General features: G+C 43.2%; 1 protein-coding gene across 5 annotated transcripts; it reads right to left on the minus strand.

Annotated features, from left to right (window-relative positions):
* Positions 1-1,837: 1,837 nt before the first annotated feature.
* On the minus strand, positions 1,838-80,972 carry ACSL6 (acyl-CoA synthetase long chain family member 6). Of its 5 annotated transcripts, none has more exons than XM_039485769.1 (22): positions 80,941-80,972; positions 51,989-52,031; positions 51,653-51,873; positions 43,336-43,450; positions 40,096-40,160; positions 39,213-39,314; positions 38,977-39,076; positions 37,148-37,326; positions 36,730-36,762; positions 31,811-31,862; positions 25,081-25,154; positions 20,828-20,905; positions 17,339-17,473; positions 15,960-16,094; positions 13,784-13,879; positions 12,603-12,675; positions 10,970-11,058; positions 9,181-9,297; positions 7,529-7,672; positions 6,323-6,424; positions 5,252-5,323; positions 1,838-2,042 (listed from the first exon to the last, which is right to left on the minus strand). In XM_039485769.1, exons 2-22 carry the CDS (start codon positions 51,999-52,001, stop codon positions 1,902-1,904), a joined length of 2,136 nt encoding a protein of 711 aa, XP_039341703.1. In that variant the 5' UTR covers positions 52,002-52,031; positions 80,941-80,972; the 3' UTR covers positions 1,838-1,901. The 5 variants fall into 5 exon arrangements, with proteins under 5 accessions (XP_039341703.1, XP_039341700.1, XP_039341699.1 ...); XM_039485766.1 differs by lacking the exons at positions 20,828-20,905; positions 80,941-80,972 and adding exons at positions 20,963-21,040; positions 80,497-80,652; XM_039485765.1 differs by lacking the exon at positions 80,941-80,972 and adding an exon at positions 80,497-80,516.
* Between the last annotated feature and the right edge of the window lie 62,736 nt (positions 80,973-143,708).

The following is a 143,708-nucleotide window of genomic DNA, read 5'->3' on the forward strand; positions in this document are numbered from 1 at the left end:
ACCTCCCACAGAAAGCTGATCCTTATGAATAGATCAGTCTGCCACAGAGCCACCAATCCTTCCACAGCCTTCCCAGCTTGTGCATGTATGAACCCACGGGCATATTGTGCTGAATCAGCATCTCAAGGAAGCTCTACCGTATTTTCCGGCGTATAAGACAACTTTTTAAACTAAAAAACAACCCCCAAAAATCGGGGGTCGTCTTATACGCCGGGTATAAACAGGCTTCGGCTGAGCCAATCCTGGGAGGGGTCTCTCTGGTGTATGCCATTAATGCATACAAAGCCTGCTCGGATTGGCAAAGGTTGTAATAGCCTGCCTCTCTGACTCAGCCAATCCGAGCAGGCTTAATAGATGACACCGCTCCCGTGAACGCTCCGCCCTCCTTCTCCTCCCCTTCCCCGGCTTCCCGTGAATCAAATGTTCGCGGGAAGCCTGAAAAAAGGAGTGGGCAGGTAAGCCGGGCGTGTGGGGGAGGGGGAGGGGGCGGGGCGGCTTACCTGCGGCGCCGGTCCCGGTGTCGGCCTGGGGAGCCGGGCCCCGCAGCTACGGCGCCGGCTCCGGGGAGTCAGGCCCCGCGGCTGCGGCGCCGGTCCCGGTGTCGGTTCGGGGAGCCGGTCCCGTGTCGCCCGGGAGCCGGTCCCGCGGCTGCGGCGCCAGCTCTGGTGTCGGCCGGGCCCGGGAGCCGGGCCTGCGGCTGCGGCTCCGACCCTGGCCCCCGGCAGGGGTAAGAGGCCAGGGCTGGGACTGGGGCGGGGGAGGAGGGGTTGGATCGGGCAGAGGTTCTGGGGGGGCAGACAGGGGATGGGGAAGGGGGGGTTGGGTAGGCGCCGCGTGGGAATTCTTGGGGTCTGTTGGGATGGTGGTGGATGGAGTCGGGGAAGTCAGGGGACAGAGAGAGGGGCAATTTTGGCAGGGGGTGGGGTCCTGGGGGGGGAGTTAGGGTTGGGGGTCTTGGGAAGGAGTGGTCAGGGGACAAGGAGCAGGGCAGGGGGGGTTATGGGTTGTGGTTTCTGAGGGGGGGCAGGACGTGGGTGGGGGGTGTACTCACTGGACGGTTCCCTACCGGGTCTTCGGTGGTGGGCCCTTCAGCCTCGGAAGGGGGGGTAGTCTTATACGGTGAGTATAGGCCAAAACCTATGTTTTAAGTGGAAAATTAGGGGGTTGTCTTATACGCCCAGTCGTCTTATACGCCGGAAAATACGGTATCTGCCATTCTATAAACTGAGTTCAGATGCACTGAAAAAAGAAATACAGGGAATTCTATAACTTCCTAAAATATTTTTGCAATTACAAAGTGGTATTAATCTGGGTTTTTCCATTAGGCCTAATATGCTGATGGGTATATTACATACAAATGAAATCAGGAGATTTATTTCCTCGTTCTCTGTTAGTCAGATCATTGATGATTAGATAAAGTCAATGGAATTTGTCTTAGTTGTGATTTTAATTATCAGTCTTTGAATGTTTGAGGTAGACCACATTATTGAATTATCCAGGATTTCAGTCACTAATCTATAATGTTATATACAATCATATCAACAGATATATCACATACCTTTTTCCTGATGTGTAATCAATAGTATTTGGGGTCATTAATAATAACGTAACCTTCCATGATATACTTTAAGATGTGCTGGAATTTATGTATCTTCCTATGGATATGTAGTGTAGTTTTCAGTAGTCTCCTACAGCGTACATACTGTAAAAAGATAAGGTACTACAGCTGATGAAAAAGGAAAATTACTGCTATATCAGTGGTGAGGTCTTGGAACAACAAAAGGTTCAGACACAAGGTCAGGTGCTTATTCATTTCAACTGTGTCATTCTGGCTCTGTACTTTTGAGTATGTACTTTAATATTGCTACAAAGTCCATTATTCGGAAGAATTTCCTGCCGCTTCATACGGAGACACTTGAATAAAGCTCTTCTATTTGTTTTTTGAAGTAATCTCTTAGCTCTCGTCTCCTAGCCTTTAGTGTTGGTGTCAGCAAACCATTTTGTATTGAGAACATATCAGAGTGGATGTAAATGGCTTTGACCTGAAATAGAAAATGAATATATTTATGGCAAAACTAAACTAACATCATCCACTATTAATTAGTACTAATAAAATCTCCTGAAATCGTAACTATCCTGCTTAGGTTATCAGCAAAAATGACTTTGCTGGGTCCATCTTCATTCCTACTGGTTGTCTGTCCATATCACAAAGCATCCACACACTCTTCTTGTTTAACGGAACTCTCAGGACTGATACAATATTTGTGTTTCAGGTTGGAATTAAGAATCACTAACAGAGTGAAGTGGTGAAGTATGAACACCACCTGTCTATACTATGGCTGTATCTCACCACTTCTCAATCAGTCCCTCATATTTTTATTAGCATCAGCTTCTTCCTGCACCATAAACCTTTGTCCACATGATCCCCTCAAAATATTACCACGTCCCTAAAAGAAATACGCATCCAGTCTGCTGTGCTCTTGTTCCACTGTGTGGTCTGCAACGGAGCATCTGCCCAAAAAACTCAAGAGTGGCTCAAGCAGAGGGGAAATGTAGCTATGCATGATGTTGCCCCATCCACAAAATTTCCACATAGCTGAAGGGTCACAGAGTCAGAAGAAAGAGAAATCATACTAAGGGCATAAAAGTCTTCTGATCCAAAGTTAACATGATGATGATCATGGAAAAAAAGAATGATGTTTTAGTGACCAGTTACAGTGATAAAAACCACTCAGCCAAGGCAAATAGAATTTTACAATTTTACCACATGGTTCAGACAGGACTCCTTAGCCATCTTCTGCTTTTTTTGGCTGGCACCAACCCACTTCACATTTTGATGGACTAGGAGTTGTAGGAAATGTGGTTTAAGAGTGACCTTTTTATTCCCTGAAATCCTGTGGCTCTCTTTTCCCTGTGTGCGTTTTATTCCAGGGGCAAAATGTAGGGACCACAAATAATTTCTTTATATACTGTGGCCAAGTGACTTTTAAAAGGGACTAGTGATTTTGAGTGCTGTAATTTTTGGGTGCTTAATTTAAGACGCACTAAGGGGACATGACTTTGGAACACCCATCCTCTAAATTGTCTCTGAGTTGAGCACTCAAAAACTGTGGCACCTTTTGAAAGTCTTGAATTATATGTAATTATATACAAAATGTTTACATAAAAGAACAACATAGAGGTACAGCAATTATTTTTAAAGTTATTAAAATGGTAAACTTTGTGCATTAATGTTATAGCTAGTTAAAAGATTATGAAAGAGTCTGATTAAAATTACAAGACCCCTCAAATTAACAGTGTCCTGTCTGGATCCAAGAAAAGAGTTAGAAGAAAATTAGACTGGGTGGCAAAGGGTTCTGCAGTACAGCATAATATATAGTCCCAAACCAAAAGGAAGAGTTTCTGGTAAATTCACATCTACTTGTGATTGTCTTCTTAAAAAAAAACCAACCCTATGACAAACATCCAGAATATATTGGCCTGGATCCACTACAGATTTTTATATATCAGAAATTCAGGTCTTTTCAGAAGTGCTTTGGGGTTACTGGAGAACTAGTGAAATGGTGACATCACAAGAATCAAGGTAGTGAAAGTGGAGCAATTGTGAGGAGAAAGGATTTTTAATTGGACTTGTTTAAAAACTCTTGGGTTTGCTTGTTTTAGTTAATGCCTATTTAAATAGTCATTAGACCAGAGACAGAGTGTGAGAATGACTCTATAGTTTAGGGCACTCACCTGGAGGTGACCGAAGGTCATGTCTAATTATTTATACTTAGTGGAACAGCTTAAATAGGAGAGAATGAGAAAGATCTGCCCAGGAACATCCCATTGCTCAATGACTGGAGCAATCTCCAAATTTAAATGCCTTCTCCACATCAGGTAGAGGGGTCAAATAGTGAATAGTTTTGGGTTGACTGAAACTACATTTTTTTGCAAATAAACTTATTAGTCTGAAAAAATTCACTCAACTCTATCTATGGGGAAGATGGACCCATGCAAAGGGACATCTCTGTATGGTCCATACTGATCAGATAATCTGGCCCAATGTTAGGTCATAACAATCACATACTGCTTTACACACAAGGCTTTACAAAACAGGTCCTTGTTTTCGAACTGCAATACATTCAGGTATTTCCATTTAATATTGTTTCTCCCTAGATTTTTAGCATTGCAGCAGAGTTCTCCTCATAACCTCACAGTTTATTTAATACATGTCAGTAGAACTGGTGAGATAAAGGTATTCATATTGTGAAGATTAGGCAGGAACAACCCAGGGTAATTACTAGACAGCCAATTTCATGTATTATGATCCACGCTCCATGTGGAATTTCTTTTATCAATTATGGAACTGTCAGAAAAATGGAGACAAGGAGATTTAAAGTTTCTGGAGCTTCTGCAAACTCTTTAACACATTGGATTTTCATTGGACTTCTGAAGCAAAAAAAATAAATAAATGAAGACTATTAGTGATGTTTAAATAATGTCTTAGATATTCACTTTTATATTACTATTTTAAATAACAGATATGCAATAAAACATTAACTTTTAAAGAAACATTTGATGTCAGCCTTTTTATGTGTTTTGATCTATATTATTGCTACCATGAAATACTGCATCAGTTTCAGAATTTTCCTGCTTGAATGTTTGTAATTCTGTTGCAGAAAATATTTAGGCAAGCGTCAGAAAAGGATTAGTGCATGCACTGAAAATAAACAGAGCAGCTGTATTTTCTAGGTCAGTTACATGAATGGTACTGTAATTACAGACCTGATCCTACTTTGCAACATTGCTTTCAATGGGAGTAGGATCAGGCTCCTAAAAATACTGTTCTTGACCTCTGGTGATTATATCAAGGATTATATAGGGCCTGCTCTTGTATTCCCTATGCACCCATAACTCCCACTGAATCTGCTCTGACTCCTGCTGTGTGCAGAAAATGGGATCAGGGACTGTAGTCCTTATTTAATCAAAAACGATAAAAATAATTTGTCAATGGTATAGTGGTGCTTTCACAAAATTCCTGCATGGAACCATCAAAATAGTAATGAGGCTTTTATTGCTGTAGACTTTTGTGGCAATATTCATGCATTCTTAAGGGGCCAAAGAGTTTAAGACAGACACAAATGCAAGCTATAATTACTTTCAGAAACAACATAATCAGACATGTAGGCTTTATATGATGCATACTAACAACTGCCTCTTCATCGTAAAGGGGCGAGTTATCTGGCCATAAGGAATAATGTTATCATACCTGCTCAAAAGAATGAAGTCCACCTTCCTTCCCTAGCCGCACCATATCTTCCATTATTGCTTGTGTCAGTTCCTGGGTTAGAACACATAATTTTCCGTTACCCTTCAAGAGACATCTTTACATCCAGTGATATTATTCAGCAGGGAATAAAGTTTACTGATCAAAGCACAAATACAGTGTTGATTCTGGCAGTTCATACATCAGTTAGCAACTGTTGCTTTAAAATTCCTTTATAAATAGAAAATTAATGAATGCTTTATAAATGAGTAATGTAATATTTTTATACAGCAGAAAATGTAAGGCTAACATTTTCAAACTTTGGTGGTGAAGGATAGACATTTAAAGCCTTAATCCTTCAAACTCTTAGACAAACTCTTAAGTGCCCGAATAGTCCCATTGACTTCAGTGGTATTCATGTGCTTTTAAAGTTAAGTGTGGGTGTAAATGGATTGTGGCTTAAATCATCTATGTTTCATGACAGTAGTAGGTGCTCAGTACTTCTTAAAAACCACTCTGCTTATTAAGGTGCCTAAATATTAATATAAGTGCCACACTTTAGTCACCAAGGTAGAATATTCTCACTTAAACTTTGCATCTTGCCATTATTTATAACAACTACTATTAATTTTTTAGCTGAATTAAACATTAATTGGAGAGAAAAAGTGTTACCTTCCATACGAGTCTAAAAAGAGATTGCATAGGTTTAATTATAGAAAAAGAACTGTATGATATATATTCACAGAAACATTCAGAAGAGTGATCATAATGACAGACAAATGATTCATCTAGTTCGGTATTCTGTCTATGACAGCAGGCGATGCTCAATGCTTGGGGGAAAAAAGGTGGAATATGCAGGTGTAAGATTACTGAAGACCTTGTCTTCTTACATATTTGGAAAGTACCATTAGTAGTGCTACTAAATAAGAACGATGTTAAGGAGCTTAAGGGCTTGGTTTGCCTATTCTCTTTTATGTGAGCATACCTTTATTTCAGTGCTATCATTTCCTAGTGCTGCATATTACAGATCACTGTTAATTAAACGCACACACATATGTATTTTTAAGGACACACCGTATTTTTACAGAGCTCTGCATATGTTCCCTCAAACCCTCTTTTTCTTGCCCAGCCTGGCATGACTTCAGAATCAGGTACAACAATTCCCACCAAGAAGGCCTGTATCAGAAAAAAAAATGTATCAGCCAAGGAAAGAACCATATTTAAAATATAATATTCCAGTACATAAATAATCTCTCTTAGTTTGCCAGGTTTAATCATTTCAATACAACACTGTATTTGGCTAACATTTCATGATGAAGTATTTGTGATAACTTTTATCTGAGGAGAAGAAATGTTCAATATATTTGCCAGAAAAATATAATACATTAGCCCAGATTCTGCAATTTGAATTCTACTTTGCACTAAAGCTAACAAAGTTACTTTGCTTTTACGCTGGTAGAAACGAGAGCAGAACTTGGTCCATTTTGTTTATCACTATTCCATTCATGGATCTCTGACCATCCAGGGAAATCATATTGATGTCAAAGAGAAATATGTGTTTGGCTCCAGGGCACAATTAGTGGGTAAGAGTTAGTTGTTATGGTGTCTGAAATTGTACCTGTTGCTATGTAAAACACCAACCATTGCATATGTAAACTGGATGCTTACATATGCAGCTATCTCCACTGTGTGCGCAAAAGCAGATTTTTCACACACAAAACTTTAATGAGCAGAATTTTGTGGGCAGAATTTCAGAAGCCACTTTTGAAAACATGTCCCTAATTATTCTGTTTTAATACAGAGACTAGTTCTGCCCACCTGCGTAAGCACTTGGCAGGCAGACCTCTGACATGCAGGTCCTATGCAGGACATAAGTGATGAAGGGTCCTGCACTTGTCCTTCACTTGTAAATTAAAGTGCAGCTCTAGCATCTGCTCTGCTGTTCTCTATTTCTAAAAGTTGATGCCAATAGTCTCAGCGCCCCAGCAGCCTAACCTTTGTCGAGTTTTTTTGTAGGCATCATGACACAGGAGAGTTTTAAGGAGGGATCTGAAGGAGGATAATGAGGTAGCTTCAAAGGCTAGATTGTCACCCATTCCCCAAGATGTAAATAGTCGCTCGAGTGGTTGGGGGCCTAACTAGCTATGAGCCAATTCCAGAATTGAGGAGGAGGATGGTGAGGGGTAGAAAGGTCACCTTTACTGACCCCTTGGTGCCAGGCACAGAACCTGTCAAGCAGAGGGTCTGGCTCTAAAATTATTTTGAAGCGTTACATTTTACCTGTAAGCTGTCTCCATGCACATATATCTGGGCAATAGGCTCACTGCGGATGTAGATATTCTCAATCTTTTCAGGCGCAATATATTCTCCCTGAGCAAGTTTAAATATATGCTTTTTCCGATCAATAATTTTAAGTGTCCCAGCCTGTTGGGAAAGAGAGATGATGGTTACCAAAACTGTTATTTGAATATACAGGCCCAATAAACAATGTATTTTTTGCACTTGACTCTACATTTCATTAAAGAGCTAACAGTAAAACTGGGAGGAGGTGCACAATCCCCTAGCTACCAGCAAGAGTGGACCATCCAGGCACAGCAAAGATCAGAGCATGAGTGTCTGAACCCAGGAAACTGGCTCTACCCAGGGTTTATTGGTGGTGAACTGCCCAGGAGAAAAGGTTGAATTTAATCAGTCTTGCAGCCCTCACTTGGAAAAGAGATTTTTCAGGATCAGGAGCACATTTTTGATAAATATAGTCTCTTAAACACAGGTTGTATTTTCAGCCCATCAGCCATGATAGAGTCTCTTTAAGGGCCTGTCCAAACTTCCATTATAATAAACACAACCATCATCATGCAGGGAAGGAAAGTGCTATTCTGGTAGTCAGAAGAACTGTTTAAAAATACCAAAAAATACTTCATGACCATATTTGTCGTTTTGTCCCAGGCCATCATGCTGCCCAGAAATTTTGCTTTTTGTGACATTTCTGCCAAATGCCTATTTATACATCGAAACCAACAAGTTTTTGATAGACATTGTCTTTCTTCTGAAAGACAGATTAAAATAAGAAATTTCATTAAAAACAAACAACAACAAAAAAAGGTCTTTTCTCCCCACTTTTCAGTCTGAAAAAGTGCTCTGTGCACCTGCATTTGTATGTGTAAAACAGGGTCCAGAATAATGGTGTTTAAAAAACTCAAAAAATAATGGAAATGCTTTGGTATTCGGAGGTTTCCCAGTTCTGTTTTGAGTTTGTCCTCCCACCTCTTGTTCCAGGTAGGATATTTTTTTCACCTGATAATTTTTAAAAAGTATTTTTTAATGTAGATGTTGCTGTTTAGACAAATTCTTTATCAAATACTATTAGAGTTTAAATATGAAAAAAAATTGCAGAAAGTAGTAACTTTATTTTCAAAAGTGCTGAGAACCTGCAGTTCTCATGGACTTGAATGTTATTTGAGAGCATTCAGTACTTCTAAAAACAAAAATCAAGGTGTTTGATCTTTAAACAAGTGAGCTGATTTCAGCATGCCACTGTGGAGGTGGCTCGATTTCAGAAGCAGTTGAACTGATTTCTGTCTCCCCAGTGTCGTCTCTTCCAAAGATTAATTAAAGTTTGAGTGATTGGCTTTGGATATTAAAATAGCCTCTGGGGAGAGGCAAATCTGCTTGATACATTACATGAACTAATGAGATATCAAAGAAACTTTTCTTTATGCTTTGCTTAAAACTTGGGATGCTGAGGCATGAAGCTGACCCATAACTGGGACCCAGGTGCATGGACATGACTCTGAGGACGCACAAACTTCTGGTGGTTGACATAGGGTTATTCCACAAAAAATAGATTTGCTTGAAAATACAAGTGTACTACCTTAGAATTGACATAGGAATATACAATTTACACAAGAACTGAGAATCTGATCAGTACATACAGGTAACCATTTCCCAATGTCTCCAGTATGAAGCCATCCTTCTTTATCCAGAGCTTCAGCTGTCTTCTCGCCATCTTTTAGATAACCTTTAAAAACATTGGGTCCTTTCACACATATCTGCAAAAGAGTCATGGTTTCTGACAAAGTCTCGAGCTTCTGTTATGGAATCATACCAAAATGTTAATGGGTGGATTCTTTCCCATACGAGTGCTCCAATAAAATAAAATATTTCAAACTATGATACCACCAGCCATATATTTTTTTAAACTAATGTAGGTGTAAAGTAGGAAAACAAGACTGTGCAAAACTTCGGTCAATTTGTGTGTGAAATTTTCTGGACTTTTCTTGTTTGTTTTTCTCAGCCCTAAAATGTCTTTTGACAATATTTCATGAGAACAGAAAAACTGACTGCTAATGCATGTGATATCACAGCCTTCCACATAGTTTTCATAAAGACAACAATTTTGCTGAAAAATGTAATCATTTTCACTAAAAATGAACTAGCTTTAGTGCAGATATTTTGCACTGAAAATTGGGTCATATTTTTCATTTACAGTGAAAATAGGAAAACACTTAGATTTTGAACATTTTGAATTTTGTTGTGAACATTTCACTCACCTCTAGTTTAAAACCTAAATGCACTAGCAAGAATAAAGTGTCAAAGCTTTCAGGGTAAGCTGTGAACATAATTAGGGAGTATAGAGTACACTGTGGTGAATCATATCACTGCATGCTGTACATCCAGATGCTGGATGAAAACTTGGCTCCACTGAAGTCAATGGGAGTGTTACCATTGACTTCAGTGGGGATGGGATTTCACCCACCAGGTTCGTGAGCTAAACTGTACATATGGGGCATTGGGGACAGAACTCAGGACTTGTCCTAAAATATGAACCCTTTACCTCTGGAGCCTAAGGAGTCCTCATTAGCTAAAGAGTCCTCATGAGCATTAAAAGTATTAGCAGGTATATCCTTTGAGAGACTCCAGCTGCTAATTTAGGCCTCAGTCCTCCACTGTGATCCACTAGCACAACTATGTGTGCCTGCAAAGAGTCCTGCTAAAAATCAGTGGGACTCTGCAAGGATCCATGCTACCAGATCCCTATGTAGGCTCAGAGCCATAGACACAAACACGTGAGCATGGTGACATTCTATGGTATTAAGCACTCGCCAGTAAATTACAGTGTGCTGGGATTTTGTTGCTGAAGGAAAACTGGAAATGCAGAACTCTGGGATAATACAAAATTACACTTTATTTCTCTTTAATGTAGCATGCGTAGATCCAAGTCTTACAATCCTAGTGCTGTTCTTACTCAGAGGAAAGTCCTATTGAGTTCATTGTTTATTTCAATAAGAGTTTTCACTGTACTAGAGATGCATGAGAACTGGATGAGTTGATCCTTATAACCCTAGGCCCTAATCTTGTGAAGGGGTCCGCTTAGGTGAACCCTTATGCCTCTATGGGATCCCATTGGAGTCAATGGGATTCTCTGTGAGTGTAAGGGTCTGCCTGTGTGGAACCCTCAGCCCCTTCAAAAGTAATTAGCTGTAGCACTTGCTGGAGGTTCTGTAATACTCTATATTTGTAATTAACATTATGATGCTCTATTGCTGCCTGACGTGTTCCTCCATTCTGCTTTTTTCCTTTCATTTCTCAATCTATGACAAGGGTCACTTAAAAAGGATTCTCAGATACAAGCAGTAACAAATGGCTCACAGAGTTTTATAATGACAGCCTGCCTTAAAGGGTTAACTACCGAGGTGCTGTATATAATGTTTAAGATGATACCTCTCCTTCTCCTTTCGAAGCAAAATAATTCATCTCTTCCACATCCATCAGTTTGATTAAATTGCAGGGCAGAGGGGCTCCTACGTGACCTGCAAATTAAAGTCATTTGTCATTTCTTTCTATAAATGGTGCTCATTAAATTATTATTAGCACATCACTCATTTCTAGCTGAACTTCTTGAAGTTCAGTGTTCTTGAAGCATATGTGTGTCTGTGTGCAGAATCCTTTAACCTGTCTGGATAGGATTCCTATTTTTAAGTGTAACAATACAGGACCCTTTTGCCTTACCATCTTCCTCTGACCAACAGGAAATTAAATCAACCCCTCTTTTAAAGACCAAACTCAGAGTAACTTGTTAATAACAGAGCCCAAAGTTCTGTTTTGTGTATCATCTAGAAAAGTCAAAGGCTTTGAGTTACAATGGCTTTAAATTCAACCTTTTTCCAATTTCTCCAAAGTAAACTATAACTGCTTAAACGACTCTGAATTATGTTAACTGTCAGTGACCCAAATGGAATGTTCTGGTAGACAGAGATCACAGGCGCACAAAGGTGTTCAGGAATGGCCACTCTGCAAGGCAAGGTACCCTGGTTCTCTGCCACCCAGGGTTTTATCCACACTAGGGGAATCCTTCACAGATCTGCCCAGGTTTATGTCTGCTTAGGGCCAGCAGATTTAACAAAGTGAGGATCCAGTCCTTAATATATATTTGTGAATGTGTGTTCAGTAATTATGTGCTGGGTAGGGCACCAAAATGAAGACAGTGTGAGACAATCATAGTGAAAGTTTAACTGGAAAAATGTATTATGGCAGTACATCTGGTAGTAGGTAATTGGCCTTTTCTGCTGTGCAGAAAAACAAGCTGATATACAGCAATCTGTACTGGAAATCACATTCTGTGCTCTACTCCAATCACAGAAAATTAGTGTTGAAAAGGGAGGTTTGTAGATAATTAATGGGACTAATAAATTATGTCCAATTTTTGTACAGGTATTCATTTGAATGAATTTGATCATACCTGTTCCAAAGCTATTCTATAAATATTAATAATTAATACTGCATGACTCCTCTTATTTATTATTTGCTGAGCACTGATAACATGCTGGATGCTGATTGAAAATTTCATCTGATTATATTAACCATCATAAGGTCCGAAAGGTTTGAAAGTGTAATAGTCTAGAATCCTTAAACCAGACTAACCTTAAACCTCTAAGCATTCCCCCACCCCATTATCTGGCATTGGATCTGTGCTCAAAGCCTGATTTTGGTCACAAGTGAATATGAATTTGTTAGCCTAATCTTTGTTCCAGTGTTACATCTGACAAACACAATTCAATAGCACTAGTAATCTCTGCCCAAGGCAGGCCAGAAGTGGAAAGGACAGGAGATTTTTGCAGATCAGGACCTAGGCATGGTTCTAGATCTCTCATGGGAAACTTGCATAGCATCTGATCAAATTCTACCTTTCTTTGGCTAGTGCCATTAATACCTCACTTTCATAAATACTGAATTCACCAAAATTATTCAGCACAATGATGAAGTGTTGCATAGTATCCTGTAGCTATTACAGCCCAAAAAAGTATTCCAAATACACTAAGAGTTCTGTCCTTTTTGGAGAGACTATCATATTTACCTGAAGTCCAGTCACCCGGAGTGGTAAAGGTACATCCTGCTGTGCACTCTGTTTGACCGTAACCTTCATAAACCTGACAAAGAGATATATAGCTTTGAACCTGATGATAGATTAAACACTTACATATGATTTGAACATTGTTCAGTTTCCTTCTTGTTGCACAATGCTGTGAATTTAAACCATAATGCAGTACACTGATTAGAGAGACAAGCTGGGTGAAGTAATATTTAGATATGACCTCCTCACCCACCTTGTCGCTCTAATATCCTGGGACCGACATGGCTACAATTACACTATTTATAGTGTACAGATTCACAGGGAAAGTTACTCTGGTCTTCATTGTATGGGAAACATGGTTATATATTATTCTGAATGAACATCACTGTAAGGATCTGAAAATAGTGGGAAGAGAGGACAGTTGTACCGATCGCAGTTGGTTGAATAAAGTCCTTCTGTGAGAGAAACCAGATTCTTTGCACTAATATGAAATACATTTTTGAAAGGGTCTTTTTGGAAACTTTTTGCTGGCAAGCTTCAGGCATCTGAGAAGGGTGAGGCTTGTTTGCCACTTACTTCTAGAGGCCACTAGCTTTGCCAACCACCTGGGCAGAATTCTAGGAGCATGCAAGCTATGTGTCCTCAGCCTCCCTGGATTCTACAGTGAGTGGTTTGGCCCACACCTTCTTCCCAGGGCACTAGGCAGGTCCCTTCACTATGTGTCTGGTCTTCAATGACCTAGGAAATAGGCATCTCCAAAGTCCCTCTCTATGCCTGAGTATTATGCTAGTTCTTAATCAATGTGACTTTTGAAAATTGACAAGTTGCACCATTTCATTGCTGCTGATCTTTTCCCCCCTCTAGATGTGGGTGCAAACCCTAGATCCAAATATTCCTGAACTTGCATCCAGATCTGAACTTTGTCATTGGCTGCCTCTCTCTATAAAGCACTGAAAGTCCTGGATCCAAACTCCTCTCAACTTTGGGAGAGTTTGGAGCCATGTCTGACCTATGTGGTTTGAGCCCACTCTTACTATTTATATCTTTGACCGTCAGAAAAAAACAATTTCTATTGTGATTTATGTTGGTAAATGTTATTTTAAATATAGGGTTCCCTAGATTTCCTAACAACTCGAATACCTAGTACAACAATGCATCTGAATAACTGTGTAGGTGAAGTGTACCTGACATCCAAGTGCTGCCCGAAGGAACCCCAGAACAGTTGGAGAAGCGGGGGCAGCTCCCGTTACAATCATCCTAACACACCCACCAAGGCTTGCCTGTTAGATAATAAGAGAAAATAAAACTCTTAGCCTCCTATATGAGCATACACATTCAGTCAAATCTTGAAAGAAAAAGCACTAACTGCATATAACTGAAGTAGCCCAAGAGAAACAGCCCTTCTTCCATTAGAAAATTATAATAATCACCATAGTGCCTATAATCAGCACCACAGGAGCCACATCATGGACCAGGAACCCATTGTACTAGGCATTGTACAAACAGAACAAAAAGTCCATGTGCTTTGGCTAGTCCCTGTTCATATAAATTCCATAGTTTTCCTTAAGATTATTACACTGTCTTGGATTCCAGTCCTGCAACTGACTCTGCATGGGCAGACCTTTCTGCCCAAATAGAGCCCCTTTGAAGTCAGCACTGCCTGGCACAGATGCATGGGTGTGCCTGCATAGAATCACAGAAATGTAGGGCTGGAAGGGACCCCAAGAAGTCATCTAGTCCATTTTTCCATGCTGAGGCAGGCATGAATCCATCTGGCTCTATTGGACTTCATGGTTAGGACAAAAAAAAAATCACCACCCTAATGTCCTGCCTCCATTCTTTTCTTGCTCATTTTCATCCCATTGCTTTGGTAATTTCTCCCTGAACAACCTCAAACAATTCTGCCTCCTTTTTAAGGTTGATGTCCTTCAAGTATCTGTAGATGATATCACATCAACCCCTTTGTCACCTTTCAGCTATGCTGTAAGTCAAAAAAAGGAAGACAAAGAATTTCTTGTAAGTTTTACGCTTTGAGGTTAGAAGGTCATGGTCACAGATCCTGAATCAATGCAGAGCCAGATCTGCCTTACATCTGTGAAGGACACATGCCTAGTCTGCATCATTTGAACTCAGATCTTTGCAGACTGAGGATAAGCAGTTCACAAGTGAAAGGAGCGATCAGTTTCGCTGGCTAAACATAAAGTGAGGTGACTGGATAAGTCATCCAGTTAAGAAAAGTAATTAACCAGACCTTGCTGGAGTGATACAGCATATCAGTGATTTAGTTGACCTAGGAATGGTTTACTGCGGGACCCTGTGGCACATAGCAGGACCATTCAGATTGCACCCAAGAGGCCCTCAGATATTCTGTTTTCCTTTCCCTCTTGTTCAATAGCATGTTAAATGCACAGGCTTTCCTTTATGGCCTTGTATGCTTTTTCCTAGGGATATGTACTGACTAAGGCCCTAATCCAAAAGCTACTGAAATCAATGGGAACATTTCAGTGGACTTTGGAACAGGCCTAAATGTCTTCAGCAAAAATACTTCTCCCCCCTTCTCTTTCTATCTTCCCCTCCACCTTCTTTTATTTCAGCATGGCTGGTGGGGAGCCAGAGGAGTATTGCCACAAATACATATAGTACTTGCTGCTGGGGTTCAGTGGAAAAACCACAATTCTATCTGATTAACAGACCAAATTCACAGGAGCAAGACCCTGTAAACCTGAGAGAGGCTGGATGATTAAGGAGGCAGAAAGCCCCAAAGAAAATAAGTGTGTTAAACCCATTTGTGTGTGAGTTTAGCTACTATTTTTGTGCCATTCCTTCTTTCATGCCCAGTATTTTATTCATTGTTCTATAGTGGCCCACCTAGGACATTTAGATATATGAAGTATGTATTGAATTTCAATACAACTAAACTTCTGGGTGAAATTCTCTGCTGGCTTAACTCCTGTGGAGCAGAGAGTTTGGCCCTTATGCCTGATACCTAATAATACATAGAAATTTGCTCAGATTCCTGAGATTTTACATGAAACAGCAAAGTGTTCTGCTGCCTCTTCACCATCTTGGATTTCATGTTATGCACCCCTTAAGTCCATAAAACAGTGCTTAAGCAATACTTGAGTGATGCCTATACCTTGTGCTGACCCTCAGCACAGGGACGGATTGCACCCAGATACCCAAAGTGAATAGCAAAAATAAGCAGATTGAACAAATGCCTCTGTTAAAAGAGAAATAAAAATGGTGCTCTCTCCTCCCTAGGTTCCTTTTTTCAGTTCCACTGTTTCTAAATCAGCCAAGCTGACTTCACTGATTATTTCTCGAGCAACAGCTATACAGTCACTTTCCCCAAGTTCTTACCTGGATTTTATTAAAAAATAATTTATCCCACAAACTGTCATTTCTAATGATTCCACTTTGAACTTCAGCCTTTTTACGCTTTGCAGCAAATTCCAGAAGCCAACGTTTCAATGGAGTATCTGCTTGGCTAAAGATCTAAGAGAATGCAGATGGCATGAAAGATTACACAGCTAAGAAAGAAAACAGAGTGTATTACTATCCTTATGATAACAGTCACAGGATCAAATTTACCACTGGGCAAAGCAGAAACCAATCTACTGAGGTCAATGAAGTTACTGTTATGTCAGCAGTATAATTAAGACTACTACCCTACAGTTGTAGGTGTGCAAATTATGTTTTGTTGCAATCTGTTCTGAAATATACTTACTTTTCCCTTAGACAAAAGAGGGGAGGAGTCAAGAGAATAGAGGCATTGACTACATTTATATGATCAGCGTTTCTGTCTGATTTCTATTATATGCACCATTAGGTGAAACTATGATAAAGTTCTAGGGTTGAGCAACTTGAATGAGAGTATTTGGCAGCTAGCACAAATATTGCTATTTGTTGAGGTGATGATGGCCATCTTTATCTATGTTTTATCAGAGAGCAACCCTACCCGGCTCTCCGTATCAGTACCCCCTAGTATCTGTCTCTATAATGAGGAACCAGATCCAAACAGACCTGAACTTGCAGAAAGTTTACATCAGTAGTTTGTGCCTTTAGATCCATCTCTTACTTTTAGGATAAATAGTCTACACATACTGAACATGGCTACTAAATATGCTATACTCTTAAATATCTTCCATGGAGTTCTCACATGACCTTCTCTTAGTATGAAGGATCTTTAACCACTAAGTCAGCCTTGAGCTTTCAATATTTAAACCCTTTTAAGACTGCTCATCATATCTCTCCTGTCACTGCCAGCAGTGAGTAAAGACCAAGCTCCAGCACTGGCTCAAAGGCAGAGAAAGCATTAGCACATCCAAGTTTGATTCATGCTTCTCTTGGGTTCAGATCCTGGACTAGTGAAATAACTGGGAATGTCACCACTGACTGTAGTGAGAGCAGGAACAGGACCTACACACACAGAAATTCACTTTAAGGTTTTAGGTATCAAGTGAGTGACCAGTTTTATTTATCTCTGAAATTGCTGAATTTTACATACATTTAACATACAACGGGCCAGGTCCTCAACTGGTATAAGCTGATATAACTCCATTGACTTCAGAAAGGCTACTCAGATTTACACTAGCCAAGGATCTGATCTAATGTATTTGCAGTAAGGAAAAAGGTGTACGAGAGAGTTAGTGAAAAAGGCCAAACCTACGGGAAGTCTCTAAGTTAACTTCTAGACAATTATTGACTTTATTACTACAAACAGAATAAATGAAACATACCTTATCATACATTCTATTTAATAATCGTGGTACAACAGGGAAAATGGTTGGACGCAGTGCTTTCATATCATCCGATAAGAGACGGATATCTCCTTGAAAGAATCCAATTCGCCCACCATGGCAATATACGACAGACTGTGATGGGTGGGAGAGGGGGAAGGAGAAACAGAATACTTATTTCCTTGCATTTAATCACTGTGGCAAAGCACCCCCATCCCTGTTTTAAAGACACATTCCTGAAATTTTATTTACCATTGTGGCTAATGGGTTTTTTAAAAAACAACTAAACCACATAGTAAATTGGGTAGAAACACACTGATTTTGTATGGACCTTGATCATAGATCCTTTACTTGGCATTCATGTTTAGAAAACAAAATTTAGTACAATTTGTGGGAGACAAAGGAATCAAAGCTGAAAGGTGCAATTTTCAAAAGCACTTGAGTAACCTAGGAACACAAAGTCCCACTGAACTCCATGGAGCTTGTGCTCTTAAGCCACCTTTGAAATTCCCACCCTAAATTCCTAATTTCTACTTTATTTTTACCATATGACTCCTCATGCAACTTTTCTGACTTCACAATTAAATCTTTTTCGTAGGTTGTTGTGTAATCAGATCACACAGTTCTCTTACATGGTCACTGCAGGACTACTGTATCAGACTGGGGGCAAACTGTCTTGCAGTGGAGCATACTTCAGAGAGAGCTCTTTGCATGGCTGTGGGATTACACTGGATTCTGGAAAGACTAAGGTGAATGGTAGGTTGACCAGCCTGTGATTCCATGTTCTGTTGGACACCATTTTCTTTAGACTCACCTTTGATTCTGGGGACTAGGAAAACATTTAGTCTTTCATGTATAATTCCTCATGAAATCTCTATGCTAGCCCTTTTGTGGTTAACAGAGTTTTCTTCATGTCTTTTTATGTCTTCTGAGACAAGGGGTGAAAGTAACTTGAAGGACTTACAGGTACACCAGAGTCCTGAGCAGGGGGCGGGGCCTCAACCGGAAGAAGTGTGGTCTCACCCGGAAGAGGCGAGGCTTTTAAATCCCTGGGCCCTTTAAATCACTGACGGAGCCCCAGGGGCTCCTGGCTGCTGTTGCTACCCCAGGCTCGGGGCTCTGGTGGAGATTTAAAGGGCTGGAGCCCCACTGCCACTACTCCCAATGCTCCGGCAGCGGGGTTTGGGCAGCGATTTAAAGGGCCTGGGGCTCCCCGCAGCAGCCGGAGTCCCGGGCCCTTTAAATCACTGCAGGAGCTCCCGGGGTAGCGGCAGCAGCCAGGGGCTCTGGCCGTGATTTAAAGAGCCCTTTAAATCACCGCCTGAGCCACCTCTGCCACCCATGGGCTCTGGTAGCGGAGCTCTGGTGGCAATTTAAAGGGCCCAGGGCTTCAGCCACTGCTGGGAGCCCCAGGCCCTTTAAATAGCCAGCCTGGGGAAGCCAGTCCGGCACACCGTACCATACCGGTTTACTTTCACCTCTTCATGCAGCTGTTAGAACATCCTATAACCCAATATGCATTTCCTTTGAGGAGAGGATGTACCTGTTCTTAACCCAATGACAAATGGGAGATCCAAGTGTGATTCCCAGCACATGGACATGCATTCCACTGTTGCTGAGGCTGGGAGCACTGTGAAGGTATCTACTCTGCCCTGGGATGCAAGCATTAAGCCATTTTTGAGCCTTCTGGCCTACAAAAGATTCCTTGTCTGGGTGCAATTTGGAGCCATGAGGGCCTCAGGAGGGAAAAGGGGAGTTTCAGGTAGTGAGCAAAGAGGGAAAAATAATCTGAGCTCCCAGTCTGTCACATACCATATACACAGTTATTTGCATACTCTTGTTTTGGTGAAAAGAAGCATTCCTTTGTGAAAAACCTTAGAGCATGTTTAAAATGAAATTATTGGCTAGCAATAAAGGCTGTTCTGAGTCAAGTGTGGAGAGTTCATTCTTAACTCCCCCGGTACATTTTAGGCATTGCAAAAAATTCAATATCTAATATCAGAGCCCTGCCGTATTTAGGTATCAGTGAGTGACCAGTTTTATTTATCTCTGAAATTGCTGAATTTTTGTTGGCATGGAGGGGAAATTTTCAGGACACAAAGGACAGTAAGGAATAGGCACTCAACTCCCATTGGAAGTCATGGGGAGTTGACCACCTAACTCTCTTATGTACTTGTGAAAAATCTTCCCCCATCTTAAATCTTACATTTCCAAAGCCTTGAGGGAGTAGCCATATAACTCCTACTGAGTTAATGGGATTTATGCAGCTATACCACATTTAAGAGCTCTGCGTAAGCTTGTCTCTCATCAGCATTTGTTGGTTCAATCAAAGATGTTACCTCACCCACCTTGTCTCTCTAATATCCTGAGATGAGCATGGCTACAACAACATGGCTAATACTTACTCTCCAGGAACTGACTATAAAACCACAGGAATTTAATCAATAGACACTTGTGAATTTAAGAAATATCACCCTATCAAATTCACATACTGTACTTCACATATGTAGCAGGTTCCTGGCTAAATAATTAAAGATCCATATGGAAAAAAATAGTCACTGTATATGCACAGAGAGCATTTAAAAAAATTAAGTAGTCAAGATACTGAGGTTTAAAGAGTAAACCCAGGAGCCTGCAGGTTTCTTAACATGGTGAAAAGTAATTTAAGCCTGGTATAACTGTTACTAGAGTTAGGCCCAAAGCAGAACTCCAAATCTAAAATCCCACCCAAAAAAAAATAAAAAAAGGAAAGCTTGGGGTCAGATTCTGATTAAAAAAAAAACCATGGCATCAGCCCAAATCTGACCACAGAATCTGAGCCCCCACTACATTTTGGGAAATCTGAGTCAGAACTGAATCCAGATCCAAACTTCACAGTTCTGGCCAATCTCTAGTTCATGGATTTTCAGACAGGCAGCTATCATCTGCCTTGTTTGGAAAGAAAGTGAAGTCACTTATATGGGCTGGCATGAGTCAGTACTTCTACTTGTCATTATTTCCAAGAGACGATGGCTTCCACTTATTGTGCATTATACACTGATCTTCCAGGAAGACTGCATGTGTCACCACTGTGGGGGTTTTTCCTGCTTTTCAGTTTTTGCAAATCTGATTTATTTACACCATAAAAAGTGTGGAGTTGATAAAGAATACGTGCAATGTTATTTTAACCACCATGATTGCTGGTCCTATAATACTTTGAAAAGCTGCCCCCCAAAATAATAGATATATTTTGCCCCCAAAAGATAATTATTTCTGTACATGTGCCATTTTCTGATCTCAGTTACACTCCAGAGACTCTGTTAGAGTTGCGCCAGATTTACCTGTGCAAATGAGATCAGAATCTGCACCCTGGAGCTGCACCCATGACACTTTTGGAGTACAATCTGTTTTAGCTCCACCGTATATTGTGCAGTATTTTGCCATGTTTACCATTTTACTTAGTTATTTTTTAGTGCAGAAACAGGACTTCCACTGACACCATGACCTTACCTGTACCATTCTCTCAAACATGTGTGCTAAAGGCAAATAGGAAATGTGTACATCCTCACAAGTAGGAGCCCACTGACTCTGGAAGAAAACACAAGGAGCCCGACAAGGCCTAGTCAGTTCAAACAGGTTTCTTACCTGTATAACTCTTTCAAACATGTGAGCCAGAGGCAGGAAGGAGATGAGCACATCGTCCTGTCTCGGAAAGATCACTTTCTGCAGGTGAAGGGCATGGGAGACAGAAAGGAAAGAAACACTGACAGGAAGACAACAAGAGAGTCATAAAACAATAAAAAGAAAAATGGCACCAGAGGAGCAAAAGGGTAAAGATTATCAAGAAAGAGCGAGAGAGAGCGAGCGAGCAGCATACGAAGCGAAGCGTTAGGCCACAACATCAATGAAACTAAGTTAGCAGGAGTAGTAAAGAGCGCAAGGATGTACATAGAGAGCAATGGAGAACTCTCCCCACTGCAAGAGTATATTTTTCAAGAAACTCTGCCGTTCATATGGCAAACAGGTGCTGACACCGAGGAACCAAATTTTCCTACATAGGCTTTGGGGACCAAATAAAGATTTGCACACTCAAATTGGCATTTGCCTCAAAATGGGTGTCTGGGCATTTCGAGCGCCGAGATTCAGGATTTGACTATTACGGCACGGTGTTCAGCTGCACTGAGTACACACACACTTCCACTCAGCCTCAGTGCAGCTGAGGTAGGGAGGAGCTCTGTCAATATTGGGACTGGCCAGGGGCTAAAATGGCCCCCAACGTTTGAATGGTGCCCCAGGGCTGCTCTGCTGGCTGGGGATTGGTGGAATACATTCTGTTCTGTCTTCAACTTTCTTTTGCTCCTGGAATACCTCCTTCTTCATCCAACCGACCCCGACATGCCCCTGAACCAAGGGTTAGCTTTACACTAGCCCAGCAGTCCTCCATCTTGGTGGGATCTTCAAGATGTCCCATTAGGGCAGCTTTAAAGTTGCTTTTTGCTACTCCGCCAGTGTGGAGTGAGTTTAACACAGCTGACAGTCTGGCTCCTAGCCATGAAGTCCAGGTTTGAAGATTTGGGCTTATTAAGCAGAAAATTTGTATCAAAAGTTTAATCCTGCACAGAGATGGGTTCTTTCCTCCTAATTATAACTCTGATCCTGCAATTGGATTCGAACAGATGGCCCCTTCAGCCCACGTGCATCCCCACTGAAGTCAGTGGAGCTCTGCAGAGGCACAAGGGTCCCCTATGCAGATCCAAGCGCAGATTCAGACCATTAGATTGAAAGATGCAGGATTTTTTTGCGGAGGTTAATTATTGATTTTAATTAGAATAATGTGTTAGATTATCGAGCTGCAAAATATTAATTCTTTTTGGTTAGTGTTTCTTCCATTTTTAAGCAACTACATTATTGGTGCCCCAGAGACAGATGTGGGGGAAGAAAGAGGCTAAATAAATTATAAAAAGAAAAAAACCTGTTTGGTTTGCTAAGATTTCTTATTTTATCTTATTGGGCTGGAATTTAACAAAGGCCCCTGGCCTCACATATTCCATACATCAGAAGGAAAGCTAGCAAAAAAGTAACTTCTCTACATAAAACAGTTTCCCGAGGTATAGAGATAGCCATATTATAGTGATTACAGAAACTGATGGCTTGATTATATCCATTACGCTGCACCTTGTACACCAGTGCAAAACCCTGCTCAATCAGAATGGTATCATTTCACATCCACTTTGCACTCCCATTACTCTGCTGTATCTGTCAACATAATGGAGTGTAATAGAAGCCCTTGAGTTGCTTTCCCATGGAAAGGAATATTGAGATTGACTCTCTTTGGGGGATGTTTTCCTGTCATCTCCTGAGGTCAGCTGTGATCAGAATTTAGTGTTTTCAGTGTCTTGTTTTATCTGGCAGTCTGAATATTCTTGTTTACAGGAGACTTAAGATACTGAGATCCGCCAGTCTACCTGCAAGTGTCTCTTCAAACTGGTCTTATCCATAGGTACAGCTGCGAAAAACCAGTCTCACCACTGGAGAAAAAAGTAATATTTTTCCAGTTTTGATAAAAAGAAAATATTTTGTGCCTTTGATGCAATATTTTTCTATTTTTTCCAAAAAATGAAAAATCTTTGTTTTTTCTCCCCCAAACCAGCAATTGGACAAATACTTTTTAGGAAAAAAAATTCAGTTCATTTTTAATTTGCAGCCAATGGGAGCTGCGGGGGGGCGGTGCCTGCACGCGAAGGCAGAGCCTAACCCTAGGAGCTGAGGAACATGTCGCCACTTCCATGGAGCCCCCCAAACTAAACGCTGCCTGGAGCCCGCACCCCCTTCTGCATTCCAACCCCCTGCTCCAGCCTGGAGCTCCCTCCCAGAGCTCACACTCCACATCCCCTCCCACACCTCTGCCTCAGCTTGAGCCCCTCCCGGTACCCAAACTCCCTCCTGGAGCCCACACCCCTTCCCACATCCCTGCCCCAACCCTGACCCCCGCTCCCACACCCAAACTCCCTCCTGGAGCCCACACCCCTTCCCACATCCCTGCCCCAGCCCTGACCCCCGCTCCCACACCCAAACTCCCTCCCGGAGGCCACTCCCTCTGCTGCAACTTGAACTCCTTGTTTCTGACCCCAACTCAGAACCCGCACCCCCAGCCCAGGGCCCGCACCCCCTGCTTCAGCCCTGAGCCCCTTCCCACACTCCGAACCCCTCGGCTCCACCCCTCAGCCCAGAGCCCCCTCCTGCATCCCAAACCCCTCATCCCCAGCCCCACCCCAGATCCAGCACCCCAACCCCCTGCCCCAGCCTGGATCCCCCTCCCACACCCTGAACCCATTTCTAGCCTCTCCCCAGAGTCTGCACCCCCAGCCGGAGCCCTTGCCCCCTCCTGCACCCCAACCCCCTACCCCAGCCTGGTAAAAATGAGCAAGAGAGTGAGGGTGGGGGAGAGCAAGCGACAGAGGGAGGGGGGATGGAGTGAGTAGGGGTGGGGCCTCAGAGATGGAGCAAGGCGGGTCGGGGCAACGGTGTTTGGTTTTGTGCGATTAGAAAGTTGGCAACTGTATTAATGGCAGTCTTAGGTCTTGAGCCAATACTCTTTGAAATCAATGGAAAAAATCCTATTTCCTGCAATGGACATTGGATCAGGCTTTTGGGGCTTGACACTGCAAATTCAAACTCCCTTGAAGCTGAGGGTGCTAAGCATCTTGCAGGGTCAAGCTCTTAGTGTTTACTACTGTGAACTGTCCCATTGACACTTTATGGTGATCATTAATGAGGCCCCAATCCTGCAGACACTTAACCAAGTTCAGTGGGATTACTCTCATCACATGCATGAGTATTTGCAGGATTGGGACCTACACCAGGGAACCTTTACAGATTCAAGCCCGAAAACAGGAATATTTACAGCATTGGCCAGGAATAGATATCAGATTTATTTTGATAAGGTGGGTGTTTTATCAGTACATTGTTTCTGTAACTGTAATGGTTCAGCCAAAGGTCCTTTCACTGTGTATCAGTTGATTCTTTCCACCACTTAAGTATTAGCAGTCTATTAACATGATTAATTTCTGCGTCAGCAATGCTGTTTCCCAGACAGGAAGTATGGTCTCCAAATGCATGTTTATACATTCTTTTAAATGCACTGCGCATATAAAAACTGGCCAGTTTTCTTTTATGTCACAGTATCACATATATCATAGTCAAAATACAGGATGTAACAAGGTGTGTTTTAATATGAATACAATGATTTTTGTAGTACTTTAAATATGTTGCGTAGGTTGTCATACACTTTATATACATTGTGTGCAGAATGATGGCTATCAAACAAATAATGGACAGGTCGGAAATGAATTTTCTCTAGGGGATTGGTTTATTGTATGGGCATCACTGGGAAGCTTCTGGTCATTTTTTTAAGTTCTAAGCACCAGTCACAATTTTACTGGGTTCTTTGGCCTTCACCTGGGACCCAGGATTGCAAGATCAACTCACTGATTTAATGAGTTTTGAGGGTGCTCCCCAAAAGGACTCGGCATCTTGCAGGAGCAGGACCCAAATGCATGTGCTGTAGTTGAGGGGGAAATCTATTGTCATTCACCACTAAGGGCTTAACCTTGCTCCCATTTCAATGACTTGCGCCCCAAGAGTGAGATTTCACTTATCTCCTTGAGCATATTTCCACATCTTGGATAGATTTGAAATAACCCACAGATTCAAACTGAAAAAGTCACAGTATGCGGTAACACTCTCTAGGTAGGGGTATTCACCTCTGTCACCTTCAGAAAGCCCGAAAAATCAGCAACCACGTTCCTGTGAGTCAGCATAGCACCTTTGGGGTTCCCTGAAAAGAAAGAAAAAAGAAACAGCACAGCGTTAATAAAAGACCCTGTAGTAAATTTTCAAAGGCTTGTAAGAACTGGAGATGTTAAAATTCTTTTCAATGTCCCTTCCTGAATTCTAAAATAGCAATTTTCACAAATGAGTTGTTTCTATGCAATAAAATATACGAAGACGTTTGAACTGTTTCAATATAAACACACGGAAGACCAATAGCATGATTTTATTGCCCATTCTCTGGGCCAAATACTGTGAATCAGCGGATTTAAGAATGATGTGCAACTTTTTACGAAGTATTACTGTAAAATGAGCATAGCGTGTTTTAACTGAAGGTTTTCTTCTCTGTTTGCAGCTACTCAAGATACCATTTGACATAGAGACCAGTCACCTAGATTTTGGCTAAGAATGAGCTCTAGAACTATTGTACTTAACTTGAAGGTTTCTTTGCCAGATCACTGATATTACCATCACTGTCTTTTTATTCTGAGTTTTGGCTTCTTCATGGCCACTTGAATAATGTTTTTGATGTTCACACCTCTCAATACACCGAAGTGTGGAGATTACTGGGTGACACACATGGCCACAGGGCTATTGATAAAACTGCAGCTGGGCAAACAGAACACAGTCAGCACAGCACATTAAATACTTCTGAGCATGTAAATAATAGAAAACACCTAGCATCAATCCATTCTCAGGACCATGGTCAGTGCTAGTAACTAGGACTTGACATATCTTCCTTTGCCTCAGCACCAGCCGTCTTCATCACTCTTAAAAGGGACTAGCCACAAAGTTGCTACTCAGTGTGAGTACAATTGGCAGAAGTGGGCCCTATTCTCCCCAGCCCCCATAAATGGCAAGTAGATTAGTTTTAAAATCAGACTGAGCCACTGTACTGTAGTTCCTGGGACTAGCTGGGTGGACCTGGCTCTCAAAGAAGGCTTCCTTCTTTAATGTAAAGTAGATGGAGCTGTTTGTCATACCACAGGTGCATAATGAATCAAACGATGCCCTGTGGAATCCCACCGAAGTAAATGGGCCTGCCCAAACTGTACATCCAGGCAGAATTTGCCCCCTGGATAGTCATGCCCCTGGACTTTGGAAGGGGTCACAGTCACTTGTGGGGTTAATGTATAACGCTAACTTTTAGGGACTGCGGTTCAATTCCACTTCAGTTCACAAACTTTGCAGGTACCATGCCAGTCCCTCTGTGAATACTGCTTCAGATCACAAAGACCCTGCGCAGGTCAGCACTATCAGCAGTTACTGCCCAGGAACAGGATGGGTGTTGAGCTCAGTTCGCAGAGCCACATGGGCAAGACTGCGTGTTTTCTTAGTTCTCCATTCATTGCATGAACACCAAATTCATCCAACCATTCAGACTAATTAAGTGAACCCTGAACACAAACATTTGCCACTGCACATATTTATTGGAATGAACGGGATATTTATAATATATAGAGTATTTTAGAACATGTCTTTAGAACATAAGAATGGCTACTCTGAGTCAGACCAAAGGTCCATCCATCCCAGTATCCTGTCTACCGAAAGTGGCCAATGCCAGGTGCCCCAGAGGGAGTGAACCTAACAGGTAACGATCAAATGATCTCTCTCCTGCCATCCATCTCCACCCTCTGACAAACAGAGACTAGGGACACTATTCCTTACCCATCCTGGCTAGTAGCCATTAATGAACTTAACCTCCATGAATTTATTTAGTTCTCTTTTAAATCCTGTTATAGTCCTAGCCTTCACAACCGCCTCAGGCAAGGAGTTCCACAGGTTGACTGTGTCCTGTGTGAAGAACTTCCTTTTATTTGCTTTAAACCTGCTGCCTATTAATTTCATTTGATGGCCCCTAATTCTTATATTATAGGAACAAGTAAATAACTTTTCCTTATTCACTTTTACCACACCACTCATGATTTTAAATACCTCTATCACAGTGGTTCCCAAACTTGTTCCGTCACTTGTGCAGGGAAAGCCACTGGCTGGCTGGGCTGGTTTGTTTACCTGCCGTGTCCGCAGGTTCAGCTGATCGCAGCTCCCAGTGGCCAAGGTTTGCTGCTTGGGAACCACTGCTCTATCATATCCCCCCTTAGTCTCCTCTTTTCCAAGCTGAAAAGTCCTAGCCTCTTTAATCTCTCCTCATATGGGACCCGTTCCAAACCCCTAATCATTTTAGTTGCCCTTCTCGGAACCTTTTCTAACGCCAGTACAGTACAGACCCATTTACGCGCGAATCCGCTTAACGCGCGGTAGCACCATGCCTCTCAGTGCTACCTATTTAACACGCGAAACTTGTTAACATGCGGTACAGTAACTTGCTATGTAGTGCTACAGATTTGCTCATTAACTCACTGACATAGAAATCGACAGGCAGTGTGGAGCAGAAACGCAAAGCGCCGTTAACAGATAGGCCTGCAGTATTTGGGACGCTGTGAATACTTATGTAATCCTAGATAATTATACGTGTATATATAGATATCTTAAGATATTTCAGCATGGCCCTCTTAACCCACGGTCTGTTAACACGCGGTCGTGACAGCTGGACATCCATGCGTAAACGGGTCTGTACTGTATATCTTTTTTGAGATGAGGAGACCACATCTGTACGCAGTATTCAAGATGTGGATGTACCATGGATTTATATAAGGGCAATAAGATATTCTCCGTCTTATTCTCTATCCCTTTTTTAATGATTTCTAACATCCTGTTTGCTTTTTTGACTGCCACTGCACACTAGATAGACGTCTTCAGAGAACTATCCACGATGACCCCAATGTCTCTTTCCTGATTAGCTGTAGCTAAATTAGCCCCTCTCATATTGTATGTACAGTTGGGGTTATTTTTTCAAAGGTGCATTACTTTACATTTATCCACATTAAATTTCATTTGCCATTTTGTTGCCCAATCACTTAGTTTTGTGAGATCTTTTTGAAGGTCTTCACAGTCTGCTTTGGTCTTAACTATCTTGAACAGTTTAGTGTCATCTGCAAACTTTGCCACCTTACTGTTTACCCCTTTCTCCAGATCATTTATGAATAAGTTGAATAGGATTGGACTTGGACTGACCCTTGGGGAACACCACTAGTTACCCCTCTCCAGTCTGAAAATTTCCAATTTATTCCTACCTTTTGTTCCCTATCTTTTAACCAGTTCTCAATCCATGAAAGGATCTTCCCCTTATCCCAGGACAACTTAATTTATGTAAGAGCCTTTGGTGAGGGACCTTGTCAAAGGCTCTCTGGAAATCTAAGTACACTATGTCCACTGGATCCCCCTGCTCCACATGTTTGTTGACCCCTTCAAAGAAGTCTAATAGATTAGTAAGACATGATTTCCCTTTACAGAAACCATGTTGACTTTTGCCCAACAATTTATATTCTTCTAGGTGTCTGACAATTTTATTCTTTACTATTGTTTCAACTAATTTGCCCGGTACTGACGTTAGACTTACCGGTCTGTAATTGCCAGGATCACCTCTAGAGCACTTTTTAAATATTGGCGTTACATTAGCTATCTTCCAGTCATTGGGTACAGAAGCTGTTTTAAAGGACAGGTTACAGTTAATAATTCCACATTTTCATATCTGAGTTCTTTCAGAACTCTTGGGTGAATGCCATCTGGATGGTGACTTGTTACTGTTAAGTTTATCAATTAATTCCAAAACCTCCTCTAGTGGCACTTCAATCTGTGACAATTCCTCAGATTTGTCACCTACAAAGGATGGCTCAGGTTTGGGAATCTCCCTAACATCCTTAGTTGTGAAGACTGAAGCAAAGAATTCATTTAGTTTCTCTGCAATGACTTTATCGTCTTTAAGTGCTCCTTTTGTATCATCCAGGGGCCCCACTGGTTGTTTATCAGGCTTCCTGCTTCTGATGTACTTAAAAAACATATTGTTATTACCTTTTGAGTTTTTTGGCTAGGTGTTCCTCAAACTCCTTTTTGGCTTTTCTTATCACATTTTTACACTTAATTTGGCAGTGTTTATGCTCCTTTCTGTTTACCTCACTAGGATTTGACTTCCACTTTTTAAAAGATGCTTTTTTATCTCTCACTGCTTCTTTTACATGGATGTTAAGCCACGGTGGCTCTTTTTTAGTTCACTTACTGTGTTTTTTAATTTGGGTATACATTTAAGCTGGGCCTCTACTATGGTGTCTTTTAAAAGTGTCCATGCAGCTTGCAGGGATTTTCACTTTAAACAGTGTTCCAAGCACTTTAATCCCATCTTTAAAACCTTGGCAAAATCATTATATTACACAGAAAGAGTTCTAAAATGTTGCACTATTGTGGTGTAACGTACATGCATGCCATTCTGTTTCATAACCCTTAGTCAGGGAGAGAGCAACTGTTCTGCCACCGGCAACAGTTTCAGTGCTACATGTGGTACAGGCCGACTGTCAGATGGTTGCTTGCTAAGGCAGGTTTTCTTATAAAGTACAAATGTATTCTTAGGTGAGGGAAAAAACAGCCTCACAGGCATGGGAATCCAGACAAAAAGAGAATTCTGTGAGCCAAGCTAAAAAGTAGATGTGCATAGGAGACCAAGAAATTTCTTATCTTTTATTGTGTGTCTTGCCAAAAAAAATTCTCAAATCAGCCTATACAATTCAGAGGGTAGCTGTACTTCTACAGAGTTGACTTCAGGAGAAACTTATGAATGCACCATTCACTTCATCAGATGCATAGAATGGAACATATAGTAAGAATATACATACACACACATACACGGAACATGAAAAGGTGGAAGTTGCCATACCAACTCTAAGAGGCTAATTAATTAAGAGGAGCTATTATCAGCAGCTCATCTTTATTATTATTAGGCTCATCTTAATTAATTAGCCTCTTAGAGTTGGTATGGCAACTTCCACCTTTTCATGTTCTGTGTGTGTGTGTGTGTGTGTGTGTGTGTGTGTGTGTGTATATTCTTACTATATATATATATATATATATATACACATATACATACACACACACACATCTTACTATATGTTCCATTCTATGCATCTGATGAAGTGGGCTATAGCCCACGAAATCTTATGCTCAAATAAATTTGTTAGTCTCTAAGGTGCCACAAGTACTCCTGTTCTTTTTGCGGATACAGACTAACACGGCTGCTACTCTGAAACCTGGTGAATTCTGCTGAACCATGGAAAGCTTTCATCAACATCCAATTGTCTCTGCTGGAGATTAATCTTCCAAGGAAACCTGTCACTGGTCTGTACTTGAAAAACTGAAGGGTGTTTTTTCAGAGCAATCAGTACACAGATGCATAACAATGTTTCATGTACATTTCCACTCTTAGCAACCACCATTGCCTCATGCTCATTTAGGAGTTGTGTTGACAATCAGTTAAAAAAAAATGAAGGTGAGTCCAAACATCTCAGAGTCAACCTCTCTCTTCCCTCTGTGTAGGCATTTTGTATGTCTGATCCTATGAATCACATACAAAAATTAAAATCCATTCCTGAGTTTACTAATAAACAGCCAAAAATAGATATAAATTTGCAAGTTATTAACCCAAATTTTCATTATAGAATTCAAGTCATAATAGATACTTTCAAAGCTTTAACCTACTGACATTGGCTCCATTTCAAAATAATTCTAAATCTGGTAATTCAAAATAAATGAATATGGGGCCCAATCCAGGCCAGGCACTTTCCACCCCATTGGGTGGTGCACCTTAAAGCTGCAAAAGCCCAGGAGTGTCATGACAACATCCACAAAAGCCCTCATGCAGATTAACCAGGCAAAGAAACCAGACTTATTCCAGCAGAGGAGGATACATAGGTGATAAGATGGTAGGTATTAAAACACAAGGACCATGCCCCTGGAAGAGCTCTGACTGTTGATGACCTGCAGAGTTTGAAATCTTAGGTTTCGGGGGAACCAGAAGGTGGGCCGTGAACTTCACCTCCTAGCTGTGGTTTTTCAGGCATAGTCCCAAGCATAGCCCAACGCCTGACTCTAGGCCAAGCGCTATGTGAGTTTTCCACAAGTTTTCTTTTCCTTATCTGTCCTGAATAAAGAGCTATTTAGAAAAACAGAACACGCTGAAAGTAGTAAAGAAGAACAAAACTTTAAAGGAAACACTGTCCCTAGATTTTCTATACATTTTAAAATCTCAAACAAACCAAAAGTGCAGCCAATTTTTGGACTAATTCTTCCCCATAAGAGACCTTTGAGAACCTCTCTGAGCATGGAGAGGCCACTTTTAGGTCTGTGATTGAGTGACCAGGGAGATTAACAGACCTAAAAGTGGCAATTCTTCAACAAAAAAACCTTCAAAAACAGACTCCAGCGTGAAAACATATACACAGAAGAATGAGGAAAAGAGATACACACAGAACATTTTCATACACTTGCAAAATCATATTGCCAAAATATATTATTTAAAGAGTTGCAGAAAAAGTATTATTTGTATTTTTATACCAGTGTAATCTAAGTTTTTAATTCGATTATAACTTTATATATGTGTGTATGTATCTCTCTCTCACACACACACACACACACGTGTATTTAATAGACATAAAACAAACATAATTGTTCTATATATGCCAGTGCTAGATTGTGTATAAACACAGTGAGCCGTTATTCAGAGTGATTTTGGTAGTCTAATGTAATGCATTAAGTTTAAAATGCCTGTTCTGTTACCTGTAGTGCCACTAGTAAAACAGACAATCGACAGATCTTCTGGTTGAGGAGGCTAGAAATACACAAAGAAAACAGGAAAGTTAGAGTCACAGGTTAGCATCATTAGCCTTTGTGCTCACTTCTTTATTGAACCAATCATGTCTCAACTCTGTCATTTCAATTTTTTCCTGGAGCATCATGTAATTCTTCCTCTAGTATGTTTGTCCATTTGGTCTAGTTTCCTTCTTTCCCCTTAGGTTTAGGTGCATTAAAGGAGTGTGCTTTAGAGTGACTGGTCCATCACTCAAGATCCTTGCCTATTTATAATATACTATATTCCCTAATGAAAGAAAACCTCAGCCTCAAGCTTCTGCATGACAGGCTGTTTGAACTACTTGTTAAAAATAATACTTAAGCATTTGGCCCCTTTGGGAGTTAGGAAATAATTTGCTAACAGATCCTGATTTTCTTCATCTGTATTTGTTATTCATGAGTGTCTCACATTTGGGATTAATAATAGATAGATGATGAGTTGTTTGAAAACAGCTATTTTCTATTTGTTATTCATGTCGTGTTGGGTCCCCTAAATCACATGGCATTTTTTCCTGGTCCCTAACTGGATGATAAACTTTTTATTAAGAAGAACAAATATTGTTCTAATTTCTGGCTGAATGCTCATTCATTCTAAAAATTAGGGACATTTTTGGAATGCACAGGCATTTTCACGAATACTCACAAGCACCAAATAGATGCAAGTAACAAATAATAAGACTGTGGGAAATGAAACTCAGCATTTTTACTTGTAAAATATTTGGAAGTCAGGTTTCTGTCTACTATGCATCCAGCCTTAATCTGACAATGTAGGTAATATGTTTAAATGTTTGAGTGCCTTAGTTTTTGGAAGCCCAATTTGAGACATCTTGGGCCTACCTTTCACTGCTGAGTGCTGCTATCTGCAACTGAAGTCAGTAAGATCCGTGAGTGCTCAGCAGTTATGAATATCAAGCCCTGTGTATGTCAAGTTGGGCCACCAAAAAGTAACACCCCCAGAATTACAAGCCTCTTTTGAATAATTGGCAGTGAGTGCACCCAGCAGTACCACAGTCATTCTTAGTAAAACCATACCTAATTCAACAGCTTTCAAAAGGCTCCCAACTGGTGCTGCTGTGGTGCATTTTTTCAGTTACAGAAATCCCAACAAGTCTCCAAAGGTGGCGGTAGTAGAGGAATCCACTCATATGCATTGGGTAAGCTTTGCTAATTACCATTTAAATAAATTTGACTTAATGTTAGAATTGAATCAGGCTACACACAGCTGGCTCTGCAGGGATGAAGCACGTCATCTTCCACTTGATCAGAAGATAACTCATGACTGTGCCGTGGCCACCCATTGTGATTTATCTTTTCTGGTTATTGTTTTGTTTCCTAAGGAACATTTACTGTGAGTTGACGTGCTATGGAGTTTAAAATTAGACACAGTGTCACCAAGACCATGAAGATGACTTGTGTCAGCACAGAATCTTATTCTGTAATTATGTAACTGCTGTTTTAGGGTCCAGTCCTACAATGTATCAAGTTCAATAGGGTAGACCTCTAAAAGAAATGTACACATGTAAGTGTTTGCAAGGCCTGTCTCCTTTTTACTCTGAGAACATGTCCCCCTCCCCCCAACATGAATGAAACAGCTGTAATACAAACAAAGCCCTTTGGTTCCTAGCCTGGCTAGTGACAGTATGCTGAGCACTTTAAATGGTAGTATCAGGGAAACAGGGGGTTTCAGTGCAGTCAGGACATGTTTTCCTTGTGGGAGATTGTCTTGGAAACAAGGACAGGAGGTGACTAAAGGGATTTCTGCTACTAGAGATTACATCAGAGTAATAGCTCTTAGTCTGATTTGCAGGACTGAGTGCTCAGGAACCATACAGGAACAAAATAAGGTAGGAAGAGAAAAAGGAAGATAAAAGGATTAGGTGATACAACTAATCAAGGGCTGTGGGTTTTGACCACTAGGCTCTGCTGTAAAGGGCCACTCTCATAAAAGAATGAAAGTTATCCCTTATCCTCAAATACATCACAAGTCTCCTCTGAAACAGAGAGAGGAGGCAATTCACAGATAACAGTAACTTGTCTTTTATAATTACAAGATTTAGAGATGTCCATATGCAAACCCCAAAGGCTGAGTTAATAATTTCAGGGTACAGTCCTGTTGTACACACAGGCAAAACCACTGGGAGTTTTGCCTGAGTAAGGATTGATGGTATGGACCCTTAATGTCCATCACAATTTTTTTTAACACCACAAAACTAATACCAGCCCCAGCTGTAATTCTGTTCTTTGCTTTAGAATGGAGTAAACGAACATGACAGATTGACCAATCCAAGTCCAGCTCTAAAAAGGTGGAATAACGAAAGGGGCAATGCTAATGGGGAACAGCTGGATTGCATTGTGCACATCTCATAAATAGTTTCTTCTCTAGTGAAAGGTGCTTAGGGTCCAATCCAAACTCAGTGAAGTCAACAGTAGAGCCTCTTGAAATTTTTTCCCCTCACAAAAGTTTTTTTCAGAGAAAATGCTTTTCAAATGAACCTAGAGTATACATTTCCAGCCACAAATTTAGCGTGAGGCAGCCACCCAGCTCCAATACTAATCTTATTCCAAACTAGCCAACTGGGATGCACCCTACCTAACCAAAGCTAGCAAACAAGCCTCAAAGCCAAAGGTAGATTTTGCTGGCCAGCGCATCTCAACCCTATCATAGCCAGAACCGGCCAGCTACCCCAAACACCAAATGTCGCAACCTCAGCGCCTATAACCACCAAAAGCCAGGATGGCCAAAAGGCACAAACTCTAAAAACAGAATGTCAACCAGCCTCAAGCCTAACTCTGGTCAGAAGCCATTACCACACACCATCACTAGCCCTGCCTAGGAAAAGCAAGAAGGCCCAACCATAATATCCAACCAGACTTCTTGCCCCAAACAAGCTTTGATCAAGGTAGCTCACTAAAGACAGCAACATAGCCGTGGTAGCAAGGGCAGGAGCCCTGGATAGCGGGCTGAGTACATAACAAGAGACTGTACTTAGATTGTTAGACTTTAGCCCAGGGCTCCCTGGCGGGCCCAGCCCTCGCCTGGGCCTCCCTGCAGGCCTTTACTATTATAGCCTGCTCTCCCATTCCCATCACACCCAGTCCTACTCAGAGCCCTTTTGCTGCCCTACTCCTAATTGTCATCTGGGTCCATGTGCTGGTTCTGAACCCTCATCTGTGCCCGTATACCCAGCCCAGGCCAGCGTTTGAACCCCATTTGTTGAAAGTCAGACTCCAAAAATCCCGAGATTAGGTTAAAAATCCTGGGATTATAATTTTTAAAAAAGAGTGTGGTTTTTATTTGCTGCTGGGGTTTAAACCTTTAGGATACACTCAGGACATGTTTTGCATTCAGAAAGACTAAAATTTGCTTTTTAAAAAAAAGGAAAAATGGAGATGATGAAATAACATGACTCCAGGAGCTGAGGCTTTATTAAAATCACCAGAAATGAGATTTGCAATAAAAGCCATCTCTCCCCTAACATTAACCCACATTTAATTCCAATGCTGGCTCACCCCTTTATGTTTACCATAACCCATGACTCCCTACTAGCCCCAACCTTATGTCTGGGGCTATTTGGTGGGCAAAAGTGAGACAGAAGATTGAGGTGAGTTGGTGACCTGAGGTCCACGGCGCAGGATCACACTGCAGGTGAAGGTTTATGAGTTCATACCAGTTGACAGGCATCAGTTAGGTTAGGATAGAGGGCAGGTTGGAGAGCCTTGTCTAGTGTTATTGTTGGGATAGTACAGGGGTCGGCAACCTTCGGCATGCAGCCCATCAGGGTAAGCCATTGGCGGGTTGCCAGATATTTTGTTTACATTGACCGTCCACAGGCACGGCCCCCTGCAACTCCCAGCCAATGGGAGCTGCAGGAAGCTGCGGGCCAAAGGGACAGGCTGGCTGCTGCTTCCTGCAGTTCCCACTGTCTGGAAATGGTAAACCGCAACCACTGGGAGTTGCAGGGGGCCGTGCCGGCGGACGGTCAACACAAACAAAATGTCTCGTGGCCTGCCAGCGGATTACCCTGATGGGCCGTGTGCCAAAGGTTCCCAACCCTGGGATAGTAGGTGGGTCCATATTATGATTAGGGTTTGAGTTAGGATTCCGGCTGGTTAGCAGGCTGGGGCAAGAGGTAAGGATGGGATCAGTTAGCAGATGTGAACAAGGATTAGGATTGGGGACGGATGGAGCTCTCAAACTAGGGTTAGGGATTGGGTTTGTATGTGGACCCAGATGAACCTACAGGAATCTAGTCTGAGATGTTTCCTGGTTTTTCTGACTGGTAATCGACATGTCTTAACCGGAGCCATTAATTATTATTACATTGTTTTTATGCTGCCTTTTCATTGAATTGTAGCTCATTTGCCTTTCATAAAAGACACTATTAAGTTGATGTAGTTTGAAATCTATTCTAAAGTCAGGAATTTTGTTTAGCAGTTTTTTGAAGATGGTTCGTTTAATTTGTCCTACTTATTCTCAAACTTAGCATTCACAAAGCTCTTTAAAGAACACTGTAGAATCTCATCCTCTATCAGTCTTTCCTTGGGTTTATGTCCTGAAGTTCCATTTAAGGATTCAGGGGATATAATTTATGAAGCAAATAACATACATCTCAGCAAATGAGATCCACACTCAGACCATTAGTGGAAGATAATGGAGCATAGTTAGGATTCTTCATTGTCAGTCACCTCCTACTGAGAAATATACCAGACACCACATTTAATGAACACACAAACACAGTGCAGGCTTTGTGCACACTCTGGCAAATTATTTTCTCTTATATTTGTGAAATTTGTTTAAAGTAACTACATGCGATTAAAGGTTGGAGGAAAAAAATGACTGGACTCACCACAGGGACATGCCAACTCTCACGGCCACAAGCCTGAAAGAATATTAACAAAAATCATTTCCATTCTAACATATGCAGATTAACATGCTTGTTAATAAACTGCAAATGACAGAGGAAGCTGGAGATAGAAAGGAAGAGAAAGAAGAGCAGGAAAATCCTGCCCTGACATTGCTACAGGATCCAGTTTAAAACAAAGTTTAGTTGCAGTAAAACCTCTGAGAAAAATACATAAAACAGAAGAATCCAGCATAAAAGAGAAAAAGTAGCTGATCAATGTGCCTACTAATAATAATGTAACTTTATCCATGAGAAGCAGCTTCTTGCTTTAACTGAACAGCCATCTCCTGGATTTCATCAAATGATATCTGAGCTGATTATTTCTGAGTCTAACATTAAACAAGGGGGATAGGAACATCACCTCTACTTCCTGCATGGACTGGACGTGAACACCACATCTTTTCCCTCTTTCCTGTAGGTCCTTCTCAAAAGGGTCCATCAGAATAACAGACTTTAAGCCTGGCGTCTCTCTTTTCTCCACATGATCCAGGAGGATTCTGGCTTTTTCTGGTTTGTCACAGATTACTGTGGAAATATCAGCTAAAAAACAAAAACAAAATAATTTTTTTTACTTAAATGTAACACTAGCTGAAGCTTCACATTAATCTCTCTGAATCTCTGCTAATCAGTTTTTGACAGTGATTTTATATTTATACCATGAGATCCTGGAATATAATATATATTTTCTCTTAGGAAACAAGTACATTTTGGTATTTAACCTAGTGACCATAAATCAACACTGAACAGAGCACACTACTATATCTGAAATTGAATGAGTGGTAAGGCAAATATTTGTTTGCAGCACAAAGTGCATCAGACCGACAGCTACAATTATTTTAGGATTCAATTAAAAATATTAAAACTGCAGAAAAAAATAAACCTGAATGGTATGAAGTCGTTGTTAGAAACTCAAAGCCAAAATGATAAAAGGACCAGCTAGTAGCACTGAGCTAATGCTCCTCACTGGAATGATCTTGTCAGTGGCTGGTTGCTGTTATGATCCTGAGCTATCCTGCAGCCACAGAAATCACAGCAAAGCTCCCCTTGAGCCAAGTTGAAATGCACACTGAGCGAAATCCTGGTCCCACTGAAGTCAATAAAAAAAAGCTCTTGCTGTCCTCAATTGGAATTGGCCATCTGTGCAACATGTAAGATGCAGTGGAAAGAAAGGGCATACAAAGAGAAAGGCCATTTAAAAAAAGGAATAAATACATCCTCAGCTTGTGTCCGCGGTTAATCATAAATTGACAGTTTGCACCTGCTGAGGATCTGGCCCATTCTTTAAAAATATACATCAACCGAGTCTCCAGAAGTCTCGAGGAACGGGATTTTAGAACAAAGAAACCTCCCTTCTGAGAAAGCAGTGTGTGTTCAGGATTCTCATTTTCATATGGGATACAAAGTTAGATGCCACTAAAAATCTGCCCTGCTTTTGCATTAGTACAGCTCAGACCAGTCCCTGCAAAACAACTGTACAGCCTTGTGTTCGGCTTTTGGGCACAAGACAGAGTCTTTAGATTTTGCTCTTACAGTCCTAAGCCCTGATCTTGCAAAGTTTGAAGAAGGGGCTTAACTTGAAGCTTGTGAGTTGTCCCATTGACTCCGATGCTTAAAGTTAAGCATGTGCTTACGTGCTTTGCAGGACTGGGACCCTAGAACCTTAAAATTCTATTTGTAGGGAGAGAGTCTCATTTTTTTATGGGAAGTCTATTACATAATAGAATTTACCCTGCCAGGCAGAAATCCCAGTAAGACAGGTGCAATGTTAAGGCTCAAGACCCATAATGTTCAAAGTAAAATACATGCATAAAGTGAGGTTACTAAATGATAGATTAATTAATTGTTAGCACTTGTCACTGGAACAAAATAAGCAGTAATGGGCTAATGTTGTTGCAGGGAAAATGTATTACATATTAGGGAAAACTTATAAACACTACACTCAGTTCAGCAGTAAAACAAGCTACAAGACAATGCCTGGCTGGAAATATACAAAGCTTATCCATTAGGGGTAATTTCAGAATAATAAAGCCAATCCTGCCGTGATACATAGAGGTATACTATATAACCCAGCTAAGGTTACTTCCAGCCAAAACATCTGCCTTTAGGAAAGCAGAAGAGAAATCAGTCATTCTGCATAACAAGAGTGATTTTTTGAGAACCTCCATGATATTTATGCATGTCTGTTTTTACCTGTGTTGATAATGTAACGAATGGCTCCATGACCTAATGTGTCATACAGGGGGACCACCACCATAGAATAGGTATAACAAGCCAGCTCAGAAATGATCCACTGGAAGGAGATTTTACAAAGAGAAAAGGGGTAAGGGAAGGGGAGTGATTAAAACACTTAATGAGATTAAAATTTAAAGTGAGATCAAAACTCAAAAATATTGTTAACACTGCATGAGGTTACAGCAACATCTCACCTCTGGACGGTTTTGTGCGAAGACCCCAATAAATTGACTTGTTGATGGTTTACATCCCTGTTGGAGTAACCCAGATCCTAAAGCTTCTGCTCTTTCAGAGACCTAGAAGTGGGAGAAAAATGGATAAGAGAGAGGAATGTAAGCAGCAGACACAAATGAAACCTAGTGGGCTCTAATATTAGTTTGTTGGATAACACATAAAACTGACTCCGGTCGCCTGTAGCCATTAAAGAATTCATGACACTTTTGGCATTCACCCTAGTGCCCTGGCTAAATTCCAACTTGAGCAATTAAATTCTGCTTACTTAAAACTCCCCCATCATGTGAAATTGTTATGGTGCTCTTTATTTCTGGTCTTCGAGCTAATCGGTAGTTAGTTTATTTCAGTGTGCATAATGCTTTGGTGCTATTACATGGCTGCCCCACCCAGAAGTGGCTGCGTTTCAGTGGTGAGTGAGGCACAGTAATGATATTTGAACGAATCTGTACACCTTGCACATGAGAATGCCCAGTGAAGTCAGTGGAACTACTTCCACGAGTGAAGCCATCAGGATTAAAACCCAGGGTTTGTAATTCCCCAAAGCTTTGGCTTGCGAAAGATGCTCTGTAAATCAATACTACTGGTAGTCAACACTAAGATCCCAATCCTGCTGAGACAGCTCAATGGAAGTGAACAGTGCTTATAGCAGCTGCCAGAAGGTGTGCAGCATCTGAGAGGATCCTGGCTCAAATGAAAACTAGCAGGTAATTGAAAGTGGTAAAATAATACATGATCATACCCCTCCACCCAGGATAGCACTAGGCGCTTTCTTTTAAAAACAGCTACGTTTAGACAGTAAGGATAAGAATTCTTTGCTGAAAGAAAGATTCATGATAACCTCACCTCTTTATACGACAACCATTGGTAAGGCTGCTTGGGCTTTCTGAATCCTAGACAGGGACCATTCTCTAAACGAAATAAACAGATTACAAAGTTATGGGGATCTTAGAGCCAAGTGCTAATGAATTATAACACCCTGAGCACCTAAACAGTAGGAGGTTGCTCTAAAAGTACATCTACTGTTATTATCAAGGTCAATCCATGTTTCTCTGAGGCAGAGTTCACACAGAGTGCTACCAGATTAGAAAGGAAGACAGCCCTGTAAAATGGGGCACTGGATTTTGGACCGTTTTGAGCCTTCATTCAAAATTGCAGAGGTGGTGGTGGTGATGTTGAGCAGGTCCAGTGCCCTGTTAAACCAGCTTTTCCTTAAGACAGTGTGAACATCATTATCTGATAATGGCTTTCATCCTAAATGTCACCTCCCACAGGTCTGGCTGGCCTTTCATTGAAGCCCTAGGAAGTCAAAATTATTCCAAATAAAAATGCACTTCTCTGGAGGAGGAGTGGAGAACATAAGCATCTCACTGTAGAAAAGAGGACAGCAATACTTGGAATGTTAAATTGCCTTTTTTCCCGTACCTCACCACACATAACCCATCTGTCCACCGAGGTACTCACATGTGCCTCATCACCAGAGTAGCAAACTGCATCATATAAAGCAGTTATTCTGTTGAGGGTTCTGGTGGCATTAAAACACCAACCATTTCAGAACAAAGCTCATGTGTTTTGATCAAGTCCAAAAAGGATCACGGCAAGGGCCCCAGTAAATCTGTGGCCAGGAGCCTAGATACTCAGACCGTAAGCTTTTTGTTCTGTGTTTGCACAGCACCTAGCACAAGGGATCCCGGTCCATAACTAGGGCTCCTAGGGACTATGGAAATAAAAATAATAATAAAAAAATAATGACCCTTCAGGGTACCAGACAGGAAACGCCCAGAAAGCTTCAAATACATGCTAAATATGAAGGTTTTTACTGCATTTAATGTAGAACCGATACAGTATTCCAGGTGTCATTTAATTTTATACTGGATGTAATTAAATTTATCCTGTCTGTACATTTAATTTTCAATGTACTGCAATATTTTTTGTTTAAAAACTAATAACTGCTTTGTAAAAATTGTCAAGGCTGGGGGGTTGGCATCTGGGAAGGCGTGGGAGGCAATTGAGGACTAAGGGACTCATTACTGGGTGTTCCTACTAAACAATCAGTTACCAATTTTGCCATTTAAACCGTCATCATTAGGTTTCAAAGTTAACATCTCACAGAGATGAGGGCAAGATCACACACCTCTCAAAGCTATTGTTTCAGGCTGTCTGCAGACTCAGGCAGGCATTGATATGCTGGTTTATACTTGGTTCAAGTTTGGAAGGCCCCGCCTCCCCCCCAACCAGGAAAGCTAGAAACCTTTTTTCTTGATATTAGTGCTTAGATTCTGAGGCACAATTCTGCAACATGAGACAGAGTGTGAGGCAAATTCCATCGTGCAGTTCACAGGGCTCTGACTAGAACCTGTACTTGCATGCATTCCTTTCACTTAGTCCATACATTACATCCTCTTCACCTCCCTCTCTCTCACCCCTCTTCTCCTCAGCTTATCATTTCAAACGTTATTTATGTACACCTCTACCCCGATATAACGCGACCCGATATAACATAAATTAGGATATAACGCGGTAAACTCCGGGGGGGGGGGGGCTGCACACTCCAGTGGAGCAAAGCAAGTTCGATATAATGCGGTTTCACCTATAACGTAGTAAGATTTTTTGGCTCCCGAGGACAGCGTTATATCGGGGTAGAGGTATATTTACATTTTTAAGATTTTTCACCTTAAACTTCAGGTGCAGTAAAAAAGAACAAAAAGGTGTCAAGACCAGTTTATTTATATAAAGATGGGGAAACTGAGAAACAGAATTTAAGAATTCCGGCTGCGTGTGGTCGACGTTATAGCTGGCATTAGGACTCTGGAATTCACAGCTTCCAGTTCAAGACCTCTCTGACTCAAAAAACTCATCTTATCAGGACCTGTGTTTGCAAAGTCGTCATTAATAAAAGGTCAAACCCTTTTCAGGGACTTTCCCCCTCCCTGCTCCTTTTGTGCAAGGCTCTGATAGGAAAAGCTGGTACTTAGAAGGGACTTTAAGAGTCATCATCTTGGAGCTACTCAGACTCTCCCCTGCTCCTGGCTCCTCATGCTCTATCCACTGAACCAGTCCTGCCATACCAAAATCACAGTTCAAATAAATGAATGCAGACAAAAAATGTTTAATAATTCTATCCATCTAAACCAGCACTTGGCAGAGTCTGTATCAACTGTAATTTTTAATAGCACTAACATGATGCTTTCTTGAGGACATTTCAAGCTACAAAATTAGTGTCAACCTAGGCCAGAGAGAGATTTATTGCTTGCTCCCTTTAGTTTAATTACTGCAAGAGAAATATATTGTTTCTGCTTTCTGCTCCCTGTATGCTGTAGCCACTGTTTTATCCCTAGACAATGAAAACAGCACTTTTTACAGTGTGTCAGATGTAGGTCAACTGAGAAAGATCAGCTGTGGAAGGGGTGTAGTTCATTTGCTAAGCTATGCAGATGGGACCTTGCAAAACTTCTGCCATTTACCCAAGCAGAGTCTAATGCAAGCCTGCATGTGGAACTCCACAGTCATTGCCAGGGGAGCTGCAGGTGCTCAGCAGCTCTGGAAACCAAACTACTTATTCAGGTGCTTAAATATGAATGTAGGTGCCCAAGATTAAAAATGATGGCCACAGGATAACATCTTCTAAAGTGCCAAAGTGATTTAAGTGGTTATGAAAGCCAATGGGATTTAGGTGCCTAAGCTATTTTGCCACTTTTGGCGATTCACCCACACGCCCCACTTCAGTAAAAATACCATGTCTTCCATGCTTGCTGTAGCCTGTGAAGCTCTTCCATGGCTGTATGCTGGTTTTTGCAGTTAAGAAGCTGACTATGGCCTGAATTTGCTTCACTTGTGCACTCAAAACTCCTACAGGCCCATATTTTTTTGGGCCAGTTGTTCCCCTAGCCAGCAAGGCCCAATCTTGGTCAACAGCAGAGCTCTTATTGACTTCACTGGGAGCAGGGTTAAGTCCCAATCTGTACAGCTGTTTTCTCCAAAGACAACAGACTCAGTTCTACCCTCTGACCAGCGCTGAGATAGCAGCATTGAAGCCCAGTGGGGTTTTAGTCAACATAATGATCTTTACATATCATCACCACTTACCAGATATGTTGAATCCCCTTCTAAATACTTCATACATTGTCCTTGCATCATCATAGTAGTGAGTTAATAATTCTGTGCTGTCACCTATCACGGACCGCCGAGCTCCTTCCCAGCCCTATGGAAACCAAAACAACATAGAATGATCGGATCAGAACCTTTTGAAAGAGAGAGACTATAAAACCAAACAAACCCAGCACAACCATCTTTGGAACTGTCCCATAGTGCAGTACTTAGGCTGTGACAGCCTGAGCATAACATGCAGGATCAGGCAAGGTGGCATCATAAACCTAGAGGCGGATAGAATTTAATCATGAATCTGCCATAAGCTTATATTATAACCTGCATGATGAATTAGCCTGCAAATTACAGGTGCTCTCATATTTTTTGTGGGAAAACACTGAATTATATTCCTGTGTTAGCCTTGACATAAATATTTGCTTTTGTCTAAACCTGTATAAAAGTCAGACAGGCGGGTTTGTTGTGATTTTCCTTAACCCACCAAAAAAATCCCCGCTCTTCTGTTTCTGTAAAAATAAAAAAGCAAAGCCAAGTCATAAGGGCTTTATAAAATGAAACACAAAACACAGCCTATGTGATTCACTTTGTAAGCACGTTTATGCTTCACTCATAAATGCATTTCTTTAAGTAAAAACAAAGGAAAACAACAACTGAGCCCCAAGCCTACTGACTAGTTAGACGACTGGGCTTTTGTGTTTGCCCAGAGATACTAATGTACTTGCACCAGCTTCAGCACTGATTTTGCTCTCTAGCCTCGCCCCAAGGATTTAGCCCATTCCTTCCCTTCAAGGCTCTAGATCAGGGGTCGGCAACCTTTCAGAAGTGGTGTGCTGAGTCTTCATTTATTCACTTAATTGAAGGTTTCGCGTGCCGGTAATACATTTTAATGTTTTTTAGAAGGTCTCTCGCTATAAGTCTATATATTATATAACTAAACTATTATTGTATTGTAAAATAAACAAGGTTTTCAAAATGTTTAAAATTAAATTAAAATGTTGATCTTATGCCACCGGCCCACTCAGCCTGCTGCTGGACTGGGGTTCTGTTCACCTAGGCTGGCAGCAGGCTGACCAGGGCCTGTGGCCGGGACCCCGGCTGGCAAAGGGCCGGCAGCCAGAACCCCAGACCGGCAGCAGGCTGAGCGGGGCCGGCGGCCGGGACCCCAGACTGGCAGCGGGCTGAGCCGCTCAGCCCACTGCCGCTCAGGGTTTCCATCCGCCGGCTCCTGCCAGCCAGGATCCCGGCTGCTGGACCCGCTCACCCGCTGCCGGTCTGGGGCCTGCCCACATACAGTGGGTACCTACCTTCTCCCTGGTTCTGGCCCATTCTCTTCCTCTCTCTGCACTGAGCTGAGGGTGGGAGTGCACTGAGCACAGGGCTGGGGGGGGGAGGGTCTGGCCAGGAGCTAGAATGAGGGAGGGGGCTCAGAGTTGGGGCAGGAGGTTTGGGTGTGGGGCACTTACCTGGGCAGCTCCCATTTGGTGCAAGGGGTGCAGGTGGGAATGTGGGGTGTGTGTGCAGGAGCTCCTTTTTGTTACTCAGGGTGGGGGTGGAGAAGTGGGGGTGCAAGAGTCAGGATGTGGGGGTGCATAGGGTGTGGGGGCTGGGGATGTGGGGCAGAGTCAGGGCAGAGGGCTGGGGGCATGTGAGAGGAGTGCAGGTGCCAGGGTGGGGGGGGGACTGGGTCTGTGTGGGGTTGCCAGAGTCAGGGCTGGGGTTGTGGAGGGGGGGTGAAGGAGTCAAGCAGAGGGCTGGGTGTGTATGAGGGGGGTACAGGGCTCAGGGCAGGGGCCGGGGTGTGTGCGGGGCACAGGGCTCAGGGCACAGGCCTGGGGGTGTACGGGGCTGCAGGGCTTAGGGCAGAGGGCTGGGTGTGTGTGTGGGAGGGGGGTCAGGTCAGAGGGCTGGGTGTATGTGAGGGGGGTACAGGGCTCAGGGCTGGGGCCGGGGTGTGTGTGGGGTACAGGGCTCAGGGCAGGGGCCTGGGGTGTGTGCAGGGCTCAGGGCACAGGCCTGGGGGTGTACGGGGCTGCAGGGCTCAGGGCAGAGGGCTGGGGGGGTGTGTGGGAGGGGGGTCAGGTCAGAGGGGTGGGTGGGTGTGAGGGGGTCAGGGTCAGGGGCGGAGGGCTGGGGCGTGTGTGTGTGGGGGGGGTCAGGGCAGGGGGCTGGAGGGGATATGCCCCTATTCTACCACCCGCCTTCCCCAATGCCCTGCTCCCACTTCTTCTCTGCCTCCTCCAGGAGCAGTGAGCACGCTGACTCTGCTCCTTCCCAACCCCCTCCCTCGCAAGGGCCATCAGCTGATCAGCCGGCAGGGAGGGAGGGACAGAGAGGCGGAGGAGGGGCAGGAACCCAGCACACTACGGGAAGAGGCAGGGGAGCCAGCAGGACCAAGCTTCTGCCCCCTGCCCCTTGGCCCCTACCCCCGCAGGGAGAGGAGGCACAGGGGAGCAGAGGGCGGAGAAGAGTGGGCCAGGCCGGGCAGGATTTTTAATGGCACGCTGCTGTCTGCTGGGACTCCGGCAGGCAGCAGCGTGCCATTAAAAATCGGCTCGCGTGCCATCTTTGGCACGTGTGCCATAGGTTGCCGACCCCTGCTCTAGACGATTGTATAGCTTTCTTACTCTCTCCTAGTACATGGAACAAGAATCTTTACATGCTCATCATTTAGAGCAGTCATAGGTTTTATTCACGGATTGAAATTAGAGACTAATGTTTCTAGTCTCAAATATCATTTAAATAGCTCTTATGTTAATGGAAATATTTTAGGCTGATTTAGAAGGAACAAACTAGAAAACAAATCCCCTCAAATTGCACTGAATCTCCCTTACACCTCCCAACCCCCAAAGAGAAATTTCCTGTTTTTTCATGATAGGGAGCACATTTCCATTTCATGTCTCTCATTGCTTTAAACAGAGTTTGATTAAAACTGATTTGACATGTTTTAGTTAGAGGATGAAAAAAATGTCATCACTTTGGTTGGTTTCAGCCTAGCTTTGCTCTCCTTTAAGAATGCTACATTTAAAAAATGATGAATTGAAGGCTTTCAGGACATTATTTATTTTAAAAAAATAATTCAGTAACATAAATGTTGTGCATTTATATTCCATCCATCAGTCAGAAGGAGTTCAGAATGCTTTATGAACTTTACACCAGAATTCACCACTAACATGCAGCCATTTCTATTCAGCAGCTGCTGTATTCCATCCCAGAAACATTATACAAGAATTAATTATCCAAAACATCTTATCCATTTAAAAATGGAGAGGAAATGCAAGTAGGCAAAATGTAATTAATTAATCAGTCTAAAATCTGGTCAGCTCCCTGGCGTTATCATACCATACTCTTGTAAAAGTTGCCATGAGATTTTTTTTTTTTAATGGTCTGACTTAATTGCACATCTTGGCCTTATGGAATTCAGTGGTAGTTTTGTGATTAGCTTCAGGAGGGCGAGGATTTCACCCTTTATCTAGAAGACTTCATTGGCATCAGCACTAGGCTGACCAGATAGCAAGTGTGAAAAATCGAGACGGGGATGGGGCATAATAGGCGGCTATATAAGAAAAAGCCTAAAATATCGGGACTGTCCCTATAAAATCGTGACATCTGGTCACCCTAATCAGCACAGCACCTGCTAATGCAATGGGTTGAGCACTGGCTCTAGGCTGACCAGATAGCAAGTATAAAAAATTGAGATGGAGGTGGGGGTTAATAGGTGCCTATATAAGAAAAAGTCCCAAATACTGGGACTGTCCCTATAAAAATCGGGACATCTGGTCACCCTAACTGGCTCAGTACTGACTCAGAAAGAAAAATGACAGCTGCTGAATCAGCAACATCCTTACAGAAGACTGCTTTTACTTTGGGAGTTTCCTATCCAAGTACATTAGTCTTAACTCTGCTTAACTTGCACCATCTGGCAGTAGGTACAGTCATATCTTTAAAACTGGCTAGTCCATATTTTTGGAAACATTGCACCAGCTCTGTACTAATGTATAGATATAATCAATCCACAGAAGCAACTCACAGATCTCTGGTTTGACACAGTTCTCTAAACATCAGTAGTAAAAATTCAACCCCTAGTCAGACTACTGGGACATACATTCGTTTACAGGGCAATGCTGTGAGGTGTTTACTTTTTGAATAATTCATAGATTCATATACTTGAAGATCAGAAGGGACCATTATGATGATCTAGTCTGACTCCCACATAGCACAGGCCAAAGAACCTCACCCAATGATATCTGCGTCAAGCCCATAACTTGTGTGCGAGCTATAAGCTATCGTTAAGATAAAATAGGATCTCTTTCTAAAAGTCTACAAGTGATGAAGAACCCGCCACACTCCTCAGTACATTGTTTTAGTGATTAATTACCCTCACTGGTAAAATTTTGTGCTATATTTCGAGTCTGAATTAGAAATTCTAAGTTCAGCTTTCAGCCATTGGATAGCGTTGAATTCAAGACCAACTCCCACAAGGAGCATTGCTATAGCTAGTGAACACACAAAGTACAAAATAGTAACTGACAAAATTAATAAAGCCAAACTGAGGTTTTGAGAGGTTCTATTTACCTATTCTACACTAATAAGCTATTCTAGTGTCGATGAAGCTTGCAGAAGGCAGAACATCTTTTTATTCTTGTACTTGATTTTGGACTTCAAAACAGCATCGACGGTAACTATGGGACAGAAAATAGTCCAGTCTTTCTGGAATAGGTATCTTTTAAAAAAAAATTAATAGAACTAAGTAACTGATTTTAGTGCTGATCAAAACAGGCTAGTTGTTTTTTGTGGGACATTTTAATGATTTTGTTTGTTTTCAGGAAATTTCCCTCATGAAATTTCAGTTTTTCAATTAACAACCAAAAGTCAAATATTTTTTAGTTTACAGTAAAAATGTTCAGTTAGTAAAACCCAACTTTTCTTTATACAAAAACAAACAAAGCTCCCTACCCCCCATTTTTACTATTTTTTTCCATGAAAACTTTTCTTTTGGGCAAAAGCTGTTTTTCATTAAAAAAAATGTTTTGATCAACTCAAATAATTGAATATAAAGGCCTTGATTCTGCAAACACTTACAGATGTGCTTAGCTTTACTACCATGAGCAGTGCCACTGAAGTCAGTGGAACTACTCATGACAGTAACATTAAGTACACGCATAGGTGCCTGCAGGACCAGGGCCATAGTTTGGACCTATCTGTCAAATTCAGTCCTGGCATAAGAACGCCTAGCTCCTACTGACTCCAAATGGAGGTGCACCTGTTACCCCCAAACTGAATTTTATCCCAAAAGTTCAAAGAAACAGTCTGATTCAAATTCCACCCTCATACAAGAAAAAGGTACATCAGCATGCTATCCCTGGCCACCTCTGCTTTTGTTTGCTTGGTTGTTTTAATTAGTGCAGTAAAAATGAATAGCCCTAGTAGAATCATTACCTTCCTATGACACCACTCAGAGGAGTTTAAAGTCCCAAAAGAATCTGGGTAATGAACTTTAGAATTCTTGTAATATAGTCATTATCTAAAGCCAGAAGGGATCACCAGATCATCTAGTCTGACCTCCTGTGTGAAAACTGCTTTCAGAACAACCTTGGGACAACTCCCACAAAAAATACATGACACTGCATGATTCTCTTGGAGGTAGTTTATGTTTCTCAGAGACTTTTGAAGATGGATTGCTATCTTCAGCAACATTCATCTATCATCTATCATCTAGCTGTAGACGGCATAGGGAAAAATATTTCTGAAAGCTCATTTTACTACTAATGAAAAAAAAAAGCAAAAAGGACACCTGCTTGTAGCCAAGAATTCATAGCTGGAGAGCCCAAGGGATATTGATAATACTGTAAAAGTGGAGTTTAATGCAGGTTCATCACCGTAGCTCTGTTCTGCAGCGGGAAAGGTGAAAAAACACAGTGGCGCTGAAGCTGAAGGGGCAAATGCTGACCCCAGACTTGGTGGGCACAGAGGTCAGTAGATGCAGCAGGGTTAGGAACAAGTTTTGGGGAGCCCAGGGAGACAGTGCTCATCCACCAGTGTACGGTGGCGTCTAGCTTCCTGGGAGTTGCCTGCATAGCATTACATGCAGGGAGAGGTAGGTAGAACAACATGGGAATAGTGGATTTGCTACTATGTGGCTCTACTTCACTCCCTCTTTCAGAGAGGCACTGACAAGGCAGCTTGTGGGTTTGGGCTCCACTGGAATCAGTGGAAGTTTTGCCATTGACTACAACGTGATCAGGAGCTAGGCCTTAGTATGGCTCATGCTTCTGTTACTCTAGGGAAGTTTACTAGCCTTCCTGATTCACAAAAAAATACCATCTCAGCTCCACAGACAGGCCAAGCTTTTGGGAAGATAAGGCGGTTTCCCCATTAAATAACACACTTCCCAGAATGTTCAGCAAAAGTTTTGGACTCTGGATTTTTTTTGTCCCCCATCTCACCTTTTGGGCTTTCTAGCTTTCCTGTGCCTTTGCCTAATGATAGTCTTTGACAGAGAAAAGATGTTGCTGCATCAGTGATTAAGTTTCCACATGACTCAGATTCCTATTAAAGCCCTCAAGGACTCAGGTGATGCAAATCAGCTCAACACACATAGTGTCTTCAATGAGATTGTTCCTCTCATCTGGTGATTACTAATGTGGATAACCCTGGATTAATCCTTACAACATCCAATTTCTCTCTCCTTACATCAGTGAGTACATATAAAAGAAAAATACACGGTAGCAGACATTTTAGATAGGGAATCTCATGGGAATATTATTAGTTTGCCATGTCAATTTCATAACAACTATAACCTGCTTTTTGCAAAGTACTTTCCAAATACTAATTATTCACACAACACCTCAGTACGTTAGGCAGGTTTTACTCACTATATGGTACAAGGGTTTAAACAAGGGATCTCAAACTCAAATCACCATGAGGGCCAAATGAGGACTAGTACATTGGCCCAAGGGCCGCATCACTGACACCTTTTCATATAAAGATACAAAAGCCCCTCCTCTGCCACCGGCCCTGCCACCACTCCACCCCTTCTATGAGGCCCTGTCCCTTCCCCGACCCCATTCCAACTCCTTCCCCAAAGTCCCCACCCCTCCCTGCCCCTATTCCAATCCCTTCCCCAAATCCCCACCCCTGTCCCGCCTCTTCTCCACCTCCTCCCCTGAGCGCCGACTACCCGCTCTTCCCCCTCCCTCCTGGAAAGTGCTAAGTGCCGCCAAACAGCTGTTTGGCAGCAGGAAGCGCCTGGAGGTCGGCAGAGGAGTGAGGACACAGTGCGCTGGGGCGGCAGGTCAGGGGAGCTTGGCGGCCGCATGAAATAACTCCGGGGGTGCAGGGAGCTTGGCGGGCTGCAGCAAATAACTCAGCGGGCTGCGTGTTTGAGACCCCTGGATTAAACTGAAGCAGAGAGCAGTTAAGTGACTTGCCCAAGGTCATACAGTGAGTCAGAAACATGGCTGTGGAGAGAACCCCAGAGTCCTGATTCTAATCAGAAGAAAATAATTCCATGGGAAATGTAAACTTTTGCCTATTTTTTTTAATAAGTAAGGACAGCAAAGTTCTCTTAAAGGGGAACCTGCTAGATGGACAAACCTGTCATTAACCTTTAGATTCTTATTATATGTCTCAATTTTGAATACAAGTTCGACTTGAGATGCTTTTCTTGCACTTTAACATGGGGTAGTTTCTTTAGCCCTCAAGGCTCTTTAACAGCATCAAGATGAATAAATACTCAGCCTCAGGTTTGGGTTAAAGCATATTTTTTTACAGTATCACTGAGCATACAGCAGCCACCGTTACAGAGTTAGCATTGCACAGTCATATGTGAGATTATAATTACCATCTGTGGGAACAGTAAACCTTGGCTTTTTAGTGGCTTGTATGTAATTTTTCAGTGCTTCATGGTCAAGCCAGGCTAAAACTGGAGGAATTAAGTAGGGATTTAATTCATGGCTTGGATGTTAGTTTTCCAGGAGTTTAAAAGAAAGGAACAAAGTGGGTCAAATTAATTCATGGTGTAACAGACTGTGAACCATTGTCCAGGATGGAACAATACAGCACCCACAACAAATAGCTAGGGCCTGATCCTCAACAGCCTTGCAGCCATGTCCACCCATACAAAGGGGGCATAAAAAGGTAGGCTTCAGATTTAGTAGCCCTCTGCCTGGGTGTGAATTACTGTACAAGGGACCCGGCAGTGGAGACTCAGCCCATGGAATCTAGCCAGCCCAGCCAAACCTCTGCATTCATAAGGGTTAATTTTTTATTCGTTGAAGGGTATAAATAATGCTAGCCTTACCTCAACTTCTTCTGACTGCATCAAGAGGTCACATGGTGGCTTCAGAGCCTTTGGCCGGCTAGCAAACCAGTATGCGATCACCGCTGCAAAGGCACCAATGCCAACTAAGGTGGTAGCTGGCAAGCTGTGGAAAAACTGGCTGAAGTTGTCAAACTCAGGCAGCCGCAGGCTCCTCAGGATTTCCTGTGCTTGCATCTTTTCAAAGATTGAAAGGGCAAATTCTGCAGGATCCAAAGGAAAAGAATGAGTTAATGTGACAGGATTAACAGACATAGGCCATAACATTTGCCATACTTCTAAGGGAACGAAGGCAAGGAAAGGCCGTTCTCTCTTTACCTTTTATAAACATACTGCTATGCTGACCCAGAAACAGAGCTGTCTACAAAAAAAGAAGAAAAAAGTCACAGCTACAAAAGAATGGCACAGAGCAAAAAGCGTAATTAACATCACAGCAAGAGGAACTGTGTATATTTAGAATGTTCTGTGTCTGAAACATGTATCGAAAGCCCCCTGGCTCTGCTTGAAACCAGACCCTTACTTACAGAGGCAGAGAGACTGAGGCCCGGTAGGCAGCTGACTGCTAGAAGAGATGCCTTTAATGTGCATGGATTTTTTCCATTTCAAATATGCTTAGCACTGGTGATAATCACATGATAACTTAAAGTGGCAGTGCACACTCTGCAAAAGGATGCGTCGCTTCTGTCAGCAAGAGGATCATTGAATATTCCACACTTCATAGTCATTACAGAGACGCAGAGTTTTTTTAAAATGACTATAAGAATTTAGCAGCAGCAGCAGCTATTTAAAGCTGCAGCTTTTTCTTTTACTTTGTGAGCCAACATCTTTCAGGAAGCCTGTAATTTTTCTCCCACCTCTAACTCAAGGTGCTGACATCTGTGGGCCCCTGATTACTGTGCTGTCGTAAGTAAAATAGAAATAAAATTAGCCATCTCTCCATTTCTTCTTTCCCAGCCAGGCTGCAGGAGAAATGACCCGATTAGTTTGTGTGTTGGTTATTGTATGTATCTGAAGAACAAATTGAAAGGAAGTTGAGTCGAAGAGAAGAGTTTTGCTTTTAGTTTTGATGTGGTGCATTCTAATCTCTTGTAGGAGTGAGTTCCAGAGTCTAGCTCCAGTTCCTGTGAAAGTTCTAGTTCCTGTGCTCTTGAGCTTTCCCCTGATTGGTCAATACTTTCATTGTTTGGGTGGAAGATAGCGCCTGTCATGGGAGGTCCTGGCTGCAGTGGCAGAGGTGATTTCTCAGGTAGCTAGGGCTGATCTAACAGTGAGCTTTGAATATCAAGAGACAGACCTTGAACTGGACTCTGCATGCTTTGGGGAACAAGTGCAAGGAGCAGAGCACCAAAGTTATGTGTTTATGCATCCCATGCTGCTCAGCCAATGGGCTATTGTGCTTTGTACCACTGGGAGCTTTTACGGGCTCTTTGGCTTCATTTCTACGTGTAATGAGATGCAATAATCAAGCCTGAAAGTCAGGAATGTGAACATAAGAACAGTCATAGTGGGTCAGATCAATGGTCCATCAAACCCAGTATCCTGTCTTCTGACAGAGGCTGGTGCCAGATGCTTCAGAGAAAATGAACAGAATAGGGCAATGTATCGAGTGATCCATCCCCTGTTGTCCAGTGTTAGCTTCTGGTAGTCAGCGGTTTAGAGAAACCCAGAGCATAAAGTTGCATCCCTGACCATCCTGGCTAATAGCCATTGATAGACCTACCCTCCAAGAACTTGTCAAATTCTTTTTTTGAACCTGGTTATAGTTTTGGCCTTCACAACATCCCCTGTGAATGAGTTCCAGAGGTTGACTGTGCGTTAAGTGAAGAACAACTTCCTTTTGTTTGTTTTAAACCTGCTGCCTAATAATTTCATTGGTGACTCCTGGTTCTTGTGTTCTGTGAAGGGATAAATAACACTCCTCTATTCTCTTGACCATTCAGGATTTTACAGACCTCTATTATATCCCCCCCTCCCAATCATCTCTTTTCTATGCTGAATAATCCCAGTCTTTTTAACCTCTCCTCATTTAGAAGCTGTTCCATACCCTTAATCATTTTTTGTTGGCCTTCTCACTACTTTTCCCAATTCTAATATATCTTTTCTGAGATAGGGCGACAAGAACTGCATGCAGTATTCAAGGTGTGGGCATCCCACAGATGAATATAGTGGCATTATCTATCCCTTTCCTAATTGTTCCTCCCATTGTTCACTTTTTCGACTGCCGCTGCACACTGAGCAGATGTTGTCAGAGAACTATCCACGATGACTCCAAGATCTTTCTCGAGTGTGGCTCATCATGGCCTGATCTGTGTCCGATAGGAGGGGGTACAATCTTCAGGTCACTGGCAGGTGAAAGTGCAGCTTCTATGCCCCCTTGACCATTTGGGCATTAATCAGCCCTCAGGAGCCTAAAAGGACACTATGGCTGCCTGCTGAATGAACAATGTGAAGGCAGAAGCCCTTGATAGTGGGGATGCTATAGAGGAGGCAATTTTTCAAAATCCTTCCTTATTCCTACCAGCATCCCTTTATATGAGTTCAGGTTTATCCAGCTGCAGATTTCAGCAAATCTTTGTGAATAGTGGGAAATAGTGCCTGCTAAATGGGATTTTGATCTCAAGGAATTTAAAGTATTATCACAGGTTGGTGCAAACTTCCCCTGTTACATTTTACTAGTATTTGTATTTTAATATTTTGCATTAATTTAATTCCTTTGGTCCTAAAGGAGTTTATAGACTAATATGCCTAGTGAGCACATTGTCCACCATTAAAATGCAGTGGCTGCTGAAGCAAAACACAGCAGCAATACCCAATCCTTCAGAACTGGTGTACCTCATCCAGCTGAAACTGCCGGGGGGGGGGGGGGGGCGGGGTTGGTAAGTAGAATGAATTCACTCAAGTTGGTGTTTTGGCCAGGATGCCAAGACTAACATCTCTGGTCTTATGGATCGATCCATGAGAACTTTAATGCAAGATACTATGATCTAGTCAGGGCCGGCTCCAGGCACCAGCAAAGAAAGCAGGTGCTTGGGGCAGCCAATGGAAAGGGGCAGCACGTTCGGGTCTTCGGCAGCAATTTGGCGGCGGGTCCCTCAGTGCCTCTCAGAGTGAAGGACTTGCTGCCGAAGAATGAAGCGGCGCAGTAGAGCTGCCGTCCAAGTGCCACCGGCTTTATCTTTTTTTTTTTCCCTCCACTTCGCTGCTTGGGGCACCAAAAGAGCTGGATTTATCAGCGTCGCATGGCCACTCTACACCCACTATGCTGTCAAAGTGGCTGCAAACCACCCGCACAACACCTCTCCCCCTGAAATAGCTACATCAATGTAGGCCACCCTAGTGCAGGAGGAGTTCCAGGGTGGACGGAGCCATGGCCAGGGCATTTCTGTAGCTTGGCTATTCCTTGGCTGCTGCAAAGCCCATCCTGCTGAGGCAATGGGGGTGCAACCCTCAACTACTCTCTGGCAGGGTAAGTGCAAGAGTAAGATGCCTCCCCTTGGTCCCACATCTCTGCACCAGTAGGAGGTGGAATCAGACTCCTAAAGTTTACATCTCATCTAAAAGACGGCACTTCCAGCAACACATCTATGGCACATAACATCCTTCTGGTCTGGCTGCTGACAATTATCCATTCCATTCCTATGTATTTACATGTGTTGTTGTGACTAGTCCTGTGTGTGTTGCCATCCCTAGTGTAAGATATTTTACTTAATTAGTCCATTTAAATGTATCTAATTAATTATTTTTTGAAGATGTAAAGTGCCACATATGTGCTAAGTCTGAGCTTTACTTGTTTCCTGGAGGGTGGTGGTGGAGGTGGTGAAGACATTTTCTTTAGTGAACTGTTGAGTCATTTGATCTTTATCAGGCCTTTCTTTAACTTACTGCTGGATCTTTACAGCCAAGCACTCCCACTGAGTCCCTGACCATATTATATGTCAACTTTGGGCTCCTATGGGTATACTCTTTGCAGACAGCAGCAGAGCAGCTACCGCCTGGGGCCTGATCCTGCAGCTCTTACACCTGTGAGCAGTGCCAGTGAAGTCAATGGGATTATTCTTGTGAATACAGGCTGCAGAAGCAAAGAGGGGGCTGTCAAAGTGCTGATTCTATGCTAATGGAGGAACTGCTATGCAGGAGGGATCCTCAGCTGGCCACCAGGCCACCTTTAAGTCCACTGTCTTCTTGAGAGTTACAGAAGAACTGGGTTAAGGAGAAGAAACCTAAGACAGAGCCAAGGACATGTAAATGGTCAGATCATGATAATGTACCAGTAGATGGTGCTCAAAAATATGCAGTATATGTACACTGCAACTGGCTCCTAGGACTCAGCTCTTTACGTTTCAACTCTTAACAGTGGGAGACAGATCAAGTACAGATGCTTTATGCTGCGTAACTGATCACAGTGTAATAGGTTTTAGCTGCAGAGGGAATGTGCTATTGTGTGGACTGGCCAGTACAATTCCAGCAAAGAAGACTAGATCTGACTTCCCTCACTTCCCTCAGTTTTACATGACTGATTTCAGTGAAGTTACTCCTCATTTACACCATTGAGAGGAGAATCAGGCCAGAAGGGCATCATTTCATCACTGTGCTAGGACCCCTTGCCTCAAAGGGGCTACAGGGCAGGCCTATGTCCCCCTTGGAAATACGCCGGGTACAGGGAAGCCCAATGGCCATGTGCTATGCTCGCACGGCTATCTCTGCTCTACTTCTGCAGCACTCCCAGCTGCAAGGGGCGTTCAGGGGAGGAGCAGAAATGAACCAATGAAGGCAGAGGGTGCGAGACATATGCCTGGAGCATTCTCACAACTTGGCAGTTCTGAACCCCAGCAGGCTCCACAAGGGTCAGTGAAGCAGGGGCTCAACTTAGGGGAGCGCCGAGGACCGCCCTAGCCTGCTCCATCTGTGCAGTCCCTGAACAGGGGAAGTCCAAGGTACCGCTGCTGTGTCCTGTGCTGGCACCAGTGCAGGCATGACCCTGCTGCAGAGTGATTAGGACTCTTCCCCTGCAGAGGAAGAAGAACCTCTTCCAGAGCAAATGCTCACTCATTGGCCCAGTCCTGAACCGGGGTATCCTACATAATTATGCAATTCTCTGTTACCAGAGGAGCTGAATATTTTCCCTGGAGTACAAATGGGGAGGGGAGACAAGAAAAAACGAGAGGAAAAATCCTTTTAGGTGTAGATCCTTAGCTACGTAAAGGGACGCTGTCAAAGTTGTTAGGCATTGACCTACCTTGGCAATTGCCACATGTTGTAGGTCTGGCCTCTACAGACTCTAGCAATGGAGTTTTTTTAAAAACTGATATTTCTTCAACACTAAAATCAAAGGAAAGAGAGGGGAAAAGAGACCCTCAACTTATCTGATTCCTTCTGTAAGGAGATATAGGGAGCCAGGAGAGTTGACACGTCAGGTGACCTGTCACAGTAATAGCAAGTGACACCTAGCAGCCCCCGGATCACTCCCTTTCGAATTCAGGAATTGTTTTGTCTTTGGCAATATGAAGAGGCATATTATCTCCATCCTCAGTGGATCAGTGCAGTGGGGCTCATTCATACACAAAATAGAGACAAGTCATTGAATTGGGATCTTTCTGAATACAAATTCTGTTGGAAGTGGTACACAGAGTGCCAGCCTCGCGTATAGAGACTATGAAGGCAGGTATGACAGGTAGTGAATGTGGAAGAGCTGCTGCATGGCTGCCACTGCTGTCTCAAGGCTGGAATAGCCCCCAAGGCTGCTGCTCCCACTTCATTCCACTTCTCAGCAATTTATTTTGGAGAACCCCATATATATTGGCTCTGGCCTCAGCCCCTCAAAATCCCTAGGTGCAGGGAACCCACAAGGAGCTGTGCCTTATGTGACACACGGGGCGTGTCCTGCTTCCTGTCCTGTACAGATGAGGCACCCTACCAGTTCAGCTCAGATCAGGAGTCTCAGGACCCTATCTGCCAGCAGCTGGAGGGATAGATCTTCAGTGGGTGTACGTCAGTGCATTTTCATTGCCTTCAGTGGCGAAATGCCAACTTATAGCACTGAGGATCAGGCCCTATGGTTCTGCTGCACATTAGCAATGACGAATCTCCTTGCTTTTTTCTTTTATGTACAAAGCTGTGATCATTGGTACAAAGGCCATATCCCCCATCCCATAATCAATGGCTTGCTTGCCTCCAGAAATCCGGGCCCGATTCCTCGCCCACAGGGTGACAACCAGGAGCAACTCCATTGAAGTTGATGGAGCTGCACTGGTGTGAGGGAGATTTGTTTGTGTGTTGAATATACAAGAAGGCACAGCCTGTGTTTTAAATACCTGCCTCATATTTACTGAGGCAAGCAAGCTCACAAGGGAACCCCCGTTAGCTTTGAAACTATGAGGGGAAAATACCCTGGGTAAATTAGTTGGGAGGGAGAAGATCTAAATGGTTAATGGTGTCCCTTTAAATTGCCAGAGCACACTTTAAGGCTGCACCAGCAGTTGGGCTTTGAGAGACAAATCTTTTATGTTCCGGGGGTGGGGGGAGCACAAGTATTTAACAAACAAACAATGTATGCACTGAAAATAATATGGTGTTTCTTCCTGGGAGTCATTGAACATGATGTATTCAAGGTCAGGCTCATTATCTCTCAAGTTTTCTGTCATTTCATGCCGAATATGCTCTAGAGAACATATTTAGCAGCTTTTAGTAATTTTTAATAGTACGTGTGCTGAAAGCTACACATATAATAAATAGCTAGACTCTGTCCCAAAGAAAGAGCTTGCAGCCTTAGCGTACAGTGAGAGAAAACAAACCCAGCAGGATGAGGGTAGGGAAGACAGGATGACAATGAAACAAATTATATTCAGTGAAATAAACGGTCTTGTCAACCCAAAGCCCAGCCATTGTCTAGTGTTTTATAGGCATCAGAGCAGAGCTGACTTGGAGGACAATGGAGCAAGTGTACCGATTTTTAGGGAGAGCTCCTCCTATGGATAAGGGGTTTGTCAGTTTGTCAATAGTCCCTGAGTGTATTTAATAAAAATTATCCTTCATGAAAAAATACTAAAACCAAGTTATTTTCAGATCCCAGATTGGAGCCTTTAGGTTCTACTACAATAATTAAACATTCGCCCTATGTTTCCATTTGGAAATATCTTCCTATCTAGGAATGTATCCCAGGCCTCTGGCCACCTTTACAGAGTTCTGATTATTTAACATAGTGTCTAATTACATTATTCTGACAATTTAGATCTATGTTACAAAACCACAGCATGTGCTGGATCAGTTAACAAAGTGGAGCAACAGGCTGAGGTTATATCCTAAAGTGTTGATTGTCCCTTTATCTCAAGCAGTATTTCTTCAACACCATATCGGCCATGGTTTTAAAATCAATGTGTAAATCAGCAGGTTTTCACTAACTGACCACAAAGAAAGGGGAGCTCATAGACTCAGACTTTAAGGTCAGAAGGGACCATTATGATCATCTAGTCTGACCTCCTGCACAATGCAAGCCACACAATCTCACCCATACACTTCAGTAACAAACCTCTAACCTAAGCAATTCTTAAGGAGTAGAGATCGTGTTGCAAAACTGTGTTACTTAAATTTTCTGATGCTTACAGAAGAGCAGTCAGTCTTAATAAGGTTATTTGGCCAAGTTTGCAAATTGGTGCCAGTGTAACTAAGAAGTGAATCTGACTCGCTTTCTGATTTAACTGTCTGTGGTCCCTGTAATTTTGAAACAACCCTCCCAATGCTGTAACCACCTATGCAAGCAAGCACTGGACAACACACTAGAAAAGGTGTTAAAGAGGTGGAGAAATGGAGGAGAGCTTTGCAACCTATGCAGCGGGGGAGGTCAAGCTTTCTCAGCTGCAGCCATTGCTTTTAATGTTTGCACCTAACATTGGAAACCATTCCTTGAGGGACATCTAAGGGAGGAATTAGTGATCAGGTTGAAGTTCAGCATTGGGATCACCACTAAGAGCAGGGTGTACTGGGGCACTAGACCTTGTCTTGGGTAAGGTAACAATAAGGGCAAGTCTTGACTTGGAAGCCAAGGGTGAAGCCTCCCGTGGCACAGGACAGAGGCCTGTAGGTTAAGGGACGGGTAGCATTTCTGGCGTGCTGTACAGGATGGAGAGAGCCTAACTGCCCCTTCAGACAGGTCTCAGGAGAGTGGATTATTATTGCACACATGATTGCTTTGTAGCCTAGTAACACACTTTAAGGCCAGAAGGGACCATCAGATCGTCCAGTGTGACCTGCATATCACAGGCCATTAAATTTCGCAAACAGCCCTCTGTTGAGTCCAATGACTGCAGCTGAATGAAAGCCAACTATGTCCTTAGGAGACTGAACTGTTACACTGTGCTCTTTGCTACGTTAGCATGGTGTAAATTGTGTGAAATGTCTAGATTTTGTAAGCTGTTGATTGGTTTTAGAAAACTCAAAGCTGTGGTGGGGGGGAAGGATAACTAGTGGTTTGAGCATTGGCTTTGCTAAACCCAGCGTTGTGAGTTCAATCCTTGAGGGGGCCACTTAGGGATCTGGGGCAAAATCAGTACTTGGTCCTGCTAGTGAAGGCAGGGGGCTGGACTCAATAACCCTTCAGGGTCCCTTCCAGTTCTAGGAGATGGGTATATCTCCATTATTATTTTTAATATATTTTGTGTCCTTTACCTTCCAAAAGAGTATGGTGTTTTCATTTAAAATTTGACCTGTATGGCATTATTTATTCTTGCATATAATACATTCCCATTATATAAGAGCAATGTTAAGAGGTCCATGAGATTGCAAATACAGTAAGCAGAATGTCGTTGGTAGCATCTACCGATGAACAATACATTATAAAATATACAGCAATAGGCAAGGTTTCCATATGACTCCTAGGGGAAATTATTTTCAGTTGGACTCATTCCATCTGCTACAGTAAATACTCCAGGGAAAATCCAAATATTAAAATGATTTAATGTATTAGGTACATGTAGGATTCTTGATTACTGGTAGTCATTCAAGATCCCATGCCCCAACCTAATCCCAGTATCCTGCTAAATTCCCACTTTCTGCTTACCTGAAAGTTTCCTCTGTAGTTTCACATAGCTAAAATAAATGCCTAGGTACTTCGACAAAAGGTACTTTACATATATTACATTCAAAAAGTAGGCTTGAGTGGAGAATAGACAGTCCCCCTTCACCTCGGTTGCATCATGCTAATGAGCACTGTTAAACAGCTCCTGTATTCCTCCTCAGGAAGGACTATATTTCAGGGACAAGTGATTCCTGTCTTTGTAAAGTTTGTAAAGATTTTCAAATCCTTTGTGATGAAAGGAGTTATAACTATGTTATTATTAGTAGTAACTCAGTCTAAAATATGCTGCAAAGCATCATGGAGGATTCCATATTGATGGAAATAACACAAACAAATGGGAAATTAGACCTGCACACTCTGCATTCCAACACATGAATCAACTCAGCCATCCGAACAATTCAATGGCAGGATTGCTGGAATTCTTGCATACACTAACTTGCAGATGCAGTAAGTAAAATTTTACGGGGAGTGTTGCATAATATTTTCCTGGTTAAACTTACATGTTTTCATGGTTTAAAAGCCAAGATTTGAATGGAGATTTGAAATCACATTTCTTTCCCATCCTCACTAATGAGGATAAAGAATTTCTCAGTTTCTCATTTCTCATATTCAGAATCTATAGTTTCTTGGCTAACTCAGTCATTGGTCCCTATTTCTGATTACATATGATTTTAGTATTATTGTGCTGCAGATCTTATCTGGCTTGTCTCTTGCAACAGTCAATCTTGATATTGCATCCAAAAGTGGCTTGGCAATGACCCTGTCCTTATCTACGTTTGAGTAAGCAGCCCTGCTTTTGGAACATAGCCCACACTTACAATGTTGAAATAACTCAGACAGCAGCAGCATCTGGACATATGGGAAAGGCACGGGTTGCTCTGCGCTGACCACAGCAAGAAGGATTTTGTAATGGCCTGACTGCATATTTTGTGTGTGTGTGTGTGTGTGTGTGTGTGTGTGTGTATATAGAGAGAGAGATGGGTAATGTATCTTCTGTGGAAGATCTTCCACTTTTGCTCATACAACCAGGACAACCAGAACTCGAATCTCTCGTGTGTCCTTGTCCTTGTGAAAGGCACCATGCTCTCTCAACAAGTTACCTTGCTCTCACAACAAGATCAAACTGATGCTGTTCGAATCACTCCTCTGTGATTCTATTTTGTCCCCTGTTCCATTGCCTGCCATTGGCATACTTTCATGGAACAAATTCCTGTCATATAAACCATTGACAGTAAGTTCCCTCTAAGCTGTACAGCTGCCCACTAAGCCCCATGCAGGGGCTCAGGACTGCAGTGGGGAGAGATGCCTCTCCCCCCAGTGTGGACCTGCCCCAAACTTCCTGCTGCTGAGGGGAGAGGAGCCCCTCTCCCAGCCTGGCCCAGGCCCATTGGAACTGCCAGGGAGAGGAGCCCCTCCCTCAGCTCAGCTCAGCCCTGCCGGGGGGGAGCACCTCTCCCCTGGCCCCAAGCTTTAGTGATGAGAGAGGGCTGGGGGGTGGGGGAGTCCTCTCTCCCCGCTGCAGCCCTGGGACAACCTGCACCCCCAAACCCCTCATCCCTAGCCACACCCCAGAGCCTGCACCCCTCTCACCCCTCTGCGCCAGCCCTGAGCCCCCTCCCACTCCCCAAACCCCTTATTCCTGGCCCCACCCCAGAGGCTTAACCCCTAGCCAGAGCCCTCACCCCCTCCCACACTCCAAACACCTCGACCCCACCCTCACCACATGAATGTTGTTATGTGCACCAATATGGAGGTGCTGTGTCACACATTACCTCCATATTGGTGCACATAACAAATTTCATTCTGCACATGGACATAAGAAAATGGGAGGGAACACTGCCTATAGTAAATGAAAGTTTTCTGGTGTGTGCCTACTGCAATAAATACCTTACTGGCATTCAGTGGACTCTGTCTACCTTGCCTTCACCATTCAGGTATGCAAGACTCTACTAATATGAAAACTTTGACGTTACAATTTATTGTATATTGAAGTTGAAGCTTCAACGTTTTCACTTGATTTCTAAATTATTCTTATGAAGGGAGAGATGAGGCAGGAGAAAGGAAGCAGGGAAGGGGTGGTGGGGAGAGTAAAAATATGTGCAAGTAAGAAGAGAAGAGAAATGGACCAGAGAAAAGGCTAGTTAACAATCAGGAGGGAATAAATATAGATCAGATGTCCTGAGGTGGCCAGAACTCAGCATAATGTCTCAAGTCTCTGGAGCATGTGCTGGTTTAGGGTGAAGATGCCTTCTGCAGTAGTGTACATTTACTCTCCATCTATAGATGGTTCGGTGGCTTGAATTACCTGCCAGGCTCTCGTAATAACTAATACTCACTTCGATTATTCTAATATTCCAAATGTTCCGTACTTGAACTCAGGACATGAAAAAGGTGTTGAATAGGGCAGGGAGATAATCCCTTTTATAGTTCTTATAAGGGGCGATAATCCATTCATGTAACTTTGAACATATTCACTATTTTCACTTGTGGTAAGAACACCTTAGCTTAATACTCTAAACCATTTTATACAGTTAGCTGCATAGAAGATGCCCTATTACCATCTTTAACAGATCAATTACGGCTAAAAAATTCCAGTAAGCATATCTTAAAGTAGCACCACATGAAAGCAAAACTATATCAATGAGCCAACATTATTCTGACAATCACTCAAATATGCTTCACATTTTTAAATCTCTGATTTATCATTCTCATTTCCAGTGTCACAAATACAGTCTAGAAAAAGGCATATCCCAGAGGTTTTTTCTGGACCTGGATTCGCACACTGTGCTGGACAATAACTTAATACTCAACAGTGCCATCAGTTGGTGGATCACTATAATGCTTAATTTAAAGTAAGCTACTATAAGTATGCTCTTTTGAAGCTTTTTTTTTTTAAATAGTTTATACTGTGCTGGAAGTATATAATTATACTGCAACTGGATAGCATCATGCTACACCACAGTGATCTCCAACACACAGAATCTCCTCTTGGTTGCTGTAGGTAGCTGGCATAAGTTAGAGCAACCCATACACTCCTCTAGTTTACACTGTGGTTCTGGACCACCAAATATTGCTCCCCCACCTCACACCCGGAGGCTACAAAGATAGTGTAAAGCTATTTCCAATTTTGTATTGAGCATAGCTTGGCCAGACCAGAGGATCTGCCTTCTAGTTTACATACATCATTAATCAAAATGTAGACTATAACTGCACTATTAGTTTATATTTAGATATATCATTCAAGGAGACTGATTGATCTTACACTGGTATAAACTGTAACTCCAGTGAAGTCAATGGAGTTAATGGGTGTAACTCCAGTGTGAGAGCAGAATCAGTCCCATGGTATGTCTATGATGCAATTTAAACTTTACTGAATGTCCAATTTGGTTACACGATGACAATATTCCTAAAATTACTTTATAGATTTAATCCCTGTTCTGGAGGTCAGAAGTCCCACAGAGTTCAGGAGACTAAAATTTGCATGTCTAGCATCCATGTAAGACTTCTCATCATTATATCTATATCCAAGCACAAAAGAGTATCTGAAATCAGATGCCCAATTTTCTGAGGTGCACTAAAGACTGTTAGTTATAGCTATGAACTAGCAAATGTAAGTAAGCTCTTATTTGGATTAACGCTGTGAAGCAATAAAAAAAATTAATTGCACAATAAAAAAAATAATCGCAATTAATTGCGCTGTTAAACTATAATAGAATACCATTTAAATATTTTTGATGTTTTCTACATTTTTTCAAATATATTGATTTCAATTACAACATGGAATACAAAATGTATAGTGCTCACTTTATATTTAATGTTGATTACAAATATTTGCACTGTAAAAAAAAGAAATAGTATTTTTCAATTCACCTAATACAAGTACTGTAGTGCAATCTCTTTATTATAAAAATTGGACTTACAAATGTAGAATTATGTAAAATAAAAACTGCATTAAAAAATAAAACAAAATTTTAGAGCCTACAAGTCCACTCAGTCCTACTTCTTGTTCAGCCAATTGCTTAAACCAACCTGTTTACATTTGCAGGAGATAATGCTGCTTGCTTCTTGTTTATGTCACCTGAAAGTGAGAACAGGCATTCGCATGGCACGGTTGTAGCTGGCGTTGCAAGATATTTACATGCCAGATGCTCTAAAGATTCATATGTCCCTTCATGATTTAAACACCAATCGAGGGGACAGGTGTCCATGCTGATGACAGGTTCTTCTCAACAACAATCCAAAGCAGTGCAGACCGATGCATGTTCTCTTTCATCATTTGAGTCAGATGCCAAAAGCAGAAGGTTGATTTTCTTTTTTGGTGGTTCGGGTTCTGTAGTTTCTGCATCGGAGTGTTGCTCTTTTAAGATTCCTGAAAGCATGCTCCACACCTTATCCCTCTCAGATTTTGGAAGACACTTCAGATTCTTAAACCTTGAGTCGAATGCTGTAGCTATCTTTAGAAATATCACATTGGTACCTTCTTTGTGTTGTCAAATCTGCAGTGAAAGTGTTCTTAAATCAAACAACAAGTGCTTGGTCATTATCTGAGATTGCCATAACATGAAATATGTGGCAGAATGTGGGTAAAACAGAGCAGGAGACATACAATTCTCCCCCCAAGGAGTTTAGTCAAATTTAATTAATGCATTATTTTTTTAATGAGCCTCATCAGCATGAAACATGTCCTCTGGAATGGTGGCTGAAGCATGAAGGGGCATACGACTGTTTAGCATATCTGGCACGTAAATACCTTGCAATGCCCGTTCTCACTTTCAGGTGACATTGTAAATAAAAAGCAAGCAGCAGTATCTCCGGGAAATGTACACAAACTTGTTTGTCTTAGCGAAGAAGTAGGACTGAGTGGACGGGAAGCTCTAAAGTTTTACAATGTTTTGTTTTTGAGTGCAGTTATATAACCCCCCCCATCTACATTTGTAAATTGCACTTTCACGATAAAGAGATTGAACTACGGTACCTGTATGAGGGGAATAGGAAAATACTACTTCTTTTGTTTATCATTTTTACAGTGTAAATATTTGTAATAAAAATAATATAAAGCGAGCACTGTACATTTTGTATTCTGTGTTATAACTGAAATCAATATATTTGAAAATGTAGAAAAACATCAAAAAGTATTTAATAAATTTCAATTGGTATTCTATTGTTTAACAGTGCGATTAAAACTGCAATTAATCATGATTAATTTTTTTGAGTTAATCCCGTGAGTTAATGGCGATTAATCAATTAAATTGGCTAGAATGACCCTCAGGCTACACTCTTTAAAGATTCTCAACAGTTGCCCAGATTCTTTAGCACTACTGTCTCCTCAGTCATAATAAGGCAAACTCCCCTTGCCATACAGTATTTGCTGCAGAAGCAACATACTCCTCCTCCATAAAGGTGCCCTTGACCACAATACTGTTTTTTCATTCGTATTTGAATTGACAAGAGCTGACAAAAAACAAAGCTTATTGGACCTGAAACATCTCATTCTAAAGGGTGAGATGCAGAGGTATGTCACTCAATGAAAAAATTATTCTACAGTATAAGCTTTTTGAGCCTTTAAAGCTGCATCTTAATAGCCCTTTGCTAAATATTGATTGCCCCAACCTCATAAGCCCACAAAATATTATTTGGGCTTGTGGCTACATTGCTGAGTAACATTGTAGAGTTTGCAACTCTACTGACCTCAGCAGAATCACACCAATGTGCAACGAGCAGAATTTGTTGTGATAATTTCAGCTCACCCTCCCTGCCCTGCCCCGCCCCAAGTGGAAGTATGTATATTTCTTTACACTTAAATTAGTGCAAATTAAAGTTACTAGTTAGTTTAATTAATACCTGTTGCAGTGCTGGAAGATTTTATTTTAGACCTGAGTACTTTAGACTGTATCTTTTTCCTTCAGGACAAATACCAGGTATTTAAAAATCAAATATACTGTATATCATTGAAATTCAAATGATTTCCATTAGACGGTATAACATTTGACAGTCAGCAGGAGATGTCTAGTTATCCAGTTATTGTTTTTAACACCCTGGCCCCGGTATTTGTGAACAACAAGCACAATCCTGTGTTTAGTACAAGAACTCCACATCATCTCCTAGGGATTAACACAGGTTTTTCTGGTAAAAAAAAAAAGTTTATGTATTGCAAAAAAGAGAACAGACTTTTTATTTACTATCTTTCGCTAACAGTTTACTACATTTCTTGCCTCCAATGAGGTTTCTAGGGTTTTTTTTGCAAAGCAGCATCTGAGGCATTCAAGTGCAGACTTTCCCTAGTTTGAGCATTTGATAAGGGGGGGGCTTCCTCTGCCCGAGCACTGAATCAAAGTTTAGTTACTTACTTGGTCCATGTGAGGATTCTAAGATTCTCATGTGAACACACCCTTTGATTCAGGATTGTCTGTCCCTTCCCTTCCCTTCCCTTCCAGGAGCAGCAGCTGACAGGCAACCTCCTCCAAGATGGGGAAGTCATTCCAAACCAGCTGCCAGGATTCAAAAGCACAATGCAAGCTCCACCCTCTCTGAGAAACCAACTGGATCAACTCCTTTATACTTCCAGTTCTCGCTAGATGCAGGAGTCATGAGACCCCTCTCAAAACCACAGCTCCCTTGAGACACAGCACTGTGCTAACCCCTCATGATCTGATTCAAAGCCCAATGAAATCAATTAAACGACTTCACTGGGCTTTGCAGCAGATTCTGAATCTTTAGGCAGGGGAGTAGAGTGTTATTTACCATGCAAACCTCTGCCCCCATATACGGCTCATAACCATAGAAATGTGTGTTATCAACTTTGTTGTGGTTGAATTGTTATTTATATGACCCTTTAAAGAGAGGCTCGCAAATTCCTCACTCTAAATTACAGTAGGTATTCTAGTGTGTATGACACTGTGGACAAGATCATTACTTTGGTGTCATATAATGAGAAAACAAACAGGAGAAAGTTGTTTTTAGAGTCTGACTAAGATAGATCTCTTGCAATATTTGACTTACTAATATTTCCCAGGGACCCAGCAGGCTAGTCATTTGGTATTAAAGCCTCACTGCTTTCAGGAACAGCAATTAATAGAGACCACACTGGGGAAATAATCATGTCAGATACCACTGAGTCCTTTTTCCAAATCTTAAAATGGCATAATTCTGAAAGCATTTCTATAGAGACAGAGTGTATTTCCACTGCTGCACTAGTGTATAAAAATTCTGTTAAAAAGTATTCACTATATATTTGAAGACTTATTATCATTGCTTATAATTGATATTAATTTCTCTGAGACTCATAACAGCAGAAAGAGTTACTGTGTAGCAATACTGACAGTAAACATTTGTAAATTTTGTCTGTAGCCAGCACGATATAATCACACATGCCTGATGAAAGCACTCATAGGGAAAGCAATTCTAGTAACAACTAGTGTCATTAAATGCTGTTTAGCTACTGTTGACTTACAATAACTCAGATGAAGGAACCTGGACCGTAGGAGATTACAGCCCATGAATTCATAATAATTGCTGTAATTAAAAAATTAGAGATAGTCCAAAATAGACTTTTGATCGTGAACCTCTCTAACAAATTTCAGGTAGGGGGAACTAAATGTCAATCAGTTCAGAAGCTGCTTCTGTGGATTTAGTTTGGTTCAGATCCCAACTAGAAGAGTTTTGCAATTCTGGTCTGGATGCAGCTCAAGTCTCACCAGGCCAGTCACTCATAAGATTTTAGCCCTAACTGGCAAAAACTCTGAGAATAGCTGATCTCCTGGCATGCCCACCACTTTCGGCCAATAACTTGGGAGATTTCAGAGCTGGACCTGAATCCCAGCTCTGATTTGGCCTCAAATACAATACCTGAACCCTAGAGTAATCAGAATCTGAACATGTTCTCCTTGGCTCACCTCTAATTAATGAAATAAATGGGGAGGCATCAGAGCATTCAAAATGCCACATTTTTATTTGCAGCTAATTGAAAACTGATGCAACCTCATTCTTTGTTTTGATTTATGTAAAATCCTTGCAGTTAAGGAAATGACACTATGATACTTTCCAGTAGGCACAGAACCATTTGTAATGCCATTAATATGGAGGAGGAAATCTATGGCAACACTTAGACGTCAACTGTAATACGCAGTAGCAAAACTCCTAGGAGACTGAAGATACTGAAAAGGATTACCTGCAACAAGACAGTAGGTAACAAAACCAGCAAGTCCCGTGAAGGGTAAGAAAAGTAGCATGTCTTAAGTGACATTGGAGCAGGGAGATTGGACTCTGTCATCTCCCATTAGGGTAGCTGCCCTAATCACCAGGCTATAGAGTAATTCTTACACTTGCGCTCTTTTTCTCTGGCCCAGTGACTCGAAGTACTTATCCAAAGGAGAGACTGGGGGAGCTCTCACATCAGACTATCCCATAGCCCACTGGTCAGAGCAGTCTCCTGGGAGGATCCTGTTCAAATCCTTCCTCTGAACCTGGGAGAGGGGCTCCCAACTGTAGATCGCAAGCACCTCTCTGCAGCTTGGAGGTAGGCACCTAACTCTGAGGACACACCTCTTTTGTTAGCATCTCTCATTGGCTAGGTTAGGTGGCTCCCTGCCTAGCATGCTGGCTTTTGCAGATCCCAGTCTTAGGCCTATCTTTTCCCATGCATCATATATAGAAACCTAGAAACTTAACTTAATCTTTGTGGATCCAATGGTTGTTCCAGTGATTTTCTAGGAACCTAAAAGTTAAGTATCCCTTTGTGGATCTGCGCCCTAAATCCTTTTACACTTGCATATGAACATAAATTTCAATGGAATTTAGTACCTAATTCCTCAAAGCTCCTTTGAAAATCCCAGCGTTGCTCTTCTATTTGCTAAGACACCAACAAGCAATGTAGCCACTAAGGGATGGATGCATCATTTAGTTTCCTGCTCATTGCCAGTTATCAACTGGCATCCAATTCTCTATGTAGGCTAGGGTGACCAGATGTCCCGAATTTTGGGTCTTTTTCTCACATAGGCACATATTACCCCCCACCTCCTGTCCCAATTTTTAACACTGGTCAGCCTAATGTAGTCATTTACTGTATGCAAATCTATTACATTTCGCCCACTGCTGGTGAGTAAGGAGAAGCAGAATTAATTTCCCCTGTAGGAAGAGGGTGATTAAAATGTGGTATGGAAAAAAAAAGTTCCCTTTTGCATGCATGCTCAACTAGAGCCCACCTACACATCCATATTTTTATCTGACTAACCTTTGCTTTAGGTATCATATTTGGGCAACTAGTAAATTGTATCTTGACTGATTAATGGCTTGTCCCTCTGGGACACTCTGTACCTCAAAGTAGCACCCTGGAACCCCCACATTCACCACTGTGATATGATTCGGATATATTTTGTACAAAGTATACCTTGTGAGGTATCATTTTGTAAGTCATGATCTGTTGATCAATAATATCCTGTTGAATTGTAGGTACTATCATTGTACGTGAAGTTATGAAGGATTGCTATATGAGCGTTACTGAAATATATAATGAGGTTGGGAACGCCCACGACTAGTCTTTCAATCGCAACAAAGGAGTAGCCATCACCAGCCAGATGGTCGTTAATGGCTCATCAGTACACAATCTATTACCCCAGAGGCTTCTTTGAGAAGGCAGTCTGCCCCCATGGCGTATGTAACACACACCACAGCAATGATCTTTCTAGCAGCTGGAAAAAAGTGTAAGAGAGGGAGAGTGACATCACTTGACCTGACCCCCTTTCCCTCCCTGCACCCATCTCGACACCTGGAAGAACATCTGGAAGAAAAAGGACTTTGAACTGGGGAAGAGTGGTCCCAAGGTATCATAACATTCAAAAACCAGTGGGCGAACACTTCAACCTCTCTAACCACTCATGTGACAGACTTGAGGGTGGCAATTTTGCAACAAAAAAACTTCAAAAACAGACTCCAAAGAGAGACTGGTGAACTCGAATTAATATGCAAATTTGATACAATTAACTTAGGTTTAAACAGAGACTGGGAATGGTTGGGTCATTACACTAATTGAATCTATTTCCCTATGTTAAGTTCTCCTCACACCTTCTATGGGTCATCTCAATTATCACTTCAAAGGTTTTTTTTCTCCTGCTGACGATAGCTCATCTCAATTGATTGGACTCTTCCAGTTGGTATGCATACTTTCACCTTTTCATATTCTCTGTATGTATAAATATCTCCTGTCTGTGTGTTCCATTCTATGCATCCGAAGAAGTGAGCTGTAGCCCATGAAAGCTTATGCTGAAATAAATTTGTTAGTCTCTAAGGTGCCACAAGTACTCCTGTTCTTCTTGCAGCTACAGACTAACACAGTTGCTATTCTGAAACCAGTCTGTTTAGTAATAATTGGAGATATACCAATCTCCTAGAACTGAAGGACCTGAAAAGGTCAGATCCAGCCCCCCCCCCCCTTCACAGCAGGACCAATTTTTGCCCCAGATCCCTAAGTGGCCTCCTCAAGGATTGAACTCACAACCCTGGGTTTAGCAGGCCAATGTGCAAACCACTGAGCTATCCCTCCCCCCATTCCTGTATTGAGGAACTGTAATCTGCTTGTACCATGTTTTAGGGTGAGCTACTACTTGATTCAAATCTTGCTTAGTCTGTTGAAGTTAGAATTTAGATTTTATTTTGTAGGTAACCAACTTTGATCTGTATGCCTGCTACTTATAATCACTTAAAATCGGTCTTTCTGTAGTTAATAAATGCTTTCTATTTTACCTAAAATATCGTGTTTTGGTGCAAGTGCATGGGGAATCTTAGCCCAGATAACAAAGGCTGGTTCATGTCCACTTTCCTATGAAGAAGTGGCGAACTAACACTGGTCAGGCTTCTGACCAGTGCAAGATGGTACATTTATGGGGTGCAAGGCTGGAGAGGGGGAATTGGCTGGAGCCTCTCTATTGATGGTTCTTGAGTGGCTGGGAGATTACTCATGTAACTCAGTTGGGAATGTCCCTGCCTGTGGATGGCTCTGTAAGTGCAGTGCCTGTCAGAGGCTTAGGGGCTGGCGCTGCGCTGCAGCGGCGCAGCGCGCGCGCGCAGCGCACTGAAGCCTTTGAAGCGCAGTCAGCCGCAGCAAAGCTGCAGAAACCCAGCGCTGTCAGTCCCCCCTCCCTGCTGGGGCTCCTGGACAGAGCGGACAGCGCGGCGCGCAGCGCTGGGGCTGGGGCTGGGGCACTGCTTTGGCTGGCCAATTTGCAGCGCTGCAGAGGGTGTGTTTTCACACCCTGCTGCAGCGCTGCAAATTTGTAAGTGTAGCCAAGCCCTTAGAGTTTAACTCTCACAGACTGGAGGGAATTATGTTCATCACTCAGCTTCAGAGGATAACAGTTAGGGCCTCATTCCTGCAAAGAATTCACGCGTGCTTAATTTTATGCACTGTGAGTACTCTCACTGACTGGAATGCGAGCATTCACAGTACATAAAATTAAGCACATGCATAAATATTTGCAAGATCAGAATCTAATATAGTTCTTATAGGACACAAAAGAAAGCACTAGTGCTGCTTGAGTCTGGGGCTGGGATATTTCTAGAAGACAGTAAAGAGGGAAAAAAATGAAAATAAAGCTCAGAATGGAAGTTGCTTGTTTTGATTACTATACTGTAAATGAAGATTTAAACAACGTAAGAAGCTGCCACATGTGACCAAGGGAGAATTTAGAACCACAGGTCTTGCAGATTCACAAAGAACCAGGGGGGAAAATATACAGTTATAGTGACCAAGAATGGAGATGAACATAGCAGCTGGAATGGCTTTGAAATATCAAGAAGCAGGTAAGTTTTTTATTTTTAATTATCAGTGCTCAAAAACAAAACACGCCCCCTCCCCTTTCCCTTTAGAAATTAAACCAGCTGAATCTGGTAAGCTGGCTACAGGCCTAGAGGACTATTAAAGAACTAGCTTTCAACAAGTACATAAGCCTCTTTAGCATGAATCTCTTTTGTGCCCCCAGAGCTGGATCTCAATTCAGTGAGCCTTGAACTGAATGTTTGGAACTCAAGAAGTAAAACCAGAACTCTGGTGAAGCAGCCAGTTACTGTTCCCCTCCACTGCCATGGTTCCCAGCATCCTAGATTGCATCCTTAGCAATGTTCTGCAGTGGTGATCTATGAGGACCTAGTATCAGAGGAGTAGCCGTGTTAGTCTGGATCTGTAAAAGCAGCAAAGAGTCTTGTGGCACCTTATAGACTAACAGACGTTTTGGAGCATGAGCTTTCGTGGGTGAATACATCCGACGAAGTGGGTATTCACCCACGAAAGCTCATGCTCCAAAACGTCTGTTAGTCTATAAGGTGCCACAAGACTCTTTGCTGCTTCTATGAGGACCTAACTTCAGTGGAAAAGGGGTTACATCCAGTTCAAACCTCTCTGAGCAGGAGATCTGCTAAAGAGGAATAAGGCAAGTAGTGTTCATATTGAGTAAGCCTTCGATATTTTCTTATGACCTTTAGTTACCTTCTGGAGGGAGGAGGAAAACAGATCATCTGAGTTCCACCAGGCCACATTTACCCCTAGTATCAATAAATTTGGCCCACTGATGTAAATGGACCGATTTGGATGAGAGAAGCAAGCAGGATCTGGCCCCAAATGGAGAAAAAACTGTCTTGTAGTGAAGAGGAATGTAAGAGAAACGAATCAGGAAGATTATATAAATGTATTTTCCTTATGTACAAAATTATTGACAGATACTCTTTCTGTACATGGCAGTTCCTCACAGAGAAGATAGGGTGAAAATACTGATCAGCGCTCTCTGGAGATATTTTTATTACAGTGAAGCATTAATCAATTTAATTTATACAGCACTCAATTTTCCCAGCCCCAAGAGCCAAAACGCTTGTGCCTTGATATTCAGAGTCCCTGACCACCACAAATCCTATTGCAGTTAATAGAGGCTAGAGGTGCTTCGCATCTTTGGAAAAAAAAATAGGCCATTAGTGCACAGTACAACAGTTGTAAACAATTATAAGCCACACTAAAATTGCCACCTTGTTAATATAGATGGCTTGTTAACTCGTCACCACTCATCATTGCTCCTCAAACATTTTGCTAAGAAGGTGAGACAACACCAAAGGAAATTCATAAACCAAAGATGTGGATCTCTAAGCAATCCATAAGGAATGGGACTGGCCTCCACCCAGCTGCACTGAGAGATGCATTTATAAAACTGAAAGATTTTTGCAATATATAAACAAATAACAATGGATCTGAATGTCCTAGAAGTCCCAATTGTACTGAAAAGAGCATGAAGATCTCACTATACCCACCTTACAAGGATGTTTTCCAATCACATCTAAAAACCAAGTACAGTATATCAATTATTTGCCATGTTAAATGATTAAAAACATTCAATGGCTGTATAGAAATCTTACTGTTTTGACCCTTGTAACATTTCAAGGAGAACCCCAGTACCCCGATTTGCATCAGCTAAGGATCTCTATCTTCACTTACCCAGAGCAATGCCAATTTACACCAGCTGAGGATCTGGCTCATTACATTTTATATATATATTCAGTTATTCATTTCAAAACCCACGATGAACGCATTCTCTCCCCCTCTCCCTGAAAGCAATCAATAAGTAGCCTATAGACGTACATTAATCTAAAAATACCTGTCTCACAACCGAGTACAGCAGACACACAGAGGAGTTGATGACTCATCTTAGAAGGAAAATGTGATTTGTATGCTCAATTGAACTATTGAAGACCTGCCTTTGACCTGGATAAGGAAGGTGAAGTAAGTGTATAACCAAGTATTTTAAGAATTCTACTTGTGGGAGAAACTCTACTGGTCAGTGCTGTGCTAGCTCTCAAATGCATCACTGAGCCCTGTCAGTGATTGACTCATCCAACTGCAGACAAGCCCATTAAACACTTGTTACCATGGGTAGTGGTGTGAATGCATCAAAGTTTTATTGACAGGGCCTAAAAAGTCTCAAGCCTGATTTTTCGCTGTCCTGCACCTTGTGTGCTCCCTTATACCTGTGCAAGGTGGGTGTAAAAGGCTATCATTCTGATTCCCCACTTTGTACTGGTGTAAGGCAGCAGAAAACAAGGCCCTTAGTCCAACACAGGGAGAACTCTCTCCGGTCTGTATTCGGTGGAGTTCATACCCCAAGTGCCACGGGTGCTGCACATCCCATGCATTTTCATAAGCCTGCCTCCCTCGTTTTCCTTTCCATCCTTCTTAGGACTTGGGTTTTTTGAGTGATGACGTTTTCTACTGTACGATTCAGAGATGCCTGGTGACAGGCACTCTATAAATAGCTTGAATACATACATACACGTAGTTACCTGGGACAGAGTATAAAAAGAAGCAGTAAATTGAGAGGAAAAAGGTGCACACACACCCGTTACAGCTAGGTTTTACAGGCAGAGTAAGATATAGGTACACATAGCTTGATGGCACGTGGCGAGGAAGCATTCAGCTTTGGCCTGAAAAACGTTTAAGCCTCCCTCCCAATGTATTTGAAGGTTACGTACCAGCTAGAGATCTCAGTTATCTGATTTTGCAGTCTTCAAGAAATGGGACAGTACGCCTGGCATTGCTCATGAAAATCTTAGCCGACACGTGCTCAGGGCTTTGAGGACATAAAGCAGAACTATGTTTATTGTATTATTAGAGGTGGGCCTGGACCATGCCTCAGGACTGGCACACTGATGAAGTTCGGATCCAAATCTGAACTCTGCTGCTTGGGCCCATTTTTACTATACTATTATTATTCACTTTGATGATGATGCTGTAAGAAAACAAGGATTTTTGTAGCTGTAATAACTCAGCACTATTGTCCCTTCTCTATACAAGCCCTCATTTGTTAGTCTGTCTTTTCATTCATATTAAGACTGTTCAAACCTTGCAGCATTCTCTTTATAAAGGAGTCTGATAACGACACTCTGCAATTTGAATGGCAAAGGTTGTAAGTGACCTGATCTCTGCAGGTTGCTTGGAGGTATCCCCAGATCCAGTCCCTCCCAAGCCCACCAATCACCCGTCTCCAAAACACACACTGCCTCTTCTACCTTGTGGTGTTCCTTGAGCTTGTTTGGGGAGCGAGGCCGGTCTGTTTGAGGGAGGAGACTCACTATTGGCTCAGCTGTGTCAATACACTCAACATGCTGACCCAACTATCCTGAACATGGGCTGAGGTTTGCAGGGGCATCAAGTGTTTCAGTTTAAGTAGGTTTGAAGTTCAAGGCACGCATTTTACATAGATGCACCTCACATGTTATGCGCATAAATTTAGTTGGGCGTTGATCAGTATGGAAGCAAAAGCTAAACCAAGGCTTTACCCTCTAAAGACTCCAGCTTAGTTTGCCAGGTCTTCTGTAAAGTTCTGTGGTGCTCCGTCTGTGGCTACATTTTTCTGGGGTTGGAGGCAGGGGGGAGTTTAAAAAAAACAAAAGCTTTTTGTATCATGTTTTCCAGTTATATGGCTTGAGATAGACGTTTATATTTAGGACTGCATAAAGCAGGCTGGAGGCTATACTGCCCTGAGAGAGACAGTGCCCAGGCAAACTCAAATGTACATGCCCTCTATAAAAGGGTTTCTCAAACTGGGGGTTGGGACCCGTCAGGAGGTCATGAGCCCATTACATGGGGGGAGGGAGGGAGCTGTCAGCCTCCACCTCAAAGCCCGCTTTGCCTCCAGCATTTATAACGGTGTTAAATATATTTTAAAATGTTTTTAATTTATAAGGGGAGGTCACACTCAGAGGCTTGCTATGTGAAAGGGGTCACCAGTACAAAAGTTTGAGAACCACTGCTCTATAAGATTAAACAGGAAGCTCAACAGTACACCTAGAACTGATCTAGCAAAGCAAAAGAAGGAAAAGAATGGTGCAAAGTTTGTACGATATTTTCCTACTTATCTTTTTCTTCACAATTCTTTTTATTAGCCTGAAACACCTGATTGAAAACCCAATGACTGGATGGATGTTTGGAGGAAGCCCTTATTCAGTCAAGTCTTAATTTAGTGATGCCTTCTGGGAGTTTTAAAAATCACTTGGGTCCAAACACCTACCTCCAGATGTCTTTAATGTGAGTTAGGCACCTAACTACCTTTGAGGATCTGGGCGTTAGGGAGCACCTGTAGCTCCCACCAACTTCAACTGGGGCACTATGTGTGCTGAGCAGGTCTGAAAGTCAGGCCCTTTGTGATTTGCAGGCTGCTAAAACTCTTGATATTATGGCTCTTCGTCTACAATTGCATGAGCTACGGATGGAGGGTCAGATCTTCCTTTCTGATCCATTAGCCAGACACCTCTACTTGCTAGCATTAAGATCAATGTACAGCTTTTACTACTCAGGAATTATTAACAAATTGAAAACAGAAGTGTGCTAGTGCTAACACAAGAATACATTAAAAGGTTCTCCACAGCTGACATGTCAAATGCTTTAATATGGGGACACAGTGTCATTACTAAGTCTGATAGAAATACATTCCGTGGGTAACAATAAAACATTGCATTCAAGGTTTTTTAAAAAAGTAAAACTTGTGTAATGACTCAGCCATTCTACTGAATCCAACCCACTAATTCCACTGTGCCCTCCAATACAGCAAACGTTCTGTAATTAGGCATCAATTTGCAAACAAGTGCCCATCAAGTTCCAGTGCCTTTCCTAAGGATCCTGTCTATGCTTCAGAACTAATGAAGCGAGAGGACCCTTGTCATGTTTTAACTGAGTTGCAACCATACTTGTGTGAAGACCTCTGTGTTTTCCAGATCCTTTATCTTGTTATATATGCAACACACACATATCTCACCTACAGATAGGTGATAGGCAGTGACACTGGCAGCACTCCCTAGCATTAAACCCAATCTAGATTGCAGAAAATCCTTCCATACCAAATATCAATTTTGTTCCCCATACAGAAATTGGGCTAAAGTCTCTCAACGCTCTCAACTCCTATTGACTTAAAAGTTAATAAAATGTGATGACTAGTAAATGCTAGAAACCTCTAACTGATCTCAGATAGCTTTTCTATGCACAAGAATGTCACCATATTTTTAAAGCATGTAGTTTTATTTTCTTGCACACACAACCGATAATATGTAGACCATTAATTACTGCAACAGTTGTTGCATTAGGGACTAGAATTCTCACTGGAATAGAAATTAAGTGAGTAACCAGCTTTTCTGTTCAGTTCATGGAGAAGCTTTTCAAAAGAGGCCCTGCATATCTAAGCAGTCATTTATCCAGCCCTGCTGAGATTGTCAGACTTGATAGTATCCTCTATCATTTTAAATCTCCAAAAATACATAGAAATTGCTGAGTTCTCTTTTCATAAGCACTATTTAGCTTTCCCTTCACTTTTTAAAAAACTTTCCAATTTATGTAATAAAAAGATGCTTACTCCCTATATTTTAAATGGTGCAACCTCCAACGGAAAATAAACCCAATATTTATCTACATTTGCAGCATGTTGTTCCTCCTTACATTGCTCATAAGTAAGGCTATATTATCCTCCTCTTCATTGCTGTCATTCTAAACTTATTGTAGATCTTTGAAATTAAAATAGATAATCAGGTTTAGCATTTAAATAAATCTCTTCATATGTCTTCAAAGAAGGGTTGTCAAATGACATAATAATCATTGGATGCACCAGATGCACACTATTCAAGGCCCAATGACATTCCACACTCCCTGCATCCTTGCATTAAGGGCTTGTCTACACCAGTGGTTCTCAAACTTGTTCCGCTGCTTGTTCAGTGAAAGCCTCTGGCAGGCCGGGCCGGTTTGTTTACTTGCCCCGTCCGCAGGTTCAGCCAATCACGGCTCCCACTGGCCGCGGTTGGCCACTCCAGGCCAATGGGGGCTGCAGGAAGGGCGGTCAGTACGTCCCTCGGCCTGCGCCCCCTCCCGCAGCCCCCATTGGCCTGGAGCAGCGAACCACGGCCAGTGGGAGCCGTGATCGGACGAACCTGCAGATGCGGCAGGTAAACAAACCGGCCCGCCCTGCCAGGGGCTTTCCCTGAACTAGCGGCAGACAGTTTGAAAACCACTGGTCTACCCTTACTATTCATGTAGCTGGAGTTGCGTATCTTAGTTCAACCCTGCGTGGTAGTGTATACAAGCCCTAAGAGTAGGGACCAGTCTACCTTTCCATTTCTGCATGATGATGCTGTAGACCAGTAGGAACATTTCAGTTGTGATAATTTTATACTGAATGACTCCTCATCATGAGATAATTACTGATGAAGCCAGCTAAGAACAGAAACTTTAAGCATTCAGAAGTGGAACATAGCGAACTGTAGCCAGCATGTCTGCTGGCCTTTCCTGCCCATTTTAGTTTTCATTCAAATGATGTTTGCTATAAGACTGCCAAAGTTCTAAGCCACTAATTTTACTAGTGGTCTTTTACCACTTTCACTAGAGATACAATGACTTACAAAGCCATGTACACAAATATAGTGGAACAGATAAGAAATTAACTGCAACTTACATTTAGCGTGTGGGGGATTATATTTGTGAAATGTTTGCTTAGCAAAGTGCCTGTGGGTTCACTTAATCAGGCCAAGTATCCGTATACAACCAGACTGCATAGTGACAAGCATTAAACAAATAAGAGAGAAAGAGAGACAGAGTGAGTGAGTGAGTGAGTGAGTGTGTGTGTGTGCGCGCGTGCATGCGTTAGGTCTGTGTTGAACCTACAACATTTTAATTTGCAAACTAAATCCTGCAGTTTGCTTTGGAGGGGTTAGAAGGAAATCAAACCCCACAAGTCCACTTGGGCATTCAAGTTCAGCATATTTAAATCTCCAAAGTGACGGGAGATATTCATATCAAACATAGTCAATAAGAGTTTGGGATTTGATATCCAATGTGCCTGTGACCATCGTCCTCTGCTTGTGAATCTTTGGCCAACACAGACTGGTTATTAGCACTGCTGGGAAGCCAGTGAACCTTCCTCCCCTTAGCTGGCCTCCTGTGCTCCATCATCCCCTCAGCGGTGGGGAAATATCTGTGGGGCATGAGGGGGCTAAAAAGGGAGGACATCCTGGGACTGCTTCGGGGAGGGATAGGTCTAGGACCATGTGTACACGCATGCACGCACGCACACACACACACACACACACACACACACACACACACACACACACACACACACACACTTTCCCATAGGCAAGAAGCAGGTTTTGAAGCTAGGTGGACATGTCTCATAAAATGCCATTTAAATAGTTAGCCAGTCTCCGGTACTATAAAAACACCCTCATGCTTAATCCCAAGTAAGAACCATGGTTAAAACCAGAATGCAAGATGCTAGGTCCAAAACTTGAGATCCTTACTTCATTTTTTTACACTGTCATTATCCAGGAAAACCCCAACTCATTTCTATGTGCGTTTGCCTAAGGGCTGAATAAAATCAGAGTAGTGAGGACCTCAGGATTTGGCCCTTAGAAAATAAAGTTCAATCATCGTGGGCTGGGTTCTCACAGTGACACAATTAGCATTAGTAAATTTGCACTGATCAAATATCCTGGGTAAGCAGAAGAAAACTCTACCTACATCTGGAGGCTTCTATCATCTCAGCCTGACAAACACGTCTCAGAAAGGCTGTTTCAGAAGAATTCTGCACAGCCTTACACTGGGGAACTGACTATTTTTATATACCTAGTCCCAATGCAACTCATTCAAAAGCCTTGCTGGGCTGCTCTGTATATGCAACCTAGAGCTCTAGCAATAGCCGGAACCATTTTATGCAGAAGGATTTTAGAATCACAACTAGACAATTCTTACATGAAGAGCAAATGCCTTAAATTTGATAAAACTCTCATTGTTTTTGCAGCTGAGCTTCTCATCCCTTTGCATAGCCATATTCACATCGTCAGCCACCTGTGGAATTACTGCCTTCAGGAATTTGAGCCTTCATCACAGCATGATGTTAGAAGACATCTGAAAAAACAGGAACACTTCACAACCCACAAACAATTTTTGTGGCTAATATTTTATCCTTATAAAGCTACCGTATGAAGGTTTTTAAAGGGTTCCTCCCTCCCACCCCTAATTAAAAATTAACAGAAATGCATTAGAAATTATTCTTTTTTACAGTGAAAAAAGGTCTCGAGTTACATTATATATAAGCTTCCATTCACTATTATGCAGTCCCTCTTCTTGCTCAGCTTGCGCCCTGCCTTTCGTCAAACAGGATGTGCCTAGAAGGTTGTAAAACGTATGCCCTACCTTTCCGGAGCCACTTAGAGAGCCTACTGCTTGTGCGATTTCACAGCTAATAACTAGCTAAAGCTTTCCTCCTTTTATAAGAGACCTACCGCCAATGCAAGAGTCCTTGCTCTGTTCTGCAGTAGGGCAGAAATTACAACACTTGAGTACTGAAGCAATCAACAGATTCTGCAACAAGTCCTACCTCTATGCAAGTCCAAGATAAACAGACTTTCAGTGCTGGGGTGAACTGATTAGGCTCTTAGAACATATATTTTGCCTTTGATCCAATTAGCTCATTGTTGAGAATAAATATGCCAAGATCTTGGGCAGAAATACTTGTTAGGGAACTGCTGCTAACTCCTGAATGTCTGACCCCCTCCCCATCTGCAAACTGTGGAAAGTAGTTAAGCTAGGCTAATATCAGCTTAGTCTGCATTAGAGACATCACCACTATTCAGAAAGTAACCCTTGATGTACCAAATATTTTAGTTCATGAAGGCAGATTGCTCTATTTCAGTATAGCTTTCAGTGACTTATGACACTGTGCTTAAGTCTAGACAATACGCAACATTGATCGCTTAATGATTCTGACACAAATGTATGTGAAATAGATTTTGAAAGCTTTGTAACTCCTGGCCATATGAAATGAGGACAAAGGTTTTTGGTTGTAAATCTGTAACAATAAACAGAGTTTTTAGAAGGCAGAAGGGAGGGTCCTTTTTTGCTAAGTAATGACCAGAAAATGAAGACAAACTGAAGCTTCTGACACTAAGTAAATCAGTGGAGTTTTTGTATGTTGAAAAAATTGTTGTACTTTGATTAGAATGAACACAAACTAAAAACTTATTCCAAAAATATCTTAATAAAATGCTTCAAGAACAAACCTACTTATGCAGACTATTGCCAACACAGTTATTACGTTCGAAGGGCTGCAGATAAACATTGTGTTAGCCAGAGTGGCTTTTTGTCAAGGGTACGCTTGTCACCAATAAAATCTCTACAAAAGCTTTTGCAATTTATTAATGCTACTTCTCCAAAGAATTCTACAGTAAGAGTCTCTATGGAGGCAGAGTGGTAGAGACATAATAGTAACAAATATATGCAAAAATTTGAGTCAACGGTCACTAATTTGACTCAAATATAGATAGTGTGCAATCAAACTTAAAGAATTGCCTTGGCAACAATGATGTAAGTAGAACATTTTATTTTCAAGGAACGTCGGGCCAGATCCTCTGCTGGTGTACATCAGCATCACTCTAGTGATTTAAATGAGGCTATGTCAATTTACATAAGCTAAGGATCTGGCCCCTTATTTCAAACTGGCTATAAAATGGCAGATGCTCTTAAAGCTAGTTTAAAAATATATTTATCAGGTGTCCTCAGGGTCAAACCCAACTCTAGGAAAGGATACTCCAATAGTATGAGATAGTTGCTTTTTCCTAATTGAGGTGTTGGCTTGCACAGCAGACTCTTCATAGTCAGAGAGGCAGACAAAAGCAGCATGTGGGGCATTGCACGAGAGCAGTAGCTCAAAGGAGAGGTACAAATATATATTTTTAAACTTGTCTCTGTTTAAAAAGAAATTTACTTTCCAATAATACATGGTCGCCATCTTTTTCAGCAGGGTTTTATGGGTGAATATATTTATGGGTAAATATATTTATTTACTGGGGTACCTCTTGAAGAGAGCACTCTCAGTTACTGTCTGGGCAGCTCGCCTGCACTTTGCAGTACTTGGTATTGCCTACACAGAGCAAGAAAGTGCTTTAGAATTTATTATTAGAAATCCCGTGCCACTTTGTGGTGAAGTGTTCTGCCTTTTAGAAGGGTAGTAGTGCCTAGTGGTCAGCCCACCCCTTCACATAGCAGGCCCTTTAAGCATCTGAAAGGTCTGATTATATATACGAGGACTTGGGAGAGAGGAAGTGATCCCAGCAGTAAATAGAGTCCAGGAGGAAATCCCATTACTATTTCTTAATGGGCCCGAGGCCAGGAGCCTTGCAGAATGGGAGGGGAAAGGTTTTCCTCTCCCCAGCCAATTGAGGATGAGCTGGGAGAAGGGGATCAGCACAAAGGCTGCCTCCTCCCACTCCTGGCAGTGTAGCTACCAGTAGGAGAAAGTTGCCAACCCTCTGAGCCTAGAGAATAAGTGGGGACAGCTGAGAGAGAAACTGGCTAAGGCCCTACTGCAGACTAACTCACAACCCCGCTCCAGGAGGAGAGCTGGGTATTCCTGCTTTAAAGAGAGGGATAGAAAGTGCTTGAATTACCCAGATCCAGGAAGAGGGCTGGTGCTCCTGCCACAGAGAGAGACAGTGCCTGAAAGGTAGTCCTGAGAATACTGGGAACAGGACTCTGACTACAGGCTTCAGAGGAAACCCAAAAACCAGAGAAGCTTTTGTTTATTTGGGACTTTTGTTATGGACTGTTTTGCATGAGGTTTAATAATAAACCAACCCCAAGTAGGGTATTATTGAATCAGGAGGGCCTTGAGTGGAGTTATTGGGTTTCTAAGTGGGGGAACTGAGGCAGAGTGTAGCTATACCAGCAAATCCTCCCAGTATAGATGTAGCTTATACCAGCAAAAAGTGCCAGAATAGCTTATACTTGTTACCTGAGCAAAATAAGCTATATCAGCAAAATCACTTTAATGGCTGAATCTACACTAGGGCTTTTACCAGTATAAGATTGTTGTACCCCCCCATCCTCTCCCCAAACACTAACGAACATTGCTATACCAGTAAAAGCTTCTAATGCAGACCTGACCTTAACAAGCAAGACAGACAAAGGGTGGGAGAAAAGAATGATCACCCTCATTTCACAAATGGTAACCAACATACAGAGAAAGGGCAAGTCATTTGGCCAGTGTCACATTAGAAGTCTCTAGCAAAACCAGGAATTTAACTCTGACCTTTTCAATCCTCACCCATTGCCTTAATCATAACACCAATCTTTCTTCACCGAAATATGATACTGCCCAAACCAGGGTTTCTCAAACAGGGGTCGCCGCTTGTGTAGGGAAAGCCCCTGGCGGGCCGGACCAGTATATTTACCTGCCCCGTCCACAGGTCCGGCTGATCATGGCTCCCACTGGCCACGGATCGCTGCTCTGGGACAATGGGGGCGGCGGGAAGGATGTACTGGCCACCCTTCCTGCAGCCCCCATTGGCCTGGAGCAGTGAACCGCGGCCAGTGGGAGCCATGATCGGCCGGACCTGTGGACGCGGCAGGTAAACGAACCGGCCTGGCCCGCTAGGGGCTTTTTCTGAACAAGCGGCAGCCCTAGTTTGAGAACCACTGATCTAGGGAACAGCACTAGCCCTCTTACCCTCTGTTACAGTAGCTACAGACTTGCCAACCTTCTAAATCCAGAAAGAGGTTTACATACAGAAACTGAAAAATGTTTAGGCTATCTATGGGCACCCTCAGAGAGGGCAAATTCTTTTGCAGGACTTCAAGGGGTTTGAAAGCACGGCAAGTAACATAAATAATAATAGTTTTCTCTAAGAGCACTTAGCTTCAGACCTCAAAGGGTGTTTCAAGTACCAATAATGTAAATGAAGTAAATAATGTGAAATTGAGGTATGGAAAAGACAAAGGCCTTATTTTTGGAAGTGCTGAGCACCCAAAATTCCAGCTGAAGTCAATGGGAGTTGCAGATGCTCAGCACCTCAGACAGGTTCTAAGGCCCAGATTTTTTAAAGTATTTAGGCATTGTGGTGCTCAACACTGCAACACCTAAATGATTTAGGAGCCTAAATCTCATTTTCAGAAGGGATGTAGGCACTTAGGAGTCTAAATCCCATTTACTGCTCCTAAATACCTTCAAAATTCTGGTCCTAACTTTAATATAAATACGTACTGAGGCCTAAGCATGTTAAATGAGCTAGAATTTATCTTAATACAGTCCACAAATACAAAGAATGCTACCTCTACATTTTGTGCTGACTATTCCTCATTAAAGGCCTGATGCAAAGCCCAGAGGTCAATGGAAAGCCGCCAATTTTTCTTCACTGGGCTTTGATTTAAGCCATAATTCTCCAGACAGAAAACAGTTATATCAGTAAGTGAAAATATTTTTTAAATTTCTCCAGTCAAACAAAAAACTTTTTGACAGAAATACATAAATATACCAACTGGGCTTCTCTTATGTACATCCCACCTTATTTGCCATACCAAGTTGTATGCAGAACACCAAGTTTGCTCTGAAATTAAATTTAAATGGTCTCACTCAAACCTATGGGGATATCTTGTCCCAACAATAAAGTGATACTAGACTCCAGGGGACCGATCTTAAGCTTCTGGTAGTCAGCAGAAAGACACCTAGTGACTTCAGTGTGTACTGGATTGGGTCCTTGGTGTCATTTCATTCTTCCCCTATTTTACAATCCCATATTAAGTTAAACATTAGGATTAGCACTTTTAGGTTATGCAGCTGATTTAGAGAATGGTTGCTCATACTGCTTTTTACAACACTGCTTTTCAACCTAGCAAAGTGGCTATAATCACTGACTAGAAACCTCAAAGCAACAACCCTATTAATAAGTGGCTTAATAATCATATTGAAAAACCTGTCACTATTAGAAATGATAAATATGGAAAACATCCATTTCTTACATTAATGGAAGTCACACAAAAACTATGTAAGCATTAAATCTTAACTTTTCCCTTATTATAAGGCCATCTTTGTCTGTATTACTCTTATTTATTATTATTTTATATTTGTATTGGGTATGCTGTATATATTTTTGACCATTTATGAAAAATGGCAGAAGGAAATATGTGTTATGAATGGAGTGTTAACTTAATAAACGGATACTAATGTGAGACCTGCAGATTATCATCCCTCCCAGATTTCCTTATTCTGCAAATACATGAGAGAATGAGAGAATAGATCTTCAAAGTGCTTTACAAAGGAGGTAAGGTGAATGAGGTAATAGCTTTTAATGGACCAACTTCTTTCACCAGCAGAAGTTGGTCCAATAAATGATACAACCTCACGCATTTGTGTCTCTCATGTTTTAATTGATACTTCAAAATAGTCATGAGAACTTTTCTATTCATATCAGGTTTGGTAAATTTTCCTCATACCTCTATGTGAGCACACACACATGTACACTTTTAGTTTCTACAAAACTTCATTTTGCAGCTTATATTTCTTCCATTATTTCTTTGTTCAGAAAAGTCCCTATAACTAGGCTACAGCTCACATAAAAGATCTTCCCTTTTCCTGTTGCAAAAGGCAGCCCCTAAAATCTACTCTCTAGATATTTTTCATGGTCTCTAAAGCATTCTGCTTGCTCAGATCTCTTCTTGGCAAAATAAGTAAAGTTTTCAAAGTGTTAAAGTACAGAGCTAAGTGCTCAGACAGCTTATTCTTCAGTCTCAATGGCTGAGAACTTTGCCTTTTCAATCGTGTTTGAGCAAATAAAGCGAATAGAGAATATGCAAATAGCCTTTCCTAGATGAAACACAAGACTGAATTGTTGTTGGCAGGTCACAGTATCACACCACCCTCACCAGCCTGTCAACTGAAAGGATTTTTTTAAACATTATCATCATCATTCAGATAGCTGGCTGGAAAGTCCAGTCAGAATAAGGCTGTTCTTAATACACAACAAAAAAATCCTTTCAGGCAAAATAAAATTAGGACACAAGCATTACACTGAACTGCAGTTGGAAGGTTATTTTTGTTCACTCAGCCTGGATATGAAGGCTTTGGGTTTTTTTGGTTTTTTTTACTGGAAGACTATTCCAAGCCATTCCCAATCTGCTGTCTTGTCAGAGCAAACTGGGAAGGCCAATTACAAAACTCCAACCATTATCAAAGGGACAAAATATGCCAAATAGCTGACAAGTTGCATTGCTGCTGCCTTCTAAAACGAAAGGAAAGCCAGTTCATACTGAAAGCCCTTATGGAAAAGTCAGGGATAAAACCAATAGGTAAAAATTAAAAGGATTCATGGATATTACTCTAAAACTCCCCCAGTAATATAATAGGGAATGAGATCATTTGGACAGAATTTGTGAGCCAATCTACAGAATTCAACAGACAGCTACAATCCAAGCTGTACAATTCTAAAGGCTGGTCTAAATATTCTGTAAAGTGCTGATAATTATCAACGGAGTTCTGTAGGACTTTTCCATAATTACTGAATAGAGAAGTTCACCTAAAAGTTATCTCCTTGGTGTAGCATTGAATCCTGTTTTGTATAGGAACAATTAGCCAGGGCCGGCTCTAGGTTTTTTGTGGCCCCAAGCAAAAAATTTTTTGGCTTCCCCCAACTCCAGCCCTAGGCTCTCACTCGCCCTCACCCCCTGCCGCCCCAGCCCTAGGCTCTCTCTCACCCCCTCCCGCACCAGCCCTGGCATCCCTGGGCTCTCTCTCCCACCCCCACCTGCAGCCCCTGCCGCCCCAGCCCTGGCAGCAGGGCCAGCGCAACCCATTAGGCGACCTCGGCAGTTACCTAGGGCACTAACATTTGGGGGGCGGCGACCGTGGTGGCCGGATGTTTGGTCATTGGCGGTATTTCGGGGGCGGGACCTTCCGCTGCCTAGGGTGCCAAAAAGGCTGCCAGTGCTCCTGCCTGGCCGCCCTGGGCTCTCTCTCTCCCCCACCACCCATACCCCCTGCCACCCCAGCCCTGGGCTCCCCAGTCCCCACTCTGACTCTGCCCACTCCCCCCTCGCCTCCAGCTGGTCTGGCGCTGGCAGGGTCGGGGAAAGCAGCAGGGATCCGGGGCTGCACCTCAGCCCAGGGTCCCTCAAGCCAGGGCTCCCGCCTCTAGGACTGGCCAGGACCCGGGAGGGCAGAGCTGGGGGACCGCCCCGGCAGGGGGCCGAGGAGCCGGGGCAGGGTAGCCCCAGAGGTAGTGGAGCCACGGAGAGCAGGACACGGGCCCTGCAGGGCAGCGCCCCGCCCTTTATGGCCCTGCTGCTGCTGCTGTTTCTGAGCCCCTGGGCGGCTCAGGCCGCTTTGCCCAGCCCCGGCTGCGGCGCTAGGGGGGCGGCCACGCTGCAGCACCTGCAAGTAGCTCCATGTGCCTCGTGGGGCGGCCCCCAGCCCGAGTGTCCCCCGCAAGGAGCCTGCCCGGCCCAGCCACCAGGTGCGGTGCTGCTCCCCCGCGGTGCGAACCACAGCGGCCCCAGGGCACTCCCTGCTCACCACGTGCTGCTGCTGCCAGGGCCGGCTCTAGGCTTTTGCCGCCAGAAGCAAAAACATAAAAAGATGGCCAGAATGCCGTCCTTGAAACTGTGCCGCCCCAAGCACGTGCTTGGTTTGCGGGTGCCTAGAGCCGGCCCTGCACTTAGCTCCCAGTATAGGACATTTCAGATGTCTAAAATTTGGGAGAGATGAATTAGTGTTTTTGTTTTCTTTTTTCTTTACTAATTTAAGATGGGATTTTTTAAAGTGTCAATGATTTAAGAGCACAAATCCCATTGACTTTCAATGAGATTTTCACTCCGAAGGGCTGGTCTCCACCATTAACTTGCACTGAAATGACTAAATCAGTTATTATTTTATTATTTCAGTGCAAGTCTGTTTGTGGACAGTTATTTCAGATTCAGATTAGCTTAAATTGTTAAGCAATTGATTTAGTCTACATCAAAATAGGATACTTTTATTCTGAAATGAGTGTCTACACGCAGACTTGCACCAAAAAAACCAAAAGGGGTGAATTAAAATTGATTTAGTTATGTCAGTACCAGTTTGTATGTACACTCGCCCTTAGGTGCTTTTGGAAAATCCCATCCCAGGAAGACAAATTGCGGGAATGAATACTCTCATTCAAATTTTGCTGATGCAGTCTGTCAGGAGGACTTAAGGAAACCAGTCCTAACTTAGAAAGACTGCCCTCTAGCTTCAAAATAAGTTATTTTAATTCTGAGTTTCTTACTCAATACATTGTGAATAGCATCAGACACAAGTATTGGAAGTAACTGGAAGATATTAAAAATCGACAACAAGGAGGCAGACTGGGTACTGGCTTGTTTAATTATTGGATTACAGCTGGATTTTGCTATTTTTGGGGTTAGCCTAATTTGCGGTATTTTCTTGTACTGCATAATTTTGTGGGGGATTTTAAGTAATTGCTGGCAGCACAGAACAAGTGGCTTTTTGTTTCGGAAGTCAAAATAAACATGGCTCTAATCCTGCCCAGGCGGAGTCATTTGCAAGACTGAGCCTAAATAAACAAAAACACAATAAACAATGACCCCAAAGGATAATAAATGAACAACAATATATTTAGCCAGAACTGGAGGAAGAAATTAAATGAATATTTAGTGTAATTATAAATTCTCAAAGCAAACCCAGATGGCAACTAGTCCATCATTCAGAAAACAACTCAAGTGTCAAGAATCTCAGATGGCACCAGTAAAAACCTAAATGAAATAACACAGTAGACTAAAAATATTACTGCAAAGGGGATACACTCTTTTACTACTCTAACTCGTGCCATTGCCTTGAGACATTTGCAATAGTTTGTACTGTGGGGTAGAGTGCACTGAGCGGAGAGCTGTCATACCCAGTCCTAATTTGGAAATCTTGCCTCTTTCCAGCATTTCTAGCGTCTGTGTGAGCTGAGTGGTTATTTCTTGAGGGAAAAGGCCATTAGCATTGCCAGAGACTCCCCAAGGGATCCTTACCAGCCAGCACACAGCAGAGCAGCCCTGAGGCTACAACAAGTTGCAGTGAGGACCTGTGTGGTCCCCATTTGCCTCCAGGATTGTTTTGGGAGGGAAAGGCGGTGTATCACCACCTTGAGCTCTCTTCCTTGGTCAATTGCTAGGGCCCTACCATATTCATGTTCCATTTTGGTCAATTTCACGGTCATAGGATTTTAAAAAATCATAAATTTCATGATTTCAGCTACTTAAATCTGAAATTTCATGGTGGTGTAATGGTAGGGGTCCTGACCCAAAAAGGAGTTGTGTGTGGAGGGGGGGGGGAAGTCCCATTACTGCTGCCCTTATTTCCGCGCTGCTGATGGTGGGGCACTGCCTTCAGAGCTGGGCACCTGGCCGACAGCTGTTGCTCTCCGGCCGCCAGCTCTGAAGACAGTGCAGAAGTAAGGGTGGCCATAGGCATCAACTCCATGGCTGCTTCCGGGCTGGAGCACCCACGGGGAAAAAAAAAGGTGGGGGCTGAGCACCCACTGGCAACCCCCCATCAACGCCTCTCCCTCCCCGCAGCACCTCCTGCTTGCCGGTGGGCCCCATCGATCAGCACCTCCCCCTCCCTGCCAGCGCCTACTGCCTGCCATGGATCAGCTGTTTTGCGGCATCAGGAGGCTCTTGGGGGGGGAGAGGGGAGGAGTGAGGGCGCCGTGCACTCGGGGGAGAGGGTGGAACTGGGTGGAAAAGAGGCAAGGCAGGGGCGGGAAGATGCAGGGAAGAGGTGGGGTGGGGGCAGGGTGGGGATGGGAAGAAGCAGGGCAGGAGTGGGGCATTGGGGAAGGGGTGGAGTGGGGGAGGGGCCTGGGTGGAGCTAGGGAGGGGCACTCCCCAGCAGATTAGAAACTTGGTGCCTATGAGGGTGGCGACCCCCTTTAAATAATATTGTGACCCCTCCTGCAACTCCCTTTTGGATCAGGACCCCCAATTTGAGAAATACTCGTCTCCCCAGTGAAATATGTATAATATAGTATACATACAAAAGAGCAGACTGGGGGAAGATCAGTTTTCACGGTCCGTGAAACGTTCTTCATGGCTGTGAATTTGGTAGGGCCCTATCAATTGCCAAGCCCAGCTTGCCTGGACCCAACAGTCTGGCCCATAAAGTGAAGACACTCTGATGATTGCTGATGGACTAGCAGCTCTAAAGACCGAACTCCATGATTTCTGAAAGCACAGTCCTGGTCTAACTTGGGTCATTCTGGCAGCTGAGGATTGTCAGAAAGTAGAGGTACTTTGGACACACCCCTCTCTGCCAGCGACACTCCCTACACTGGGGCTGGGTGGACAGCGGTGACACAGTGCCACCCTATATCTATGCTGGGGGAATCCTCAGGTGGCCATGTAAGCTACCTTTGGATTGCATTGCACCCAGGGACAGGCTCAGAGAGGCTGCAGTGGGTGCCAGGATAGGGCCCAATTAATTGCAATAATTAAGCCTATTGATCTGCATGGCTTGCCATGGCTGGGCCTGTGTCTGATAGGATGAGGAGCAACCTCCTGGCCAGTCACAGAAAATGAAGAGGAACTTTTCTGCTGACAAGATATTTGTGCATCTAAAGACTGATTTACCATTGTGAAGACAGATGCTCTTGATGGTGGGACATGTTATAAAGAAGGCAAATTCTTAAAAGTGCTTCCCTCTACCTACCAGCATCCTTCAAGTCCTGCCTGGGCTCAGCTCTGGTCAGCTGCAAGTCATCCAGGTGTTGGTTTCAGCAAAGCATCGAGAAAGGGAAGAGATGATGCTGTTTGCTGCAGAGGCTCTCTCAGCGACATCATACAGCTGCTCAATAGTATGAAGAATGGTTTAAAGCTTGTGATGCAGGGTTTGGAAGGGGAGGATTAATAATCAATGATAATACTTTTACTGTTACATGGTTGTAGTTCTGTGTTCCTGGCTTGAGCCCAAGTCAGCTTTGAGCTTTCAGTGGTATTCAGTTAATTCAGTTTCCCATCTGTCTCCTAATCTCTTCCCCTCTTTTCATTACTTGAACAGATTTATAATATCAATAGAAGAGGCAAAAACATTGAAACATCCATCAAATCCGTCGAGAAATCGGCACCTCCCACATATGCAGTGAGAACACCTTGGATCTTTCACAACGTTTCTTCCTCAGATGATCCTTCCACTCCCAGAGAATAACCAGAGAATAAACCTTAATTTGTAACAGCGGCTTGACAACATTGGGAAGGGGCTGCACATTTTCTAACGCTTGTCCCAGAGCCGAGGCCAACACATCAGAAGAGGCTGCAGCCCTCAGGATTGGGGCTGCTGGGTTAAGGCCCAACAAACCCAGCATATCAGCCAGAGTCTTTCCCTCTGTCCTTAAGAAAGCCAACATTTTCTTTAAAACTTTTCATCGGGTGCAAGAGGTGGTGAGGGCTGGCTCCCAGAGGCTACTGATTTCCACTGCCATCCACCCACTGCTTATCTCACTTGGAACTTGTGAGGGTTCCGGTGCCACTGGCAGCTCGCACAGTTCTGCACATCTTGCTCATAAACATGCGGCCAGAAACTCTGCACTTGCTCAAGCATTCTGTGGCTGCCTGTAAAGCAGAGTCAATAGAACCCTCATCAAATGCTTGAGCTGCTTCTGTTACTAGAAGGCATTTCTTAGGGTCAATATTCATCCTCTCGCACCACTGCTCCAATATGGGTATAGCTTTTATACAAACTGTAATTTCCTCCATATATAGCAAAATTGCTTTCCCAAATTAATGGTTTACTCAAGATGTGCTAGGGAGGGGTGCTGACCCAGGATCTCAGACGAGCCCCCCAAAATGTAATCCTTCTGCCCGGTGATGTAGGCAGCATCAAGGGCCAGCTTCTATATCCAGGGGTCCTCTTAAAATTACAAAACAAAGCCGGCTCAAGCTCCCACCCAGAAATCAGGGAAAATTAAACACTACTTCTGGCAGTAATATTCCCCTCTTGCAAACACTGAGTCTGTGTATAACAATTGAAAATTTTCCTTAAGGAAGGAGGAACACTGAATTAAGTTGGGAAATCACAGTGGCAATGACTGAAAAGTATGAAAACAATAAGTAAACACCTACCCCACAGTGCAGTGTCCTTTCCCTCAGTTTCCCGCTTTGTGGTGTGAAAGTCCAATGGACGACTGCCCCTTTCACATGCCACTCCCATTTTCCCTCTGCTGCACCCCACTTACGGGTTGTTGTTCCAGGTCAGTGAAGGCCCAGAGGCTAGAGGCGCGTTCAGGTGGATTCACCTCTAGCTCCTGGGGATGGGGAGGTGAGCGCGTGCTCCCTCCACCACTGCTGTTGTCCTCCTATTGGTTCTGTTGCTTTTCAATGCTGTCATTGCCATCTCTTCTGCTGCCTGCCATGGCCTTTGCTCACTGCTGCCTGCTATCACCTCTGCTGTATCTTGGTCTGGTCCAGACCTACAGCCCAGCTATTTGTAACCACACCTCAAGGATTTGCTGGGAAGGGAGGGGCACCTTTGATGCTGCTGCTACATCTCTCACCATGCTGCCTCTAGCTGCGATGCCGTGTTCTGAGGTTCCACCACCTAGCCCAATTCTTAGGGATTTCAGTGGGTAGTGGAGAACCTCACTACTGCTGCTGCCTCCTTTACAGTGGCTTTTACCAGCCCAGACAAGACAGAAAAGACAAGGACTCTAAAGACCAGCCCTATCTTTAAACACTGGAGGGGAAGAGTCAAATAGCATCTAGGAGCCTTAAAACACCTATCCCGCCCCCTCTGACCTTCGCTTGGATTTACTTTACTACCCCTCCTTCAGTTAGGTCCTCGGAAGTACAGATTAGTCATGCAGTAAGGGTAACTACATTTCATTACCCCGGCATCCACGACTTAAGAGAATTTTAACCCAAAGCAGCCAAATGTGATCACTTTGGTAAAGCAGATATGCCAATTGATCACCGTAGGCAGATTAGGTGTGTTTATGCAAATACTGTTTGCTTATGCGGTCCCTTCCCCCAGGTCAATAGACGGCTGGAGAGAATTCATTCAGACCGATGGCTTACATACAGAGGCGGCTAAATAATCTGAAGCAAGTGAGGCATACAGTGATATTAACCCTTTTTTCTGCTTTCCAGTTTTTCCATGAAGAACCATCTAATTAACCCAAATGCATTCATTACTCAGTTACCCAATAATTTCAATACATATTGGACTATAGATGGTCCATGAGCAACCTAGGTTTATTACATTTCTGTTCAGTATGGGTCAGTTTTTCTAAAGTGCCTAAGTGCTATAGGAGGCTAATCCAGGAATAACTAGAACAAATAGCAAGAAGCTCCAACCCCACAAATTCAAATTCAAAATTAGGCAATTTTTTTTTAAAACAGTGATGGTGATTCGGCATTGGAACAAACTACCAAGTGTTGGGTTCTCTTTCTCTTGGTATCTTCAGATCTAGACTGGAAGCCTTTCTGGAGGGTATGAGTTCATGAAACATACATTATTGGACTTGATACAAGGGTGATTGGGTGAAATTTAATTGCCTGTGAGACACAGAAGGTCAGACTAGATGACCTATTGTCCTGTGTGGCCTTAAAATCTGTGACCCCATGTGATCTTCACGCATCACCTGTGACAGAGAAATTCTAAGAGAATGTTTGTGTGTGTTTTGTTTCCCAACTAAATGAGGTTTTTCTGATGAATTGTCTGACATAGCCATTTCATGTGAAGATGCTGTAAATTGCTTGCTCACACATCAACGTCTGAAATGTGGTTTTACTGTGAATGATGACTCTATACAAAAAATGGAGCAGCTTTACCCAGCCCCTCTGCCCCTATCCGGTATCCACTCTACAGTCATCTTTGCTACCTTAAGTGATACAAGTGCAACTGTCATCAGTAGCGGGTTTACAGGGGTGCCATGGCACCGGGCCCACACTCAAAAAGGGCCCCAGCCTGGCCCACTCCAGTTGTGCTGCGCCCCAAGCCACCGGCTCCTCTCCATCCCCCATCCACCCCCACCACTCGCTCCTCTCTGTAGGGCTTCTCTCTGCCCCCTGGCTCCGCTCACCGGCTCCCGCTCACTCCTCTTGGCTGGCGGCCAGCTGGCTGCCTGTCAGTGCCGGGGCAGAGAGGAGACCTCAGCCACTGCCGCTCCAGGCCAGTGACCTGAACATCTGCTTCAGGCTCCCTGGGGGCAGGACTCACCTCTCCCTGCCACTTAGGATGACCAGATGTCCCAATTTTATAGGGACAGTTCCAATTTTTGGGTCTTTTTCTTATATAGGCTCCTATTGCCCTCCACCCCCCGTCCCGATTTTTCACATTTGCTGTCTGGTCACCCTACAGCCACTCTGCGGAAGTGGCGGACTGGGGAAGTTGGTGGCTGTCCCTCCTCCCACCAGCCTCTGCAAGGAAACTCCTCCTCCGCTGCAGGCACCAGCACCAATTGGGTAGGGCTGGGTGGGGCTCCGGGAGATGGGGCTGCTCTCTGCTCCCAGGCTTCAGCTGTCCTGCCCCCTAGCACTGTGCTGGGTGGAGGGATCCCTGCTCTGCGCTGGCTCAGCAGGGCTGATGAGTAAGGCTATGTTTCAGTGACAGGTATTTTTAGTAAAAGTCAAGGACAGGTCACGGACAGTAAACAAAAAGTCATGGCCCGTGACCTGTCCATGACTTGTACTATATACCCCGACTGAATCTTGGGGGTGAGTGGCCCAGGGGGCATTGTGGGTGCTCTGGGGGGGCCGTGGGCAGCGCGCAGACTGGGACCGCCGCTGGTGCTTGGAGCAGATGTTGGCAGGCTCCCTACCCTAACCCAGCTCTGCATGGCTCCCCAGAAATGGCAATATGTGTCCCTCCCTCTGGTCCTGGTGGAAGCACGGCCAGATGGCTCCATGCGCTGCCTCCGCCTGGAGCACCAGCTCTGCAGCTCCCATTGGCTGGGAACCGCAGTCAATGGGATCTGCAGGGGCGGTACCTGCCAGTGGAGGCCGCATGCGGCCTCTGCCTATGAGCTGAGGGAGGGAGCCCCCCATGGTAAGCGCTGCCCAGAGCCTTCATCCCCTCCCATGCCCCAACACCCAGGCCCCACCCCCACCCAAACTCCTGCTGCTGCTGTGGGAGGGGGATGCTGTGGCCTGAGACTGCCCCAGCAGGGGTGAGTGCGGCTGGCCCAGGGGCTGCCTGGAATCTGTGACTTCTGTGACCTCCATGACGAACTCACAGCCTTACTGATGAGTGTGGCCAGGGGGCAGGGTGGGGGGTGTGGGTCTCTAGGAGGGTCTGTGGGGGATGCTGGGCTGTGAGAGGGTGGAGGGTGCTGGGGAGTGGGGAAGGTTTGTGTGTTTGGGGATGCTAGGCAGTGGGGGGTCTGCTGGAGGGCACTGGGCAAGGTCTGTGTGTATTGGGGTGCTGGGCAGTGGGGTGTCTGTGTGGAGTGCTGTGTAGCTGTGGTGGTGGGGCTGTGGGGAAGGGCACTGGGTAGTAGGGGAGATCTGTGTGTGTCGGGGCACTAGGGAGTGGATTGTTCTGTGTGGGGTGCTTGGCAGTTGTGTGGGGGGGTGCTAGGCAGGGGTGGTGGTGTGCAGGGCACTGTGCATTTGTGGTGGGGTCAGGTGGGGCGCTGGGCATAGCAGGTCGGGGGCGCTGGCATAGGGAGTCAGGGGATGTTGGGCGGGGAGCTGTGTGGCATGGCATGGGCCCACCCTCGAGGGGAAGGGGCACGCTGGCCGCACAGGGCCGGGTGGGCCTGTGTGTGTCTGGCGACTGCCGGTTTGTAAACATTGCCCTCGCACTGGGCTGGGCGGAGGTGGGCCATACCATGCCCCATTGCCTCTGGCTGCCCCCTCGCTCCCTCACGCCATGTTCCAATTCCCCATGGAGGCCCACTAGTATGTTTGGCACTGGGTCCACGAATCTGGCCCTAACTGTCATTACTGTTTGCCCAGCAGTGCCAAGGGAGGATTTGTGGCATAAACCCCGCACCTGATAGGAGAGAATATTGGAGTACAGGCAAATAGCATTAAGGGGGGTTGTTTTGTATTCCTCTAAATCATAATCTTATTTTTTTAAAATATCCACCCCTCCCCCAAATAAGGAGAGAATAGCAAAAAGAACAAAAAAGTAAAGGAGTGGGATGGAGTTAATCAAAGGTTTCTAAAAAGTTACACTGAATCTTTTCAAATTTGTTTGCGGTCCCTCTTCTGAGAAATGTTACTTGCTCTCTGAGTCTGTTTTCAAGACCTGAAGAAGAGCTCTGAGTTAGCTTGAAAGCTTGTCTCTCTCACCCACAGAAGTTGGTCCCATAAATGCATTACCTCACCCACCCTGTCTCACCTGTTCTCTAGGTCAGTCAAGCTGAGCGAAGCTTCTGTCTCTGGAGCCAGTCTGCTATTCCATCTAAGCAATATGAATCGTTTGGCTACAAGCTCTGCTCTAGAGGACCAAGCTTCCCGTGAGTTTCCCAAATGATGGGATAGATCCCAAAACACAGTTCTGAGGAGTACTTTTTAAGGAGGCATCCATTATCATATTAATCCTCCTGCCTACTTCAAGCCAAAAGGATTGTCTCTTGGGACAGTCCCAAAACAGGTGAGCCAGCGTGGCTCCGTATTTCCAGCAGCAGTCTCTTTTGTAGGATGATAGGGAGCCAAGAGCCTGGAAGTCCTGGGAGCCCCGGTTCGCAGGCTCATGGCTCCTCAGTGGCCCAGGCTTTCAGACTCCAGCTCCTCAGCATTCTGGGAAAGCATGCTGCTCCAGAACAAGGCTCCACACCCTTTCATGGAGAATTTTGAAATTGGGAGAGGGAGGGTTATGCTGAATCAGAACACCACCAAATTGTGAAATATCAGAATCCTCTCCCAGACAGAATTCCCTTTCTCCACCCGGCTCCAGAAACTGCAGGAAGTTCCATGCAGGGTGGATGGGATGGGAGATGGGATGGGAGAGTAGATTTCTGCACACAGGGTAGTTCAGTGTGTGGGAGATGGCTCACGTGAGGCTTGTTCCAAAGTGAAGAGTGCCAGCAAAAAAGGCAGTATCACAGTTATGGGGAAAACTGTAACCTCTTTTCCCATGCTGGTCTCTTGGAGAGCATCCACCTCACGTTCCGGGCTTCTGTTCTTGGAGTGGAATCTCATGCATGAGCAATTCTTCCCCTCTTAGACCAGAAGCAGATACACTACCCTGTGTGCAGAAATCACTGATCACCCTGCAGGCTGTTGAGGATCCAAGGGGTAGATTCACAAATGGTTTAGGCACCTAACTGCCACTTCAATAGGCGAAGTCTCTGATTTAGACACCACTGGTATTCACAAAAGCCCCACTCAGATGCTACCGAATGCTGTAGGCGCCCATCCTTACTTGGCACCCAAGTTTTTGCAGCGAAAGTTCCCTATGTGCCTAAGTGTTAGCCTCTGGGCATGTGCACTGCTGCCTCACTCTAGCTGTCTGGATGCCTAAGCCACAGTGTGAGTCAGAAAACGGTGGATGATAGGTGTTCCTTTGCCTAACTCACCAGCAGGGCCTGATCCAGCAGGGAAGCTTGGAGTAGGCCTATATTCACACAAAATACCCATGTGGGGGAGGGGGATGACCTCCCTTGCAACTTTTAGCCCAATGGTTAGGGTACTCACCTGGGATGTGGGAGATCCCCAGTTCAAGTGCCTGCTCTGCCTGAGAGGGAGAAGGGATTTGAACAGGGCTAAGGGATATTCTGATGTGGGGCTCCCTCAGTCTCGCCTGTTGAAGGCGTTCCTCCTTTAGCTCTGTAGTTTGGACACTTACCTGTGAAATGGCAGAGATCTGTTCATATCCCCTATCATCCAGTAGAGGGGGGACATGAACGGGGGTCTCCCACAAGCCAGGTGAGTACCCTAGTACTGGGGCTAAAAATGATACGGGAAGTCCTCCCCGCACCCCATTGGATTGTTGCAAGAAATGCCTTAGGTGCCTAACTCCAGGAGAGGATTTCACAGCTGAGAATCCCAAGCAGAGGCAGGCACCACCCTCCATCTTGGATTTAGGTGTCAAACTCCCTCACAGGGGCGCTGGGGCGGGACTTAGGATACACCTCTCTTCTGGGCACCTACCATTGGCTATCTTAGGTGGGGAGCAACCTTGCATACTGGCTTTTGTGAATCCCATTCTTCGGGCCTATCTCCTCTCAACTTCCCCTAGCTCAGGCTTTGTGAATGCCAGTGGTGTGGTAGGTGCCTAGAGTTAGGTGTTGCAACGCTGACCATGGGAATGGGAATGCCCAAGTCCCTTTGTGAATCTAATTCCAGGAAACTGAAGGCCCAAGCTCCACAGCAGCCAACCAGGCAGACTGTTGAGGAACCACACCCACCTCAAATGACAAGAGTTTTCTTTAAAAAGCAGCATAAGTTAAAAAAAATTGCCAACAGAAGTGATCATACAAGGTATCATTTCATCACTTAATCTGAACGACCTCAGGCGGCCAGCAAGCTTCAATCCCAAAGGTATATCAGAAAATATTTCTTAACCAGGGGACTAAGCTTTAAGGCGTCATCATGGCTCATCCCCACAAACTACTCTATTCTGGTAAGCTGGGCGATTTCCAAACTGTGCTACAGAGCTTAATTGCAGCATTAACCTTCTGACTCCTTTGCAGATAAGAACTGAAAAATATTTTAGGACATCTTGTGGCTGGCTTTGGGAGAGAGGGACAAGCCACAGGAAGAATTCCATCTATCTTGTGCCCCTGCACAGGGGCTAGCCATAATCCCAGTCCTTGTGCTCAGTGACTCCCAAGGAGCAGAGAATATAATACTGTAATGCTAAATTCTTCAAAGGGGGTAGGGACATGGACTTATCCCCATTCTCCAATGGCTCAAAAAGCTGGGCCGGTATAGAGAGAGTTCATGTGCTACCATTTTTTTTGGAGGAAGTTGTGGCCCAGTTATGGTGATTGATTGACCATCACCCCCATGGTATTCTGGCAGGGCAGCCCCTACCCCCACCAACCCAACTAAAACATATGTTCAAGCTCTGGCTATTCTCATTGATTTATTTTCCTCCTATCTAGTCTCCTCAAATCTTACGGTACCATTCAAAACACAAATGATAAAATTAGCATCTTGACCATGTCAATTCTTTATCCTCGCTTCCAAGGCCCTACATAACCCACCTGGGCCTCCAAAACCAATCTTAATTCTTATGAGCCCCTTGCCCCCCTTCTCTCGATCTTTGATGCCAGGCTTGCAATCCCTTTGGTTTCCTTCTCCCACTCTCATCTTTGTGACTTCTTCTAGGCGTGGACTGACTCTAGATTTATTCCCAAGATGCCCCTGGACACTAACCCACATTAAGCAAAGGCTTTCGCTACCCAAATATGACTTAAGATTTTGCTGTTACGGAAGAGTCAGCATTTCCTCAGAGTCTGCCAGAATGTCTGGATTTATGCATCTGTCTTTCTGACAGTGAACTCCTCCGAGTCAGGTACTGCTCTTAATTTCTGTCTTGTACAGCACCGAGCACTTTCCTGCTGCCCAACCGTAAATGACATCGACACAATAGGCTGAAAAAGGCACAAGATAGGCTGTGTAATCTTTATGCTCCCCCATACGTACACACAGTTACTATTATTCACATATCTGTGATAGTCTTTTTTATTAAACTCATTCTGACTTAATTTTTCCTTAAAAAAAATATACTAGAACTCAGAGTTATTCACCTTAAATGAGCTTTTTAAACACAAAAACAAATCAGAGATGCTGCCCTGCCTATGGGAGAGGACTCGCAGGACAGGAGTTGATAGTTATGCCTGGTAGAAGCTCAGGAAGATCTTGTTGGCACTGGACAGAGGTACTGGCACAGTAGCTTTTGTTGATCTCTTTGGTAGAGAGCCACCTGTATTAAGATCTTGTCATGCAATCCACCAGCATGGACACCAGCATAGGTGTGGGGTCCCAACACAGAAACATTGGATACCAGATCTCCATGTGGTCACAAGCAGCACACGTATTTCTTCCTGTTAGTTTGATTTTATGTGCACACCTCTTTCTTTGATGGGCTATTATAGAAAGGTGTGTGAGACATCATACTTTAAGGAGGGAAGTTATAGCAGTATATGCTAAAGGGGAAGGTAACTGAGTGTCCTTAGCTGCTGAGTTATTGAGACCACGTCTGAAACATGGAAACATCTGCCAGGAATAATATGGATAAACAGAGACCACTTAAAGGGGAGGGGGAGCATAGTTTTTTCAGAATCATATACCTTGTGTACAGAAGCCCCACTACAGCTGAATGTGAGAATAAGATGTTGACAGGATAGCCCTAACCACTGTCCTGTTGTTAAAGTGAAAACCTCTTCAGATGAGCACATGGTTTATTTTGGAATAATATGCAGAATTGTCAAGTATCTATTTACAACACTTCTCTTACAGTGGGAGTACTATGGCTAGAATAGCCATTAAGACAATGGAAAGCTTGTACTAATTATAGGAAACCATTTGTAACTTAACATTGCATTGTAAAATAACATTGCTTTTTTTTCTTGGATCACTTTCTCCAGTATTTAAAATAGCTTTAACTTTGCTTCATTCGTACAATTGTTCTTAGAAGTTTAACATTATAGATTAAAAAGCCTACGTAGCTCAGCAGATTAGTCCTAACCAAGTGGTGACAATTCTTATCGGATTGGAAGTCTTAAGTGAAATAAATTTGAGCATTTGCTTTGGGCTGCAATGGATGGGAATAGGCAGCATTTTACGTAAATCAGCACAGCTGCTAATCCTGCCTTTTTCTGAAAGTGGTGTCTTAGAGGGTGGATCCATGCTACAAAAATGAGTATATGAATTACAGAATGGCAAGCAACGGTGCAGCTGTGCTATGCTAAGCCACTATGGTTGATGCAGTTTAGACACTCATACCTATTTTTCCATCTGTAGTTACATATGTTTTCAACAAATGAGCTTACATAGATTCCTATGAATCTCCACTTCTGCTACTTCTCCGTAGCGGTATCAGCGAAGGGACAACAAAACTACCTCATCCTTTCAAAGGCAACATATTCATTTGAGGTCAAAATGTTGGATAAAAATCAACCTACACATGGTAAAGTAAAATAGGCCGGGGATTACAAGGCATAGTGAGTTCAGGCAGCAGCCTTTTGCCTCCATGGACACAGGCTCAAATCGAACGGCTCACAAGTGAAACGCATTTGGACACGAGCCTGCACTGATCAAAATAAATACCCAAACTAGTGGAGCACAACCCCCAGATTCGGATCAATACATGAGGTGATGCGGAGAACGGGGTGGAGACGCTTGCATAGCATGTGCTTTCACTGCACAGGCCAAATTCTGTTCTACGCCAGTGAATTCAGGAGTCTTTGGGCCTAAGAAACAAGGGCAGCCCTAGCATGGCCTTATATATTTACCTGAAGCCACTGTGACATATTCGGCCTTCGGATACGCAAATGCAATTTCCACTGGGTCAAATTCAGCACTGGGCCAGTTTTGCCATTGACTTCAATGGGAGCGGGTTAAGGGCCCTGGTATAAGCAGATGCAAGCTCACTAATTAAAATGGAAATAGCCAATATATATATGAGAGCAAAATTTAGGCTAGTGATATCAGGCACTCACTTGTTTCAGCATTAAAATATTCCCTTTCCTAAAATGAAACCACAGAAGCAGAGTAAATATGAGCACTAACAACTACGGCACGCTGTGCCGTTTCTGGTGCCTTTTGCTCGAACATCTAACTCAATGCTGCAGAGAGAGGCTACATTCCCTCTTTGCATTTCTTCCTAATGGATGACTTGTACTTGTCTAGAGAAAAGTATATTATTAGTAAGAAAAATAAAGCACAAATATTAGAAGTTACCTTTCCTTTGAAAAATCTTCTTCCCCTCACCCCCACCCGCACATTTGAAGTACTTAATATTGAATCTATGCAGCAGATTACAACCATTTAAAACTGAGCCTTTAAGTACCAAAGAGAAGAACACCTATTACACGAATGCAGTAATTCCTCCGGCCTAATCAGACACTCTTTAAGTCATCGCTCATTCAAACAAAGCAATATGGCATATATTCTCTCTAGATATGTACCTATATAGATATGTACACACCCCCATTACACATACACACATAATAAGGAGAAAAAGCCCTATCTGAACAATATTACATAGGATGGACCTAGTTGAATAAGTCAGTGAGATCAGAGGAGAGGAATTATGTAATCTTTTCAATTGAGCACACAGCTATAATTACTTTATCAAGCTGCATTAATATTTCACTGCAGTTTTCAGATTATGTGTACGCAGCATAATATTAAATATTCATCTATGGATTAAACCACTGCAGCTTTTAACTGCATGTTTCTCTCTGCCTCTTTTTTCGCTAAAGGTATCTGAAATAACCTTACTGTACTGCTGTGGGAGGGGGAAGGGTAGAGAGAAGAAATGAATGTGCTGAGTAGCCAAAACAGAGTAAAGACAAATGCACAGAGGTCATTTCATAAAGGTCCTGAGCTGTCATTTCTCTCTTGCTGGACCGGAGCAGCATCCCCTTTGCTCATGTAACATTCATGCAGCCTAATTCTGATTATATTAAAAAGGAGAGGATGAAAAATAATACAGAACAGGGGGGAGGGAATAGTAGTAAATACCAAGAAAGGGATTGAAAAGGCAACATCAAGGGGGAATGGCGAGAGCTAGAGAAGCACTTACCCATAAACAGCCAGATGGAGCCACCAGACACTAGGAAGAAGGTGAGCATGCCTGCTGGATCCGGCTGCAGCATGGGCAGCCTGAAGAGACTGAGTGGAGGGTGTATGTGAAAGGGGGGGGGGGGGAGACTGCAGCACATTCACTGCAGTGACTGAGGCAGTAGCAGCAGCAGGGACTCGACCACTCCGCTTGCTCCAAGGCGCAGCATGCTTGTCAATTACTCCCACAGCATAGGATGATATTTTTAGCAATCCCCCTTCCTCGGGGACCTCTAGCTTCTTCTTAAAGAGGGCAATGCATCCCACTTGGGTAGGGCTCACTGATCTGCATGGGAGCAATTCCCCTCCCTCTCCTGGAAATCCAGCAGCCCAGGCAGCAAGGGGGACTGGGAGGGGAAAGAAGGGATGGGAAGGGGAGAAACTTTATTTGGTGGTTTCTGATATCTTAACCTGTGTCCAAAGAAATTGCCCAAATATGTGCCCTGCAGCAGCAATGCACTGGAATGCTCCCAGAGGCCCCAATTGTCAGAGATGCTGAGCGCTTCAACTCCATCTGAAGTCGATGGGAGCTGCAGGCACTCAGCGCCTCTGGAAATGTTCAGGTCTTCACATACAGCGAAGGACTATGCAAGAGGACAGAGAGCCAAGTTGATTTTTATGGTCTGTGGTGAACATTTGGACAAAGCAGATTGGGGGAATTAGTTATTCCATCCTTTCCTGAACGCACTGGTCTCAGAAAATTAATCTCTCAGCTGCTGGGTATGAGAAGGGCTTTGCAGAAAGAGCAGAGGCACAGACCAATCTAGGGATGGGTCAGTGGTGAAGTCATATGTGCTGTTCCTTTGTAGGATGACCAGACAGCAAATGTGAAAAATCAGGAAGGGGGTGGGAGGTAATAAGAGCCTATATAAGAAAAAGACCCAAAAATCAGGGCTGTCCCTGTAAAATCGGGACATCTGGTCACCCTATTCCTTTGCTAGTGCAAGTGTGGGAGTTGGTAGCAGTGACAATAGAATAAAATATCTCCGTTAGACAGAGGATTTCAACCTTTGATGTAGCTTCATTAGTGCAAACCTGTATACCCCTAAAAATATCTCCGTTAGACAGAGGATTTCAACCTTTGATGTAGCTTCATTAGTGCAAACCTGTATACCCCTAAACAGGATAAGCTGTGATTTGTACCAGTGCAGTTGATCCCTCCTTGAAACCAGGGTAAACTGCATTGGTGCACATCATGTCTTATAACAGCTTTACTTGTCTTCGTTAGGGACTAGCACAGAGGTGGACAAACTATGGCCCACGGGCCACATCTAGCCTGCAGGACTGTCCTGCCCGGCCCCTGAGCTCCCGGCCAAGGAAGCCCCTCCCCTGCTGTTCCCCCTCCCCCGCAGCCTCAGCTTGCCACGCCGCCAGAGCTCTTGGTGGCGGGACTGCTTAGTGGCGTGGCTGGCTCCGGCCGGGCAGTGTAGCTGCCAGTCCTGCTGCTCCGAGCAGCATGGTAAGCGGGTGGGGAGGTTGGATAAGGGGCTGGGAGTTCCGGGGGGGAAGTCAGGGGACAGGGAGCAGAGGGCAATTGGATGGGGCGGAGGTTCGGGGAGGGGCGGTCAGGGGATGGGGAACAGGGGAGGTTGGATAGGGGGTGGGGTGGTCAGTGGATAAGGAGCGGGGAGAGGGTTGGATGGGTTGGGAGTTTTGAGGGGAGCAGTCAGGGTTTGGGAAGTAGGAGGGGGCAGATAGGGGGTGGGGGCCAGGCTGTTTGGGGAGGCACAGCCTTCCCTACCCAGCCCTCCATACAGTTTTGCAACCTCGATGTGGCCCTCGGGCCAAAAAGTTTGCCCACCCCTGGACTAGCACCAGTGCAGCTATGCCAGCTGTAACCGGTGCAGAATTCCCAATGTAGACAAAGGCCCATGTTTTTCTTTAAGGTGGAAGGAATGAGAGTGATTGGAACTTCCCAGCAAGAGAAACTGATTCTCCTTAAGTAATTCTTGCACTTCTAAAATTGTGATAGTACAGCACTGTTATTGGGGTTCAGAACCGGGGGATGGGGTGCTCAGAGCAAGGTGGTTTAGCCCATCAGCACAGTTACTCCGCAGTGCTAGCATGCAAACTGCTCCCTGCTCTCCAGACTCAGTGCAGGGAGCAGGCACCAAGGCTGCCGGGGAAGCATCTCAGCCACCAGGAGATCTGGAGTAGAGCTGAGAGGGAACCACATTTTTCATTTTGGGGGGAAGTTTCACAACTTTGAAATGTCTTTCATTCCAAAACGAAAAAACAAATGTCATAATTTCCTGTAAACAGAAATTCTGTTAACAACTTTGTTTAGGGTAGATCAAAACATTTTGTTCGATAAGATCAAAACATTTTGTTCCAGTTTTGACTTATACAATTTTTTATATTTTATTCTCTAAAATTAAAGAATGAAACAGACGTTTTGAATGGGAAAATCAAAACTTTTCTTTGATTTTTGTTTCTAACCAAATTTTTGTTGAATGTGACATATTTCCGCAAAATGGCACTACCTCTCCCTAGTTATCTCCGTAAAGGCTTTATCACCTTGACCGAGAGGTTGGAAAATATTTTCTATGACAGATTATGGCTCAATGCAAAGTGACTCAGCGCTTCCCTACATTTCAAAGTCAATGCTGTCTGCCACATGCACACTCATCAAGATCTCACCATCTCATCCTCCATTTCATTATAAAAAAAACATTTAAATCCATCACTCATCTCTGGAACAAATGCAACCTACCCGCTCGGTATCAATTATAACGACATGGAAAGCTATATCTATTTTCAAATTGTGCTCGTCACCAGGATATCTAAACCACTCCAACCTCCTATCTGTCTAAATGAGTGGACTCTGCACCTCTCCCCTTTAAACTACTCACTGAAATGAGTAACAAACCACATGATTTTCAAGTTGTCTCCTGAAAAACTAACTTTCCACCCTGTTGACTGTAAAGAGGAAAAAACCCACCAGTTTGGTGTTCAGCCCTGCTTTCTGCTCACTGGGTGTGCTGTCTATATGGGATTCTCCCCTCTCTGTCTCCCAAGGAGCTACTCTGCTAGCCTCTCCCCTGCACACCACTACAAGACCAGGGGGAATCTAAGCGGGGAACTGCTAAACTGTACATATGGGGGACAGGCATTGTCTCCAATATGCTTCTCCTTCCCTCAATTCTCCTCCAGTCTGATCAATAACCACATGCCAGTTAGGGTAGACTGTATCTACACCAACCATCTTTTCCACCCAACTTTCCAGCGATCTCCACCTATCATTTTTCTGTGCAGTTGATGTAAACGCCAACCTCTAAATTCTAATACTGTGTGACGTCTCATCAGTTGAGTCCTATAGGTGACTGGCAATATTACACAGAATATTCCTTTAAGTTAAACTACCAGCACTGCCAGACCAAGCATGAGGCACAAAATACATTAAAATAGCCTTCCATGTTATCACTTAGTCTCACCAGATAATCTCATAGACTTTAAGGTCAGAAGGGACCGTAATGATCATCTAGTCTGACCTTGGTGAAGCACTGGAATGGGTGACCTAGGGAGGTGGTGGAATCTCCTTCCTTAGAGGTTTTTAAGGTCAGGCTTGACAAAGCCCTGGCTGGGATGATTTAGTTGGGAATTGGTCCTGCTCTGAGCAGGGGGTTGGACTGAGGTCCCTTCCAACCCTGATATTCTATGGGTGCTGGGTGCCTAGCTCCATTAGGCACTTGTGAAAAATCTACCCATTACTAAATTAACCTGGGTCCTACATGATAACCTATCTTTTGGAGGTGAACTGCTGAGCCCAAACTACAGTTCCCATCACTGCTTACTTTAGTATGCAGTTAGCAGACTGCATAGCATCACTTAAATCACTACCAATATTTGGAATCAGAAGTCCAGGGAAGTCATCCAAAATGCAATATTTAAAGCATGGGTAGATTTTGATAAGCCATCAAGTCAGGAGAAAAAACAGGCCTTATCCAAGTGAACAATGATTAAAATGGGTTTAACTATTGTTGAAACCTCAGCTTAACAGAGGGCTACTTAATTGCTGACTCACAGAGAGTTATGTTATGATCATGCAGCATTTGTATGTGGGTAGAACCTCCATTTTGCTAGTATGATGCAGATTATGGAGAAATCTAATTTACCTGATATTTTGTTTCAAAGACACATTTAAAAAAAGAGGAACTGTAGCTTTAGGCACAATTTGCCATTTTATACCTTCTAAACTTGTCTGTGGTAAGGTTATGGGAAACTTGCTGAAATACACCTGAGGAAAGGTTTTTCTGTAACATTTTGAGAACTTTATTAAAGTGAGATTTGTAGAACTACACTTGATTAAAATTAATGCATATTAAGTTGGCCTCTATGATGCAGAAAATGTATCCAGGGAGCTATAATTTACCTTCCATTGGGCACCAGAGTTCTTTTCCGCTCTCATACCACCTGAGCTGAACATTTAAAATTCTTACCTTACACTGGCTGTGATGATTCACAGTTTTTAAGGGCAGAAAAGACCACTGTGATAATCTAGTCTAACACCCTGCGTAACATAGGTCATAGAACTTCCCCATAATAATATCTGTTTGAACGAGAGAATATCATTTAGGAAAACATCCAATCTTGACTTAAAAATGTGTAATGATGGAGAATACATTTAAATGATGGTAATTTTTATTATGGTTAATTAACCTCACTGTTAAAAATGTGTGCCTTACTTTCAGTCTGAATTTGTTAAACTTCAATTTCCAGTCACTGGATCTTGTTACACATTTGCCTGCAAGACTTAAGAGCCCATTAGCGAATTTTTGTTCCCTATATAGGTATACAAACTGTGATCAAATCATCCCTTAACCATTTCTAGTGAAGCTAAACATATTGAGCTCATTGAGTATGTTGCTATAAGGCATGTTTTCCAATTCTTTAATCATTCTCGCGGCTTTTCTCTGAACACTCTCCAATTTATCAACAGCCTTCTTAATTGTGGGCATAGAACTGGACACAGTATTCCAGGAGAGGCCACACCAATGTTAAATACAGACAGGGGCGGCTCTAGAGCCCAGCGGGGCAAGCACCCGCCTGGGGCGGCCCTTTCCCAGGGGGGCGGCAGGCTGGGCCGGTTGAGAGCTGCCGCAGTCATGCCTGCGGGAGGTCCACCGGAGCCCCGGGATGACTGGACCTGCCGCAGGCATGACTGCGGACGGGTCGCTGGTCCCGCGGCTCGGCTGGACCTCCCGCAGGCATGACTGCGGCAGCTCAACCGGAGCCGCCGGACCAGTGAACCGTCCGCAGCTGCGGGAGGTCCAGCTGAGCCGCGCGATCAGCGGACCCTCCGCAGTCAAGCCCGCGGCAGGTCCGCTGCTCCCGCGGCTCGGGGGCGCCTCCCGGGCATGATTGCTTGGGGCGGCCAAATTTGTAGAGCCGCCCCTGAATACAGAGCTAATATAACCTCTCTATTCCAACTCAAAATTCCCCTGTTCTTACATCCAAGGAGAGCATTAGTCCTTTTGGCTATGGCATCACATTGGGAACTCATGTTTTTCATCCACCATGACCCCCAAATCTTTTTCAGAGTCACTGCTTTCCAGGATAGAATCTCCCATCCTGTAAGTATGGCTTACATTCTTTATTCCTAGATGTATAACTTTACATCTGGGCATATTAAAAGGCACATTGTTTGCTTGTGCCCATCATACCAAGCAAACCAAATAACTCTGTACCAGTGACCTGTCCTCTTCATTATTTACCACTTCCTCAATCTTTGTGTCATCTGCAAAATGTATCAGTGATGAATTGGTATTTTCTTCCAGGATATTGATAAAAACATTAAATGGCATAAGGACAAGAACTGATCCTTGTAAGATCCCACTAGAAACATACCTGCTCAGTGATAAATATTTTGTACTACCATGACACCTTCTGTCTGATGATCTCAAAGTGCTTCACAAACAATAAAAAATAAAACCTTCCAAAATTACAGTAAATAATATTATCCTCAGATACAGATGGGGAAACCTGAGATTAAGTAACCTGTTCAAGATCCCTCAGAACCCAATGGCAGAGTTGTGAAAAGGATCTAGATCTCCTGGTCCATGGTCTTGGGATGCAAACACTAAACCACCCTTCCATTATTCACTGGACAGAAGAGTAGCAATGTTTGCAATTTCTTGCTTGATTTCTTGAGTGCCTTGGGTAGGATGGCAGGGAATTAGTAGAAGTGGCTTTTTTTAAACCAAAAAGAGAGGTCTAATGGGATCATCCCCTACAGGGGGGAAGATTCCTACTCAGCTTACTTCATTCTTCCATTTCCCACCACTGCCCTTGGTCCTTCTTCTGGCCATATCTGAAATACTATATAGGGGTAGTGTATGTAGGTGAGATTTATTGGATGGGTAAGCATTTTGCAGACCAAACCAAGACTGAATTGTACTCACCATTGTGTCCTCCAGTACCAAGGACAGAGGTTCAAGAGAAAACAGTTGTTTCATGTAGTATTCTGGCTGGGAAAGCATTATCTAAATTGTGTCCTCCTTCCCAAATATATTAGTTCATGGTGCAGGGGAATGAAAATGAACTTTCATATATTGTGCTTCAAGGAGGCTCTGCTTGTGGCAGTCAAGCACCAACAGTCTGGTTCATCATCTCATTTTTCATCTAATATTCTAGGATACAAGATGAGTCAAAGATGATCTTCACTGTTGTAGGTAAGAGAACCCTGGAAGACAGAACCCTTAATTAGTATAGAAATCCCCCAAAGCGATAAGAGAACCCTACAATGCAGAGAACTCTATAGCACAGAGAATCCAGAGAGAAAGGACATTCTGTGTAGATTAGAGCTGTGCAAACTATTCATATCAAACTTCAAATTCATTCAAAAGACAGGATTTAGCCCTCTGTTGCTGCATGAAATGTGTATGGCAAACTTTTCTTCCTCCCCTTGAACATTAGGGACATCCAGATTGGAATTTCATAGCATGGTTTGGAGCAGATGCTGCTGCTGGGAGAGGGGGCCAGCATCAGATTTATTTTTTTAAATAATTCCTCAGTAATGCTTTTTTGTTTATAAGTAATTTAAAAAAAATTAATGAGCCAAATCTTTGCCCCATTAAAGTCACTGGAAGTTTTGCCATTGACTTAGGGCATGGCTACACTTGCAGATGTAGAGCGCTTTGAGTTAAACCAGCCTTTGGAGAGCGCAGTAGGGAAAGCGCTGCAGTCTGTCCACACTGACAGCTTCAAGTGCCCTGGCGTGGCCACATTTGTGGCACTTGCAGTGGCATTGGGAGCGGTGCATTGTGGGCAGCTATCCCAGCATGCAAGTGACTGCAACGTGCTTTTCAAATGGGGGTGGGGATGGGGTGGAGTATGACAGGGAGCATGTTGTGTGTACGTGGGGGAGAGAGAGAGTGGAATTTTGGGGGGCTGAGAGCATGTCCGCATGCTGTCTTGTAAGTTGACCCCTCTTCCCCCCCGTCCTGCCTCTCTCTCTCTCTGTCACACACACACACACACACACACACACACACACACACACAGAGTATTCCACAGAAATGGTTGCTTTGTCTTGGAGCAGATAAGCATGCTGGCTATCAGAAATGGAGCTTTGAAAGGGCATATCCGCATTCCTGCAGCGATTCAAAAACAATGACAAGAGTGGCCACTTGACTTAAGGGGATTATGGGACGTTTCCGGAGGCCGATTAGAGCTCAGTAATGCAACACCTCGTTCACACTGATGCTCGGGTGTTGTAGCCAAGGTGCAGCAAACATTATTCCACTCACCAAGGTAGAGTACCAGCAGCGCTGTAGCTGCGGAGTCAGAGCGCTCTATGTGCCTTGTCAGTGTAGATGGGTAGTGAGCTAGGGTGCCCATGGCTGCTTTAATGCGCTCTAACTTGCAAGTGTAGCCAAGCCCTTAATTCCAGAACAAAAATTCCAATTCCAGTCTGCGAGTCAGCCCAAAAGAGGTCTTATGTGATGGGGTCAGGACTTTACTTTGAAATCTAAATTCCTTTGCCATAGTCACAAATCTTCACTGGTGGAGGAGGAGCTTGGGTGGGGGAAAGGAAGACTCTGGTGAAACCCAAAATTCTATCGCAAGCTAACAGGTCTATATACTAACAGCGCCCACTAGTGACTTTTTGAAGATTTCTAAATATTTTGGAGCTACAAGGTGCCAACGTCAGCCCTGTTGTAAGCATGTGTAAAACTTGGCTTTAGCTGATGAAACTGCAACCACTAACACCAGAACGGAATTGGGCAGCTTGCGTGTTTGAGATTGTTCCTTCCTACTTTGCTACTTTCTGCAGCTTCCATTCTCTTCCTCTTTTAGGGCTTTTGCAGCCCAGATTGTACATCTGGCAAGTTTCCCTGGCAAAGAAACCCACAGTTTAAGATGGAAAATACAAGTGTGTGATTTTAACCAGATAGTTGCACAGCTCAACTCGGACCTGTGGTGGAAATAAAAGCAAAACAAATTAGACCCATTACCGTGGTAATGAGCAGTTCAGCTCCCACTGATCAGCATGCAGGGTCAGGCCCTAAGGAACCACCAAAGGCCTGGTCTACACCGGGGAGTGTGGGGGGGTTGATCTAAGTTACACAACTTCAGCTATGTGAATAACATAGCTGAAGTTGACGTACTTAGATCTACTTACCGCGGTGTCTTCACTGTGGTGAGTCAACTGCTGCCGCACCTCCATTGACTCTGCCTGCGCCTCTTGCCCTGGTGGAGTACCAGAGTCAACGGGAGAGCGCTCAGTGGTCGATTTATCACATCTAGATGTCTAGACACGATAAATCGACCCCCGCTGGATCGATCGCTGCCGTCAATCCAGCAGGTAATGTAGACAAGCCTGAGTAATACAATTTGTAGAATGAAGAACATTACAATGTGCTAGCTAGTCCGTGCTAAAACATGCTTTTATTATTGTTATCTTGTTCTCCTCTCCCCACACACTCGTTGTTTATTTCACCCACCTTGGATGTCTTGTCTTATAAACCCCAAAACAAGAATAGGCGTCAGTGTGACTACTACTAAGCTTCAAGTTACAACATGTGCTGGATTGTGGCCTTTGAGCTAAAGCTTTTGGGGGTAGGAACTGTCTTACTATATGCCTGTTCAGTGCCTGGCCCAATGAGGCCCTAAGCTGGTTGGGTTTCTGGGTGCTACTGCAACAATGGCATTAATAATTTCACTTTTAAGGCAAGAGAAATGCCAACAAGCCGGAGAGTGGGAATGCTATAGGAGCACTTTTTATTGTTTTGTTTTCATTTTCATGTCTTTTCCAATCTCCATAGTGAACTCTTTCAACATTGGCAGGTCAAGTGAGGACAGAGCTGATTAATGTCAGGCTTCCCTGCTGCTACTGCTAAACCATCCGGGACTCCAGATGGTTTTGGTTTGAAGGCCAGGCAAGAAAATTTTGGGGAGAATTTTTACTGTATCTTCCTGAGACCAACTGAATCCTGGTCAAGCTCTCCTCAAACTGTACTAAGACATAAGGCAATAAGCAGCTGTATTAAAGCTGTTCTAAAGCAAATCAAGACCATAGAGCAGAGCAGGACAGAACAGCTGTTTAACTGAATAACCTTTCATGCTTACACACTGCAATCATCGTAAGACAAACAGAAGACAGTCACTTTAATCCTTTATGGCTTAGAAGGCATACGTAGATTATGATTTCAAAAGAGCCCTGTCTATATTTTGTGCCTGATTCTGATCGTGCTTCATTGGTGTAAATCAGGAGTAACTATTGAAATGAGTGAAATTACACCAGTGTAAAACTTGGGTAAGTGAGAAGAGGATCAAGTCTATTATATATTTATACACAGAATAATTATAACATTCTTTGTGTTCTCTTTTAATTAGACAAAAGCTCTGCTGGATGATATAGTGACACAGATAGACAATGCTACCAGAAGCATTCTGGATGGGATATTCATAAGCGCCTTAGGAGCTCAAGTCCTTATACCTACCAAACAAGTCAATGGGAAAGTCAAAGAGATTTAGACACTTTTGAAAATTCCACTGTCAGCATCTCTGATATTAACACCTCAGTTATAAGAAGTTACTAACTCATGCATCCTAATTCACCTCAGAACAAGATTTGGTAGGTCTGAGGTATTTTTATATATGTATGTACCCAGACTGACCATGTAAAGCAGACCATATTTTATACATGGGCGGCTAAATGTTAGACACTGACTTACTACTCATAGAAACCTGTTCATATGGACTTGTCTCTGTGAATTAAGACAGCTTGTACGTGGTGGTAGTCTTTATGTTAACAACACTGAGTAAAAGACACTGTGTCTTAACTAGAGCCATCCTAGCATAATAAGTTTAAAGCTGATGCATAAAATAATCCATTTAGCTTTACATTTTTGTGCACTACACTGATCTATAGGTTTATAGTACAGCCATTCTTGAGAACTGCTAAGCCTTAATTGGGCAACACAGCTCTGGAAGCGCTGCAGGAAGTTAAAATACCATGCCTGGTGGGGAAAAGGCTATTCAGTAGGGTAGGTGAATGAAGACCAGCAGGGAATGAATTGCCTGAGGAGTTTTCCCTTTCAGGGATATTTATAGCATTAAGACAGAATATAGTCTCAGCAGTTTCTGCTCGTGTGATGCAGATTCACCCAGAAGCACACTCTGGAAGGAAAAGCGAACGTTTTAGGATGGTTGAAGGTCAAAAAACCCACCCAAATCCATCCTCTCTTTTGAATTAGAGGGAAAATACAGTCTTGTGGTTAAAGTACTACACAGGGATCCAGGAAATATAAATTCAGTTCCTGGCCTTGCCACAGACTTCCTGAGTAACCTTGGGAAAGTTACTTAATCTCTCTGTAGCTTGATTCCTCATCTATAACATAAGGGTAATAATACTTCTGTTCGCCCATCATTTGGCTGTCTAGTCTATTTAGATTGTATGTTGTTTGGAATAAAGACCGTGTCTTACGTCTATCTGTTAGTTAACTTTTTATTACTGTTATTTAATCTCATTTTAATTTTCCCGCTTATTTTGTTTTTCTCTTCTACCCAAGCACATGAATTCACTCGCTGCAGCTCTTGACATGAAATGGCACTGAACAATCATCAGCATTCATATTATTCCTTTGCAAAGCTTTGGTATGATGGTGAAGTTCAGTAGTCAGCTTGTGCCTTCTGGGGCTCGATAAATATATTCCAGTTTCAGTATACTTTGAAAGACTAGCACTGATCATCTGTAAAGTCTCTTTGATACCATGGAAAGGTCATGATCATCCTTTTAGTACCTGATCCAATGCTCATTGAGATCAGTGGGAATCTTTCCATTTACTTCAATAGGCTCTGGGATCAGGCCCTAAATGAATGAATGCAGGCTAGAAATAGCCAAAAACACTCAGCATGGACACAATACTCTGGACTAATTCTACTACACCAATGAGGGTCTCTGAGTTTATAATAACCTCAAAATTTCACCTAACAAGGAGCACGTAGACCAGCTATCTGACCAGGCATCCATAAGTCTACCTATCTGTTTCTTCTACTTCTTTCCTCTGATTAATCGCTAAGTGCTTGAGTAACCCCCAAACAGAACCAGAAATACATAAAGACAACTGTGTGGTACATAATCATCATGTTTATTGTATTAAAGAAATGTATTTTATAGGCTTGTATCAATGAGATTTCATTCCCTTTCCAGAAGTTTGCAGGTATATCATCTAGTCAGAATTAGTTTTTTGATCCATTTATGACCATTTTCTTTTTCTAAAATTAAATAGTGGGTATTTTTAAATCAGATTCTTTGGTTATCGTTTTTCTTATGTGGTATTATTCTTAACCACCTCCTTTTCTGTGACAAGAAAATGAATGGAAGTACTTCTTTAGTATGCTCACGTGCACCTTACTTTCTTCTGGCTAGACTGAATTAAAAATCTATTTAAATGTGTGCTTGCCCATAACTGATGTAATGCAGTGCACAAAGACTGTCTAGGACTTAAAAGATTGCTAGCTTTGCTAAAACGCCAGCTCAAAGAAAAGAAAATTATATTTTATGGAACACTTTCTTTGATTAAGCAGAATGCCCTTTTATTTGGATTTAATTTGATAACAAGATAAACACTGATGAGTATAGTTCTCTTAGATAATTAGAGTAAGCGCCTAAAACATTTTATTTTGTAAACTAGTATATCTGCTGGGGGTATAGTTCCCCCATGATGCATAACCTGCATCCATAGTAAAAGAAGTTACTTATGTGTAAGAAAGATAATTATACCCTATAGTTTATTCCTGGGTATGTCAATTTCACTTCCACTTTTTTAAATCTATAATAGAAGTGAGAACTAAGTGGCCCTGACCAATGACACAATTAATCAAGTCTTGGTCTCCCTTCTTCATCAGGGGGGTATGGATCTGCGTTCATGTTGCACTCCCCGTCAGTACCCGGCCCAAGCTGGAGAAGTTAATGATCCAACCAGCGGACCAAATGAATCCTGGTCATATGCCACCTGAGGCATGTTGTGCATGCGCTAAGAAGCTCAGCAGAGGAGGAGGGGTCAGGATAAAGATAGGCTGGGGGAAGTGTTGATCTGTTAACTGCATTTTAATAGAGTTATGTGTGGGGCAGGACTGAATTATGAGTGTAAGTTCTTTATAGTGGATTTTAGCAATTTAGTGTAATTGTGGATCATGTTATTTTAAATATTGGAGAAGAGAAGCAGAGAGAGCATACAGCTCTCCTTGTGTGTGTGTGTGTGTGTGTAGATTTTATAAATAAAAATAAACAATTACTACTCTCCAAGTATCGTGTTAGGTGTTAGTCTGTAGTAAAAGAAAGAGAAAAGATCCTGGTAGAGAATAGACAGACAGATGTTGCATAGCATGAGGTGAATACCACTTTACCCACTTGCATGCACTGCTTGCTTGCGAAGAAGAAAATATCAGCTCACTCATGCCAACTAGCTCTGTTATCTATTAAAGATGCACAATTCTTGCTACCTCTCAAGTGTATCTGCATGTCAAGATTCCATTATGTTGCAGCTCTGCCAGTCTATCAGTTAAGCAACCTCATCAACAATCATATGAATGCAGCATAATGAGCTGAGAATGATCTATTAAATTTATATTTTGTTTTATTCTTCACGCATCCTTTTTTCATTCTGGTTCTATAAACTTGAGTAAGGTGCCATCTGTTGTTAGAAGCTGGCACTGAGATAATGCATTTGTGGCTTGATCCAAAGCCCAGTGAAGGCAATAGGAGTCTACTGACTGTAAAGGGTTTTACTAGGCCCCTATGGACTGCAAAATGAAAAGGTACGTCTTCAACTTGGCATTAATGTCTGTTACACACATAAACCCATTATTCAGGAGAGAATATACTTAGTTCCCTGAAGTGGAACATCTTTTGAACAGTAACACATGTATATGGTCATTTCAGGGACATGTAATGGGCTATTGAAGCCTCTCTAACAGCATGCGTCTCAGTCTGTGTTGCTCATTATGCTTAACACATTGTGAGTGTCTGCAGACTGATCAGAGCCAGGTTCAAGGCAGATGATTTGTGCTGGTCTTGCTAAAAGATAGGAACTACAGTCATGTTGTTTTTTATTTTAGCCATATTATGAAGCATTGATCTCAAGCATGGGACTCCATCTGATCTGGAGCAATAGTGGGTAGTGTCTCAGCTACAAAATCATAAATCTATTAGTTTGTCTACTAATTGGGAGGAGATCCCCGAGAACTAAGCACTGTAGCAGTTAGTATGGCAACTGAGTTAGTAGTTTGTTGGGAAAAATGTTCCAAATTAAAAATAAATTGGGAATAAATATCCAGGCCTATATATAAGTTGATGGGCACTTTAGAAATAGCTTAGAGAAATCAAATTAAAATCAATGTGTTCTATATATAAAGAATGCAAATGTTTTTTAAAAATTGGAAACATGCAAAGAAAAATCATGTCTAAATAGTAGAATCTCTAATTATATCTGAAGGCAACTAATACACCTCTGCTGGAGTTAGATGTATCTTAAGATCACAAGCATTTTGATCTTTGTTCACAGACACCACAGGGATAGTGTATTAAAACAGTATTCATATTCATTTTAAAATGAATCCACAACTTTATAAAAGTTATATTTATATGTTTTTATGGCAATTAACTTAATAGACATTAACGGGCATCAATATAATAGAACTGAATCTTTAGAACATATACAGGGAGAACATGCACGAAAAACTGTCAGCATACCTTTAATGAGGTAATACACATCTTACTCATTATTAAGCTTTTAGGAATTAAAATTCAGGTTTTGGTTTTTCCTGTACCCTTTTGGTATTCCTACTGTATTATACCTTTAGGCCTGGTCTACACTGGGGGGGGGTGTCGAACTACCTTAGTTCGAACTTCTTACCTGTCCAGATGCCGCGGGATCGAAGTCCGCGGCTCCTCCCTCGACTCCGCCACCGCCATTCGCGGTGGTGGAGTTCCGGAGTCGACAGGAGCGCGTTCGGAGTTCGAACTATCGCGTCTAGATTAGAACTCCGAGAAGTCGAACGCTACCCGTCGACCTGGCCGGTAAGTATAGACGTACACTTAGTCAGAGATTAAGTATAGGCCTGAAACAGGTTGTGTCACAATACCAGACCTAGATCCAGATATGAACTTCACTGTTGGCCCCATAATTTTATAAGAAGCAAAAGCAAAATCCTGGATCATAACAAGCTCAGAACATTGAGGTGGTCAAAATCCAAATTCAGATCTCAGTTCGGTGGGTCAGGCCCAACTGCAGTGAAAATAGCATTCTCTATCACTGAGAGAGACAAGATAGGTGAAGTAATACCTTTTACTGGACCAACCAAAGCTCTTCCTTAGGTCACTATTCTCTGTCACTAGCATCTATACATATAACCAGCCCCATCAGGATTTGAACCCAGAACTGGCTGCACTAAAATCTTGCTTGTTTGAGGTACAGGATAAAAAGTCCCTTAACTGGCAGCTTTCTCAGACTTATTAACCTCATTTGGAACAGCCGCTATATGGGTTACCTATTTAACAAACCAAAAAGATTAGCGTGTGAAACAGATAGTAGATATACTCTATTAATAAAGTTAGGAGGATTTCTGCTTAGGTAGCTTCTTCAGATATTAAACCAGAAGGAAACTAAATGGTATCATTCAATCATTGTGACAATAACAAAGATAAATAAAGATGCCAACGCCAAAGTATAACCAACCATTAAATCATTGTAATCTGATTGGGAATGCACTTTATAGACCACATGTGAGCCACTAATCTGAGATCAAAATAATGTAAAAATAGATTATACCTATCTCATAGAACTGGAAGGGACCCTGAAGGGTCATTGCATCCAGCCCCCTGCCTTCACTAGCAGGACCAAATACTGATTTTGCCCCAGATGGCCCCCTCAAGGGCTGAACTCACAACGTGGAGTTTAGCAGGCCAATGTTCAAACCACTGAGCTATCCCTCCCCCCAAGAGGACCTCCCAAAATGTTTTGTGCTTCCAGGATCAATTTTTTCAAAACCTAGCTTTTTGTTTGTTGCCTGCAAATTTGTGGGTGCAATGCCCACAATTATTTGTGAGTGCCATTTAAGTTACATTCAGCCAAACTTGCAAAACCATTTGCTAGACAGTTGCTTCAATGTGAGGGTATCCAACCGATTTTCAGAGGCATAAGGCTGTCACAAATTAGGCACCCAAAAATTGAAACATACAAGATTAGTGATCATTGCTCAAAACAATGGCCGCAGATATTTAAAATACCAGCATTACATCCAAAAATCAGATACTTAGACATCTAAATAGCAATTAATCATTGCTGTACAGTTGCGGGTGCTGAAAAGGAGGCTTGGTTAGCGGCACGCTGAAAATGAGACCAATATAAACTATTCTGCTGATTCTAAAACAGATAGGTAGAATTACTGCACAGAACTGTACAAATTCATGCTGACCTCACTGATGATGCTTATCCTCAAAGGAAGCTGGCTTCTACTTGAGTGTGGGGAGTATGTGGAGGAAATTGATATTGGGACAAAATCAGTAGAAAAGAAATATGACATGTATTTTCATGCTTCTATGAGGGTTTTATAACCACAGGAAAAATTACGAAAGCATTTAAACTACGACATTGAAACAGTCTTCCCTCAGTGTGCGGGAACTTTAGGATGTATTCCTGTCTTCACGTTGCTTTAGATGAGTGGGAGAGGCCACACTACCTCTAACACTGTGAGTCACTGGTAACTTGGGTACCATTTGCTGACTATTGAAAATGTATATGCTCTCACATTGAACCTACTTTGGTGTGTAGGGTGGAGGGGAGTGAACATTGCATCAGCAACGAAGGTGCAGACTGGCAGGGACGCCTGGCTAGTGGGGAGTATCTCTTTAGCATGATCTGTGCATTTGTTTGACTCATGTTACCATTTTTGAAATTCTCGTCTTTAACTTACGCCTCAGTACTCAGAAGACTGAGCATTTTATACGTGCAAATCATTTTAGTAATTATTATTCACAGCTGGCCACAGGAGAAGACCTAGCATGCAGCTGACTCAAGTGCTCTCTATTCTAAAAGCTGAAACGTAAAACCCAGCTAAAGCTTTTTTGTTTTTAAATAGCCTATTAAAATGTGGCCAGCATCACAAAGACACAGAGAGCTCTAGAGACCTGAACCTAGCTTTGTTCCTTAATCGTGGCTAGGGAAGCTATTGGTCTGTCTTTAGACCAATTTCTGGCTTTCTAATTAGTAATTAATAATAATACATGCCTCAAACACTTTACAAAGGAGGATAAGCATTATCATCATCCCTTTTATGGATGCGAGCCTAAGTGACATCCTCAAGGTCACACCAGAAAACACCAGAAGAAATGGGAATAGGAACCAGAGCTTCTGCCTCACACTCCAGTGTCCTATCAGGTTCTCACAACAAATTTTTTGGTGGCCTCAGAGTGCAGCCACCAACTCTTGCTCTGACAATTTTTCCTAAAATACTTAATTCACTCTATTTGTTTTTCCTAAATATGCACATGTACATGTCCAAATCATTGCAATTTATTTATGTAGGGGTTTTGTGCAGACTCACTATTAAAAATAATGTATAGTTGTCTCTATTCCTTACTCGACCTAAACAGAACAGAAACAAATAAGGTGCTCTGCATATTCTTATCTTTTGTTATTGGTGTTTTTTGCTTTTTCCGTTGCCTTTTTTTTTTAAAGATTTGTTGTTATTAAGTCTGTTTCTGTGAAAAGGGATATTTGTATGTTTGTTAATATCACTTTTCACAGCAGCGGAGTAGCTAGCTAGCTGGGAGACAGCGAAACGTGATAATAGCAAACATTCAAATATCACTTTTCACAACAGACCTACTGAGCAAGCCGGGGGACAAATTAAGCGAGGCAGCAGGGGCTGGGGCGACGGGGGGCCGAGGGAGGCAGGAGATGCTTGGGCTGTGTGTGAATGGGGGCTGGGGAAAGCAGCGGGGCCCAGAAGCAATGGGAGGGATGAGGGGCTGGAGGAGGCAGTGAGGGCCAGAGGCAATGGGGATGGTGTGGTGTGGTGAGCCCAGGGCCGGCAGGCACCCGCTGTCGGGCGGCTGGGGGCCGGGGCCTGGTGCCTGCCACCACATGGCTGGGGAAAAGTGCGCGGCTGAAACCCGGGGTTGGAGGATGCAGCGTGGGCCAGGGGTCATGGGGGAGGTTGGTGAGCCCAGGGCCGGCACCCACCAGTGCTGTGCGGCTGGATCCCATGGCCCCACAGCCAGAGCCCAAAACCCTGCAGCTGGGGGACTGAGCCCTCCCCTGCATGGCCAGAGCCTAGGGCCAGAGGAGACAGTGGGGCTGAAACCCAAAGCTCTGTGGTCAGGGGATGGAGCCTGCTGCCCGCTACCCCAGGGCTGAAGCTGGAAGCCTGAGCCCCACCGCCCGGGAAGGTGGGGAACTCATACCAGCTGCCTGCTCCTCCAGCATTTGTGGCTCCAGAGGAGGGCAGGGCCCAACCCCTGCTGGCAACCCCAGGGGAAGGGCTGTGCTTTGCCCTCCCCCTCCCCAAAAACCACCCCCCAATCACTGCCCAGGAGGCTAAGGCTGCACGAAAAGCCCCTGGTGGCCGCATGTGGCCACGGTGGCCGCATTTGAGAAACATAAAACACAGTAACAACAAGGAGTCCGGTGGCACCTTAAAGACTAACAGATTTATTTGGGCATAAGCTTTTGTGGGTAAAAAGCTTCAGATGCATCTGAAGAAGTGAGGTTTTTTACCCACAAAAGCTTATGCCCAAATAAATCTGTTAGTCTTTAAGGTGCCACCAGACTCCTTGTTGTTTTTGTGGATACAGACTAACATGGCTACCCCCTGATATAAAACACGGTATTGCTTAGTAAGCTGCTCTGATTGCTTAATAATTTTGTGTTTGTCTTAGTTATTTTAAAACCCTTTTTGATCTACATATTTATGTTTGCCGGAAGTCACCTGATGCTATCTAATGGGAGGAGATGTCCTTGACATCCTGGCAAGGACAATGATGTACTGATTCCTCCATTATACATGACTTTCATATCAGGGTAACTGATGGATTTGTTTGAAGAACAGAAATGCACCACACTAACTTACTAACATGGAGGAGACATGTAAATGTAAAGAACAGAGGTCAACCATTTTTCTACCTGGATGCTTTAAGGCAAGCTCCAAAAGCCATATTTAATTACCCAATAATGTGAGGTTTCAAAATATAAAAGTTCGTTAGGTGACCAAATATGGACTGAAGACCTTACTGTTAGGGACCCACACAGGAAAATTTTGGCCAATATCTCCACAGTGATAAGAAACTTCCCTTTTCATTTCTGTCGAAGACCCTGAGCCTGGTCTGTTTTGCTTTTGCAAGTCATACCCTCTACACTGTACTGTAGTTGGCTTTCAGCCTCAGGGATCAGTGTACATGCAAACAGCTGAACACTGGACTGAGGCTGGCTATCTTTGCTATTCTGTGGAAAGATTAATCTAAGGCATACAGAGAGAAAAATCATTGCAGCTGGTTCTAGGGGTTTGAACCCAGGTGAAAGATAAATGGTCCCTTTTCTTCCAAAAATAACACGGGCAATTCCAGGGGGTGCAATTACACTAAAATCTGACTGACACCTTGAGAATTTCTAAGGGACTCGACTACAATTCTTTTGAAGATTCCACCGTGTTTGGCACTCCAAGTGCTTTGGTGGTTAATTCATTTCCCTGCAGCTAGATTCCTCCATGTAGCTTTATTTAGAGCTCTTTACCCTTCTGACTCCCAACCTTAGTGCCACCTGACGTTAAGGCATTGTCATCGGAAACAAGCCTTCTGCCTGAGAGCACCTCATTACTGCAACTGTTGAAATGACCTGAGTGCTGCCCATTTACAGGGCCTGCAGCAACTAGTAAGAGTATTGTTACATTTTAGAACATAAAATGTGATTGAAGTGTCCCATGTTGTAAAGTGGGAGAAGGGGGCGGGGAGAAGTGAGTCATTCATGTTATCATCAAGCAGGATCTTGTTTTTTTCAGTTTTTACTCCTGTGTGCTACATGCCCTTCTGCCTTTCACCAATTATGAAGCAAAATTGTGGTGCAAAAGGGCCTGTTCACATGAATTTACACAAGTTGCACATTTTCAATTCTGCTCAGAGTCTACACAGTTGCCCAAAGCAAAATGATTTCCCTGAATGCCTAGAAAAGCCTGAAAGAACAAATTGTTGTCTAGCCCACTGATCTGCTAGTTCAGAGAAAGAAAGGGAGGTTAACCAGAGGTAGGAAGACTGACATGACAAGAAATTTCAGGAGTTTCAAATAGGATGACGGTGAGGCCTAAGGAATATATTTCCTGGTCTGGCCAGGGACTGAACATTGGTATGGATGACACCACCTCAAATAAGTAGCTGACCAGTAAGTTCTAAGTGACTGAAGATGATTTTGCAAGTGTAACTCAATATTTCTCCATACAGTAGGATGCTGTAGAACACTCTAGTAATTTCTGTTTTCATATACAGTGAAAAAAGTGAGATGTTAACAGCAAAAGGGAATTTCACTTTCGATTAGACAGTCAGTGTATGAGAGACAACAAAATGATGAGAGTCAGAGAGGATAGGATGGGAGAATTCCCACAGTGCACATAAACCCAGGGAGCTGAGGATCTACTGAAGACTCCATTCAGTGTATGTTAGTTTGTTTTTTTTTCCTGCTAGATTTTGAATATAACTTGGTCTTCCAAGGAGAGAAGCTGGGACTGGAAGCCAGAGGTAGTAAGGGGAAAGGGAAGAACAGATACCTTGGACATGGAGCTGGAGGGAGCGCTGCGACTGCTTGATCAAGGAGAGTGGGAACAAGGATTTGGGGCATGAGCAGAGGCAGATGAAGCTTTTGTGGGTCCCTGGCCCAGAGCAAGTGGGGGCTCCTCTCCACCCCTTCTGTACTCCTGCTGGGGAAATGGGGTCGGGTACGGGGGCTTACACGGCTTTGCCCAGCACTCCTGCTGGGGAGCGGGGTTGGGAGGTTCCCCCGCTCCCCTTCAGGAGCGCCGGATGGGTGGGCAGAGCAGGGCAAGCCCCCGCATCTCGACCCCAGTCCCCGCCAGGAGTGCAGGGTGGGTGGAGCTGGACAAGCCCCTGCACCTGAACTCCACTCTCCAGCAGGAGCCCCAGGCAGGCAGGCAGAGCGGGTTGGGGTGCAGGGGCACCCATTTTTCTGGGGGCCGCCAATTGGCCGGGGCCCCTGGCCACGGGCCCCATTGGCCCAGTGTCTAATCTGCCACTGGGCATGAAAAGTGGGTCTGATTGGGCAAGGAGACTGGAACTGGGTGTGGGGTGAAGGGGAGAGACTGAGGGCATGTCTACACTATGATATTAGGTCCATTTTATAGAAGTTGATCTTTAATAACCAATTTTATACAGTCGATTGTGTGTGTCTCCACTAAGTGCATTAGGTCGGCGGAGTGCATGGCTATCATCGTGGCTATCATCAACTCACGGAGTGATGCACTGTGGGTAGCTAGTCCCTGCTGTCCATTGGAATTCGGGGTTAAGCTCCCAATGCCTGATGGGGCAAAGACATTATCACGGGTGGTTTTGGGTACATGTCGTCAGTCTCTTCCCTCCCTCCTTGAAAGCAACGGCAAACAATCATTTCGTGCCTTTTTTCCTGGGTTACCCCTAGAGACGCCATAGCACAGCAAGCATGGAGCCCGCTCAGCTGCACAATGCTTTTGTGAGCATTGTAAACACCCCGTGCAGTATCCTGAGGTATGTGCAGAGCCTAGCTAGGAGACGCCAGCACGAGGAAGATTGTGAGGAGGACATGGACACAGACGTTCCTGAAAGCATGGGATGTGGCAATTAGGATATCATGGTTTGCTTTGGGGCATGTTGATACAGTGGAATGCCGATTCTGGGCCCAGCAAACAAGCACAGTCTGGTGGGACCATATAGTGTTGCAGGTATGGGATGATTCCCACTGGCTGCGAAACTTTCACGTGCATAAGGCCACTTTCATGGAACTTTGTGATTTGCTTTTCCCCCACTCTGAAGTGCAAGAATACCAAGATGAGACCTGCCCTGATAGTTGAGAAGCGACAGCCCTGTGGAAGCTTGCAACGCCTGATTGCTACTGGTCAGTCGGGAATCAATTTGGAGTGGGCATATCTACTGTGAGGGCTGCTGTGATCCAAGTAGCCAGGGCAATCAATACCCTTCTGCTAAGAAAGGTAGTGACTCTGGGAAATGTGCAGGTCATGAAGGATGGCTTTGCTGCAATGGGATTCCCTAACTGTGCCGGGGTGATAGACAGAACGCATAACCCTATCTTGGCACTGGAGCACCTTGCCAAAGAGTACATAAACCGCAAGGGATATTTCTTAATGGTGTTGCAAGCACTGGTTCATCACAAGGGCCATTTCACAGACATCAACGTGGGATGGTCAGGAAAGGTGCATGACGCTCGCATCTTTCAGAACTGCAGACTGTTTGGAAAGCTGCAAGAAGGAACTTTCTTCCCAGACCAGAAAATTACCATTGGGAATGTTGAAATGCCAATAGTTATCCTTGGGGACCCAGCCTACCCCTTGCTCCCATGGCTCATGAAGCCGTACACAGGCAGCCTGGACAGCATAAGAACGGCCGTACCGGGTCAGACCAAAGGTCCCTCTATCCCAGTATCTGTCTACCGACAGTGGCCAATGCCAGGTGCCCCAGAGGGAGTGAACCTAACAGGCAATGATCAAGTGATCTCTCTCCTGCCATCCATCTCCATCCTCTGCCGAACAGAGGCTAGGGACACCATTCTTTACCCATCCTGGCTAATAGCCATTTATGGACTTAACCACCATGAATTTATCCAGTTCTCTTTTAAACGCTGTTATAGTCCTAGCCTTCACAACCTCCTCAGGTAAGGAGTTCCACAAGTTGACTGTGCGCTGCGTGAAGAAGAACTTCCTTTTATTTGTTTTAAACCTGCTGCCTATTAATTTAATTTGGTGACCCCTAGTTCTTGTATTATGGGAATAAGTAAGTAGCTTTTCCTTATCCACTTTCTCCACATCACTCATGATTTTATATACCTCTATCATACCCCCCCCTTAGTCTCCTCTTTTCCAAGCTGAAGAGTCCTAGCCTCTTTAATCTTTCCTCGTATGGGACCCTCTCCAAACCCCTAATCATTTTAGTTGCCCTTTTCTGAACGTTTTCTAGTGCTAGAATATCTTTTTTGAGGTGAGGAGACCACATCTGTACACAGTATTCGAGATGTGGGTGTACCATGGATTTATATAAGGGCAATAATATATTCTGGGTCTTATTCTCTATCCTCTTTTTAATGATTCCTAACATCCTGTTTGCTTTTTTGACCACCTCTGCACACTGCATGGACGTCTTCAGAGAACTATCCACGATGACTCCAAGATCTTTTTCCTGACTCGTTGTAGCTAAATTAGGCCCAATCATATTGTATGTATAGTTGGGGTTATATTTTCCAATGTGCATTACTTTACTTTTATCCACATTAAATTTCATTTGCCATTTTGTTGCCCAATCACTTAGTTTTGTGAGATCTTTTTGAAGTTCTTCACAGTCTGCTTTGGTATTAACTATCTTGAGCAGTTTAGTATCATCTGCAAACTTTGCCACCTTACTGTTTACCCCTTTCTCTAGATCATTTATGAATAAATTGAATAGGATTGGTCCTAGGACTGACCCTTGGAGAACACCTCTAGTTACCCCTCTCCATTCTGAGAATTTACCATTAATTCCTACTCTTTGTTCCCGGTCTTTTAACCAGTTCTCAATCCATGAAAGGACCTTCCCTTTTATCCCATGACAGCTTAATTTACATAACAGCCTTTGGTGAGGGACCTTGTCAAAGGCTTTCTGGAAATCTAAGTACACTATGTCCACCGGATCCCCCTTGTCCACATGTTTGTTGACCCTTTCAAAGAACTCTAATAGATTAGTAAGACACGATTTCCCTTTACAGAAACCATGTTGACTATTGCTCAACAGTTTATGTTTTTCTATGTGTCTGACAATTTTATTCTTAACTATTGTTTCAACTAATTTGCCCGGTACTGATGTTAGACTTACTGGTCTGTAATTGCTGGGATCACCTCTAGAGCCTTTTTTAAATATTGGCGTTACATTAGCTAACTTCCAGTCATTGGGTACCGAAGCTGATTTAAAGGACAGGTTACAAACCTTAGTTAATAGTTCCACAACTTCACATTTGAGTTCCTTCCGAACTCTTGGGTGAATGCCATCTGGTCCCGGTGACATGTTAATGTTGAGTTTATCAATTAATTCCAAAACCTCCTCTAGTGACTCTTTAATCTGTGACAATTCCTCAGATTTGTTACCTACAAAAGCCAGCTCAGGTTTGGGAATCTCCCTAACATCCTCAGCCATGAAGGCTGAAGCAAAGAATCCATTTAGTTTCTCTGCAATGACTTTATCATCTTTAAGCGCTCCTTTTGTATCTCGATCATCAAGGGGCCCCACTGGATGCTTAGCAGGCTTCCTGCTTCTGATGTACTTAAAAAACATTTTGTTATTACCTTTGGAGTTTTTGGCTAGCCGTTCTTCAAACTCCTCTTTGGCTTTTCTTATTACACTCTTGCACTTAATTTGACAGCGTTTATGATCCTTTCTATTTGCCTCACTAGGATTTGACTTCCACTTTTTAAAGGAAGTCTTTTTATCTCTCACTGCTTCTTTTACATGGTTATTAAGCCATGGTGGCTCTTTTTTAGTTCTTCTACTGTGTTTCTTAATTTGGGGTATACATTGAAGTTGGGCCTCTATTATGGTGTCTTTAAAAAGCACCCATGCAGCTTGCAGGGATTTCACTTTAGCCACTGTACCTTTTAACTTTTGTTTAACTAACCCCCTCATTATTGCATAGTTCCCCCTTTTGAAATTAAATGCCACAGTGTTGGGCTGTTGAGATGTTCTTCCCACCACAGGGATATTGAATGCTATTGTATTATGGTCACTATTTCCAAGCGGTCCTGCTATAGTTACCTCTTGGACCAGCTCCTGCGCTCCACTCAGGATTAAATCTAGAGTTGCCTCTCCCCTTGTGGGTTTCTGTACCAGCTGCTCCATGAAGCAGTCATTTAAAGTATTGAGAAATTTTATATCTGAATTTCATCCTGAAGTGAAATGTTCCCAGTCAATATGGGGATAATTGAAATCTCCCACTATTATTGGGTTCTTAATTTTGATAGCCTCTCTAATTTCCCTTAGCATTTCATCATCACTATTACGGTCCTGCTCAGGTGGTCGATAATAGATCCCTAAAGTTATATTTTTAGTAGAGCATGAAATTTCTATAGAGATTCTATGGAACATGTGGATTCACTTAAGATTTTTACTTCATTTGAATCTACATTTTCTTTTACATATAGTGCCACTCCCCCCCGCCCCCCGCATGACCTGTTCTGTCCTTCCGATATATTTTGTACCCCGGAATGATTGTGTCCCATTGATTGCTCTCAGTCCACCAGGTTTCTGTCATGGCTATTATATCAACATCCTCCTTTATCACAAGGCACTCTAGTTCACCCATCTTATTATTTAGACTCTAGACAGCAGTAAGGAACAGTTCAACTATAGGCCGAGCAAGTGCAGAATGGTGGTAGAATGTGCCTTTGGAAATTTAAAGGGGCGCTGGCGCAGTTTGCCAAGTAGGTTATACTTCAGCAAAAGCAATATTCCCATTGTCATTGCTGCTTGCTGTGTGCTCCACAGTATCTGTGAGAGTAAGGGGGAGACATTTATGGTGGGGTGGGAGGTTGAGGCAGATTGCCTGGTGGCCAGTTTTGAACAGCCAGACACCAGGGCAATTAGAAGAGCACACCGAGGAGCGCTACGCATCAGAGAGGCTTTGAAAAACAGTTTCATGACTGAGCAGGCTACAGTGTGACAGTTGTGTGTCAGTCCTCAATGCAAACCCACGCCCTCTGGTGAATGTACTTCCCTGGAAGCCAATCCCCACACTCCCTTTTACCACAGCTGGCACAAGAAATAAAGTCTCTATTGTTCTGAATCCATTAATTCTTTATGTATTTAAAACCTCAAGTGTTGACTAGTAAAAGGAAGCCTGGGTCTACAAAGGGTTTGATAACAGGGTGGGGTGCGGGAGGAGGGAAGGACAAGGCCACATTGCTTATTGTAGCCGTACTACAAATCAGTGATGTAATTTGTTTTTTTGAGTTTGCTTTTCTTTAAAACCTATGAAGTTCTACACACAAAAACTATGTTAAAAGATTATTGAGACTGGAGAATCAAGCACTCAAAAGTTAGGAAATGCCAGAATTAGGACACAGCTGTGATTCATCCCAAGAGCAGGACCATCCTGTGTACTGAATAAGGCATGGGTAATGTGCAAAAAATTAGCATGTATCAGAGGAGTAGCCGTGTTAGTTAGCGTGTGATCATTTAATTAAATTAGCATGTGATCATTTAATCATGCGTAATGTGCAAAAAATTAGCATGTATCAGAGGGGTAGCCGTGTTAGTTAGCATGTGATCATTTAATCAAATTAGCATGTGATCATTTAATTAAAACACTGCATCATAATGTGTATGCAGAAGGGGGCCAAATTAAGGCAACCTTTTGAATGCTTGACTTTGCAACCTTAATAATTTTCTTTGAACATAGCGCTTTTATATGTAATTATTAAATAGAATATAGTTAGTGGTCTTCAGTTACAGTATTTGTCACCCAGACAACAAAAACAGCATTTAAATAGACCCATAAACAGAATACAGGCTACCATCATGTTCACTTCTCTAATTTAATAGGATGAATTTAGTTACAGAATGTAACACAGAATACTGCACAATGTTAAACAGTTACTCTGTTACTAGGACAAAATCAGCACCTGTAGCTTTATGGGAGTAGCCTTCTGCACCCGGGGTTAGAAAGTTCAGTACGTGTGACGTAGTTATGTGAAAATGCAAACATACCTATTTAAGTCTAAATTTCCACTCTCTTTGCCTTTACTAACCATAGATAGGCGTCCGCCTACAAAAATGCAGAAGTAACCAACTTTTCCCTATTTTGGCTCATGACATGACGATAATGATTTCCCCTGTAGGCAATGCAGTTTTTCCCCATCCTCCTTCCCATGGCACTAAATCATAACACCCATAAGCCCAATTTAAAAATCTAGACATGCCAATAAAATAATATCCACGATACAGCTGACGCACCTGGCAGCCATCTCGGATTAATTGCAATCACACAGTTAAACTCTGTTTTACATTTGTTTGTTCAGGTATCTTGATCCTGGTGGAGCCATTGTATATAATTGTTTTTATGCCTGAATATTTCTACATTCCCCAAATCCTACTTAGCTAGTGGATCTGGCCCATAGACTTTGCTGATTTACAGCTGCTGAGAATCAGGCCCATTGGTTTATTTTAGCTGCGCTAATGTCTATCAGATAGATTATGCCTCTTTAGTAGTCTCAAGGTGCCTCAGATGCAACTCATGCCATAAAGATATGTATGAACATAATCCCTCACCCACGTGTAATCTTTTCTTATTGTAAGTGATTCATTGTTTCTTGAAGGCAAAATGCATGCAGAGCTCTTAGACTATCACCTACAAATATCTGGGACTGGTGACTGGATTTAAAACAATTATCAGGAAAGGGGGCACTACTTATGAAGTCATTGTGTAGTATAAATAATTCCTGGGAAAAGCCTGATAATGTAATAATGTAATAACGTAGAAAACACGTTATTCATTGGCATTGATCCTAGCTCATACCTGGAAACTTTCCAATAGATGGAAACAAAGCGGAATGGTAGAATGTACAGGATGAATGGAGGAATACATATTAAAACTGTAATTCTTCAACATCTTGATTTCCAAGTAGAAATCCCCCTTTTTTCTCCCTCCACATTTTTTTTTTAGACCTCTGAGCAGACAATTATAGCTGCACCTAAAATATACATGTCCCAGTGTGGGCTATTGCTCTACAAATGAAGATAAGAAAGGGACCATTATACAGGTCGGATATTTGGGGGGAGTAACAGAATAGATCCCAGAGATAACACTGAATGAACCTTACAAGTGGGCAAGTTTGACCATATAGGGTAAAACAGGAGCCAAGCTGGATGTCAAATTTAGGTATCTAAATACCGATTTTCCAGTGGCCACACAGCAGTATTGGTGGAACAACAATCACATCAGGACTAATCATGAGCTGTAACAGAGTGTGCGTACAATCAGCCTGGGAAACAGCCTGTTACACAGATATTGGAGGGGAAAGGGGAGAATGGGGACTGTTACAGTGGCATTTGTCTGCTATAGCTATTGAATCATATCACCGTATTAATTACAAGGACTTCTCAGGTGTCCTGTTCCCTCCCTATACCTCCCACAGTGTCTGGTGGCTCCAGTTTCAGTTCATCAGCAGGGCTCTATGGCGTGCTCCGGAGTTGGGAATTCCTTGCTGATATGTAGAATTCCCATTATTGGAGGCTTTTAAGAACAGGCTGGACAAACCCTTTTCAGGGATGGTCTATCTTTACTTGGTCATGCTTCAATGCAGGGGCCTGGACTTGACAACTTCTTGAGGTTCCTTCCAGCCCTACATTTGTAAGATTCTAGGAATGCAGCGACCCAGTCTTGGAGTAGCAGAATTGCATAGATCACTTTCCTTGGGCAAAGTGGAGGCCCAGAGCCCGCCACTAATGGTACACTCCCGAGAAAACTTCTGAAGGGTTGGAGGCATAGCAGGCCTGGCAATATCTTGGTACAATGACAGAACATTTCCCCATAAATGAGAGAGGCTACAAATTCTGCAACAGAAAACTTCAGGGTTATTCTGTTAATGTGCCAAATTTAAAGAGACATTGGGCATATAGGTGCCCTGCATGTATACTGCAAAGTGTACTTTGATGGCTTATATACGGTGCCTTGTGATGGAGCGTGTGAGGGACACTTCATAGGCCAGAACCATTCTGCCCTGATTTCAGCCCACCAGCCCTACAAATAATGAAGCATTTTCAAGCAACGAATGGTTGCCTAAGAAGCCAGCTGCTGCTGTCACTGGAGCTAATAGATTCTACTTAGGTCTTGTGGGTCCTCCAAGGGGTTCAGAATTCCTCTTCAGGTTGTCTGGGGTGAGGGAAAGCCATTGCTCTTGCTGACTGACTGAGCTGTTCAGAGCTCACGGACCACATCCCTCAACAGATATTTGAGAGGAATATATATTAAGTGGTCTGTTTGCTCTCCAAAGGAAGAGAGCAGTAACTAGTCCAAAAGGCGCTTGTGACCGAGAAGACAGAGCAGTGAGCCTTGAAAGAACAGAGTTACTCTGCTTATACTAATTTGATCTTGGGGACTGTTCAGACCTTACACTCTGCAGCTCATGACTTGGTTGATTTGGAATTGTCACATGAGCCACAACAAACACTAAATAAACCAGAAAGCACCGAGAAACACTGTTTACTAAACTTTGATATTTGTGGAGTGTCTGTTCAGTTGCACTTCCACGGGATTAATGACATTAGCAACATCTCAAAGAACCTGTGTTAGCTTATGTATTTGTATAGTACCAGGCACAATGGGGCTCTGATCCTGAATGGGCTCTTTGAGTGCTACTGCAATACAAACAGTAATGAAAACCTGAGACACTTAAGAAACCCAAGTTACTTTGAATCTTAAGGATGTGGTTTTCAAAGTTTTATTTTTCTCATGAAAGGCCGACCTCATTTGCTTTTTATTTTCTACTACTTGCTTATTCATCCTTTAAATAAATGTACAATCATGTAATTGTAATACTGACAAGTGCCATAAAAAGGAGCCTCCGCGTAGTTGTCCAATAAAACATGACAAAGACAAGTGGGGATCAGGGGAAGAAAAGCATTAGGAATTCTTACTTAAACTGCATTTTGGCATATGTGCGGCCATCACATAATAAGTCATCTGATTACCATTAAACCCGCCAAACAGTTGTGTACAAAAGGAGGAAAATACTTATTCTTATCAGGTAGTGCTACCCAAAATAATGTCATCAGGAGCTATACTATTATCTTCACTTAAAAGAGAGCTCACTGTGTCCTAATAATGATAATAAGATCTGGCATAATCTTGGAAAAAAATATTACAAAACAATCTTAGGATCTTAAATAAGTTTTAGTTTTCCCAGGAATCGTGTCAGAGCCTGGAATCTTAATGACAAGGATTCAGTGTCAATGATTTGCTACTGCAATTTTGAGTGGATTTGCTAATATAAGAGGAGAAAAATCTTTATTTACAAATTGTATGTTACTCTTCCTACTCTATATAGTAGTCATGCTATAATACCAAAACCCACGGCAGTATCAGAGTCAGTATGACTCTTCCAGATGAGCCAGACGATGATATAATTGGGGAAGATTTTAGAATAATTTTTAAAAACAGTCCTTAAGGGTGTGGGGGTAAAAGTGGTAATGGAATTAAATAAACAGGAAATGATCTCAATTTATTCCTCCCCTTCCAAAGATTCTGTGATACTTTGTATAATTATAATGGTTGGTTTTATAAGCTTTTTTTCTTTTACTTCATTATGTACAAAAGCATTAGCTCTCACCAGTTAAGGCTCTTTGTCCCAGAGTGAACATTTCTGATGAGAGCAGATCCAATTTTGGTATCTTTAGAGACTGTAGGGGGTTGAAACTCAGCAGCTAGAATTATTTCTGGTATCACTTCTGGTGGGCCCTGTTGTTTGTTTACGATTACGTCTCTGACGTAACTGGACTGGCTCCAAAGCAATAATGGCCACAGAACACGTAGCCTGCTCATTGCACCACTAAGCCCCGGTAGCACTGTGTTAAAATCACCGTCTTGGTGTTCTGCCCTTTGGTTTGGTTTTTTTAAAAGGAAGGATAATCAAAGAAGGGAGAGCAAATAAGTCTTTTTCATGCACAAAAATGCAATCTAAAGGTTACAATTCTAAGGATTTAAAGGGTTTAAACTGGAGAAACCTGTGGAGGGCTGAGCTAGCCATCTGCCCCCCAGCCACCAAAAAATAATGGAAAATACACAATTGGTAATGTCATCAATAAAGCTAAGCAACAGCAGCAGATAAAAGAGGCCAATTCCATTGCCCAAGTGCACCTTTATGCTGCTATGATGGGGGAGAAGGGGCCATGAAGGCAGCTGAAGAATATCTTCAATATCTGGGTTTCCCCAGGTGCCAGAGAACTAGCTCTGCTATATGCCTTGTAGCCCTGATGGCAGAGACATAGGGTTTGGCCAGAGTGCTGCTGAACTCGTTATTCTTTAATATTGTGACTGACCCTGGGGGTTGTTGCAGATGTGTATAAATTAGCGCTTCCTTGAATGAGCTCTAACTTGTGCTGGGAGCCAGGTAGGCCATGTAATGTCCCTCGTTTAAGGAGAGGCAGAAAAATGGCACAAAACCCACCATAGTCTCGTCCTTCTCTTCCCTCCGTTCCTGTGCTATGCGGTACTGATTTTAGATCATCACAGCCAAAAAAGTTTAGCCATCCACTTCTTTGAAATTGCTTCCAAACTCTCTAAGGATGAGAACAAGCAACAGCGTCATGATATTGGAGAGAGAGAGCTGCCAGTTACACTTACTAGGAAGAAGATGACATTGCACCTGGGTGTGGCCAGCTGGAGGAAACCTCAAACCAGAAACAGGCAGTATTCAAATTTGGATTAATACAATAGCATTCAGCTAAACAGGGGAATTCCTGAAATGTTCTCTCTTACTGTGTGACTTCCTTTCTGATCTTTGCCTTTCATTACTCACCTGTTGGAACTTGGAGTCTGTTTTGTGTTTTCTGGACAGCATCGCTACGTTTATTTTGAATGCAGGGATTTTGCAAGTTGAACACTTTTGGGGTGCAAAGTACAGAAAATAGATGCTCAGTTCTGGTTACCCAGGATTACGATGGCACATTCAATGTGCAGAATGGGTGCAGCAGCCACCCTGAAAATTCCAGTTACAAGATCTCGAAGCTGGCTGCCTGGGGCTGTCATCAATTTGTGTCTCAGCTGCTCAGTGAGAGGGTAATAAATCAGGGCATAACTTAAATGTTACATGTGAACTGTACAGATGTTCCCAGGCCATAATTGCCACTGCCAGGCTTCTGATAGGCAATAATTCAGGGCAAAGGAACACAAGATGCCACTGACATGGTGTGCCAGCCTCTCCCAAAGAGCATCCAGAGCATTCAGGGAGATTGGTATTTTCAGCTCAATGTGTTCGTCTCCATTCAGAGCCCAAAAAACCCTTTTAGCTGTCAGGGCTGCCCAGAGGATTCAGGGGGCCTGGGGTCTTCGGCGACAGGGGGCTCCCGCCGCCGAATTGCCGCTGAAGACGCAGCACTTTGGTGGCGGGTCCCAGGGCGGAAGGACCCCCCCTCCACGGGTCTTTGGGGCACTTCGGCAGCGGGTCCCGGAGCGGAAGGACCCCCCGCCGCCCAATTGCCGCTGAAGACCTGGAGCGGAAGAAGCTCCGGGGGCCCAGGTCCCATGAGAGTTTTCCAGGGCCCCTGAAGCGAGTGAAGGACCCCACTCCAGGGGCCCCAAAAAACTCTTGCCCCACTTGCCCCCTCCTCTGGACGGCCCTGTGAGCTGCAAATGTTTTAAGGAATTCTGGTCATAGTTATAATCGTCTGTATGAGACACTATTAAAATTGTATGTTGCAAATTTAGTCTTTTTTTTCCCTGTTTGCCAATTAATTGTGATCAGGCATCATTATTGAGGAAACAATTTTATGCAAATTTCAGCCTGTGGATTGCTAGTATAATCCATATGCCTCCTGGGTGTGGTGTTCTGTCCCTTCTAGTGGCACCAAGAACACTAAGAGAGAGAAATAAAAAAAATCAGTCTGCTCTACCGCCTTAGCTAAGAGTCAGCTGGCTTGAGGCTCATGCACTAAATTCCAGAGATCCCAGGTTCAGTCCCACCAGACGACAACAGGGGTCTGTTGGTATGACACTAGCACGTTTCACATTAATTGTTCAAGGTGTGTGATTGGCCAGCTACATCACATGGCGTTTTTTCAGCTCTCTGAGTGATGACTGAAACTTTTTAAATGTAGAAGAGTAATGAAATAGCAAATACCCATCTCAAATGAAGAGAAGCAGTATTTGCACGTGAACACATTTACTCACATGAGGGGAAATTATACCCTGCAGAGATGAGCAGCACAAAGCTTCTCTACAACGTCCATCCTGGAAAGAGGGCTTATGCAGACTTAACAGAGGGTAGGGAAGGATGGGACTATGGTGGGTTTTGTGCCATCTTTCTGCCTCCCCATAAACAAGGGACATTACATGGCCTACCTGGCTCCCAGCACAAGTTAGAGCTCACTCAAGGAAACGCTAATTTATACACGCCTGCAACAACCCCCAGGGTCAGTCTCAATATTAAAGAATAACTGGAGCACTCTGGCCAAATCCTATATCTCTGCCATCAGGGCTACAAGGCATATAGCAGAGCTAGCTCTCTGGCACCTGGGGAAACCCAGATATTAAAGATATTCTTCAGCTGCCTTCATGGCCCCTTCTCCCCATCATAGCAGCATAAAGGTGCACTTGGGCAATGGAGAATTGGCCTCTTTTATCTGCTGCTGTTGCTTAGCTTTATTGATGACATTACCAATTGTGTATTTTCCATTATTTTTGGTGGTTGTGGGCAGATGACTAGCTCAGCCCTCCACAGGTTTCCCCAGTTTGGGTGATTTTTTTTCTCCTTTAAATCCTTAGAATTGTAACCTTCAGATTGCATTTTTGTGCTCTCCCTTCCTTGATTATCCTTCCTTTAAAAAAACCAAACCAAACCAAAGGGCAGAACACCAAGACGGTGATTTTAACACAGCACTACAGGGGATTAGTGGTGCAATGAGCAGGTTACGCGTTCCATGGCCATTACTGCTTTGGAGCCACTCCAGTTAGCCTATCAGAGACGTAATCGTAAACAAACAACAGGGGCCACTTCAGAAGTGACACCAGAAATAATAAACCATGAAGAATAGCAATTCCCCAGACAGCCATGAGAACAAAATCCTGTCCACATGAATGCTTCTGAATACCAAACAAGTGATTGCAAAATTGCTTGAATTGAACAGCTGTTCAGAATTCCAATGAATGGGCCAAATTCTCAGCTGTTGTAAATTGGCCTACTGACACCAAGGGAGCCGTATAAATTTACACCAGCTCAGGATTAGCCCAATTTTTCTGAACACGGTTTTGCAATATTTCACTAGCTCTATAAACTTCATCCCCAAATACTTTACAATAGAAACGGCAGAGGGAGAAAGAACGATAGGCAGAGTGAAGCTACGTGTTGGATTTTAACAAAAGATGGAAAGTCAAGGAAAAGAAAAGGTACAATGAGGTTGTTCCAAATAAGAGAAGCTCCCTCCCCGCATCAGCCAGCCAAAAGGGTGAGATCTTGTGACAAGACAAAGAGGAGGCTGGATCTAGTTGCCTTCTATGGTATACAAATACACTGAGTGAGTTGATGAAAGTTTGTTAAAAACAAGAGGCCTCATTTACATGGGAGTGGTCCCCACTGCTGAGGCACTGACAGTCATAGGGAATAAACAGAAAAGTGTGCTGAGCCACAGACTAAATTCAGTCAGCTGAAAGGAACTGGACAGCTGACCATGTTTTCTTTGAAACTCCTGCTGCCAGGTTGTGCAGCCTTTTTTAATAAGAGGTCAACAAGAGAAATTCCTAAGACCAGAAACCAACCAATCCCCCTTCATTTTCTCCCACTGTTAATGATGACCAATATAAACTATGGTGTGCCAGGATACGGATTTGGCCCAGGATGAGAATTCCAGTCTGTATCTTCATTGGAGAGGAATTCCTATTGAATCAATGGGCAGACTTTTCTTATTTTCCATGGTATTTGGGCTGAGGGAAAGCAGCAGCAGCACTTGTGAGCGATCCTATGCACGGGCCTTGCTTTTCTGGGAACACCCAAAAATCTCAGGGAGGAGGAATAGAGATAGACACAAAAATAGGTGGTTCAGGAGGGGAGCATGCACAAAGTGGATTCATTTCCATTTAAACTATTTATTTCTTTGTTATACGCTCTCTAGCTGTGCCAGGAAGCATATGGCTCTGACTCAAGACCTAAATATTTATATTTGAGTAACTAGAATCCAAAAAAATACAGCCCACAGGAAGGGGAATTTTAATAAAAAAAGAATAAGAAGTCCTCTTGTGCCAAGTGACTGTTCCACAGTGCAGATCCCAATCCTTTTCTGCTGTTTTTCCCACTTCATTATTGGATGTGGTTGTCAGGCTACAAGGCCCCTTGCCAAAGGAGACAATATACTGTCCAGATAGCTGATCCTGAACTAATTATTGGAGCCAGAGTATGAAATAGGCAGGGAACGTCCCTGACTGGGGTGGAGAATGTTACACTTTCGTAACAGATGAGTTGATTTCAGCACACTGGACAGCTGGGATGAATTTGGTACAATTTAAAAAAAAATTATAAAATCAGACTTAAGTGTCGCATAGACCTTGAACTGGCTCTCTGCACAGGCATGAATTTTGCCCTCTGAGAATTTAAAAAGTATTGTGACAGCATAATATCGGTGACAGATATTTCTAAAATATTTTTTAAAAATTCATTATACCTGGTTATTGATCTTTACACTGATATATTAGTACTGTAAATATCTATTTACAGTGCCATCGTTTTCCACTTTGCAGTGATTGTGGGACTTTAGGTACCTACAGTATCATTATAGTTATATAGTTAAAATATGAGATACCGGAGTAGTAATATTAAAGTTAGGCATTATAACAATTCAGTACAGTTTTCTTTTAAAAATCATTGAGAAGTTCCCCCAGAGGTGGATTTACAGTGAAACACAGGGTGCCCTGGCATGGAGCCTCCCAGTGACAGGGGTCCCCAGGCCCGGGCAGCTGCGGGGGCAGAAACATGGTCCTGCAGGCTCTGCCCCCACTGGCAGCCAAGCTCCCCCCTCCTCCCCAGAGTGTGTCGTGCACTTGGGGGAGGAGGTGGAGAAGAGGCAGAGGTGGGGGTGGGGTCTTGGGGAAGGGGGTGGAATCGTGGGAGGGTGGAGCCCCTGCACTCCCCCTGCACATACTCCCCAAGCCCCCTGCCGTGAACTGCTCAGGGCAAGGGGCTGGGAGCACTCCCACGCCCCCAGCCCTGACTCCTGCATCCCCCCCACATCCCCAGCCCTCCCCCACACTGCATGCCCTGACTCCTGCATCCCCTCCCACATCCCCACCCCCATCCTTAGCATCAAATGGGAGCTCCTGCACACATCCCCATTCCCACCTGCACCCCTCGCACCAAATGGGAGCTGCCCCAGGTTAGCACTCCACACCCCAACCTCCTGCCCCAACCCTGAGCCTCCACCTGCATCCTAACTCCTGGCCACACCCTGCACCCCAACCCCCAGCCTGCTCCTGCACCCTAATTTCCTCCCAGACCCTGCACTCCCAGTCATGAGCCCCCTCGTACACCCTAGCTCCTGGCCAGACCCTGCACCCCAACATTTTTTTTAATAAAGCACTCTTATCCAAAGCGCTTTACAATAGTTAGCTAACGGTACAAACAACATTTGGGAAGATCATTAAGTGGTCCGCCGAGACCCTCAGTGATTTTCAAGTGGTCTGTGGAAAAATAAGTTAGACTACAAAAACAATCAAGGTACCTCACTTTATTTTCATTTACTTGCTATTACTTATAGGAGGAGGATGAAGAAAAAAAGAATGAAAAATGGGGGCGGGCGGGGGAGACAGAGAATCTTCTTTTTCTTGGCTGGGTCCCTAGGAGGGGCCCCCAAAATGAAGCTGAGCACAGGGCCCCACTAAATCAGCGACTGAGTTCCCCATGGCAGGGCATCATGAAGACGTCCTCTGTGTAAACTGAGGCTAAAAACTTTCCATGAGGTGTGTAAACCACTTAAAAGTCCCACTGCAGCCCTATTTTGAGCAGTGCAAAGGCCTTGTGTGGGGCCCTCCGCACAACACTGAATTTCTCCCAGTGCGCGTATAGCCCTAGCATATCTCAATGACCACCACTGTTTTACTCAGGGCCAGCTCCAGGCACCAGCTAAGGAAGCAGGTGGTTGGGGCGGCCAATATCAAGGAGCGGCACTCTGGTCGTTATTGGGGAGGCACATCCAGGTCTTCAGCGGTGGGTCCCTCAGTCCCTCTCAGAATGAAGGACCTGCTGCCGAATTGCAGCCGAAGAGTGGAGCGGAGCGATTGTGCTGCCACGGCTTTTTTTTGTTGTTGTTGTTGCCGCTTGGGGCATAAAACCTGGAGCCGGCCCTGGTTTTACTGAATCTTCCTTGCAGCAGATCTAATGCTATAGAGCAGGGCATCTGAAATAAAGCCCATCATCTGCATGACAGAGGAAGGATAAAAAGTTGAAAGATAAATTGTTATTTTTTCCCTAGTTAATTCCCAATGGTTCCTGCTCGGTTGTTAATTTTAATTCTATATCAGACACTTAAAATTGTACTCAGCTTTATAATAAAATATAGTGGTTAGAATATTTTTCATATTGCATTTAAAAGTAGCTGGACTCCAGGTGAGAGTTGCTTCCTTAGACTGCATTTGTTTAATAAAGCTAGTATTAAAATATTTCCAATCTGACTGGGAAATAAAATTAATTTCTTACCTCCTCAGATTTTCCATATTCATTAGTCACTGAGGAGAACATAAGTAAACTTGAATAGATCTTTTGGATAATGATGCATATTGAACATCCATGTGCAACTGAAATCATCCTACAGAGGTGTATAATTATGGTGACCCGATGTCCCTTTTTAAAGGGACAGTCCCATTTTTGGGGACTTTTTCTTATATAGGTGCCTATTACCCCCACCCCCCAACCTCCTGTCTTGTTTTTTCACAGTTGCTATCTGGTCACCCTATGTATAATCAATCCAAATCCTCTCCAACTTTCCACTGGAGTTGAAAGTAAGTGCAGGTATAAAGCATATAAAGCGAGTGGCCACAGTGGAAACTCCATCTTGACATTTTTTAATTGTCCTAGTGCAATTAAATCCATTTACAAAAAAAGAAAGGTCAACTATGACCATGTGTGAGAGATGAAAAACAGTGGTCAGAATAGTTTCATTGTTGAATGTTTATTCACAAATGAGTCACAGGCTACCCTGTCAGCGCACACACACACAAAAATCAGATTATGTGATCTTATCTCGCTCTTCTTTTTCCACAGTGGTTGCAATCTAAGAATGTACCAGTATGTCATCAGTAGCTGTAAAAGGAAAATTCATAACCAACCAAACCAGGTGGTGTCCTAAATTTTGGCTTTGGTTTTTCCAGCTGTGAAACTCCCCACTGCCCACACTTCCTTCCCCTGCCCCCATATTACTCCAGTTCCGATGCTCACCACCACACAAGGATTTGAACTTCTTTAGCCAACCCCAAGATTATAGAACAATTTGGACATGCTCACCAACTTGAGATCATCCATGCTTCTTAAATGTCCATTGGCAAATGCAAAAAAAAAGATTCTTCCAAGTAAATCAGTGTTTCTCAAACTGGGGTCGCCGCTTGTGTAGGGAAAGCCCCTGGCGGGCCAAGCCAGTTTGTTTACCTGTCCTGTCCGCAGGTCCAGCTGATTGCGGCTCCCACTGGCCGTGGTTCACTGCTCCGGGCCAATGGGAGCTGCTCAAAGAGGTGCAGGCCAAGGGACTTACTGGCCGCCGCTTCCAGCAGCTCCCATTGGCCTGCAGCAGTGGGAGCCGCGATCGGCCGGATCTGCGAACTGGCCCGGCCCTCTAGGGGCTTTCCCTACACACGTGGCGACCCCAGTTTGGGAAACACTGAAGTAAATTAAACACATAATTACATTGATAGTACATACTCTTACCCAAGTGATACATTCAAGTAGGATTAATAAAACTTTTCTCAGTTTTATTTTTATCTTGATTTTACCTTCACCTTTAAGAACAGTAAATTCCAGTAGGAGATAGTCTTGTTCATCCATTATTGGAAAAACTGATATTATGGATCTATATAGATATTTTGGCACCATAAAAGAGATACCCATGGACCTGACTAGGTTGATTGCTAAGTATATTCTATGCTGTTTAGGTTCTTAAGTTAAAAAAAGAAGAAAACATAAGAGGCACATACTTACAAAAAGCAAATAATAAATGAATATGTTCCTGATTTCAGGTACATGCCACAGTGACTGGAAAGACATTTATCTGAGAAGTAGATATTTTGTTACTTGCTATTTATAAAGAGACCATCTGAGATGTGGCTGGGTGTTGTGTGTACTGTTGTGATTTTTACCCTCTACATACAAAACATTTACTGTATTGACTGAGATGCCTTCACTGCCTCAAATACATGACACTCAGCTTTAAATTTCAGGTATCTCCCCCTACTAAGACAATATTATTTATGTCAAATGCTAATGTTTCTCTCAAAACAGCTGCAAACAAATAATGTACAATGGATCAAATTCAGTCTTGGTGTACGAAAGATCAACTTCCATTAACTACAAGAGAAAGTGAACTTGTGTAGAACAGGGGGAATTTGGCAGTGTGTTAATCTACTGCATATTTCTGTTAAAACTGTTTGCAATACTAAAACCTAATATCGATTAATATTAAATACACCATGACCTGACTATCCTCTGGATACCATTTCCTCAGACAGATACTGCTAAAACAGGGCCAAATTCTGGATTTACACATATATTGTTCCAAAATAGAAAGCTAGCACTGGTGTATCTAAGTGGCCAGGGGCGGCTCTAGGATTTGCGCCATCCGGTAGGGCAGCACGCCGCGGGGGGTGCTCTGGAGGTCACTGGTCCCACGGCTCCGGTGGACCTCCCGCAGGCATGCCTGCGGATGCTCCACCAAAGCCGCGGGAGCAGCGGACGCTCCGCGGGCACGTCTGCGGGAGGTCCACCGGAGCCGCCTGCCGCCCTCCCGCGGGACGCGGCCCCAAGCGCGCGCTTGGCGCGCTGGGGTCTGGAGCCGGCCCTGTAAGTGGCAGTAATCCTGTGTAGCGCAGGGAGAAATGCAAAGAGTAAATTTGCCAAAAAAAAATAAAATGCTGTTTCAAGGCAAACAAAATTATTTGTAAAGTTGGGTAGAATTCATCCACATTTTAAAAAAAATAAGGCGGAAAAACTATGAAAAGCGATTCATTTAGAAGGAAAATGTTTGTTCAAAAGGACATTTCAAAACTGTTTTGTTTGACCCGAATGAACGTTTTGTTGTTTTTTTCGTTTTGGCAAGAAAAACTGGAAACGTTCAATTTGGCTCAAAACAACCCTTCCTCTGACCCCGATGTTCAGTTTGGCCATCTATCCAAAAAGTCAATTCATCCCAGGCAAGGCTTCCCTATGCAAGGTGTTCCTCCCTGGAGCAGGAACAATGCGGTGGAGATGCACAGGTGCCATTGCCAGGTTAGAGGGCTTAGGTGAGCAGACATGCAGACCATGCTGCTTATCTCTATACCTATACTCAGGAACATTCCTTCACAGCTCCTGCCATGAATGACCTAAAGAGCAACCTCTCCAAAGGTTTTGTGGCAGGAGAATTGGCACATGAGTAGGGGATCCTGCTCTCTTTGGTGTAGATATGCTAGAGCCCCCACCTGAGAAACCTAACTGCCTGCCAGGATTAAACCTCATGGGCCAACTCAGACTATTTCATGAGTTAGGAAAAAAAAATTTCATGTTGAAAAAATGTTAAGGAAATAGTGACATTCCCAAAGCATAACCACAGCTTGATTAGAGATAAAGCAATAGATTTAAAGAAAACTATTGTCTTCTTGGTGGGGGGCGGGATAATTTACTGCATGTAATTTGCTTTCCTCTTTGTGCCACCTCAGATCCACTGATCTGCAAGGAGTAATGCCAATGTAACATTGACAGACCACGGTTGTTAGCGGGAGGAATTGAACCTGGGGCCTTTGAAGCTTAGT

The sequence above is a fragment of the Mauremys reevesii genome, linkage group 8 (assembly GCF_016161935.1).
Source record: "Mauremys reevesii isolate NIE-2019 linkage group 8, ASM1616193v1, whole genome shotgun sequence".
Lineage (NCBI taxonomy): Eukaryota > Metazoa > Chordata > Testudines > Geoemydidae > Mauremys > Mauremys reevesii.

Coding starts and splice junctions, on each gene's coding strand:
- ACSL6 (XM_039485766.1), bottom strand. CDS start 80,574: ATGGCTATGCAAAGGGATGAGAAGCTCAGCTGCAAAAACAATGAGAGT. Junction 43,451..51,652: donor TGCAGTCAGAAGAAGTTGAG/GTAAGGCTAGCA, acceptor TGGTTTCCATAG/GGCTGGGAAGGAGCTCGGCG. Junction 16,095..17,338: donor TAAATAGAATGTATGATAAG/GTATGTTTCATT, acceptor GCATTCTCTTAG/ATCTTTAGCCAAGCAGATAC.